Raw genomic sequence first — 111,156 nt, forward strand, 5'->3', positions numbered from 1 at the left:
AGAGGAAATCCTGTTTTGCTTTCCTTTTTCTATTCTACTAGCATATAAACAACACCTACAAATACAAATCAGCCATAACATTATGACCACAGAAATTGTGTAAAACAAATCTGTTAATATGAGCAGCATTTTTTTTATTTGTTTTTGCCAAGGACCAAACTATGATGACTAGATTACTGGGTCACAACATCTTCAAAACCGCAGCCATTCTGCGATATTCCTGGAGTGCAGTTATCATGATCTATCAAAGGTGCACTAGCGACGAAGGCCGATTGATGCACGTGTGAGGCAGTTGAAGGCTGGTCCATGTAGCCTGATCCAGCAAACCAGCTTAACCCGCTGCAGAAGGTAATGTTATGTTCACTGCAGCACTGTTTATTGTGCATGGGACTGTAAAGCTACAAACAGGTCAGCGTGTTGATGCTGACTTCTGTCTGCATGACCTCTGGCCACTGCTGGGAGCATCAGATGTGTGAACTGGACACCTGAGCAATGAAAGAAAGTGGGCCGTTCTGATGGATCACTTGGATGGCTGTGTGAGTCTCTTCTGCTTGTCTGGGGGAACTCAGGTCACACAATGTATTATGGGAAGAAAGCAGGCCTTGGAGGAGTAGGGGGATGCTTTGGGAAATGCTATGTTACCCATGTGGATGTCACTTTGACACATACCACCTACCTGGGTGTTGGTGGAGACCACGTCCATGGGTGTGGTGTTGCCTGATGGCCTCGCAGGAGAATGTGCCGTGCTACAAAGCAAAAATGTTTCTGAAACAATTTGTTTGAGCGTAATAACCAGTTCGAGATGTTGACTTTCCCTCCAAATTCTCCTGACCTCAATGCAGTGGGACATGTGTGGGACATGCAGGACAAACAAGTCCAATCCAAAGAGGGTCTACTTTGCAACTTTCAGGACTTAAATGATAATATCTTGATGCTAGATACCACAGCACACCATCAGCCTCGGGTCCATGTCTTGATGAGTCAAAGCTCTTTTAGCAGCAAAAGCGGAAATACAAAACATGAGGCAGGTGGTTATAATAGTATATCTGATTGGTACAGAAAACATTTTCATATATGCACAATAAAACATTCTTCCTGCATGCTCATATGCTCAGAAATCACACACAAAGCAAGGCACCTCTCTAAACCCAAATCAAACTGCTATGAGTCACACTGTCACCGTGGCAACGGTGGCCGGCTCCATGCAGAATACATTCTGTCATATCTCTACACACACACACACACACACACACACACACACACACACACACACACACACACACACACACACACACACACACACACACACACACACACACACACACACACACACACACACACACAAAGCGTTCAGCCACAGTAATTCCTCCAATGCTCTCTCAAGTGGATCAATGAATAAAGCGCTGCAGGTGTGCACATTTGACTCCTTCAGGTCACAGTTCAGATTGTTATCCTTCAAATCCTCATAAAAAAATAAAATAAAATCCTCCACCCTCTTCTTAAGCTACGTTTGTGTAGCTGTCAGATTTCCTGCTCTAACCGCAGTGAGGTGGGTAATTCTCTCCGTCCTGTGGATGTGACATGGTTTTGAGGGGTCTGGAGGCGCACTGATAAATTTCACCACCAGATGGTGTCTCCCATCACTGTGCAGTGGAGAGGAGGAGAGGAGGGAGGGAGGGAGGATGTGTTTCAGATGTTGTTTGCTCTATCCATCTTCATGAACACAAGGAATAGCCATCCTCTGAAAACACCAGCAGAGATAAATGGAGGGGATGCTTGGTTAAGGCAGGTTTCCTGGTCAGTTGGCTCATGCTGCTGGACTATATGTTGTAAATGTATAGCTCCGTTTGTAGTTGGTGGTCTATGTGGCTCTGGATGCATTATCATCATCTAAATGTCCTCTCTGAGAAAATTCTGTTTGGTGATGATATTATCCTGCTGGTAAAATAGACAAAACAACAAACATTTTTTCTTCAAATCTGGATCCGTCAATAGAGCAATATTGAGAGTATTAATAGAGCCTCAAAGGGGATTTTTGTAATTTGCACTTGATTTAAGAGATCTGGATTAATAAAACAAGAAAACACATTCCTACATCAAATGGATAAGCATTTGGGAAAAGCACTTAGAACATTCACTTTGTAGAAACTTGGACAAGAGGATCAATACCACTCCCATATCTGTCTGATAAACATGAAACTGGAGCCAACAGACAGAAGGCTTACTGTAGCATAAAGACCACAAAAGCAACTGCAAGGAAATCATTTATTTCTTTGAATTTAAAAGAAAGAGGTCTCACAGCAGGGTAGTGGTTAGCACTTCACTTCATAATGAGCATCTACCTGGTTTGAGGCCAGGTTTCTTTGCGTTGCTTATGTGGCGTTTGCATATTCTCCCATCCAAAAATATGCATTTGAGATTGATTGGTGAATTGTGATGGATCGGTCTAAACTACCTTAACCCATAATCAGCCAGGACTGACTTAAGAAAAAAAACGAATAGAAAATGAATGGATATAAATCTAAAGCAGGTCCATGATATCTAGGCATCATATATTCTAATGTGTTCTTTAAAGGGTACTCAAATTTCCCTCAAACTGGCATACATATAAAATGATGTACAGACATTTTAGCCTTTTACCCTGTGTTAGCTGGGATAAAGTTCAGTTCCGTGACCCTGGTCTGTATGAATAGGATATACTGTAGTAGATGGAAGGATTTATGGATACATGATGCACAAGTTTATCAAAGACGAATTCCCAGTCAACACATTTATGATAAAGCTCATTCTCTTTGGAAATGGATTTTTCTTCCCACATCATAAGAAATCAGAAGGTGCCAGAACATTTGATTAATGCAAATTTGAGAACGTGCTCAGAATTTGGCGACAAAATGTTGATAATGTGACAGCATAATCACCAAAGACCTCGACCCTCCATTCTCGCCTCCACAGTTTCTGCAGACTGCAGAGACCCTGCAAACAAACAAACTCAAAGCTGGCTCTGAAAGCGATACCATTGGCTCTTATTTGGGCACAAAATAGAATCAATGAAAGAGACAAACTTAATGAAAGCTGGAAATTTGTGAATGTTGTGACAGTTGTTCTGATTCTTGTGAAGCAACTGCTTATAGGAAGAAGTTGGCAGGACGTGCAAAGTAATCAGCACTCACTGTGACAATGATATCTTAGTTTTGTTCTGATGTGTGAGTAGAAATTCTTTTATCTTTCCAGGGTGAATATGCACATCTTACTCACAGGCAGAGTGCAGAGAGGCCCATTGCTGAACTCAGTAGCTAAACCTACCGTCACTCAAAATATGTAAAGAATTGTGACTGGTCAAGTTGGACCATGCATAGTTCTAGGTGCACCCGTTGTCAACTTCCCTCAACCCCAAATCCTACATTCCACAAAAGGGCGAGTCCACGGAGGGTTAGGAGGAAGATCCTCCCAAATTCTTCAACATTTTGTCTAACTTTGAGAACAGAACACCAGCTGAGCTCTACAATTTATTGGTCCTGTCCTCCTCCCACACTCTGAGAGCAGGTTTCTACCTCTACATTTCCATTACCATCTGTGGATCCAGATACCATATCATAACACTGATCTAATTCTGCAGATATGTGTTAAAATACACCTTCTGTAATTTTCCATGCATAGATGCCTCTGCCTGAGAAAGCTTTCATAACATTGTTATAACTCAGAGAATTTGGGGAAATAGTTTGCACTAACAGATGAACATTTGGATTGGAAATCACTTCTTAGAAAAACAAACTGGAGTTAGATTAGCTGTTACTGAAACTAGAAAATAAGCAGTTGCTTGGGAAGGTAATTTTTGTGATATGTTTAATTGTCTCCTTGAGCCCCATGTGTCCTATTAGGCATTAGTTGGAGGAAGATGCTCTATATTCTGAATGGGATTAGTACTTGAAACAAACAGATTTAAATGTTTATGACAATGAGAAGAAATTGCAACAAAACAGCAGCGATAAACTAACAACATGCAGACAGCAGAAGACATGTTTTAATGAAGTAATCAATAGTTTGTTTGGGCTGCTACTGCATCACAGGTATTGTGGATACGAGCTAATGCTAAATTTACTTTTAGCCGGACATCATCCATGTTGCTGTCAGGGAGCACTGAGTCAGGATCAGTCCAGAACTAACAAGATGCTCCTGTATATGCATACTGGCGGTGACTAAAATAGCAACAGTTAAGAAAAAAAGCTTTGGCTCATGCATCATGAGTAGGACAGGGAGCCACAGCAGCTCTACCATACTAACATGTAGAGAGTGATTTAGGTGCAGCCCTGCAGCCCTGACTTCTATCAAAAAAGGGATTTTTTTTTTTTTTTTTCCAGCACAACACTGGTGGTGCCAACAGTTCCATCAGCACCATCAGATACTCTGAGACACATTTGGGCAGCTCACTCTGCAACCATGGTAACAGAAGAATTTTACTACTTGGCAGCAGCCAATAGTGGGGCATTTCCCTCTCGGCTCCGTCCAATAACAGAGCAGTCTGCAGCCCAGCCCACCAAGAACTGACACTGATGGGCTAGTGCAGCAGGGATTTAGTGATGTAGGCTTGACTAGTGAACAAGTAAGAGGAAGCGTGTGTAGGTATGTGTGTGTGACTGTGACTGAGTGAGGCTGTAGCATAATCTGATGAGAGGATTCCCTCTCGCTTAACCTCCAGTCGCAGACACATAGTGGAGTGGTGCTCATTCACCAAGACCATCTGACATTCAGCACCAACAGTGCAGCAAGCCCTGCTGTCATCTCCCTCATACATTCAAGCGCATGCTGTACACACACACACTCCCACACACACACTCCACACACACACACACACACACACACACACACACACACACACACACACACACACACACACACACACACACACACACACACACACACACACACACACACAGTCTCAACTCGCTTTCATCTAAACATAACTTATCAGCCTCGTCCCTCCATGTGACCATGCAGTTTTTAGAGGACCAGAATACCAAACTGAATGCAATCTTAAACCAGAAATAAGAAAACACATGCCACTGTCAGCTGTCAATAAAGTCATTTATTATTTCACACAATGGATAACATGAACAACTTCAACTGTAGTTCTTCTTAATAAGTGCTCAATGCTGCCAGCCAACAGAAGGGTAGCAAAAGAATGAGCCTTTCTTTTGAGGAAAGAGAAATAATAATAAAAAAAAAAAAAAAAAGGAGCCTACAAGATCATGAAAGATAAACATGACCAAAAGCATGCCAGCAGACATGGATATACATATATTTTACATGTATATATGTGCTTAAGACATATATCTGTATGTCAGCAAATGCAAATACAAAATATATGTGTACATTTACACATACATACAGTGAAGGATATATGCATATGCATGTGCATCTAGTATTTACTCTATATGTCAAATATTTGCAGTTTTTAATATTCATACAATGTACAAAAATGCTTCATGAATTAAAAAATCCATTACAAAAAGAAACATATCAAACAATGTACAAGTCTTGCTTCAAATTCAATTGAAATTCAACTTTAGGCTTGTCTAAAATATTTATGCATACAATCAAATTGAGCATGCAAATAAAGGAAACCCACTCTAGAAAAAGGTTCAAATACACTATGTATACAAACTAAAATATGCCCACACTGTTAGAAGAGCTCAATTTGTGCTCTAAAGAAGTACATTTATTGGTTTTCTCAATGCTTCATATGCACTTTCAGCTTTAAACAACATTATAGCTTAGAAGTATAACTGTATGCTGTGAGGATGACTAAATCTACATTTATGAGGCTCTGTTTCACATGACCCCTTCACTCCATGTGTAGTACACTCATCACAGCATGCTACATAGGGAATGGGGGGTGATCAAAATTTAGGTGCCATTATCTCTCATCCTAGTTGCTGCATTGGAGTTTTAAATGTGGACTACGGTTTATGCATCCCAAACACTGAAGTAGGATCCCCCACGGCTCCACCGTCTTCAATGCAATGAAGTACAGTCAAGGTAAAAGACTCTTACATCAGTCTTCAGGAACTTCCTGTAGCCACTGTTCCAGTTGGTGACTAATAACATTACAACAACAGTGGCCTCGAACCCTATTCACAACCACATCCCCTCTGCAGTCTCTGTGTAGAGTGAAAGCTCTGGATTAGGACAATACTTGTCAGTGTTAGAAGGCACCGGAGCATTGGCTGGTAGGAGAGACAGACAGGACAGACAACAACCTGGGGTCTTTAACTCTAGCTTCAGCGACCGCTGACTGACCACAGTATGGAGGAGTAAGCTGCCAAGCATGGATTCTCTGCATCTCACGACTCACATATCTAGACCTCATCTTCACTACAACAGACTGCAGACCCACTGAAAGTCATCTAGCAAAGCAAGGTTAATCACACTAACGTTAGGACGAGTGTATTTTTGGCTATTTCCTCTGAGAGCTCCCCCAACACACAACCCTCTTGCTTACTCTTCATGCTACGGCACTGCTGCAAATGGCTGCAGGCAAGGTAGCTACAAGTCAGCCGGGATACCTATTTTTGGTTGAGAACACTACAGTCGGGCTTGTATCCTCCAAGAACTTTTGAAAGTGTGGTAAGGCAAATTATTTTAACGTTCTGTGTAATCTGTGTAACGGGCTGGAACAATGACTGTCTTTATACAGGAACATTTTGGTGAAATAAGATACTGGTGTTGTTTTCTTGGGTCTTGGGCAGCCTTGCTAGAGAGAGAGGTCTACTGTGGCTTTAGGAGACAGTCCCAACTGGTATCCATGCAGGATGGACATACTAACACTATTTACAACAAACACATTAATACTGTAGTTTTACATCTGGTTAAGGCTGTACTGCATAGAGTTGCAGTAACTATAGTTTTCGTGAAATGATAGTCACTTTCTGCACAACTTATAACAAATTATTACTGGTGTTATTCACAATTTTTGTTACACGGATTCATTTTATTCAGTAAATAAGACCACTTATTTCTCTTTGTCGAAGGGTGGACCCAAAACATTAATTCCTTTTAAGGTCATTGCCAGGCATGGCCTGATGCATAGCAAACAACAATCTATGAGGATGTGAATTCCATGATAACCCCCTCTGTTCCTTCTGTTCCAAGTACATAACCAGCTATGTGATGCAAATAACATACTGGGCTGACTAACTGACCCCTAATTGCCTATTTTTGACAGAGTACAATCAATATCATTCAACAGAGACACATCATGATCCAGTGGACTCGTTCTGTTTCCACCACTGCTGCAACAGCACTTTGTAGGTCAGTGTTTGATGTGTAGCTGATAGAGTGATAATATACAGTATCTTCTTGAGTCCAGCCCTTCTAGTTATGTTAAGATGATGTGGGTCAGAAAACTAGGAGGTGGTGAGCAACACACTTGGTGCCTGCTGACAGAGGAAGCTGACTATGGAAGCTGTGAAGGGAAACGGGCAGTGTCAATGGTTGTGATGACTAAGACACATGTGTCATATGCACAATCATGAATATTTTGGGTCACTTTTTGTGGGCACTCTTTGCCACTTCATATTTCTTGGGTCAAATGCAATTGGTGAGAGAAAGAAACATAAGGCACAAGTTGAACTGTTGCAACCGAGAATCCCACCCCGCCCGAAACAACAGAATCTCCTCAAACCAAACTTCTACAAAGTTGCCAAAGAAACACTGATCCATTGCTTATATTCTGAAATACTTATTTGAGAAAATACCAACCACTACCCAAAGCCACAGATACTGTAGATAGAGTTTAACAAAAGCTTAACATATTGACACAAAAAACAAATCCAAGATGGCTACATTCTACAGTGCACATAGGAATGCTTTACATTGGTGCCAACATGGTGGAGAGTTTGTCAAACTCTGATTTAGATACTTTTAAATAATACATCCTGACAATGAATACTGAGACTTTGGTTTCTAAATCTAAACACTGGATTTACGTTCCAAAAATATTTCCAAGAATATGGATTGAAAATGATGTTAAGTAGAAAGACTGGGACGAACTCCTCAAAACACTGACTGTGAGCCCTCTTCTGCTGAACTGTCCAATCACGATTCAGACCTGGGCTTTGTTTCAACGCTTTTGGCTGCGCAGCCTGCATATACAAATTGATTAAAATAATGCATGCTCTCTGGAATGGATATCCATACCATCGGATGCCAAAACATAAGGCTGGAACAAGCAAGTAAGTGCTGCATTAGATTGATGCAAGTGTATGGTATTTCTTATTTTTTTTATTTTTTTTTTATAGTGCATTAAACCAATTTTAAGGTTTTCCTAAAAACACACCTGATATTTCTCCTATATGCAATGCCCCCTTGATATAACCACAATAATGAGTGTATGAATGAATACATGTTGTTCTTTCTGCCTGAAAACAAACTTGTCTTGAGTCACACCCATGTCTGTTTTTGGTTATAAAACAATACACACTTCATTGTCTATGGTACAACAGTTCTATTTAATATACTGTATGCCAGTACACGTCTATGAGCTGGTTTCCCATTGTACAAGGCAGGCAACAGTGGACTTTGTTTCTATATACAGTCTGGGACAGTCTCATCCACCATATTGCCTTTGTGTCACTGCCCAGGAGAGGCCTGGACAGGGAGGGAGAAATTGGTGACATAGGGGGTAGATTGAGGGGGCTCAAGCAATAGGAGATGCAAAACATTAGTGGGAGTAGATGAGAGGACAAAGGAGGATGGAGGTGAGCGGCAGGCACCAGGGAGGGCCAAAGAATTGGGGTGAGTATCGGGGTGGGGTGGGGGGCCTCAGGTGTGGAGCTGCCAGAAATGATCAGTTACTTCTCAGAGACAGCAAATAAAGTAGGAAGATACACATGGGTGAGAGCAAAACAGGGTTAAGTTGTAGGATAAGGTGGCTTATTTACTGACATATAATCCCACGTCTTTGACAAACTTCCTCAGAAAGGCAAAAATAAGCAGAGCTGCACAGTTTTATATTAACCATTCCTCCTCCCACTGCTGGTAAATATATGGCTAAAGCCACATTCAGATACAGTATCATAACGTACCATACACATCACTGTATCAGATACATAAAGAATCACATAATATCCTACACTATCATAAGTACCACACACTTTATAGCATCAGATTCTGTATCAAATAGTACCATATAGTGCCATTGTAAATGAAGGTCCAATGAATCTTTGAAAGGCCCATATCTGGTCGGGCTTCGCAGACCGAGGAGCGGCACCTGAAATGTTCCCTCCTCCTGCTCCACCACTGACCCACTGTATTCCTCACAAACTAGACGGGAGAAACAAGTCAAAGTGCACCAAGGAGTCCCAAGTTTAAGGGCACTGTATCTGATAGGCTTGAACCAGTACTGACTCCGTTAGCCGCGCTCTTGCTTGCAGCTTCCTCCGGCAGGCCTACTGACCGGCAGGAGCCCACAATTCGTCCCTGCTGTGGCCCCTGCCTCTGCGTTTCCCCCCTTTAGCCAACGGAGGCACCGATCGCGCTTGGTGCACCACGGTCTCGATGGTTGCTGAGATGGAGTCGTGATTGGCGAACTCCAGAGGTTCCGGTGTCAAGCTGGGCCTGCTGCTCTGCCTACCTGGCAGGTTATCACACCTCTCCAGGACAGGCATCCCCAGAGTCCTGCCGTCGCCTCTCCGGCTGGCCAACATGTCCAAACCTCCAGCATCAGCCCATTCCTCCGCCCTCCTATTGGTCACTTCTGACTCCTCCAGCGGTTGTTTTCGGGGCCGTCCGGGCCGTCTTTTGATGACATTGTTTCCTGTTTTGGCTTGTCGCTGCAGGCGCTTGGCACGGAGGATCTTCTGCACATGCTCAAAGTTCAAAGAATGCATCCTCCTGACGTCCTTCTGGATCTGTTCCACCTCACGACGCTTGTACCTCCGCTTACTTGGAACACCTGCAGAGGAGAGAGTGATAATGACTGAGGTGAGGCTTCACAAGGTAAATAAATAACAGAGCGCGGTCTATTTAAAGAAAGGAGTTTTGATACTAGTGTGTCAGTCAAAATGAGCAGCCTTGGAAAGACTGAGAAACACATCGTGCCAATTTAGCTCATAAAGAGAATGTCTTTTTTTTTTTTTTTTTACTTCAAGAGCTTCCTGCTAATTTTGAGATATTCATGTAAGCTTTTCAAAGCCCAGCTGAGCCAGGAGAGCAGATCCTATCCTGTAATTGTCTACTAGAGAGCAGAGAGGAGTGGGGAGAGGAGGAGATCCTATTCTGCTAGCAGGAAACCCACAGAAATGTCTCCTTCAACCATTTAATATGCCGCTACACAATAACAACCCTGTGCATCTGGAGCACAGGCTGCCAAAAAAAAAGCCAAACACACACACACACACACACACACACACACACACACACACCGATACAAACACGTCTATCTACACATGTATCCACATACATATGCAGACACACATGCAGAAACACACGTATGTGTACATGCACAAATAATGAATTCAGCAGTTCAGAATGGCTGAGCAGAAGAAACTAGGGCGATATTGTTTCCTTCACACTGGTGAACTGGGCAGTATGCCCTTTACATGCTGTTCTATCCTATCTCTTTCCCTCTTTCCCCATCATCCCTATTCTCTTTTTCACTCTGCCCTTTATGAAGCTCTCTAATTTTCAATTAAACAAGGAAAAATGCACCATTTCATTTCCGTCTTTATTTCAGAAAGTGCTTCCTGATCTTGGTTTCTCTCTGTCCTTTTTTTTGTTTCCCATCTCTGTCCCATTTCTTAGCTCCCCCCCTCCTCTTCCCTGTCTGGGCACTGTTCCCGTGGCTCGGACTGAGCCACAGCCAAAATGGAGGAAAAGCACAATCAGCCACCAGTCCCCAAACAGCGCGCATACAACATGCTTGGTCTCTTTTTCTTGAGCTTTTACTCTTCTTCCTGGATTCCCGATCCATTTTCTTTCTTCTTTATCTCCAAAATCTGGCTGACACAAAGTAGCGGGTTTATGCGGCCCTCCAACATTTAACCCTCGTTACACAAAAGCATCTCTCTAAATTCTTTTTTTTATTTCACTCGTGAAAGCTTTGCAGTCTCAAAACTAACAGATGAAGACGTTGCATCAATATTGACGTGATACTGTCTATGATGTCGAGGTATCTGCTAATGAAATAAGGGTACGGGAAGATGTGCAGAACCTTGAGCTGCCTCCAGTTAAAACATCAGGAACTATTGTTGCTGGAGAATGCAGTGCACACAGTGAAATTAGTTAATGCAGAAAGTACTAAGTAGCAGTACTTTATGAGCTGCACAGAAGTAAGCGCACGCACACGCACACGCACACGCACACACACACAGGCACGCACGCACGCACACACACACACACACACACACACACACACCACAAAGTACCAGAAATTTATGGGCTCCACACACAGAACATAAAACCGATGACCTTCAGCGGTGTGAGGGGCTCTGTAGCACTGAGGACCTGTTTCTCTGTGGAAAAGGAAGTCACAACTATACATGCGAACATATCCTCTACCTGCATGGTGAGTCAGGCCAGGCTTCTGACAGCATAAAATGAGCTTTGATGTATATCATTTGGAGTTTTTTTTTCCTGTGGATTGAAGTGGATGCATGTGTTCAAACAAGCCGTGTGACTTATTATCCATGTAGGAGCACTGGTGTCCCCAGACCTTTCCTGCTTCTAGTCCTAAAACCTCATTCTAGATATTTTAGACTTTATTTATTCTCTTCTAGAAGATTCAGAGTGTACTCAAATATCAATGTCTATCCTGCATGTACATATATTATGTGTAATCATATCTTATATGTTTGATGGGAAAAGGAAATTTACTAAATGTCATCCAAAATGTGCTGTTCCTATATGTTTACAGTCTCTGGGGCCTGTCATCCTGACAGCACATATTCTAAATTTACACCGAAAATAAATTCTTCATGCGGTTCTACCAGCGGTTTCTTCCAAGTCTTCCCCATTTGATTATTATTTTTTTTTTGCAGTATAGTTTTTATTTATCTGATTCAAGAGGGAAAGGATCCCGATGAGCTAAATTGGTGATTTTTCATACTGATTTTCAAAAACACTTTTCTTCATTTGACACAAAGAAAATTATTGTCATTAATTCACTAGAAGATTATGTGCTTTTATGCAAATAGCCATGTAAGAAATTGCACTCAGCTGCAGTAAGACCTGCTGATTAGTAAAAAGACACACGCACACACATAACACACGGGTGATTATTTACAAACTCATAGCTGCATGTTCAGACAATAATAAGAAATTCGCATCTGTATCACCTCATGGATGGCGATCGGTCTATCAGGGAGTGTGCGTGCGTGCGTGCGTGTGTGCAGGGCAAATGTTCATATGCACACGCGCCTGTGTTTTAATTGGGCTAAAGCTGTGAAGTGAAGCAGTAAGTCATGCTAGAGGAGGGGCAGGGGGAATGGGGAATAGAGAGGGTAATGGGAGAAAGAGGGGGAGGGAAGACAGGGGAAGAAGCAGAAAGAGAAAGGTAAGAAGGAAAGCGAGATGGAGTTAGGGGAGAAGGAGGAAGAGGCAGAGGAACAAGGGGAAATCTACGTTTGGTTGTGAGAACTGTGGGACAGAGGTTCAAATAGGAAAGCAAGGGCAAGAGCTGCAGAAGCAGCAAAAGGGAAGGAAAGGACGTGGAGGCTGGATGAGGTGTAACAACATTGGAGGGATAATGTGGATAGGGTGGGGGAGGAGGTGGAGGTGGGGTGGGGGTCGGGTCAGTATTGTGGGGGGGATGTATATGAGTCATCCGTCCTGGATTCCCTGGGGTGGGGGGTGTATTCTAGCTGAGCCCCTGGCTTCTCCTCCCCGCCACTGGACTAGGCCCCAGTCATTAAACCCCTGGCTGCCAGCCAGCTCTTTTAACACAGGCAAGGGCCTTTTACGGCATGTCTGTAGAAAATAAATCACACTGTGTGAATAATATATCTCTGGCAAAGGCATTGGCAGGAGAGAAGGAAGGGAGGGAGGGTGGGGAGGAAGGAGAAATTGGTGAATTATAGTCGTCTCCATCCATGCATTACGTTCTCTTTATCCCTAGCCAGATGTGCTCAAAGACAGCAGAATACAAAATGTACCAAAATACACATTACGTTGGTCGTGAGGATTTGGAGCAACCCAGCCTCTTTGTCTGCTTTAAGTCCAGATGATGCTGTGCATAGCATATTTATAAATAGGAATCACCTTAAGCAATACAGCATCTACATTCAAAATGGGGGAATACCCTGTTACCTCTGACTAACTGTGATAAAGCTAGGAAGAAAGTCTAAGTCCATTATCACAAAGGAACAGGGTAACATAATAAGTTATAACCGGTGACTTAAGTAAACATGATGAGAATTCACTGCAGCCAACAGTTCTGCAAACTTCGCAGTTTCAGATCTTATATAAATAGCTGGTAAGATGCACTTGTCCATCTTTCCATTGTTTGGTACAGGTCTCATGAGCCACATTCCAGGGTATTGATATTTACTGTCGGCCCATATAATGTTCCCTGACATTTATAACCATTTACCCATTATGCTGAAGCTAAATATGTGGTAATGCAAATGAATACAAGACAGCTTCATTTTAAGATTTCCTATGGTGTTTTTACCTCCTGTGTATGAACAAGCTTTGTTATAAAAATAAATTACTCTTCCCTTTTTAGTCTAGCATGTTTCTCACTGGCGTGTTGCAATGTATGAAGCCTGCTGTTAGTGTTTCAGTTGAAGGTTGAATTTGTTCATTAAAAGTATCTACAATCGTTATGAACTGTTTGTATCAATGCAAGCAAAAGACGGGACCCACTGCAGTTTGGGCTGACTTCAAACCTTCATCACATCATCAAAGTAAGCTGGGTTTTATCATGCTACCCGCTTCAGAGGAAAAACACTTCCTGCTGTTTGACTTTTCCACCACGTACATCTTTCACATTGTACATACATACAGTAGTTAAAAAAAGTAACACGCAATCCTAAGAGGTTCTTACCAATGAGTGAGGGACTGGAACATTCGTTCATCTGCTCTGGCTCCTGCCTGGCAGTCTGGAATGACATCAAGCCTTGATCCCCAAACACAGCAAGCCTTGCCCTCCTGCTCCTCCCTCCACATTCGTCCTCCCGTGACCCCAAAAAGAGGTCAGAACCAGTTTCAGTCCGCTGCGATTGGCTACTGTAGCTGCTCATGAAGCTCTTTATTGGATGTCCAGCCTGATGAGAATGGAACTGACTGTCAGCGAGAGAGTGTGTGGACAGCTGGTCAGACTCAAAAATCCCCAAGTTTGATCCGAGGGTTGAGCCTCTACTACTGCCCCTCTGCTTGTCCAGATGCTTAGAAGAACCCTGACTGGTCAGGTCCCTCCTCTCACTCAGCATGCTGAGACGAGCGTTGCTCTTAGCGCCGCTGAAAAGTCCACCCAACTCCTGCCGGTCTCGTGGTGAAAGAAGGGGTTCATCCTTGTGCTTATGTTTGTGCTTGTGCTTCCTCTTATGGAGACGAACCCCAGCAAGACCACCTGAAGTCCCGCTGCCTAGCGATCCCAGGCCCTCTCCTCTGACAGAAGGCCCCTGGAGGGGACCACTTGCCCCGCGAAGCTTTGACCCCGGCTGGAGCTTTGAGAGGCCACTGGAATGGAAAGCCTTGGGAGGGGGGACAGCCGGCCTCATGAAGGGAGATGGGGGTGCAGGTCCTAGTGAGTGGTGGGGCAGGTAAAATGGGGGAGCAGGGGGAAAATAGCCCAGACTCAGAGGAGGTGCGTAAGGCATGGCATATGGTGCTGCATAGTAATTTCCCCCTGCCAGCGGATAACCATATCCTTGAACAAAAGGCAGTTTCGTTGTGATTGGCTCGCTGGCTTTGGCTGGACGACCTCGTCTTCTCTTAGCCTTCAGGTCAGCACTCCTGCGGAGGTATGAGCTGGAGTCACAGGGGTAGGAGTCGTAAGTAATGGGGTAGTAATGATGGAAGTTGAGGCGGAAAATGGAAGGATAAGGTTGCTGTGGGTAGCAGGTGTATCGTCTGTGAGACACTCGTAGCTGCTGGAGTTTCACCACAACCTGCAGGAAGGTTAAGAAGAACAAACATTAAAAAAAAACACTTCACACTCAAGCTTGATCAAAGATTTCACACAAGATTCATCACAGTGTCTCGAACCTCCTCCAGCTCAGAGAGAAAGTGAAGATGATCCCGGCTCTGTAGGCACTTCCTCTTCCGCCGATGATGTTTCTGCTTCTTCTCTTGTTGTGACAGAAAATTATCAACTGCTGTCACCTGCCGTTCGCAGCGTGCTCTACTGCCCCTGTTGGATGCCTCCAGAGCTGCTGCCTCTGGGGTCTCGAACCCACACAGATCAAATGAGTACCTGTAAGGAGAAAAAATTAAAACAAAACTAATTAAAGTTACAACACTTGTGATCTCATTTGAATTTGTTGAATAAACAAAAAAATCACTCTTTAAGGGATGTGGAGCAGTAAAACAGAAGTACACTGCACCTGCGTCGAGAAGCGTGAGCCTTCTCAGTCTGATCTGAAGTGCTGTTGTTGTCTGTTCCAATCCCACTGTCACTGGGAATAGTCTCCTCGCTGTGGGACTCACTGATAGGGGACAAGGTCACCTCCTTGACTGATGCCCCTTCTGACAGGTGGGAGGGTGAATTAGCCAGGAGTCGAGGAGGAGACAGCTTCCATCCTCCAGAGAGGAAGCTCCTGCCAATTGGTTTATTGGGCAAGGCTGAGATGGGCTGCAAACTGGGCATAGTGGCATCAGAGAGGGCGGCTCTTATGGACAGAGCATTGGAGCTGGGAGATGAGGTCGTAGAAGGCACCGCAGGGCTCTCATAGAGACTACATGTGGAGACAGACATAGGTGGCTTGTCCCTATTGACTTTGGGAGGATTGGAGCATTGACTTTCTGCTCTAGGTTTTCGCCCTCTCTTCTTTCCAATGTAGATAGTTCCTCTCTTGCTGACATTTATCTGTTTCCCTAACCGAGCCTCGATGGTGGATGCCATGACACTCATTGCTGAGGTTACAGGGGCAGAAGATGACTTCAGAGCCAGACTGCCATTCTGACTGGACCCTGAGAGGATCTCATTCAAGATGCTCTGCATTTTCCCGAGCTTCATCTTATTCAGTGGTCTAGAATGGCCCCTGCCACGCTTTAGTTTCAGACTGTTGGAAATGACACTGGTTGTGTTGGGCATTTGCACAAATGTGTTTATTGTATGTATCTTTCTCCTGCGGTTTAGCCCTGCACTCGTTTCCTGTGCCAGTGGGCTGGGAGGTGACAGGGAGGTGCCCTCATGAATGGTCTCCACTGTTAGGAGTGGCTGTTTCTTGGGGCGTCCTCGTTTCCTCTTAATTGGAGTGTGGACAGTTAGACTGTCGGTGTTGGTGTAGAGCGGGCTGGATGGGGTGATAGGGAAAGCGGATGGTGGGTCAGCTAAGGCCAAGGGGCTGCCCAGGTTGTCTCTCTGTGGCGATGTGAGGCTGGCATGGTTTTTAGCTTTCAGGTAAGACCACCTATCATTGGCCTTGGCTGCTCTGGAACTGGCTAGGGAGCTGGTGCTGTGGCTTGGGCTCGGGCTCAGGTCCGCCCTGGCTCTCGGGCTGGGGCTGGGACTAATATTACTTCTGGGTTTAGGACTGGGGATTGGACTGGTGCCCCCCCTCGGGCTGGGGCTGGGGTTTGGACTTGGGAGTCTGTTGCACATGTTAAGATTAGATTTGATGATGTGATTGTAAGGGACCTCTCTGTGTTTAGGCGTTTCTGTGCTGATCTTAGGGCGCCCGACTGGGTTCTTTTTAATCCTGTTTACACTCTGATCAGACTCCTGGTCTGGCCCACCTATAACAGTCTCTCCTTTTTCTCTCTTGTCACTTTTATCTGTTCTGTCTGCTTTTTCTGTCCTCTCTCCGCCGACATCAGCCTGACTGGTGAGTCGAGAATCAGTTTTGTGAGCCTCTATTTTATGTGCTACTTTAGGTTCGGGGGGTCCGGGCTGGTGCTTCTCTGTATTATCAGAGTCTAGACTTCGCTGCTGTGATTGCACCTCTACAGAAAACGAATCATCAAAAGAAGGTCGTCTCCTTCTCTTTCTACCTTTCCCTTCCTCTGCCAGCATGGTTATCCCCATGTCTTCTTCATCTCCTTTCCTCACAGCAACTGTTCGCTCCCTTTCCTCTTTTCTCCTTTCCCCTCTTTCTTCGTGGAATCGCTCGGCTGGCTCCTCTTGTCTGTATTTCTGCCTCTCCTCTGAATTAGTCGGGCTCTCCGATCCTTTTTCTGGCTGTCTTCCCCAGTGTGTATCAGCACTGTGGGGATTAGAGAGCATCTTCTGGGAGTCTTTCCTGCCATACTTCCTCTTGATGTTCCCAAAGAGCTGTTCACTGACCTCTTGCAAACCTCTTCCCCTAGAGAGACATACACAGAAAAATAATTAGGACAAGAAGTCTGAAGGAGAAAGAACATGTTGTATTTAACTCATGCTTTACAATGAACGAAATTTTTGAACAAGGTTCTTTTTTTTTATATGGGTAAGTGCATATCAGCTGAGAACTTGCTGACTACAATGTAAATATGAGCAAAGCCTTGATTTAATAAATTGAAAAAAACATTTGAATTCCACAACGGTCATCCAATTTGTAACGATGTTGTCTTTTTATGTGGAAATGCCTGACTGGCTCCACTTGAGTCACCTCTACTTCTGCTTCTCCTCTAATTAGTGTTCATCTTTGATAATTAAATATAATTTGAAGTTAGCAACTGTAATTTAATTTGAATCATTCTGTTCATAAAATCAAAAGGTATGAAGTTTACCCTTTTCGTTGCTTAATGTTCACAACTTAGGTGGAAGCGATTGCAAAAACATGATAATAACAATGTCTCAATATAGTCTGTCTGATACAGATGTTACCACAGAAGTATATTTTGTGAAATATACTTCTCTCTTTGCATTCCCAGCATACAAGACAGTAGAGTTTTTGTTCTGGTGAACATGCTTAGCCCATAATAAAATCGAGCACATAGTAATATGAGCTATACCTGCTGAGAGAGGTGAGGTTAAGAATACTGGCATCAGTAACCACTGGCAGCTGCAGGTCTGGAGTCATGGATCTCTGAGGCGAGGGACTCTGCGTAGCTGTTCGTAAGAAAGGTTGGGTCGGATCTAGCAAAGAGCTTCTGCTGGCTCCTGCCAAATCTCTGGCTGGCTCAGAATCCGCAGGGTGGGCTGGGGATGCAGAAGGTGCTGTAGATGTGATCCAGTCTGGACTGATTTGGTGTTGGTGTGCATGAGTGTGTTGGAATTTGTGTGTGAGAGTGTGCTGTGTTTGCTGTGTGTGCGAGACTGCATGTGCAGGAAGAAAGGAGCTGCGAAGCTGGTGTTTGGGTGGAGTGTGATCTCCCAGTAGTTGCAGCAGGCCTCCCTCTCTCTGCTCTGGCATCCTGAACTGGCGCTCGTATGTCTGCGGGTGACAGAGAAGAGAAACAAAGATTGGTTACTACAAACTGCAATCACAAGACAGCTTTTATAGCTGCAGGCATAGACAACAAATGATATAATAACGATAATGTGATCATAAAACTACGGCCGCTGTATTTCCTGTCTGCATGGCATCAGTCTGTGTTTACAGGGCCGTGTAGCACAACATCAACTTCTGTATATTGTTTTATTTTGTCAGCACATATCAAATCAGCAATTTGTCGTGCTACACTGTGACATTCTTCTCTCTTCATGGCAGAGCTAAAGATTTTAATGCATCTAGTGTGCATGAGCAAACAGTGTGTAACAAAACAAAAGGCTTGTTTACAGAGCAATTAAATTCCTGTGGCAAGGATGTTGCATGCTGTGAGAGCTGAGGGGATGGTCGGGGGTGTTTGAATACACACAGTATTAAACACAGTAGCCTCGCTCTGCTTCGCCCCTGCTCTAGATCCAGACTTGTTTACTATATATTATCTTTTATTTCTGTGACAAGCCTCCCGTGCTCAACTCTGTTCTTCTCTGTCAACACAATATAGATCCTAAAACTATGGCACAATCCATCATATATTTTTTCCGTATGAGGGCCACAAATTTTAGGTCAGTCTTTATTTAATATCGAGGTTACATTCACCAGTGCAAAACTGAACGTGTTAAAGTTCACATAATTCTTTAGACGACAAAACCCTGCTTAATGTATCACTACTGCATAACCAGCGTACTGTTGGAAGATGAGAAATAGAGCAGCGGATGGCCTTTGTGGTTTAGCCTGTTATTAACAGACTCAGTATGACGCAACAAGACACTGTTCTGCCGCGCTGCAGAGAGATGTAACCTAACCACAGGCCTGCCTCTTAGCATGTACACACAGGGATGTGCGAATGCACACACATACACATATACACACTCATACAATAGATATATACATTTTCGAGATTTAACACAAAGTCACACACACAGAGCCAATGCAAGAGCATAAACTATGGTTTGGATGGATCATGGTCATTACATATGCACAAATCCAATTAAAAAAACGAAGCACTAAAACAGCGTAAACGAAAGTCCTTCATCTTTATTTTCAACCTTGCTTATATCTTTCTCTTCTTTCTATTCCTCCGTGTGCAGTGAATAACCAAATAATGATTCTCATTTTCATTCCACGTTCATTGCAGAAGCTGTTCCTCAGCCAGACACAGTCTGCACAAATTCAGAAGAACAAGATCGTTGGGACTGTTGGGTGGCACAACGCTCAGCACATGGGTGAAAAGATAAACTGCACGGGCGCAACCAAATGCTGAGTAGTGTTAATGATCAATGAAGCCAACTTATGCATATACTTAAAGGCACATGCACTCTCTCATTTACCTCCTCACCCCATTGCTCTGGTATCCTATCAATTGTGTGTGTGTGTGTGTGTGTGTGTGTGTGTGTGTGTGTGTGTGTACAGTGTTATAGGAGAAGAGACACTGTGAGTCCAGAAAGGGATAAGATGACAGACACCCGATACACGCTTGCTTTCTCATCTAACCTGTCCTAGAATACCTGCTGTTGCAGGTCAAAGGAGGCAGCAGAAAAAGAGACAGACAGAGTGATGGGGTGGTAAGAGGGATACCCACTGAAAAGATAAACACACACACATTCATAAAATGCATCTTCCCCTATGACTCAAAAAGCAACCACAGACAGATAATGAAGAAATGCGGCATGGGCACCTTTTTCTTCTACATAGGAAAAAGAATAAAATAGGAATACAGAACTCATCCCACCTCCTCCCCCTCCTTTACAGTAGAGGCTGGGTTATTGGCACCAGTTCAGCTTTTTGTTCTTAGTTTCCTCCCTTGTACCACCCTCTCCTCCACGTCCCCTTCTCTATGCCTGCTATACTCCAAGAAGCATTTCCAGGAAAATACACGCACTGTCTGATATTCACAAGCAAATATAAATAGTGGTCATAAGGAGTGAGGCACTCCCTTTCTTGCTGTGATCAAGACAAATATGGAGAAAAAAGATCTCCTTATTGTACATCCCCTTTCCAGCCAGTGCCAATTTTGTTATCTCCTGCAAATTGACAGGATTTTATTTGTAACTACTCAGCATTTTGATTTATGAACTTAATTTTTCCCTGCAATGTATGGTTTACCAGTGTATTGTTGTATTTGATGTTCACGTATTCACTGAGAAGCTGTGATTATAAGCTCCACCGATGCCACAGAAAATCCCTGCTGGACTTAGCAAATACATGATACATCATTGTTTTTCATACACGGCTTACTGTTGTCATATACTAGTAGTATACTAATATCGTTGGTCATTTCCCTGTGTTACTGCTGGCCTGCAGCAGGGGGCAGCGGTCAGGGGATCAGTACAAGCATGGACTCTGACCCTTAAGCAGCTCACCGGTACAAGAATTGTTAGACTTCAAGCTTTTCTTCACAGTCCCTCTGCGACAACTGCCGGCTAATCAAATAAAGATAACAACACAAAACAGACTCAAAGCATGTTTAGTTCTCAATCCATCTGATCCCCTCTCCTTCCCTGCAGGCTCTCTTGGCTGCTTTCAGGAGCAGTCTGTGGCTGGGTCAACAACCATTTCTCAATTCCCTTTCCTCTGGGTCAGTGCTATAGCAACAACAGTTGCACAATGTGCTGCCGAACACCTGAATGCAGGCTGATACGGAGTTGGACATTCCTTTCCTTTCGGTGATGTAACCATCAGATAAGGTCAGAATGCAGCAGAGGAGGTCATGGATAATATGTGACTAAGTGCAGCAATCACCCAACTGAAAGGCACTTTAGAAATGACAGTCAGACGCGCATTCATATTTGTCAGTAAATTTATGCTGACTCATTTCTAAAGTGTATGCACAGTATTTTATCTTTCAGCTTGATGTTAGGGAAAGTGTTTGGTGACCTTTCCTCTCCTGGTTTCTCCACTGCTGAAGAAACTAAAGTACAGAGTGGAACTTCTCCTTCACATATACACGCACACGCTGCACCACTATACTGGGAAAGAACACCCTAAGCCGGCACACCCAAATCTCACAACCCAGATACACATGCACACATATACAGAAGCAACACACACACACACACACACACACACACACACACACACACACACACACACACACACACACACACACACACACACACACACACACACACACACACACACACACACACACACACACACACACACGCTGCCCTTCAAATAGTTTTTCGCAGCCTTTTATTTGGCTGCACGCCCAGTGGTTAGAGTGTTTCATTTTTCCCTGTGTATGGAACTGGGCAGCTGTCCAGACAGACACACAAAGAGAGAGAGAATGCGAGAGAGACTGAGAGAGAGAGAGAGAGAGAGAGAGAGGGGGGGAGAAGGGGGAGGGTGGAGGGGGGGTTTACTCAAAGAATGAGAGCGGCAAAGAGGGAGGAAAAAAGAGGACCAGCAGAAAAACAAGAAGAGAGGTGTCTGGACTCGTTTAGAACTAGTTCCCTCCGAAACCTTATGATTAATATGATCCCCTCTTTTTCTTTCCATCTCACCTTGTCACATACTCTCTCTTAGTTTTGACACCAGGCCCCCACCACCACACCACCACCACCACCACCACCCCCACCCCTGTGGCCTTGTGCGATGCCCTCCCCCTCTCTTTCTCCTCCTCATCTCCTCGTCCTTTTCTTCTTCTTTTCTCTTTTCTGTAGCTGACCATTCTCCTCCTGTGGGAACTACCACCAACACACCCCACCACCCCCACCTCACCCGCTTCTCTCCAGCTTCATTCAGAGCGCTGCTTCTCTGTGATCTGTGTTTCTGACAGCTCTGCGTGCACGCACACGCACACACGCACACACACACACACACACACACTGCAAACAAACACCATGAATACTAACAGGGCTTTGTATCCACAGCACTTAAAACGGGGTAGAAAGAGGAGGGTGTGGAAGGGGGGCACAGAGAAAAGGAGGGAAAAGCGATGGAGGAGAAAAGAGGAGCTGTGGCACTGTGTTGATCTTGTGGCCACTCTCACAGACCTCCCCTCCCCTCCCCTCCCTCCCTCCATCCCTCCCTCTCTGCCAGCCCCCTCATCCCTGTTTCTCGTTCTCTCGTTCTTCCCACCAGTTCTCCCGGGAATAAAGACTTCCATTCATGTGCCTGAGGAGACCCACAGCAGGGGAGAGAAAAGAGGGAGGAAAGAGGAGGGGTTGTCAAGGTGGGACAGTTTGTGGATCACTGGGATCAGGCCCGCTGCCTAAAATTGTGTTTGTGTGTGTCTGCGTGTCTGTTTTCACTCAGCATGTGCAGCCTCAGCCAGTGCTTTACTATCTCAGATCTGGTGGCATCTGCACCAGACAAAGCATCTTCTAGGAGAGTTGGTTGGGTGGGAAAGTTTGGAAACTGGGCTCCATTCAAAACTTCCTCTCTTGGACTAATACTGCAACACCAAAACTATGCGTTCAGCCTGGAGCCACAATGGTAGGAAAAAATAGGGCTTGATTATTTGGGCCAAAAACTCACTTTTGTGCAGACTTTTTCCTTCATACAGGCAGTTATGTTCCCTCCCTGCTGGGCATGATCAAGCTTTCGATCTACGGAAAATTCATCCTTTAGATAACTGTAACGCGCAAGCCAGATTTAAGGCGCAGCAGTAGGTCTCAAGTAAAATGTTCCCTCCTACGTCCACAGCAGTAATCCTTCAGATTGGAGTGCTCCTAAAGATAGCAGCAAAACACCAAAGAGTCTCCTTGTCACACTCTACTCAGACACGCTCAGAGGAAGATGACTCAATTTGAACAAAAGCCCATGATTGGCTGAACCGAAGCATGTTATTACAGTGCAATTGGAGGTTTTCACCAGCTCAGTAATGACAGACACATTTACATGCTACACAAAGTGTACATCTAATCCCCACGATTAGCATTAATGGTGAGCACAGGCATATGTCTGTCCTGCTTGTGAATAGTGCTAAGAAGCACATTCGAGTTTTTTTCATAGTGATTATTACAGCGATTATGTACCAATTGTTCCTTTTATGGACGCAGCAGAACTGCCAGTGACAGCATTATACATACCAGTCAGCGAACATGCTCCGCACAAAGATAATATACAAGCATTAAAAGTGACCACAAAAATGATCTCTGCATCGTCTGAGGATGAATAGCTGCTTCCTCACTAAACAAAATGCTGCTTAATCAGTACTCCTACTGGGACAAGTGCATTACACACCAATAAAGACGTGTGCAACTCGCAATATATAAAACCTAATGTGTTGTTCGCCTTTCTCTGTGCACCATATGACCCAATCGTACCACTTCTGTGCAACAGGAAACAATTAACAGCCAATGAGCTGCTCTAAATCCTAAGGGATGACTTCCTGTGTGGAATGATGGGTAATTCAAGACAGAAGCTGTGCCAAGATTAAACACTTCCTCTAGCAAACAGTGATCCCCAACAGTAAGAGACTCACTCAACGATCAGTTATTCAAAACTAAGCACTGCCATGCGTTCGCCATCACTACTGGTAAATACTTTTAACCAATTTATCCACCTCAGGTAAAAAGCTACTCAGCAGTTTCTTTATATAAAGTCGAAGGCAATAAATACACTAAAATCCTAAAAAGTATATCTTCATAAATATTTTGGGATTTATTAAGTTGAGAAAGCAAAGTAAAAAAAACAAAACATGTAACCATCTAAATTATCGTTTGTTCCATTTATATCTATTCATGTATACACTTTGCGTGTGAACCGATGATCTTAATGCCAAATAATGATTACAAGTTAATACTAACCACATGGCCTCAACTTTTTTGAAAATTTCCTCAGTCAGTCATCAAGCAAAACAATAAAAATGATTCCTTTCTATCCTCGGCTTCCAGTGTGGAGTATTTACATTGTGCTTTGAAGTATTGTAACATTTTAGGCAAAGTTTTCTTACACTTCATTGCCTGAACAATTAATTTTGTAGTAGTTGCAATCAACAGAGCAAGAAGAAACAGAAGAATTGCTCGTTACTTTAGGAATGTCTGTGCTCCAAATTTAAGGCACATAGCAGTTTTCTTTCTCAGTCCCAACGTTTCTGCAAATATCTCAAGTCCTCAGATGATCTCCAGCTCGCTAGAGAGTGGGAGCCTGAAAAAAAGTTACAGAGGCACTGCAATGACATCCTCACTGACAGAGAGAACGGACAAAGTGAGACACAATAGTCTTAACCAATCAGACTCCCTGCCTTCCCTCAGGCCCCCTATCCCCAACAATAACGCCTTTGTGAGAGGCTGCACTCCACTCGTGCGCACACTCTCACACACATCATACACGCACCCACACACACACAGACCAAAGCACAGCATCCGACACTTTCTCTGACAGTCATGAGTAACAGTGGGTAAAGGAGTGCAGTGCATCTCCAACTGTATCAATGTGTACAAAACTGTGCTAGGAAAGGTGTGTGTGTGTGTGTGTGTGTGTGTGTGTGTGTGTGTGTGTGTGTGTGTGTGTGTGTGTGTGTGTGTGTGTGTGTGTGTGTGTGTGTGTGTGTGTGTGTGTTCCCTTGTAGGCCTGGGCACATGACTGCAGCTGCCCCCTCGCTCCCTCGTCTAAACCAGCACCCCGCCTCGCTGTAGGTGAGAGGTCACACGGAGTGGCATTCCTCTCGGTCTGAAAGCTAGTGAGCACTACCCCGAGAGAAAGAGAGAGAGAGAGAGAGAGAGAGAGAGAGAGAGAGAGAGAGAGAGAGAGAGAGAGCAGAAAACACCCCAGGTCTACAATGTGACAGAGTAGAGCAGGTAAAAGATGAGGAGCATGGGGCATTGGTGGGTGTGTATTTCTGTGTGCACATGAGCAACATGTCTACATGATCTGAAATGGACCAGTAAACAGAACACCCTTGTGGCTCTTCTCTGCTTCATAAACACAGCTGTTTGTTTAGTCTGAGCCCCCCCCCCCCCCCCCCCCCCCCCCCCCCAAGGGACTGCCACACAGACAGAAGGACAGACGGACACATTTATATCATTTATTCATGTCTGCATTCATACTAAAGAGGCGAGGAGCATAAATAAACAGCAGAACTACAGTGAGATTATTTTACAAAGCTTCATGCAAAGACATGAGGGGCGGCATGGAGCTGGGCAGGATGACATGTACCCCAATAAAACTGCCTTTGATATGCTTTAATGACTTTTATGATTACTTCCTTTTGCTATGAAAATGTTTTTTCCCATACTGATACGTGTGCCTATTAAGTGGGGTTAAATTAGCAATGTTGTAACATGTTATAATGTTGTTATAAACACCAGTTGTGGTGATAAAACTAGTGAAATTACTTAAAAATAGAAAGAAAGTTGTATTTAAAAGTGCTGGACACACACGCACGCACGCACGCACGCACGCACGCACGCACGCACGCACGCACGCACGCACGCACGCACACACACACGCACACACTTCCTAACAGGCATGTCCTGGACAGCTGATAGGGCCATCAGATTTCACTGACAAACACACTTACAGACATAGTGAAAGTCAATATTCTGCACCTGATTCTCCTCCTTTGACAACCCCATCTCCTTTTCTTCTCACCCTGCACCCGACATCCCCCTCTTTCCCTGCTGGCTCTCCTCTATAATCCCCCCCCCCCCCCCCCCCCCCCCCCCCCCCCCCACACACACACACACACACACACACACACACCACACACACACACACACGCACCCACATACACGCACCCACATACACACACACAAGCATGCTGACTAACCACAGATGCAGAGGCATGATGGAGCCACACTAACAAAGCCACCACCAGGAACACACAGTGTTGTGACTCAACATCATCCGTGACCACAGTGGACATCAAACAAGGCCGTCCCCAAATATCATCCTACAGTCAAGTGAGTCACAATCAACCTCTGTCCATCAACCAAACTCAGAGCTGTACATCCTCTATAGCTTTCCCTGAGTATGAACTGATTCTGAGAACATTTCAGTGTAAATATACTAACTGTTAACATGTCTTGAACGTCATACAATTATATAATTAGAGTTTTTTGGGCTTAATATCAACAACATAATTACTGCTCAATGTTTTTCAGTAGATACTCCTGTACTAAACCAGGCATATTTAATTCCAAGTAGCTGCTTCAGGTCTTATAATTTACCTTAAGCTGGGCTGGCTATTATAGTGCATCTGCCTGAAGAGGAACAGCGACCCACTGGGACTGGACACAATAGAGAATGAATAGGGCTTGACCTTTGGGACGGCTTGCAAAGACGGTATGCGTGTGTCTGATTGAGAAATTAGCTACAGTTCCAACCAAATGGTCAACGCAAACACACACATGCACACGCACGCACACACACCAAATCCAGCCCTGAGGGTAAGAAAGCAAAGGCCAGACTCCAGTTGTCGCAATCCTGACCCACTCGAACAAACAAACAATACAGCGCACAAACACACACACACACCCACACCCACACCCCCACACACACACACTGAAGCTTATACAACTATGGAGTCCAGCTATCACCACGACTTCTGAATGTTCCACAGGGTCAAAGTTCACCTGCTCTCCGGATCAGCCTCCTTTGTATAGCTGTGCGTGTCTGGGAGTGTGCGTGTGTCCATGTACATGTGCTTGCTGGGAGTGACCTTGCAGAGTCATTCATTGTGGATATGCTGCAGCACCAGCACTACCGCAGAGCTGATTAGGGAGCTGTGTTGCTTAGTGTATTGTTGTGTGAGTGCGTGTGCGTGTGTGTGTGTGTGTGTGTGTGTGTGTGTGTGTGTGTGTGTGTGTGTGTGTGTGTGTGTGTGTGTGTGTGTGTGTGTGTCTACTTACAATTACTCATGTTGAGGGGGCATAAATCAGTTCAGCTGTCACGTTGTGGTGACGCAAAGCAAGTCCTTAGTTTCCAAACGACTAAATCTCAGTACGAAGACTGTTTAGGACTGGGTTAGAATGAGGATGAGGATTCAAGTTGGTAAGTTTAGGGCCATATGGGATATGTAGGAAATCTCTGTAATGTCCTTCCTCTGAAGAGATTGAACTACAACTGTGTTGTATGTGTGCAAGTGCGAGCGTGTTTGGCGAAGCACAACAGATGAACAGATTGTGTTTTGTCTGGAGTTTCTTAAGATTTGAGCGATACTGGAGAATAACTCAGAGGTTAGATGCAAGGAGATGCTCGTGTGTCAGTGTGGGTGTTGTTGTGTGTTTCAAGTGTGTGCTGGGTGTGTATGGGGGTCAGACACAGATGGACAGCTGGTGTTTCAGCGGTGCTAAATCACTCCCCTCCACCACACATACACACACACACACACACACACACACACACACACACACACACACACACACACACACACACACACACACACACACACACACACACACACACACACACACACACACACGTGTCCCATCCCCCATCTACAACAGAGAAACGCCCCCTTAAAGCATTCCTAGTTCATACTCTCAAAGACTACGAACCGAGGGTGCGCACGTACGCCCACATACACACACACACACACAACTAAAAAGCCTTGTTATTTCAACTACAGTGACAGACATCAGAAAAAGACTAATATGACAGTTTGATCAGGCCATAATGGAGGTGATCATTTCATGTTCATACATATTCATAAATCAGTCAAGGATTGCTCTGTGGGTAGGCATGATGCTACACACACACCCACACACATACACACACACACACACACACACACACACACACACACACACACACACACACACACACACACACACACACACACACACACACACACATGCTCCTATTTTATGAGCTCATCAAGTCCCTCAGGTCACCAACCGCCATCTCAGCCAGGGATAAAAAAGCTCACATCAAAAGGCTAACCATTTCACACACCCACATGTGCACGTATTGCATGCGCACGCACTTGGCGTGGCAACTGTGGCAGCATTAATTTCCTTGTGAATGCACTTGACTAACACATAATAATCCCAAACGCTGCTGGGAGACCACCAAGCAGCAACACACACACACACACACACACACCCACACACACACACACACGCACACACACACACACACAGCCAGGAGGACCACCAAGCAGAGGGGCTGTCAAGACAAGATAAGTGTGTGTCTAGCATCAGGCTTTCGCATGCACCCACTAATACACACACACACACACACACACACACACACACACACACACACACACACACACACACACACACACACACACACACACACACACACACACACACACACACACACACACACACACACACACACACACAAATAACAACAACACACACAGCCTGGCCTGGACTCCTGGAAAAGCTCTGGCTTATCTCTCCCCACAGATAGTGAAATGGATTAAGAGCCACATTTGGCACGTCCAGGGAACTGGACAGATAACCACAAAACACTCTCTCTAACTGCAATCACTGCTCAACATGATTTGTGTGTGTTTGTGTATGTGCGTAAAAGAGCAAGAGAAAAACAGCGGATGCAATTTAACTAGCTTATGCTCCCCCATGTGAAGGCATTGGACCGCTAACTGTGTGTCTGTGTTTGTGCGCACATGCACATGGGCTTGGGTGTCTGGAGGAGTGATGCAGTGGTTGACCCAGGACCCAATCCATTAAAACACACACATTCATCTTCCAAACACACACAGCGTGCCCAGACAAAGAGCTGTGTGTGAGAGGACATTCAGCATGTGTGTGATGTCAGCTGGAGACAGAGAAGGCGAGCCCATCATATCCCGTTAATGTGTGTATGGGTCTGTCCCCTGACACAACTTGCTCGCTCATTGACTCCCTTGGTTATAGATGCCTGCTATGAGGATGATAGGAGGTCGAGATTCCCTATAAGGCAGGGAAATTACCTCTTTTGCTCCTCTCTTTTCTCTTTTGTGGCCCCCTTTGCTCACTCATTCACGACTTCCCATGTGATAGATGCTCTATTGTTTACATCAAAGTGAGCGGGTAAACTAAATCACTGTCATTATGTGTCATCACTGGCAGGTGTAGAGTCACATGACAATAACTTTTCATTCGACAGAAGGCAAAGCACTGATTTGAGGCAGTAGCTACCAATCGGGTAATATTGATTGAACTGGCAACTATTTTCTTCACTGATCAATAACCTCTTGATTTTATGAAGTCCTCAATGAATTAGTGTTTTTGTCATCCATATCTATATCATAGAGAACAAAGAAAACATGAATATGTTTAACATTTATCAAGTTGGAATCAGATAGATTTAACATCATAATGTCTCAGTTATCCATCTAATGTTCACAGTACTGATTGATTTTCTGTCTTAACTAATCCATTTGTCCAAAAATCACTGCAGGTATACATTGCAGTGTGGCAAAATGTATTTTCGTTCTTACTATATTTAATTCTTGATCTTAAATTCTATGCACATAAGTGACCTATTCCTTTAAGGTCAGTAATACTATGGATCACAGTTCAGCCTTTCTTCCAGTTAAAAACATTGACTGAATTTGAACATTTTTGTAACCATCTTGTTACTATCTCATGCTGTAGCATTCACTTTAATCAAAAAAATCCTAGTCTGAGTTTGAAATTACCAAAGGAAGGGAAAAGAATACAAGTTTTGACAGCAGAAATATTGTCTGAAAACACAATTTTCACATCCTTCTTTGCACCATTCTGCATGTTTGCCTTCTTATCTGTCTGTCTCTCCCCTCCGCTGTCTATTAGAGTCCAATCTCTGTCTTAATGGGTTCCTATTGTATCCTGCCTCTCCCCCTCCTCTATTCACCACACTACCACACGCACATACACTCTCCCTCTGAGGGGGCCCCTTAACCAGGCTCTCCATATGCCTGACCCCCACCTCCTTTCTCCTCCTCCTCCTCCTCTTTCTACATCCCCCTCTCCTCTCCCCCTCTCTTGCTCACACTCTGGCTTCTGCTCTGCTGCTGCTGCTGCTGCCCCACGCTGCCATCTGCTACAAGACAACAGAGGGTGAAAGAAGGAGGAAGAGGAAGAAAAGAGGGATGAAAAAGAGCGCGTGAAAAGAGGGAAGACATGAGGAAAGAAAGGAGGAAGGGGGAAAGTGTGGAAAGAGGGAGACAGATACAAAGATAGAGAGAGAAAGCGGGAAAGAGTCGCTGTGGACACAATACAACAGAGAAAGTAGAGAGGCTGTCCATCTGCTCCCCCCCTCACCTCCCCTCCCCTCCTGACACACAGCCTCACATACACCACAAAGAGAGTATTTAACCTCAACGCACACATGCACGTACACACACACACACACAGAGAAAGAGACAGAGACAGAAAGCAGCCCAGCCTCTCTCTTTAACCCGTTCCTCTCCAGTGCGCCTGCCTGTATCACACCCTTGGGGTGGCAGGTGATGGGGAGATGGAGGGAAAGGATGTCGATGGGAGCAGTGGGAAGAAGGATGAGGGGGGCGGTGAGGCAGCGGTGATTGAGGGAAAGAGCGTGAGGGATGAAGGCTTGAAACTGATCTGAATCAACACCAACACATCCTCCCCCTCCCCAAGCCTCAAACCTCAATAGAGACCAGCTTGCTGCCCCTGTCACTATGACAACCTCTGTCAATCATATTGGAGCAATGGGCTACCCAATGGCGCGGATTAGGAGATACTCCCCAAAACATCAGGAGTCCCGAACTCAGCTCGCTCTGCTTTCAAATGGATATCAACACTTAACTTTGTCACCTTTTTTCACGTTATGTACATAGAAGTGACAGCAGGTCAGACAGTTGCTTTTGTGTTGACAATTCAAAACCTGCAGACAAATACCTGCAGCTCTGGCTGCAGATATGATTCAATCTGCCAGTGACATAGCACCAAGCACAGATTTTATTTCCAGCGCTACTTTTCACAATTGTTTGAGAAACTCTACAAACATAAATATAGAGCGAATATTTCGAACAGTGCTGGCAGTAAATCTTCTCTAAACCACTTGTCACCAATCACAAATGATCATTTACAAAGAGCCAGGGACATTTGGGACGGGTCTTCTGTCCATCTCAGAGCTGAAACAAGCTGCAGCGATAACTCCCATAGGTACTATTATTAACACCATGTAAATGCTTCTATCCGATTTGAGTGGCCCTATTCGATTGCATTCACGATCAGATCAGAGGAGGTGGTAAAAATCTTTTTGTGAGCCAATCAGAGTACATGTAAACAACAAATCGGATTACTTTCCACTATTGTAGTTTTGTAAACATGTCTGTAACTTAATATCACCATGTGATGCTTCACGCACTGTTTTAAGAGAAAAATGGCAGTAGCGAAGTACAATAGATATGCAGAAGACAATTCTGCCACATCACACACAGAAAAGCACACCGTGCTGATGTTTTACTCTGAGCTCGATACCAGAATATCAATATGCCTGATACCACGTATGTCTGTTTTTGAATTGGCTCTCATGTTAATATATGTCAATATTTTCTTAGTAGTTAACATTTTTCAGGTAAATATGAACCTATTTCGCTATTCAGTTCATATTTTCCGGTTGGTTGGCATGATTACTTCTTGTTTCAAGCAGGATCTGTAAAATAAGCTGTGGTTTTACTCAGAAAAGAGATCACTGGCATTCTATATCACTACTGTGAACACATTTTTTGGAGGTGTTGCAGTTTCAGAAGGAATGCAAAAAGAACAGAAACAAGCCTCAATAATCTAGCTAACAAATTCATACTCAGTACTGGCAGGTCTACAGGTAAAACTGCATGCCACAAATGGCCAACATCATAGTGCAAAGCATTATGGGATTGATCAAATGACTGACTGACTGACTGACTGACTGATGTTTTTGGTTCTTATAATCTTGCATACCAATGTGATCAATTTATTTCAGTGTTCTTGCCAACAGGCTGACTGATATCTCAATCAGGAAATATCAATCAGACTGCCAAAACATGAGCATGTAAAGCAGTTAGAGAAATCCACATTCACACAGAGGGTGAAGATTGTTGGAGAAAGGTGAAAAAAATGCACAGGCAGAATGTGAACATGCAAACTCCACAGGACAAGACCCGGTACCACATTCAAACATGAGTCTTATTGCTCTAATCACATCCTCAAGAACTATTGTATCGTAATAATTATAATTTTTGGTGTGTACTAGATGTCTCTTGAGCTGACCTGAACAGAAAATTAATAAAGAAAAATCTGATGATATAAGACAAGTTAAAGCAGGATTTAGCAAAGAAAAAAATCTATATAATAATCATATCAGCCCATATATGATGAGCCCCCCCTCCCCCCCAAATTTTTTTTTGCGTAAACCCAGCAAGACGAGAGACCGACAGAACAACACACGGCCCAGCATCATGTTGACAACATGACGTCTTTCCCCCTGCTGAGCCTGTCGAACTGAGTGACATCGAGATGGCTGTCAGGTTTCGACACACACACACCACTGCGTAGGTCAACACACACTGCAAACACGAGATTCCCCCAAGGACCTGTACATACACAGCATCACACACAGTGAACACCGGTATAGTGTGTAAAGGGTGTGATGGAGAAGGTGGGAGGTGAAAGCAGTGACCCACAAAAGCTGATTTCATTAAAACAGAGGAGAGGAGAGGAGAGGAGAGGAGAGGAGAGGAGAGGAGAGGAGAGGAGAGGTCTCTGTGTATATGACCACAAATGGAAAGAGCAGACACCAGCTGTCGCTTGCTTATGTCAGCCCTATTCTCAGCTCCTGTGTGAGTGTGTGCTGTGTGTCTGTCACTGTGTGATCTCAGTTCGACAGGTTTCAATTACGGAGCAAACTTTGACCCCATGTAACCAAGCCGGGTAAGGAGCTACTGAGAAAGGTAAGGAAGCAGCGGAGTGTGTGAGGTGGGAGCTGCACAGACAAAACTTATGAAACCATACTATGCATAGCACTGTGCTACATTCCTGCTTGTAGACTAGATACAGTGAAGGAGTGGTAACCTACCCTTTTTCTGGGAGGTCCTCGCTCTTCGTCCTTGGAGCCCCGCCCTGCTCCCGCCCCACCTCCTGTCCGCCCTGTTCGTCCCCCTTTGCCTTCTCCAACTGGAGGTCTGATGGTCATCCTGATCTCAGGTGGGCAAATGTAGTTCTCAAGGCTCTTGGGGGGCTTCTTGGTGCGCTTGGTGGTCTGTATCTTTAGCTTAAGACTTCCTTCCTGGAAACTTGCTTCCTTGATGGAGAACTCCTGCTCCTCCATAAGCCCTTCCCCCTGTTCCTCTAGCCCCTCCCCTTCACTGATGGTACCATTAATCACATCATCATTGTGCGCCAACCCAATGCCCGCTGCTCCTTCTTGGTCCACTTCATTTGGCCCCACCCTGCCTCCCTGAAGGTCCGCCTCTTTGGGTCGGGCTGAGCCAACCAGATCTCTTGGCTCCATCCACGCTCCCAGCAGAGCCAGTCAGGATGGGGGAAGCAGTGGCAGCCAGCCAATAGAAGGATAGAGAGCTGGAGTCTGTTGGGCTGGTTGGTTGTTGTCGATCAGCTACTGGGGTTGGGTTGGTTGTCCCACAGGAGCACAGCGAAGCCAGGGACAGTCTGTGGAAAGAGCAGGTGAATGACAAGATGAGGAAAAATCAAGGGCAAACAAAACCTGTCCTGTCATCCCCTCAGCCTCAATTCCATCACTACCTCTTAGCTCAGGCCTGTCTGCTGTCATCAACATCACTGCCTGCCTGTTAAGTATGAAGACAAACACACAGGCTCATCACAGATCTGCAGAGGCATGCTGCCAGGTTCTAATTTGCATTTTGTACCTCGCATAAACAAACTCATTTTTGACACCCACTGCCACTTGCTTTTCCTCTCTCCCTGCTCTCTTCTTCACTCATTCTTTGTGATATCTTCTCTCCCTCCTGTCTTCATTTATTCTATCCCCATGACGGATTTGAAGCACAGACATCAGAGTGATCAGTGCAAAATAAGACATTCCTTCTCAACTACTCTAAAAGCAGGCTGAAGTTGGCCTGAGGACACAGTACAAAAAAAAATAAACGAAGCTAACTGCAGTTTTTTTCTGTCACGGGCGGGTGGAGGGGGGTGTCTCACACGGAGTGGGGTGGGGTGGGCGGTGGGGGTGGTGGGGGTGCAGCAGAGAAAGATGGAGGAAGGAATCTAAATTCTTTCCCCAGATGTGGTTTACGAGCTGGCCTGGAAAAACCAGCGTCTGAACTGTTTTACACACGCATGCAACAGCGTTGCTACACACATGCATAAAATAAACCCTCATACACTTATGCACATAAATGCAAGTCCCAAATGACAATGTTGCTGTCACAGCGTACACTTCTGCAACCTCGCTGCTATTTCTGCTCTCCAGAGAACAAGTTGTGGTCGCCGTTTCTCACAGGATTCAGGATTTTTGTTTCAGATCATTACACACACGGGACCAGATAAATATTACACACACACACACACACACACACACACACACACACACACACACACACACACACACACACACACACACACACACACACACACACGCACACACGCACACACGCTTATAAACAGAAAGCAACCAAAACAAACACTGGACTACACTTCTCACTATAGCTCCAGGGAATCCCATCAGTCAATATGACACGAGGCATGACTGAGCTGGAAGTGGGGAATGCTGTCTCACACACTGAGCTCAGTCTGACACCATTTCTACTGATGTGAACCCAGACCAGACCACTACCTGTGGACATGAAGTGAAAGCTTAGTGCCCTTACTGCAGACTAACAAAGACCTGTGAGAGCACAAATGGTTTACATTATGTACCGAGAGTTGCCCAACCGCAGCCCACTAACGCACGCGCTGACCTAGTTACTTTAGGCATTTTACAGTATCTGTGTTTTCTTAGTGTACAGTCCTGTACCAGCCCACGCTACTGTACAAACAGCTGATCCCCATCATAATGCCCAACAGACCTAACAGCACAAGCTTACAGTGTGATTGTATAATCATAAGCCACAGAGGTATTCCAACAAACATTTCAACATCAGACTGCACATAAACATTGTCCAGTTTGGACATCAAAGCCGCAGGTTGCTCATTTTTCTTCCGGATGTCATAAACTAAATAAATATTACGAGACTTGTGTGCATAAAGTTTGTCTTCAGTCATTACACCAGCCGATTTAAAAGCCGTCATGACAGTTACTGCTGGAGGATCTGGTTGTTTAATGATGGTTAAGTGTGATTATTTTCTTTTTTTCTTTTGAAGGTTGAAGAGATTGTAATAGTGGTTCCATGTTTAAGCATATGAACCTTGCAGTCACACTGGTGCTTTTCACTTGTACTGTCTGTCTATCGGTATGTGCTCTGCCGTGGACTGAGGACCGGTCCGGTGTATCCAGCCTCTGCCCATGGTCAGTTGGAATAACCTTAATTGCCTGAAGTGGCATGAAAGGGTGATGGATAGATGATAACTTATTATTGGGCCACATAGTTTGTTTGAATGCTCAATGCAGTGGCAGCTGAAAAAAGTTTTTTTCAACTTTGTTGTTGAAAATACAAAAACTTTATCAGAATAGGTCAATTCTTCACTTGACTTATTCATTTATTCCAGTAGGAGAGGTCAGCCAGATATAATTTCTTAATTTGCTCCAGCTTAAGTGTGTTGTGACGCACACACTTATTTTCTTGTGTATGATGCAAGATGGCCTGACCTTTATAGAAGGATTTTTATTTTTTTATTTTAAAATAGACCATGTTAGGTCAATGAATTTCTTTGTCCTATGAATATATCAGTCTTTTTTTCTTTCTTCTTTTTTTTTTTACAAAGCCCTAAAGCACTAACATTTCCAAGAAAATATATATTTCAATGAAATGTTTGCTGATTCAAACAAATCTTCAAATTATGATGATTTAAACTTATTTGCAGAGTGACTGCAAGTAATGACTCATTAGAAATAAAACGGTTGCTTGTGCTTCTTGTTGTCATGCTTTTTTTTTTTCTTTTGACTTTGCTCTCTGGAATGAAATTGAGGCACAAAACGTGTAAGCGATACAACATTTGAGATGTTTGAACCTCTTTCACTAAAAGAGGCTTCAAATCAGATCCTTCTGGCTTCATAACCACACAGAAAGCTACATCAATCAGTAACCCTGGTAGGTAAATAAAAGGAGGAAAAATGTTCAGTATGACAGATTATTCCACTCAAGGGTTTCATGTCCAATTGAAATAACGGAAAACCACTGGCTGTCTGGAAAACTCTGTTTCACTGCGGTTGTAGTATCTTCAGTTTCACAGGGATAACCCACAAAAATCAATCCAGGCTTCTTCCCAGCCTGGTCTCTCAGTGCTCACAGTGTTCACAAAGCTCTGTTTGGTCCTCCAGGAGCCTCCCAGTCACTAATGTCAGCTCAGTGACTTGTCCTAATGGCATGTGTAAAAGCCACCCTGGCTGTCATGTGATTGAGGACAATGACAGGAAAAAGAGACAGCTGCCAAACACAACACTGCGCGGGCACACACACACGCACGCACGCACGCACGCACACACACACACACACACACACACACACTTCAACATGAAATATGTCCACTTTGGATGGCACACTGAAGGTCCGCTGTCTGTTCTTGACTTTTGCCCAGTATGACAGCAAAGTGGCAACACGCAATAGGAAAAACTCTTATTCTGGGCCATTACTGCATAAACTACTTAGCTGGGTCAGGACTATTCCTCCTCCCACCCTGCTCAGTGCCCTAAGCAGTGTTAGTTCTGTTTCTGGCAGACAGGCTGAGAGTTTATGTAAGATTGACCCCTCCTCGGGCCTCCCTCACTTACTTAGCCTGAGCCTCACTGTCTCCTTTCCCATCTCTCTCTCTCTCTCTCTCTCACACACACACACACACACACACACACACACACACACACACACACACACACACACACACACACACACACACACACACACACACACACACACATAAAAAACACACACATACACACACACACACACACACACACACACACACACACACACACACACACACACACACACACACCTCGACGAGTCTCAGACAGCAGGGTGATTGTGAGAGGCCAGACTCACTGCATAAATAGCTTTATTATGTTCTCAAAACTGCCAGCGCTAACCAGCTTCCCTCTCAAATAGCATAAGGTCATTCCCTGTGCTGGATGTGAAAGGCTGTGAATGAGACAGTCCTCCAACATTTACATTTCTTTTTTTTTTTAACCAACAATTATGATTAAGCACGAATAATGGAATACAGATGGACAGAAGTGAGATGGTGACTGATACAGACATGCAGGGGAAAAAAATGGAGGTAGAAAACAGTCTGACTGTGAGTGAGAAACGCACAGAGAGAGAGAGAGAGAGAGGGATGGCAGCAGAAACACAACCTTTTAAGGCTGCATACCCAGCAGCCCAGTGCCTGAGATGGACTCACAAATAGCTCATACACACATGAAGACAGATGCACACACAGGCATATGTACACACGCATGCTCACACATTCACACATCCACATGCACACCAAATGCCCATGTGATTGGACAAGGTGAAGAGTATTTTCCCCCTCCTGGTTTTTGATATGAGAGCGTAGCAGAGGCACGGCCATCCCCTGGCTGTAGATGAGTATCTCAGTGCAATGATGAACATTGTCTGGCTGCCATTTTCATTTTTCATTTATCTCTTTTTCTCTTTTATTCCAGCCCTCTAGTGAAGGGCAATCACATCAACCAATGTTTCTAGAAGGATCCAATCTTTGGTTGGAGTTCAATCAAAAGGCATGGGTCCAGCCTCCTAATACACACAAGTCCAGTGGGCACAAGCATGAGCCTTCAAAATCTGTTAGTTCTCAGCCTCCAGTGCAAAGCAAGGTGAGGGAAGCCATCAAAGTGATTATTTAGATTTTTAAACCATATGTTCTGAAGTTTTATCTGGATATGAAACGCAAAGCAAAGCCTGTTTTCTCAGCAGTTAAACGTGGATGGCACGAGCATGTGTTCAGCTAGAAGGACAATCATAAAATGCCATGTGTGGCACAGCCATAATTGAAAATGATGGCCTTAAAGCCGCTCCGTGAAGTCCCGCACGCGCATATCCTCTGGATGAGCCATATGCCAGGTAGCACTAAAACCATCCTCACCTAACTACCCCACAAAAGCATATGAATGTTAAACCATTTTAACTGCAGCAGAAGCCACAAAATGGCTGTCAGCAAAAACACCTCCCCTACTCCCCAACTGTCTTCCTCCTTCCCCTCACCTCACCCCCCCCCAACCTCTGTTCTCTCCCCTCTTCTCTGTGCTACCTCTTTCCTTTACCCTCCACCTCCGAGCTCCCCCCTCCCTCTCTCTTTCCCTCTCTCTGTGCGCTCTGCCAAAAGGTGCTCCAGTGCTGATATTCTGTTAAGAGAGCCTGCCAACAGTTAGATTTGTCCTTGGATCCCGTTCACATTCCCTCCTCCCCCATGTTCTCTGTGATCCTATTTCGACCCAAGGTATCCAGCTCAGAAGGGGATACACCTAATCGATTTCTCATGCTTTAATTTAAAGGTGGCATGAGCGTCTCGTTACCTAATAGAGAGAATAATAACCTGCTTTGTACTTTCATGCCACAGAAACGACGCCAGCATTGAGAGTTAAAACTGTTAACAAGACAACATGAGTGTTTCCAACCAAGTTTGGCTCACCTCAGTTGTCCCCCCCCCCCCCCCCCCCCCAACTTCTTTTCTTACCACCTGGTCATCCACTTGTCTTACAGGTAACTATCCCCACTTTTACTTGTCCTTTTTTTTTTTTTTTGATCCAACTCGCATTTGCACAATTTCTCTTTCCATATATCCTACAGATATGATCATTTCTCCACACTCTCCCTGACTCATCCAGGCTTGTCTATTTATCTTCTGGTGCTCCAGCTGTGACTGAGCTTTCTGGGGGCTGCTGATAACAGTGGCACACTGCCACTGACTTTAAACCCTCACCTTCCTCCGCACAGCCATAACAGGTCCATCACTGCTGGGAACGCCGTTTCTGACATCCATGTGAAACCGATCAGCTATTGACAACTATAGAGAGGAGCAGCACCATCATTCAACATGCAATGTGGAAGCCACTTCTATCCTGGCATGTCTGTGATGATGCTGAGATGGGATTTGTTATTACTGAGCTGGAAAGTCAAATTTTTTTTAAGGCGAAGACGAGAACATAATAAATTGTAAGTGTACTGCGTGTACTCTAACATGGCACTGGGGGGACTCAGCATCTTGTATGTGACATTCGCTCTCTCCAGGCTACAAAACTCGAGAAGCGGAAAAAACAACCATTGAACCAGGAGAAAAATCCATAGGATACAACCCAACGTGACATGACTGATGACAGCCTGAGAGAGAGACAGCCTTCTGCTTGGTGCATGTCACAGACTGTGATGCTATGTGATGGACTACCAATGTCAGTGGAGAAGCGGGCTGTCCACCCTTGTGGAAAAACATCTGAAGAGCAAACACTTGATCACCTTACTGCACACCTTATCCCCACTGGCCCAATCACTGCTTTTATCACAAAGTCACGTATCTGTTAAGGCACTAATGGATGGAGGCTGACTGGTGGAGGAGTATTGTTTGGGGTCCTGTGTGTCTACGCATGTGTTTGGGTCGATTATTGTCGGCATGTGACTGAAAGACATTTCACATACTTCATTTAAAAAAATAAAAAAAAACTACAGGCAGTTGCATGTAAAAGGAATCTGCAGATCGAGGTTGCATGTAAACAGCACACATGGAGAGCGGACATGGGAGCCTGGTAACATTAATAGCAATATGAAGACATTTACAGCAGAGGTGTATTCAGGTGTGGAATGCGAGCAGTCAGCCGGGGCTACTTACCCATGTCTAATGTTGTCACACACTCGGCTCTTACGTGTAAATATTTCATCAAGATCATTTACAATCCATTTAGACACATTTTGCACGAGCGACGGATGAGATGACAGCCTCCCGGGGAGCTGTCAAACGGTGCCGGAATATATGTATAAATTTTTGTTGACAGAAAACCCCGAGGAAAATGGCGTCAACTGTGCTTTGGAAAGAAGGGGAAAAACGAGAAAATAGGATTTGCAGCAGATCAGACGACAAAATCGAGGAAGGGGGAGAGAGAGAAAAAAATCCAGTCGGAAACTTGGCGCTTGTGTCCAATTCCTGCGAGGAAGGAGATGTTAGGAGGCTCCTGCGGACAAAACGCGTGTGGTCGGGGAGCCGCGGCGGCGCACGGTGCGTCTCCGGAGCCCTGCGGGATCGGCGGTCACTCGGGGAGCTGCACGGAGCCGAGATCCCTCCAAATCCGCTACTCGGCTGGTAGAGAAGGAGAAGGAGGCGGGGGAGCAGGACTGTTACTGCAGTCAAAACAAGCCCGCATCCGACTACAAGCCCAAATCCAGCGGCAGGGGTGGGGATGGGGGGGTGGGGGGGGAAGAGAATTCACGACGAGCGCGCGCGTCGCTTCCCGAGGCAGGAGGCGCAGGTTCAGGTCGCTTCTAGCCGCCCTCTGCACGCAGGATCAGGCGTCTCTCTGTGTGTGAGTGTGCTCTCTCTCCCTCTGCTTTTCCGATCGGTGAATGTCAGGTCCCGGAGCCTGGTGTCTGGTAATGATCTCACCCAGCAGACTGGAGGCTCTGACCGAGCGGAGCGCAGCGGAGCAGAGGAGGAGCGACATCGCCTCCCCCTGGCAGCAGCAGAGCGCAGCGCGTCTCCTTCTCCAGCCCACCAGCTCCCTGCTCCAGTCCTCCACTCCTCCAACAACTCCAACTCCCACAGCCCTTCTCCTGTGGGGCCACTCATACAGCCCCGGTGTTATTTTAATGTAATGCAAATAGGGGAAAGCTACATCTGGCAAAGGCTTGTTGTTGTGACTAAAGTCACTGCTGTGAGGAGAAAGATGCCATGTTCACCATGTTACCATGCCTGTCTGTAATTAACTCCGATCATTTATTAATAAGAGGTTATAAAACAGGAATGGTTCTACTAATATTACTGAATCAACGTGATATTTTAGGGGAATTGTGTGTCATTTTAATTATACATTAGTACAATTCACCCTATGCAATCTACTTAATCTGATCTTGAGTTATTATTCTTGCATCACAGTGAGAATAGGTTTGTAGGGCTTTCTGTGTACGATTATATGTTCTCCTGGAGTGTGTGAACTTTTCTGTTTATGTTCTGGAAGTAACAAATGAAAGTAATCCTATTGCTGTAAATTTGTAATTTTTGGGGCTTGTACATAGTTTTACATACATTAATGCATAATTCACAACATCCACTTGAAGCTTTGCTACCTCCTATAGATAGATAGATAGATAGATAGATAGATAGATAGATAGATAGATAGATAGATAGATAGATAGATAGATAGATAGATAGAACTTTATTGTCAATCAAAAATATACAACATAGGTACATACGTGAACAAAATTATGTTGCAAAAGGCTCACACTTTTAACGGTACCTAGTGTCTAAAAACAATATATTAATAATATAAAAACACACATTAAACAGTAATAAAGTACTGAGATGCCTGACTGGTGGCTCTAACTAAAGCCATAACTCGGGTGATGCACCGCTGTATCTTTAATTCTTGTATTGCTTTAAAAATGGTTTTATCTATGAATTTTCCTACTATATTTGAAATTTTCAATACTGTTTTGTTTCATCATTAATTTGTTGCAGTTCATGTTTGTAGAGCATAATTAATGCCTTGTTCATGAAATGTGCGAAACAATATAAAGTTGCCTTGCCTTACTTACATGGCTTCTTTACTGGGGTTGCACTGTGGCTTAGCTTTTTGTCTAAGTTTGCATGTTCTCTCTGTGGCGTTATGTGTTCAACAAAATGTTCTTCCATTTGACCTTCTGGCTAGACATTGAGTGTGGGTGTGTTTGGCCTGTGAGCTTTTGCCAATAGTCAGCAGGGATTGTCTCAAGATTCACAGGACTCATTGAAAAACGTGGTATAAACTTGGATGGATTGAAAAGTTACTACTGACTAAACCTTCATACACAGTCTGTGTGCCTGTTCTTAAGTTTGTAACTACATTCATTCACAAATTGTCACCATTTAATATTTTGAAATGTAATTGTTTGAGAACAGTGTTTGTAAAGTAAATATTTTTGGGGAATTTCTGAAAAAATACTGAACACCGGTAGTTCTGTTAAGTAATAGTCGTCCCACTTGAATACAAAGTTTCTCTTGTCATCTGTGGTCAAGGTGAATATTTTGATTGTGATGTTGAGCTCATAAAACCAAAAGATTGAACTCAACTCAATCTGATTTGCTGAAAAAACAATGACTATATCATAGTGTGATATTGAATGGTATCAGACTTCATTTGACTATACCTAAGGTACAACTCAGAAAATTAATTAATTAATTAATACTATTGTATGTAGTGGAGTGGATCTCAGTAAATTTCAACAGAAAAAAGTTTCAGATGTTTTCATAAACATACAATACACCACAGACCGTATCACACAGGGAACCGATCCACAAAATCTTTTGGTGGGTTGCACTGCGTACAAAAGTTAAACTTGGGGGAGACAAATATAAAATCTCAGTCAGTAGAGCAAAACAAGAACAACACTATTTTAACAGTGTCAGTAATCACACAGTGTAACATTTGTTTCCCTTTTCACTGTGAAAAAAAGATAAAAATATTCAGTTGTAATGTTGTAATGTTTGATTTCCTTTTTGGAATATACAATGACTGCTGGCAGCTTTAAACAACGACTGCTATCAAACATAGTGACCAGAGAGATTACCCCGTGCCAACTAATAGAAACAAATCAATACAATAATGCTAGAAAGTATATTATTGCATCTGATTTGAATAAATTAAACCCCCCAAAAAATGAGTCTAAAGGAACACACATGATAAGTTGTTCCACTCTGCTCATCTTTAATAGACAGCAAGACAAACCTCTGTTGGGCAATAACAAAGCTTGCTGCATAAATCTCATTGCTCAAATGTAATTTCTTTGTCGTGTTTTGACATGAAACTTTTTAAGAACCTGTGGGCTAAACTATAAATAAAGTTTATCACCTCTGTCTTGATAGGAAATGGTTGCACATAAAACGTTACTACTGAGATGACGTGTGATGTTGTTATTTGACAGGCAAAGTGTAATTTATACCAGGTTAACACGTGTGTGTTCAGTGTGACAAAAGTTGCCACATCACACATGGCTGACACATTTTCTCCAAAGTGTGTGTGTGTGTGTGTGTGTGCGTGTGTGTGTGTGTGTGTGTGTGTGTGTGTGTGTGTGTGTGTGTGTGTGTGTGTGTGTGTGTGTGGGTGCTTTCCCTCTCAATATGTCAAATTAGATGAGGATGGAAAACCCACATCAGCCCCGCATGATGAACAAACCACAGTCGTTCCATTAATTCAAATCTGTCAGAAGTTATGTTTATATCGTGTCGCCATGCAAAACTTGACCTTTCCTGTATGGAAAATATTCTTAAACATTAACAAGCAATGCAAATTATCTCAAATGACCTTTCTCTCCTGGTGCCCCACAGTTGTTATTCAGACGTACACGTGTGTGCTTGTGTGTGTGTGTGTGTGTGTGTATGAGAGCGTGTGCATCCATGCCTGTGTGAAGAGCACCAACTTGGAGTTATTTCATTAGCCGAGGTGGTGATTGTGTACACTGTAGCATATCTACAGTCAGCAGTTTCCAACTTGTAGTTAAAATTCTCAAGTGCCAGCAGCTGTCTGGGTGCTGTTGCTTTTCACTTCCCCGGCTGCTGACGAGGTTCACAAATGTATGAGAGTGTGTGCTTGTGCGTGTGTGTGTGTGCGTGTGTGTGCGCGTGTGTGTGCGCGTGTGTGTGTGTGCGTGTGTGTGCGCGTGTGTGTGTGTGTATATTTAGATCTTTTTTTTTTATAACTCTAAAATTACAGGATTAGTACTGGTCCACAAGTATGTCATCTCGTGACCTCAAGGGTTTCAGTTACAACTGGATATTGGTTTTTGCTGTGCTCCAGTATCCATTAAATCCGTATCCATTAAAATCTGTTTTATTGGCACGAGTTAAGACTTTCACTATAAATTTGGGTTCATTTGGGGTGTAATTCTGTGGCTTTGGAAAGGAGTATGACAAAATATGAAAAGTTTAGAATGACAGAAGATGTTTGTGTATGTATTCACATTCATGTGTGTGTATTGATTTGGGATGTTTGCAAGAACACCAAGGAGACTCCTGAGAGTGAGGGGTCAACAGCTGCTCCCCAACAAACCAATCAATTGCAGTGTATTGGTACACGCACGCACGCACGCACGCATGCACGCGCACACACACACACATTCAAAGACAGCACTCTGTTCTCAAATCTGTTGCCATGGATACGAGATACAGGCGGCCAAGGGGGAGCAGTTTTCCAGCTTAAACTGTAAATATTGAATTATGATGGGGAGGAAAGAGACAGCAGTGCAGGGCAACGCTACTCCTGCCTGGATGATCTAAATATCAGGATCATCCTTTCATCTCTATTCATCGCTACAGGAAATCTGGTGCATCATTCACGTTCATCAACTTCAACATAGAAAGATCAATCTGCCTCACGGATCCAACCGTTTAGTTTACTCCGTCTCGCAGACTTGAAGCTACTCCCATTCCTTCAACTCTCACTGCCTTGTTGTGAGGAAGATCTTCATTCCCTCAAGTGGGGTGCAAAGTGAATGCTTCCCTATGCCTGATGTGCAGTCAAGTCAAACATTGAAACCCTGAGCTTTTATGTGGCAACAGTTCCTCTGTGGTTTGATCAACAGGGAGGGAGGAGATTTAAAGGCTCTAATGTAAAAGGAGGAAAAAGCAAGTCACCAATTAATTAATGCTTTGGTAGCGATGTTCAAAGTGGCGCCACTGGAGGGAAAGACTGACAGTGTAAGTAAGGATGGCTCTGAAGGTGAATATCAATAATTGGTGAGTCTTCTTTATGAATAATATAAGCAGCAGAGTCAGCAGAGGTAAAATAATAAAATAAAAAAGACGTAAAATAACACTCTGGTATCGGTTACACAGCACTTAACTGCACTGAAGAGACAGAGTCACCGTGCTAACCTTGAGCTGACATTGTGAGTGTTGTGAGACTAACGTTCAATCAATGAAGGGCTTTTCTCAGGGAGTCCACTAATCTGGCCGGGCAGCGGTGGGTTCATCAGAGCTGAGAGACCCTTGGGACTGACGGAGGTAATGGGGTTAGCAAAGACACAGGGAGAAGGAGTGTGTGTGTGTGTGTGCATGCGTGCGTGCGTGCGTGCGTGCGTGTGTGTGTGTGTTTGTGTGTGTGATACAATAAAAAGCCCTTGTCTTCGAGTAGAGCAGTGGATACAAGCAAAGACAATTGTGCTTGTTTATTTGCACATGTGCGCTACAGATACAATGGTGTGTCGGCGCACACACGTGTGTACGAGTGACCGAGTGTGTATGAAGGTGTGAGGGCTGAGCTGATGGAAGGAGAAGTTAATGGGACGTGTGACAAGGTTGATTGCTGAGGCCTGAGTGATCTGGCTGGGTTAATGAAGTAAACGACTGCTTGGAGAACACACCAGCACAGCCGTCTCCAGCTCCTGATACACACCGACACATCTGAATGGCCGCTTCTTCTCCTTCATTTCCCTTCCAAAGACGCCCGGCTTAAGCACCCTGCTGCCCTTTTCGCCGTGTGAGACATATTCAGAGCGGCCGGGGCATCATGTCTTTGAATCGGTCCTGAGGCACTTTCACATATAATCTACTTGTAAATGCTTTTAAATTCCTCTGCTCTGGCCTGTTAGACAAACGATCTATTAAACCAGTGGAATGTACAGGTTCATCAAGACGGTAGAGCGCAGCACACCGAAGTGACCACATGTAGCTTGTACAAGCAGCCAAACATACTAATACATAGAGACACACACACACACACGTGCGCGCACTCACACAAAGGTGGAGGAAGAGATGTTGCATGACGTTGTGTGCTGTTTGTGGTTGAGATAAAGATTTCTCTGATGAGAGCGATAATGATGTCGGAGAAGTGACGTGGACCAAAACAAAACAACAATGCAGATGGGAGCTAAGACAGCAACAAAGACGCCCTAAATGCAGTTGACTGTGGACTCCCTGCTGGCTCCGTCGATGTGAAGAGATGGCATTGTGCCCATCCCCCTGCTACTTATAAGGACATTATCATAACGTTAGCTCTGTTTGAGCTATCAATTGGGCTCATCAAGTCCTCCGATGTACGCCTCAGATGCTGGAGGAAGACAGCGATAAACAAAAAGCAAATTCTGCCCCAATATTTATTCAGACTGACAATTCTGGCGTCTAACAATGCAACTCAGGACTGACAGCACCAATTTGATGAATCTCAGTGTTGGTTGTAAATACATAGCAGGGAGGAGGATAATGATTGTCCTTTCTGTTTGTCCTTCTGCTTTCTTTTAGGCTTGTTTCCGCAGACATCTGCAAAGAATGAAATAGGCAAAATGACTCATGTCTCTGTGTGTGCGGTCGCCGCCTTGCAATAAGTCAAAAGTTTTCGCAGCATAGTACAGCTCTTGACTTAGAGTATGTACCGCTCAAGACGTTTGGAACAGGTCTACTGTGTGTTCCCAGAACCAGAACCAAACAACGTGATGCAGCATTTAGTTTATGTGTTCCGCTCATGTGGAACAAACGTCCCGAACACCTGACGTCTGCTCAAACTGTCAGCTTATTTAAATCAGGGCTGAAAACATCATTGTTCACTGCAGCAGCATGCTCATGATTTTATTAATACATTACTATTCTAAAGGCATCTTTATTAGCTTCGTTTTAATTCTTTACGAATTATTCTCGTGTATTAATTGCTCTTTTAATTTCTTAAAATCTTGTTTTATTCCTGATATAAAGTTTGCAGAAACACTTATTATTTGCATTGGCTTGTGTGAACCTTCACACCTCAAACATCCACCCTACAACATCCTGTTGTGTTATAACCATGCATGTGGTCAGATACAGCTGCGTGTGTGTGTGCGTGTGTGTGTGTGTGTGTGTGTGTGTGTGTGTGTGTGTGTGTGTGTGTGTGTGTGTGTGTGTGTGTGGGGGGGGGTCCAGAAACAGAGAAACTCCCAACATGACTGAACTGTCACTTCCTCAGAATCTGTCGGTGAAATGAGGACAGAAACCTGCAGCAGAGGTATGATGCAGCACAGAAGTGCTGAATCATTTATTGCTCACTTATTCAGTGACACAATCTAAGTTCTTATTAAGTGTTGACTTTCCCGTGTATAGACGTCATCGAATATGCATAAATCATAAAATGTCAAATGAAGAAAAACAGGAATTCCCTCAGTATCTTTGTTGCTGCTTCGACTTGTCATTTGTTCCTAAATCTGTTTCTTTCACACTAACGTCGAGATGTTAAAGCGTCTAAATCCAAATACCGGATAATAACCTGATCTGAACCTAATAACTGAATCAGACTGACCCCCACAGTGTTGGCAGCCTCACTAATGCTTCACAGTCACACTACGATAACACAAGTGTGCGCTACAACAATGGCGAGAGGCATGAGTTATTTTATCAAGTCGTTCCTTCTTATTTTGTGACAGAAACTAGTAATACTACTTCTAAAAAGCAAGTAACTGCCACTCAATATGACTTGCGCAACACTAATGATGAACGTCTGTAACAAGGAGAGAGGTCAAATGTGAACCGGCGTGAGAATTAATTCAAGACAAACAAGGTTTTCACTGTGTTGCTCTTTAAATTGTACATTTTCAATGTGTTATGAGAGCTTGTACTGTATTTAGCACCCTGAAAGGACATGTATGGCTTGTAGGCGGTGGCGGCGGGATACAAATCTGATTTACCATTGCTGAGCGTGTGCAGCAACACATGTGTTAGTGTGCTATAAAGAAGACCTTCTGAAAAAAAAAAGTGAAATGAAATGTGTTATAAAATAGAAATCCCTTTGCAGTGGTCACCTACACGACCTTCCCTTTGTGCTCTTTCCATTCCAATTCACCACTTTATCACAGCAGGTACAGTGTCTCAGGGGGAAATAAGGAGCCACGTACCACATTTGCACACGCACAAAAGAAAAGACACCTGGTCGGTGTTTGTTGTTTACTGTACATTGTGTAAAGACTGTCCCATCTAAGACTGCTTCCCAGCTACAGGATGTGGTTCAGCGACACGTCCTCGCTCAACAACACCCACTTCCTATGAGTTTGATAAACAGCTTTGTGGTTTCACTCTCCTCCTGCCCGTCAAACAGAGCAGCACGCACGCACACACGCACACACACACACACACACACACACACACACACACACACACACACACACACACACACACACACACACACACACACACACACACACACACACACACACACACACACACACACACACACCAGCTCAACAGCATCACCATCTGTTAATGTGTCATATAAACAGAGTGAGTTATTGTGCATAATGTTACCCATGGTGTCACACGATTTACTGTGACAAACTGCATAAATGGTCCCAGTATCACTGATGCATTTGCAGTCTGGCTCAGGCACACAGGGGAATGAGCACGAGAATGCCCTCAAATCACATCAGAATTAGAGGAGGACATCAAAATGTCACATTTGTTTTAGCGCTCATAATGTAAGTGGGTCTGAGTTATGTGTGCCACTGGACGGTAATGTTCCACATTAAAGTTCATGTGTGTGCCTAAAGGTTGATGATATGATGCCTGTAAAGGCTCAAGTGCTACGAGATGGAGTCACATCCTCTCCTCTTCTGCTCTCTTGTCTTCTCCTCTCTTCCCTGCATGATTGCACAAGCACATACGGTCCTGTCAGTCACATCTGTGTGCTGTCAGACTATAAATGTGCATACATCTAAAGGGAGAATGAGGGGTGTATTAGGCCTGCTGATCCTTCACACTCCTCTTGTCAAACGTAACATAAAAATGAAAGTCAGTGGCGACTGTGTGTGTGTGCGTGCGTGCGTGTGTGCGTGTGTGTGTGTGTGTGTGTGTGTGTGTGTGTGTGTGTGTGTGTGTGTGTGTGTGTGTGTGTGACAGGAGACAAGGAGGGTCAAAGGAGAGGGGCCATGCCTAATCCTGTGGGATGTGAGGGTATCTTACTGTGTATGGAGATGGGATGTAGAGATGTGCTCAGCGGTGCATGGATCACAAAACCTTCCTAACTGACAGAAGAGAGTCCCGGGAGACCGATGTCAAACCACTAACTGGTAAAAGAAGAAAATACATGAAAAATCCCAAACTGTGAGGAAAATAATAGAGTGGCACATTTCATCAACATTAAACTGTATGATGATGCAATATACTATATTGCCATAGATTTCTATATGTTGTAATGAAATGTTTTGGTATTTTAAAGAAAACATAAGGCACTTTCTAGAATCTCGAGCAGACCTGGGACCTGCTCATTGCTTTTATATGTTAGTAAGAGTGGGTGTGTTCACGTGTTTGGTTTCACTGTAAAAGTCTTTAGATTGTGAGTCAGCCAGAGCATTTACTGAGAGGTAAATAAAGAATATGCAAACCCCACATGTTATGATTATGATTGTTGTTGTTGTTAAAAGTAGTTATGTTACAGAATGTATGGAATAATTTGAGGAGTAAAACCAAAAATGCAATAAAGTATGTCGTAAATAGCTGTGAGCTGTTGTTTAAGCATTGTTTTACAGTATTATTATCTGATTCCGTTTTTTGTAGTTATTGCATTTCTGTCTTCTCAACGCATTTACAATGTGCATTAATTAAATGTGTGTTTTTAATTCACTATATTTTCTTTGTATACTGTTTTTAATTCCAGGTTGCACGGTCATGTAGTGTGTTAGCAGTCTAAACTCACATTGATACTGTTTGAGTCCAGGCTGCACCTGTCTGTGCAGAGCTCCCATGTTCTCCCTGTGCATGCATGGCTTTTTCCAGCGACTCTTATTTCCTCCTACAACCCCGAAACATGTATTTTGATAACTCTCACCTGTGATGAACTTCACACAGAAATCATCTGAAATGAGCTCCAGCTCCGGTCCTCACAGCCTTGAGAAGATAAATGAATGATAAGCCTCGTTATTTGAACGAGCGCTCTGTTGGAGAGACTGAGCCGGCAGGTGGCGCTGTTGGTCAACGCACCGCCTCCTTTAACCCGGAAGTTCTCCTCGCGGACCTTTAACAGAACAGGAAGTGTGTCCGGGAGCCAACAGCTAGCAGTCATGGCGCTGGATGTGAAAACTAGAGCAAAACGATACGAGAAATTGGATTTCCTCGGAGAGGGGCAGGTAGGCAGAGATGTTCCCTCTGTGATTTATACTTTTACATCTGTTTTCAGGCTTTCTGGTTCGTTATTTTGAACACGGAAGCTGTTTGTTAGCTGGTTGCTAATGTCAACAAAGCCTCGACGCTGCATGCTGATCTGCTCCCAGAGTGAAAAAAGAAGACACAGATTTAACCGTTTTTATTCCTGACACGTTGTTGTTTCCCCTCCATCCAGTTTGCCACAGTCTACAAAGCCCGGGACAAGAGGACTGACACTATAGTTGCGATTAAAAAGGTATAAACTTGTTTTAATCGCATTTTAGTGCTGCCTTCATGTTTTAACCTCAAACTGTTTCCATCGTCTTTCTCTCAGATTAAAGTTGGCCACAGAACTGAAGCTAAAGATGGTAAGTAATGGTGACATATACACACACGTATACGCCGGTCTGTTTAAGCAACACGTTTGATCGTGATGTCCTAATGTGCAGGAATAAATCGAACTGCTCTTCGAGAGATCAAGCTGCTGCAGGAGCTGCATCATCCAAACATCATTGGGGTAGCATATGTTTATGTCCTCTGATTGAGATTCTTTCTGAGAAACACACCGCTGTTTCTCGATCCTGTGATGTTTCTCTGAGCTCTGTCGTGTGTGTTGTAGCTTTTGGATGCATTCGGACACAAATCGAACATCAGCCTCGTGTTTGACTTCATGGAAACAGACCTGGAGGTAAAACACAACTCTTATTTTAGTCAATACAATCTAATCTGGCTTGTTTGGGCCCACACACTTTCTCATTGTTAATGAAGCCGTGTTTATCTTTGGTTCCTTGCAGCCGAATTCATCTAACTTTTTTCTTCTGCAAACAGAAGTAAAAGTATAATTCATTATTATCTGTGCTTTACTGAAAGTTAACCACTATCAGAGATGTACATTAAAATGATAGATCTCAGAATACAAACTCTACTTGGTTGCTTAAGTGTTATTTTCAGTTATGAAAGTTCAATGTGGATAAGTTCTGCTTCATAGTTTGAAATACAGAGGAAAAGATACATTTGCTAACAATCTCCTCTGCATCCTTAAGTGTTTGGACTGTTTCTGTACTGAACTGTGTGTTTCTATTTGGAGACTTGTGAGTGATTCATGGTACTCATGAATGCATGTCGAGGGAGCAGCACGCAAGCTACATGAATACATGTCAAGCTGCTAACTTTTGTTTTGCGTGTAATGGCTTGTGTTTAAGGAGAACGTTGTCACATTGCTGCTCTCAATGAGAAATGATCCCTGAAGTTACCGAGAGTGAAACATTGTAATACAGTGAAGGTTAAAATGGGAGCTGTACACAGATAACGCTTCAAGGATGATGGTTTCGGAGAATAAACCTCCATTATTTATGCCAAAGGGGGATGTAACTGAGCCAGGTACAACTCCCCCAGAATACGAAGGACGTCTGGGAAGAGGCAGCGTTTCCCACAGTAGCTGAAATCAACACGAAAGTTATTCGTGATGAGTATGATTATCCAAAAAAAAACGCCATTTCCATAAGAGGGCATTTACCAAATCCAGAGGCTGGCGAGCGCTTTAGCAGCCATCACCATTGATCAATGTAACTGTTAATGTAAAAACATGTTCAAACTCTTGATGTAGTCAAATGTGCTATAGAGTCCAGTCACCACTTTAATTGTGTCATAAGACTTAAACAAGTAGTGTGTGCGTGTGTGTCATTTGTAACATTATTACATTTGCTGTCTTATAGGAACAATATAAGAGTGCTCCTGAGTTCATGCTTTTTTTTTTTTTTTTCTTTTTTTTTTTTTCACCTTTCCTTCTCCTTTAAATTCTTGGCACTTACGAGGCTCCAGATGAGCACCGACCACTAATACATCAGACCTAAGAGATGCAAAATGAGATAAACACGCTTTAAAAAATCAATATCACCCCACTTTGGGTTCTCGCAATGAATTGATGCCATTAGTGACTCTCATGCAGCAGACAAACCAGACAGATGTGAGGCTGAAACTTGATTACTGATGCTGAAAGCCTATTTTCAGGTCACATGCTGAGGCTATGAAGTTCCAGGTTCCTGTTTCTCTTGAGTCTTCATCGAAATCTCTCCCGGTTTTTAATTTTCTTATATAATGTCATATGTGTAGCGTTACAAACCCCTGCTGCTTCTTTGTTCATTGAAGGTTATCATCAAAGATACGAGCCTGGTCTTGACTCCAGCCAACATCAAAGCTTATATCCTCATGACTCTTCAAGGCTTAGAGTATATGCACCAACACTGGGTCCTACACAGGGTAAGAAGGTCTTATTCAACACACACACACACACACACACACACACACACACACACACACACACACACACAAAGAGATTTTATAAAGCATGTTTTGTTCCTTTTCCCATTCAGGACCTGAAACCTAATAATCTGTTGTTGGATGGAAACGGGGTGTTGAAGTTGGCTGATTTTGGTTTGGCAAAAGCTTTCGGCAGCCCCAACAGAGTCTACACACATCAAGTGGTCACCAGGTCTGCGATTTGTCCCTTTTATTACTGGAATAACAAGGAAAGTAGACTCCTTTTTGTAGATTATATTGCTTGATTCTCAGTAGATGTCTCTGGTTGCATTTTTAACTACGTATCAAGGAATCAAGCTTTATTTGTAAAGAGCCTTTCAGACAGTTTAATGTTATTCAAAATGCTTTACAGGAGATTGACCAAAACATCAAATTCCATACAGCTGGAGCAAATCACAGAGAAAAATCTTTGTCCTAGAACAATCAGTCCCCTTCAGCTGAGTCACTGCTTCTCCTGTGGATTGATGACTCCTCAATGGGCTGCTCATGAGTCGTGAAATTAAACTCACAACTCTTATTTGTTGTTGTCTTTGCCAGGTGGTATCGCTCCCCAGAGCTGCTGTTTGGTGCCAGGATGTATGGTGTGGGTGTTGACATGTGGGCAGTGGGATGCATCTTGGCAGAGTTGCTCCTGCGGGTGAGTGAAACCTGGTGTCACACAGACATTTAAACATTAACAAGGCTCTTTGTTTTCATGTCCGTACTGACGTCTCTCTTTGTCACCCCGGCTTCAGATACCTTTCCTTGCTGGAGATTCAGATCTTGACCAGCTGACCAAGATTTTCGAGGCTCTTGGGACTCCCACAGAAGAGACGTGGACGGTTGGTACCGTCTCTTTTGTAGCAGTTGTGCTTGTGCTTGTCTACACTTTGAGCAGATGTGAGGATTTATGGCTGTACGAACTGTTTCTGCAGGGAATGAGCAGTCTTCCAGACTATGTGTCCTTCAAACCATTTCCTGGCACGCCTCTGGAACATATATTTAGTGCAGCTGGAGACGATTTACTCGAGCTACTACAGGGACTGTTTACCTTCGACCCCTCGATGAGGACCACAGCCACACAGGTAACAAACCCTCAAACCCACTGTGGCTTTTATTTTCACTCCTGGGAGATCACAAATAGCACATCTTTTTAGCCATGTAGTGTTTGTATATTCAGTAAAACTTATGACTGAATTACTTTCAGTATTGTAAACACAAATCCTTCTCAAATGCTAAGTAATTATGTTTTTTCCTATAGTTATAATTTAAACTGAAATGTCCTCATATTTGAAATGTACTGCATATGAACTGAACTATATCAAGCCTTTTGTATATTTTTAACATTATATCTTTTGTAATTGGAGGTCATGCTTATCTAAACTTGCATTTTATATGCTTGAGCTATGCGTGTGGATATCATTTACAAAATTATACATTTTCCAATGACCATGACTGTTTTTAGTAATTTTTTTATGAGGCTCTTGTTTGATGGATTTGAATGGTCAGAAGTGAAATACTGTCTTTCAAAATGATGAATTTTGGCAGTGGATTGGCTCTCAGGAAAATATACTGTGGTAACCTGGAGGAATGATTAAATGACTGTGCATTACTCACTTTATTTCATTCCTCTGATGTTTTGAAAAGAGTTAAAACATTAGTTTCTAACATTTCAAAAATTATAAATATTTAAAATCACTGGTCAAGTGATAACTGCTGCCTTTCTGCTGACAAAGCTGTGCCGTTTATCCACATTAACAAAGTGTCTTCTATGTCCAATACAATGTGCTTGTTCCGTCAGGCTCTAAAGATGCCTTACTTCAGTCATCGACCTGCCCCAACTCCCGGTCCGCAGCTCCCTCGACCCAACGGTTTACCAGAAGCTTTGAGGGAAAAGGAAACCATCGGGCACAAGAGAAAAATAGAAGGACTGGACACGAGTAAGACACACACGGGTCATGTTTTCAATATTTTAGTTGACTAAATATCCACTGAATTCCACCACCTTGGATCTGAACTCTCAGGCTGTTCGAATTGATCCTTGTAAAACGGTGGACGTTGTAGTTTAAGTAGCAGAGTGGGAGGAGCCTGGGCAGACTTTAAAAGAAGCAGGGGGTTTGAAAAGGTCCCACTCAGACCCCAGATTCCAATGGCAAGCTGTAAATGTGCGTTGAGTAAAATCTTGTAGTTATGCACACTGGAGAATCTAAATCTGGCACGCCGCTCGATGAGAACCTTGTAATTGGGAGGGTGTCGGCTCTAGTTAAGGCGCCCTCATGAGTTCAGAACGTAGTGAAGCGGAGCACCGTTCAGTGGACGGTAGGAGGATCTGTTTTACTCAAGTCGAGGCTTTAGTGTTAGTGGGAGGTTCAAAGCTTTCCTCCTCCAAGGCTCCTCCTGTGGTTTGGAAAATGGCTACGATTGACTACAGGCTACGCTCCTCGCTGCACTATATTACAGAGAGACTTTCCAAACGCAGACAGTGGATAGAAACTTAATTGGCATCTGGAGGCTCGCGGAGGCTCGTTTTAGATTTGTTATACTGGCACATGGAGAGTAGTACATGGGCATATTCTTGCTTAGAATTGTCTGTAAGTTGTATGAATTTATGAATGTGTAAATTGCTTTCTTCTATTTATTTTCAGCTTTAATGAAGAAGAAGTTGATTTTCTGAAAGGACGGGATCACGTGATCATGTGACGGCTCAGATCCTGGCATCGGTCAGGATTGTCTACAGGAGGGAAAGAGAATTCAAAGCAAGCAGGAGCCCTGCGATCGGTCTGCAACACGACGACTTAGAAGTTAGAGCCACTCTATGGAAACTGAGTCCAACATTAGCTTTAAATATCCCACAATCCCTTGTGGACAGGAAGTACTGTGGTTTATAGTTTTGGCTGTGACCCTTCGTCATTGATTGATACCTCCACTCTGATAATTAGTTGGAATCTGTCTATTTATGTGGCTGGGAAAAAAACAAAAACAAAAACAAACCTCATTTATTTTATATAAATGTTTTTTTTTTTTCTGTTTTGTATGGAAGACCAATAAATGGTGCTTAATGCATTCATGTGAAATTGTTCTATTGCTTGTGATTTAAAGACATGGTGTATCTGAATATTGTTGCGAAAGGTAATTAAGTATTTCCTCACTGGTGTATAAATGTGAAATGATCCTGAAGAGGACAAACATGTACTTGTTTGTGTGTTTAGCACTTTGAGGAAATACCTGCTTGATCCTCACCACTGTGGAAAAGGCTAACGTAGTACTCCACAGTGTCCCGCAACAACGTCTTACTGGACAGACGTTTGCCCTCCACGTCTTTTGTCTTTGACAGTCCTGTGACGTGATGCAGTCTGACGCGTCAGAGGGGGCTGATGTTCTGGCAGAGGCTCTGTTGCTCCTTTTGTTTTTTGTCAAACTGAATCACATCAGAAACGAGATGAGAGGGACGGTGTGTCGAGAAATTCCTTCCACATATTCGTTCACATGCACTTCTTGTTCTGCGACAGAGAGCAGTGTAGATTTGTCTTTTGTGTCGTGTGCAGAGAGTCATCAGCGTCAGTGTTCATGAATGAATGAAAACCACAATACAAGACTGAAAAAGAAAACCGACTGACTTTGGTTGAGGGTTATTGTCGGGTTGCACATGAGTATTGAGAGGCTGGATCAGATGATCGCCGTGACAAACGACAGAGTCACCACTGCAGTGATGCAGATGAAGCCCCCGGCTGAGGCGTGCAGTTACACACATGCTCACGACTGCAGTTCTTTTTTTATTATTATTATTATTTATTTTCTGGTAGATGTTGAAGCTTACTCATGTCTGAATCATCCCTGATTTGCATGTGTGAAAATCTGCAGCAGGATGATTAAGACGTCAGTGAAAACCACAGTTGCGCCTCGTGTTGAGCAGGCTTTCATTAAAAAGATGCATTTTTGCTGGCAAATATCTAATGTTTTAAACAAGTTATTTTCTATGGATAAACGTTTAGTTCTCACCACATTAGTTATCTATCCTGCAAAGAAACTAATAATTTGTACTCAAGCACAACTATTAACAAATCTCAATCACAAGTCAAAGTGCCAAGCACTCTAAAGTATTGAGAGTAATGGTTAAATCATTTGATGTTTTTGTGATATATTTTCACCACATTTCCCATGTTAGTTAAATTTTTTGCCATATAATGCAGCAGACTCATTATTTTTAATGTAACAAATTACACTGGATGGTGCAAATATTACTTTAGTATGAGTAAGTTACACACTGATAGCCCTACACTGGCTGTCCTTTCATTCTGTGATCTTACATTCTACTCTAAAGTTTCTGATGTGTGGAAGGTTGAAGGACATCCTGCCACATGTTTTCATTCCTCATGGTTAAACCTCAGAAGTCCTCCTGGGAAAAGACATTCCCCAGACCCCCTACCAAGCACCCTGGTGCCTCCCCGGAGAGGACTGCCCCTCCTTTCAAAACCACTAATCATATTTTAGACCCCATAATCAAGGGTCTCAAAGTCCTTTTAGTTCAGGGGTCATATACAGTCTAATGTGATGTCAGCTGGCCCAGACCATGAAATAATAACTTAGTGACCTATAAATCCCTCAGACATCTTGGTTCTTAGTTCTCGTGTGACGTGAAGACAAACATACATCGAAATTGTTGAGTTTTAATCAGGTCACATGATATTAGTTCAACATGGAAATGTGCAGTGATATCATGTTGAATAAGTTGCATGGAAAGATAATTTATCTGTGAGACAGGAGGAGGAGGAGGAGGGGAGACAGAAAGGGAGGGGGGGAGGAAGAGGAGAGACAAGGGGAGGAGGAGGAGGGGTGAGAGGGAGGACGGAGGACGGAGCAGTTTGAGGAGGACAGGCTCGTTGGCTCTCCCTCGGTGTGCTGTGAGGATTTCATGAGGAGACGGAAGAAGAAGAAGAATCGGACCAAGAACGCGCTCAGCTCGTCTTCCTCGCTCAGAGACAGATCTTTATTGACCGCATCGGGGAGAAAATGTGCACACCGTGTTGTATGTCGCAGGTGAGAGACGGAATCCTCCTGTTATTATTGTTGTTGTTGTTGTTGTTGTTGTTGGCTCGTTTTACCCGGGGCTGAAGAAGCGAAACGCAGCGACGCGCATTTCAGCTGTTTCCATCAGAGCTCCAGCTTCAGCCGTTTCCTTTGTCTGAGATTTCACTGCCAGCTTCCCCGAAAGCCTCGGCAACACGGGAAGTCGTGGTTGATTGAATATTATCTGAAATGTCGTCGGTGACCCGGCTGGGTAAGTCCACCGTGGTCAGGTTAAAGAGGACAAAAGGCCGGCCAGCGACCCTCCAGCTGCTCTCTGCCACCAGCCTGCAGTCACTGGACACAAAGACGCTCGTTCTCCAGCCTCACCTTACTACTAATGTCTGCTTTTATTGGAGGACGGCAGGGAGAACGGGGAGATTCCTCCGTTCGCTTTCGTTTACGCTCAGTTGCGTGTTTCACTGGGAAGTTGGGAGCTTCTCTCCTTCATACTTCCTCTATCAGCCACAAGCTCTCTAATGTTGTGGCTCATTGTTTTTTGTTTTGCTGTGTGTTTTGCTTCATAAGTAAATATGTGCTGGTGAGGTGCTTTCAATCTGAAATATGTTGTTCCCCTTGATATACAGTCTGCGACTGTCATTACTGTAACACTGCTGGTGTTAAAGCTTAACTTGTGTTTCTTATTTATCTTAGAGAGTCTCATAAGGAATTTAGTTAAAGTGGTTTGATCAAACCACTTGCAGTTTTTAGCTTTTGTAATTCAAAAGGGAAAATGTGTCCCCCTGACCCCAGGTTTGTCCTACTGCACTCCAAAATACTTTAAAACCATGTAAATCCATGATAACTGTAAGGAGCCCACTGATTACATTTGTAATGATTTTTATACATCATTTAAAAGGACCACAAACCGCTTAAAAGTCACAGCTCCAAATACTAAGATGCAAAGATTCACAGCTTTTATAACAAATTGAATTACAGATGGAGTTTTGGACTATTGATTGGCTACAGTGACAGAAAACACAACCTTGTACATGTTATTATTTTGAGTCTACAAATCCAATATTCATACAATCTTGGACATTAAAAATATCCAGACATCGTCTCTTAAAAAAAAAAAAAAAAATGCTATAGAAAGCCCTCCTGTTTATATTGAACAGTTTCTTAAACTGGTGTGCGACCAGCTTAAATGTAGTAGTTCGCTGTAAACTTAAAAAAAAAAAATTTGCAAAATAGAATAATTAATGGTTACAGTTCAGACTGAAGATGAGAGAAAGGGAAGATCATTATTTGTATGTTGTGCTTTTTAAAAAAAAAAAAAAAATTTATATAGATATTTCCTCTTTTCTGTTCCTTTTGTTGTTTTGGGTTTTTGTTTGTGAGTTTTACATATTGTAGGTTACAGAATTCATAAGATAGGCATGAATAAGCCACCGGCTTCAGCCTATTCTTTTTCTTGGTCAGCTAAAGTGAACAGCAGTTGTTGGTGATTGTATTTTCTATGTTTTCATTCATTCTATTTATGTTGATAATCTGTAATGAACCCATTCAGTAATAATCTTAATGGTTGTTTCTGAGTTGCAGCTTTAGCCCTAAAAAGATTTAGAAAATAAGTAAAGAAAAAAACATTAAAAAAAGCCTGTTTGTTTGGACAAGACAACATATCTTTTTTATTTTTTTCAAACTGGCACATTGTTTTCCAAACAGTCAAAACTTCATTTTGAACATTGCAGTAATCCTATGAAAAGCAGATGCAGGTGGTCTTTCTAAAGTTAGAGAGGGATTTTTGTGGGCCGAGTGTCTCTTTTTTTTATACCACAAACAGATTGGTTTTGACCACAGGGTTGCGGCTGCTGAGCTACTCAGGGCAGCAATGTAATTACACATGCACATCCCTCGTCTGAGAGGCGCTCGCTCCTATTTCCTGTTCTTTTCACAGACGGGGAAGTGATGGAAAGAGGCTTGGATTAAGAGAAAATGAAGGGCAAACAATGAGATCAGTTTTGTTGTTGGTGGTGTGCTAATCCTCGTCACAGACGCCCCATTTATATGTATACTTGCAATTAACTTCTTCTATGGGCGCATATATGTGCCACTCTGGAGGTTCAGAGGGGCCCAAATTGATGTGTGGTCTTTTAATTTCCCACTTGGCTCAAAGGTGGAAGTTAGAAGAGGGCGGGCCTTGTTTGGGTTAGATTTGAGGAGAGGCGCTGGCGTGATGTGGGAGCAGCACACATGTAATTTCTCAGTGGGACGGGGGATGTATGCCATGTTGTGATGCGGTGGAGGTTCGGGGGGACGGCTTGAGCTCAGTGTTGAATGTTGTCCAAAGTGCTGTGAGTGTTGGCTGCGAGTGTGGGACACGGCTGAAACCATGTGGGTGTCTGTAGGCAGCACAGCTATGGCACGGCCACGTTTGCCAGGTCACATTAGTCAGGATGATCCTGGAGGCTGTCGTTCTGCGGGATCCTTCCTTGGAGACACTGTCAGGGTTTCAGATATAGGAGTGGAGTTGTATACATCAGAGTTATTTGTCAGATTCATCAAAAATGTGACTTTTGTCAGGTATTTCATACTTCAAGCAAAACAATAATGAAAAAGGATTGAAGCATGTTTATAATTTATGCCTGATAATTATAGCCTCTGGATAGAACCTTTGTTTCTTCAGGTAATTTATTACCACTATCATTCATCTCTCAGGATGGATAGAACAATGCAATATTACATTCTCATAAAGATCACCCACACAGATACTTCCTGCAGGAGTCACAGGCTGTAGTTTGGGATCTGCTGAGTGTGAAAACTGTAAAATCACTTGACTTGTTAGGCTGCAACCTGATCGAGAACTGCGACTTACTGTCTGTAGCAATTCTCCTCAATGGGAAATTTCAGGGGCAGTCATATGATTAGTATTACTGTCCAACTGTGTACATAAGAGACATGTCGGCTATTTCCAGTTCCCTCAGGAATTTCTGCTGTGGTCAGCAGCAGGAGTTTGTTTTCCCACAGGATATCTCTGGCAAGCTTTACTCCCTTTTGTCTCCGAACTGTCATACAGCAGACATGATGTCTTCCTTTAGCTCCCCATAGCCCGATCACTCCATGTCTTTGTAATTTAGTGTTCGTGCTGTGATTGCAGGCTGATGTAACTCTGTAAAATGTCAGGTAACTCTTTGTCTAAGTCCTCAAGTAGAGCGCAGCGCCACGCTTTGGGAAGTTAAAAAAAGGCCCCTGGCGAAACGCGACATGTTTGATTAGGACGTACCTGTGGATCTGATACTGCCTCGTGTTTTCACGGTCTTCCGCTTCTTGTTTGGTCTCTTTCCCTTGGGTGTTTTTGTGACAGATTCTTGAGTCTGCTAGCAATTGTTTCATTTTTTTTTCTTCTTCTCTCCTCACTCTACCTCAGTTCTTTTGTTAGCTTTTTCTTTTCTGTATTCTCGACTAGCCTGAAGTTTCTCTCTCTTGGTTGTAGCTAGGAGCTCTATTTGCCAAGAGACAAGCAAAGCCCTCCCTTTGTATATACGAAACAGAGCAGTGATACATTTTTGTTGTGTGTATACAGTTGTCTAGCTATATAGACAATAGTCGAGCTGTCAGTCACAGTGTGAGGGTAAATGGAGTCGGTCCTGGTCTGGAGTTTGGGCCAGCCTAACTCTAAGCCTTTAATTCTGTTGTTTTGAGGTTCCTCTTGTTCCATGAGTCCGTCGTTTTCATTTTCCTTTACTCTCTACTGGTTTCCTGTGACTGCCTCCAACACAAAGCGTTGTTGTAATTTGAGATAAGAGGGTGTGTCTGCAGTTTCATCTGAACGTTAGGTCTCCTATGGCATAGTGGCCAGCTTTTTGCGGTGTTGTTATGAAGCTGTAAATCAGAATTTCTACAAATTTAGAGTAGCCACACATCGATTTGAGGTCTCATATTGAATATAAGAGGTTTACTGTGCTGAAGTAAAGTAGAACAAGTAATACCGGTGGATTCTTTGTAGATGTGCTCAATGAATGAACAGTACTGATAGTTTAAATTGATCTGAGGTATATTTCCCCACTGAGGCGGCCATCGAAGGTCTTATGGGCTTCAAGTTGTTTTGACTGAGCCTGTCTCACTCATGAGTCATGTCTGTCTGCTTATGTTTTCCCTTTGAGAGCTAATATCTTGCTCTTGGTTGTGTGTCTGTGGGGGTCATTTCTTTACTGATAAACATAGTCAACATTAAAAATCACCAGGACATTTCTCCTGTTTCAAGATGCCATATATCACCGTCAAAGACCGTAAAAAAAATTAATTTAAGCCCAAGAAATGTTTGTTGATGCCCATATCTACTATCCTGTGCATTAACACTTTTACTCTACTGGGTGTTTTGTTAGATCACCCTCAGTTCCTCTTGTTATGATGCTTTTATGTTGTGCTGACTGCAATACACTGCATGACCTATTTTTTGGTGACAGGCTTGTTTGCATTGTGTAAGCAGTTGTGCCATAGCGGCTACATGGGAGTGAGTTCACCCTGTGCCTTTTGATTTAGGCTTCTCTTTCTATTTCCTGTTTGTCAAACGCCCCAGTCTTTTTCATCGCTGCTGCTTTGAGGATCAAAAGCTAGTTGAAGAATGGAGGAGGGGAAAAACATGGTAATCATCATCAATTCTCTGGCAAACGGGTCTCTGCGTAATCACAGATGTGGATTCCGGATTGATTGCGTGTACATTTATTTAGCATTTGTCGATTATATGTACGGGTTTTATTTAATTTTTTTAATATCGCCACTGTTGTTTCCTCAGACAAGACTGATTCACACGAGTGTTTTGTTTTTTTGGGAGGACAGAAGTGAAATATCGTCTGGTTATAAAAACCTCCCGGACAACTGAGAGTTAAACAGGCATTTGGCAATCGGGGCAAAGTTTAAAAGTCAGTTATGAAAAACAAAAACAAAAAAAAAGGGTGAAAAAGAAGATAATTTACATTAAATGTGTCAAAAAGGCATTAAGTGTCAGAGTAGATGAGAATTGAGCTTTTTAATGTGTGAAAAGGACACAAGTGTCTAATGAGAGTCCAGGAATGGAAGTTTTAGTGAGGGACTGTGGTGTTTTCTACCTGATGCTTCGTATCCTGAATGACAAGAACAAATGTGAGGCTGCCACTGATGTTTAAGTTGGGGTGCAAACTGCAGACGCGTCAACCACCTGTCGACATGCTGCTTGGACAGCCGGGCCGTGGAGGAGGGGGCGGATGGCCTATCAAGTGGGTAGGGTCAACGCTGGTCGCCATGGTTACTCTTGTATCTGCGTGTGGTGGAATTCCACAGGACCCCCCTCCCCCCCCTTCTGGGCTCCCACCCTCAGCTTTGCAGCGAGCGGTTGGGCCCCCCTGACTGTGTGCAGTCTGCTGGTGAAACACCCCCTAACTAATGAAATCTAAACACCCTCACAACCTAAATTGTCCTGTTTTTCCCACTCACTTTCAGTCTGCTGTAGTTAATTAATCGCTCATTGAGAGAGACATGTGGGTGCAGCTGAGACAAAGGAAATGGCTTATCCTGTTAGGCTTATGTGGAGTCAAATGGAGACCCAATAGACACAATTAGAGATTTCAGGCTAAAAGTCTCTGTGTTAAAGCACATATATTCACATCTGTCCATTTCAAGTAGAAGCTTTTCACATTTTTAGTACTTCTTTATGTTGTTATTTCGATTAATTATTGCAATCGTTTGTTTCACTGACTGAAACAATTTAAATTTGGTCAAATTTATGCTGTGGATAATTAATTTACATGTGAATGTTGTATTATGAGCTTGACCTATTTTTCGATGGTTTAATAAATTAATGAGGCTGCCTCTGAGCAGGACTGTGGTTCGCGGTCACGTCGCATCTGGCCTGAAACCAAGATTTACCAAGAAACCAAGAAAATTTACTGACTGGCTATTTATATTACAGTTCCCCAAGTCATCAAAATATATTTTTTATACCTTGAGATGGAGAGTCACATCGACATGTTGGAGGTTATCCGATGCCATTCAGCGTAAGTCGGGCTGCACCCGGTTCAGATCATCAGTCAGTTTCACAGCAAGAGACAAAAGTGGCCAGTTTTGAGTATGAACATGCGTGACTTTGAATTGTTGAATGATAGAAACTAAAAAAAAAAAAGAGATCTGCTCAAACAGAAAAGCATGTACACTTTATATAACACAAACCTATGAAATAAGAACTCTTCATCCATCTATCTATCCATCTATTACAATTGTATCCTCATGGTGATGTCAACATGCATATCACAAAAGATGGACTGAATTGTAATAAATCACTGTACATGCACTTTACATTCATGATCTGCAAATTTGAAATGATGGAATAATATATAATGTATAAAAGAAAAGTGTGATAATGTGATTAACGCAATAAAGGCATTTATTAAATGCACCCTGATAATTTCAGAGCTGATGGCCGCTGGGCAGAAGTCAAAAGCACAAAAATGGAAAAATAACCCAAATAAGGATTGTTTACTAGAGCAATAAATATGAAATCAGACATTAAAGTATTTAGATGGGTATCATTGCTTTTGTATCTCTGCTCTCACTTCTTTCATGTTGGGGAAGCCCCCCCCACCCCTTTAGATGCATACGCAGAAAGATTGTATACAGGATGTTTCGGCAAATGAACTCAACACAGCTGCAATACAGTTTATTTAGTTTACACTCACTCACGGATTGACTGTTTGTGCCATGTATGATTTAAGGTGATGTCCAACCAGTGCAATTAACTGTAAAACATATTGCCCATGCATTATATTTAGGCTCATTTGTATCTATCCTTTGTGCCTGAAGTGGTGAAACATGTTGAATTACTTCAGTTTGACAGATTTCAAAACAGTTTATTTTATATAAATGACATCTAAAGTTGTTAATTGAGACCTTGAATGCGAATTAGACTTTAAATATGTTTTAGTCAGTGAACAACTTATGGGAAGTGTCTGTCCTCTGCCTTACCTCCTTCCACTTCACATCTAAGCAGCTGTTGGCAAGTTGTTGCTCATTTGTCCATATTTTTTCGGACTCTCATTTACTTGAGTGTAGCTGCACTCAGAGACCAGACTTTTTTTTTTTGTAGCTCAGCCTCAACAGCCTTCCCTTGACATGTAATCCTCACTAGTGCTTTTCCCTTCTTGCCCCGCCTCCTGTGTGTAAGGCGAGGGAGTAGGCTAACATACCACTGAGAATAATGCGTGCAGGACGTCCAGTGAAGCTACCACACCTCAACTTTTGCACACCATACAGTTCTCTTTGACCTCTCACCACGTCAGTTTGTCTTTTCCACTGTAAAACGCACAGGATGAGGGGTAGGAGGCTAAAACAAGCAGGGTGGGTCGCCTACAGTAAGACCCTATGCTGTGTAATTATAGAGCTGTCTTTATACAGCGATCCTCCTCCTATATGACGGCCTGTCAGAAGAAACAGAGTCGTCCTCTGTGTGCGAGTGTGTATGTGTGACGGGGACAAAAGACTGGACTGTGCTGAGGAAAAGTTGCTTGTGTGAAGCGGAGGGAGGGATTTCTCCTCTCGTGATGGAAACCATGAATGAGCAACGTCAAACCCGGTCGGTTGTTTTCTGTTTCCCACAGTTCAGCGAAGAGGTGGATTTTGCCATCTGGCAAAGTTGTGATTATCAGTGGGTTGGGAAAGCTTGGTAAATGATTAGAAAGTACCAGAAGGCACCAGTCAGTGTCATGTACGACGCGTTTTGATCGACTTCCTCGAACATTAACGGAACAATGTCTATTTCTAATACATTGTTAGGTTTTGAAAAAAAAAAAGCAAAAGTACAAGAGAAACTAACAAACGAGAGCCGGTGTCTGTTTGGCGCTTTGAAGCATCCCCCACCTTGACAGCAACTTAAACAGAACTTTTTGTCCTGATGTAATAAAGGGCATACCGTACGTTTAATGAAACTGCCTTAATATATTACTTGAATTTATTGAGTTTGGAGCTTGAAGCAGTAATTTGGACAACTGATGTAATTCTGTCAGTCCTGGAACAAGAACCTGTTAGGTTACAAAGGCACTTCTAGTTTTGTTTGTTTTTCGACAGTTTGCCTCACGATAATAATTACTGCTGTGCTGTTGAGGCTGAGAATTGGGTTGATGTCAGTAAAACTGACCAGATTTTATAGATCTAATAAATCTTTTGTACAACTTTCAATCTGCAAGTGTTTTGGCTCTGAGGTGGAATTAAAAAAAAAAAAAAAAAAAGCAGTTGAGCTGCTTACATATTGTTTTAATTTCTTCATTAAAATATCATACATTTTTGTGTTTTTCTCCTTTAGCCCGTACAATTCTAATTTATTTGTGTTTCTACTATTAAATTGGTCTGCGTTGTGATGAGGACTGCAGATACACATTTTTTTTAAATAGATTAATTAATCGAGAGAAAAAAAGAGTCAGAAATCAGGTTATTATCAGCTAATGAGTGAGAATGATGAGAAAGAGATCTTTCAGTCAAAAATATAGATTCAAGAAACCATTTTTTAATGTTAGACTGCTAATTATGAAAAAAACCATTTGATAAATGTTTCATTTAAATCCAAGGACAGCCAAATATGTTTTTTTATTTTCCCTTTTAAACAAAACAAGGACATATACATTGCATTTCTTAGACTAAAATAGATACATTTTCGGAATACACACCCTACAAGTGGTCCTTCTCTATGGTTTATAGCTCAAGACTTTTATAAGTCAAAACACAAAGTCTCGGCATCTACAAATTTTGGGTTTTATTTCAAACTCTTTTTCATCATGTTATCACGTGACCTCTGGGAGGTATTTTCCACCTTGTTTCCTCTCCTCGGGGGATAAAATGAACACGAGGCTTTGAATTCATAATGCTTGTATTAGATATTTTGGAAGAACTGTGAAACTCTAATGGTTTTCCCCTCCGTCTCTCTTTTCTCCGATGTTCCCTGTGTGCAGCTGGCCTGCTGCTGCGGCTCGGCGGCCTGCTCCTGCTGCTGTAACTGCTGCCCCAAGATCAAACAGTCCACAGGGACCCGGATTATGTACGCCATCTACTTCCTTTTGGTCACCGTTATCTGTGTCATCATGATGTCCCCCACGGTGGGGCAGGAGATGAAAGACCACGTGAGTACATAAATCACACACTAATGTGGAACTCCTTCAGCACACACAAAACAAATGCCAAAAACTGTACGCCAACTAAATGTGGGTAACTTTTCTTTTTATGTTTGTGGGAAATATATAATATACTGGTATATTTACATATTATTCAACACTAATTGGCTGAAAATGTAAGTAGTAATGTGCGAGGTAATCATGCTTGCAAACAAATCTGTAACTCTCCCTTGAGCTCTGCGATCGCCTAATATCAAATGCATCATGAGTGGAGTGGTTTAGAAGCACTCGGCTCTAAAAGCCCCACAGTAAATGAATGTCTCCACAGTACAGTGATTAGATAATACTTTACGATAAGATCTACTGAAGGAACCCAGACTTGAGGTCATGATTGTGTGCAAGTATGGCGGTTGACTGATTAGGGTTTTAAGGAGAGACAGTCGAGTTTGGCTCCTTTGTGTTTCGGTGTGTAGAGTCTTAACGATTCTCCTGCAGGGCTGCCACAACCAATGTTTGACACGTTTAGATTGTTTTTATTTGTTCCCATTTGTTTTGCAGAATCAGGTAACATTAATTCCTTATTGATGCTCATATTTTCACATAGATTTTGATTGAAACAATTATCAACTCACAGCCCACCATGCATATTCTGCATGGCCACAAGACATTTAAAAAGTAAAGCTATTGGGTTTACAGGTAATTTGAGAAAGAAGCAAAATGGAAATGAACAGACCTTCCAATTGGAGATTTCATAACATTGGTACAGTAAAGAAAAATGACTAAACAAACAACTCCTTACTATTTGTAGGTAGTTTATTTAATTCATACTTTATATAATTCTTTCATTATTTTTGAATTGATTAGTTTACTAAAGAGGGGAAAAAAGGAAGATCGGCTCAAGCTGACAGTGTGTGACCTTTCACAGTGTTTGTCTGGCTGCTCGTCAGTTTGTTGCTGATGCAAAGGCAGAACTGAAATAAAAACAGTTTACAATAGAGGAAATCAGTTGAGCTAACTTTTGTGTTCAGGTATTCCACAACAACATTTCAGAAAGAATATCCATTGCCAATACAGGCAAAACAGAAAGCTCATTGTGTGACTCTCTTTACTCTTATCTCCCTTCATGTGATCCTGTTTGAATCAACACATTTCCAGACTACTTACTGTGTTCCTTTTTGTTTGGGTTTGTCTGGGGGAAGAAAATCCCTTGAAACTAGAAGAAGTGTAGATAAATCACATGTACCCAGTTTGTGTAAATCTCAGTGTTAACAGGAAATAATGTTTTTGTCGTCTGGGACGATTTCTTGAGTTGAATCTGTTACCGTGGCAATGACCAAGCTTCCTCAGCCGGCAGTGCTATTTGAAGATGACATATTTCCACCGATCTTGTCCTGTTTTCTCCTCTCACTCTGCCAGAATCTACAGTACAGTATTAAAATCACCCCCTGCTGTGCACCTCCTTTGAGAGATGCACAGGCACAAAATGGCCTCTGATAGCGCCGTACAGCGCCTGCTGAGTTGGGAACGCACGCACGCACACACGCACGCACGCACACACGCACACACGCACGCACGGATCACAGTGGGAAGTCCCGGCTAAGAGAGCAGCCATTGTGTGTATGAGAGCGCTGGTCTTTTTCTCAAGAGATTTACAGCAGTCTGAAACAGCCGGCCCCCTTTCCCTCTTAATCACAGCACCATGGACATGCTAATATGGTCCTCAACATGAGACAAAAGCTGCAAAAATGGGCTTTTCGCCTTACGTTGTGATCTGGCTCTGGACTGCGCTTCACACTAAGGTGATGACAACTCAATCCACTGGCGGCTCACCCTCTTGTGTAACTTCGAGGACCAGTAATTAGTAAAGCCAACTTGACCAGATTATACACTCAAAGGAAAGATTTGTAGATCTCTTAGAAAGTTTTTCTTTCTCATTAGTAAAGGGGACAGATATTTGGGTTTCTTTTCTGTGGTTGTGAAATTCATAAGCTCTCCCTTCTATTGGCATATTGCCACCAAAGAAACCATTTTCTGTTGAAGGGGATACCGAGGTCCTTATCTACATTACTGACGCAGGTTTTGCCTTCTCTGTCATTCAGAATCATGTTTTGGACTTCATGTCAAGAGGGATCTTCCCGTCTTTTTCCCTCCCTTCCCGCTGCCTCCGCCTTTCCCTCTTGCCGTTGCCTCTGACTTGCTGACAAAAGGCGTTTAATTTATTCATCTGTGTCTTTTGTTTGTGTACACTGACAGTTAGTTGTAAGGCCCCTCTAACAGGCTGTAGAGAAGGAGAGATGAAAGAGGGCTCCACGGAGAGAAAGAGGGGTTGTTGTTGCCCCCTGTTCTCTCTTTCTGCCCCTTGAGAGGCGTGACGTTCAGAATAGACACTATTGGGCCTTTTCACTGAGGCCTCATACTAGACAAACATGAGCAGAGGTGGGTTGTTGTTTTTTTTGTTTTTTTTAATAGCAATCTAATTGAGGTATTTTTGGGTTATTATTTTTCCATTCAGATCCCTTTCTACAGCGAATTGTGCGAAAGACTGAATGCAGGCGAGAACTGCAAAACTCTGGTGGGTTACTCGGCTGTCTACAAGGTGTGCTTTGGAATGGCCTGCTTCTTTTTGTTCTTCTCCATCTTCACCATCCGAGTGAACAACAGCACCGGCTGCAGGGCGGCCATTCATAACGGGTGAGCAGAAATTCTTGGTTCTTCTGATTTTGCCCTCCACTAACCTTTTTTTGTATTTATAAACCTCTGTCAAGCAAATGTTGTGCATGTATGGTTTAAAAAAAAAGAAAGAAAAAAAAAGTTTTTAAATCATCAAATATAATGAAAGAAAATGAGACAAGAAGCTCGATTTATAAATTAAATGAAATGATCAATAAGTGAGACTTTAGCTTAGCTTTAAAAACATACACAAACACGACTATCTGGTAGGTAGGTCTGTATGTAGATCTGTAGGGAGACTTGTTAAAGATGTGACTCACTTACTGTCTTATAACCTTTTGGGTCATTTCAAAGACCAGCATCCTGAGAGCGCAAAACATGAGTAGGCACATCAGCGTTTAGAAGGTCAGCCAGATAAGATGCTACATTGTGGTTTTATATTTGTAAATTAGAAGAAGAAAAAGCTCTTTGAAATCTCCTTGTCTCTGAACAAATAACCGACAGAGGAAAGGTTGGCTCAATAATTTATAGTTATTAATTGCTTGTTAGAGTCATGTTCTATATTTGGATGAGGGTTTTTCTTACATTTGCTTTCCCACTAACTTGCATTTTGTACGGTATCATGTTGGTCATTGTTCCTTGTTTCACTTTTGTTTACATTGTCACCACTTTGAATGTCAGATTCTGGTTGCTGAAGTTTGTTGTGCTGGCGGCATGCTGTGCTGGAGGCTTCTTTCTCCCACAGGAGGAAATCTTTCTGGAAGGTAAAAAAAACAACTTACAAGTTCATTTCAAAACTCTTAAAGTTACAGTAGGAGACATAGGAAGTGCTAAAAAAAAATACAAGTGGAAGCAACAGATTTAGTAGCTTTAGTGTGTGCCTGATTTCCCCATTGGCGACTCTAAAGTGCTGAGTGCATACTTCTTCCTTCAGAGAGAATTTTGATGTGAGCATATTTTACATGATGCCATCGGTTTAAAGGTCTGTGACTGTTGAAATGCAGAGTGATTTGTTGAATTATGTAAGGGAAACGTTGAAATCAAACGGCATATATCTCTGTACAGATAGTTTTGCAGTTTTAGCTTGCCAAGCAGGTTTGTCGTCATTCAAAGACTTTTTCCGTCTCTCCCTGTGTTTAATATGACAGCCTGGCGCTACATCGCAGCCATTGGGGGTTCCTTTTTCCTTCTGATCCAACTCATGCTGTTGGTGGAGTTTGCACACAGATGGAACACAAACTGGTGAGAGCAACACGTCTCCTCTCTGCTTCTCTCTCTCTTCACCCCGGAACTTACTGGCTGGCTGTGTGGACTGTCCTTGAATGAGATCATTGCGCAGCTTTTCATTTGTTCTTGAGACGTCCTGAAGGTGGGATCTTATTTCTGTCAAAGAAGTCGGAAAGAGGGAGTCATGTAGCTTTGTATTTCTGTGGGTGGAGGACAGGCCTGGCAGCAGGCCAGTGCTGCACAGATTCACAGGATGCATATGGTTTTCCCCCATTGCCACACACACACACACACACACACACACACACACACACACACTGCAGATTTCTCTGCCATTAAGTTTAACTCCACAGAATACGTTGATGTTTGTTTTAAGACTCACTTTTTTTTGTGAAAGATAAACTTCTATTCTATTCAGGGCCGCGAGTAAACCACCAAAGATGACTCTTTCTTTCTCTCTTTAAACTTTTCTTTAGGACTATTTTTCCTGGGTCAATCCTTCTTCTTTCTCCCCCAGCCACTTATCTTTTGTACCTTTTAATTTGCCTTTCTTTTGTTGACGTTGTTTTTCCTTTCTTCTGCCTGTTTTTTGTCTCCCTCTCCTCCTCTCTCGTTCCCTCTGCAGGAGTTCAGGAGCGACATATAATCGTCTGTGGTACGCGGCTCTGGCCTTGGTGACTCTGCTGCTGTTCACAGCGGCTGTGGGCGCTGTGGTCTTCATGGCTTTGTTCTACACTCACCCAGAGGCCTGTTTATATAACAAGATATTCCTGGGCATTAATGGCAGCCTCTGCCTTATTGTTTCCCTGCTGGCCATCTCCCCCTGCATACAGAAACGTAAGGAACTATACTCACACATGCTCCATCTAATTTGACGAGAAGCATTTGCATTTTCGGAAAGTAGTGTGACATTTTGCAATCAACACAGGGAAGCACATTTGAGACCAACTAACCTGAGTGTTGCATAAGAATTCAGTGAAACTCATGAACATTCAACTCTGTACGTATCTTTGTTTGTGCAGTGCAACCCACATCCGGGCTGCTGCAGCCAGGGGTCATAAGTGTGTATGTGATGTATCTCACTTTCTCAGCCTTCTCCAGCAAACCAAAAGAAAGTGAGTATGAGGCGACTCACTTCATCTCCTTCCTGCCATAGCAGTTGATGATCATTATCTTGGAATATATATATATATATATATATATATATATATATATATATATATATATATATATATATATATATATATACTTATTGATTTATGATGATTTCTAGATTAGGCCCAATGATCTCTAAAGTACAACTCTGATTGCACGCCTGCCTAGTGATGGTGTTGTGGCATTACAAAGACTTTCGCCAACAGAGAAGCCAAGGACACTACAAAGTGCACTCCTGTCACTCCTCCAAGTTCTGCTGGATGCCTTAAAAGAATTTCTTTAGATTTGATTTATATTTTCACAACCATTGAGAGAAGAACATTGTGCCTCCTGACATCTCCCTCTTAATTCTAATCTTTGAATATGAGATGTTTTAGACTTAAGGTCAAAGTCACAATAACATCAAGTTTTTCCCTTTTTTCTAATAAGATATTTCAGAAAATAGAGATTCATTGCAATTACTTTTTGGACAGAAGATGTGACACAGTTTCCTTGTAGAAGTGACCGTTATTTTAATGGTGTTTTATGAGTTAAAGCCATGTACGGCCTTGATTAAACTGTACGGGGAATTTTCTTAGACGGAGACAAAGATTGAGGAGAGTTTTGATGCTGCACAGGAGGTTTTATTTAGGATTGCAAAGGATTCAGACTCACGTTAAGGCTGCTGAATAGAACTCCAACCTATCTCTGCCATTGCTTCAGTCAGCCCCGTTGATATCGACAGTAGCCACCAGAATAATATCTGTTGTTATTCAGATCAGAGTTTATGACTCCTCTCAACCTCGTTCAATGTAGAGCAGCGTGACCTACTCAGTGTCTCAGGGTGATACCATATTGAAGTCAAAATAGTCCATATCAAACACTGTGAATAAGGTTTTCCATCTGAAATGTTCATTTAAATTTGTTTAAAGTTAGAAACATGAATATATAAATGACCTCTTACTCTTCTCAATGTCAGCTGATGTCAATAAGAAAGGCAAAGACATTCCTGCCAAAACCCTAAAGTTTAATTGGGATCTTTTGAAGACACCGTTTCTTAAAACAACTCTTTATTCACCCCCGTCTCATTAGTTCTAATCCAGGTCAGATTCATGTTTTCTATGTGTTAGATACATAGTATCAATGTAGAAATTTTATTTCAGAAAATAACAATTTAATTTTATGATCCTAAATAGTGTTTGTACTGGCTGCTGCATGTTACACTGCCTCTCGTTGTTTATCTCCTTTCACTACACGCATCAAAATACACATGCTCACTCTAAGCAGCATTCTTCTGGTCATACTTCTTCTTGTTGGTTTTTCATCCCATCCATCTATGTTTTCCTTCTGTCCAGTGGTGGAGATGGATGGTGTGAACAAAACCGTCTGTGTGTTCCCCTTCAACTCCGGGACGGAGAGCGACAAGAAGATTGTCACTGCTCTGGGAACCGTCATCCTGTTTGGCTGCGTCCTTTACTCTTGGTGAGACATGTCAACGATTATGCAAACTTACGACTACGTCAAACGTGAAACTTTCAAAGAATCACGTGAGCCTTTAGCGGCTTTCTAAGAGCAAGCGGAGTGAGCTCTCCCACAATGTTCACACACAACTGATGTTTGCCTTTTTTCCTCACTGAATATGCAAACTGTGCTGTCCTGCAGCTTTTAAGTGTTACTCGTTTTCAGTTTGTTAGGTGGAGAGAAGCAAAGGCTACAATCCAAAGCCACTAACGACAGCTTCATAATGGCCAATGTGGAATCAAAAATATTTGATGGCAGTCTGTTGCTACACAGACAAGGTGGTTTGGATTGGCTGTGACTCTGTGAGGAGGCGGTGTTTGATTGGCTGTAGCAGAGCCAAGGCTCAGAGACACAAGAGCTGCAGCTTTTTCGCTTTTGTTCACATGTGTTTCCTATCATGTGGAGGCATCCTGTCTCTTGTGGTCACTCCCTGAAGAGGAGGAAATCAGACTCCGCTGCATTCTGAAACTGCAAATTATTGAGAAGAAAATATACTGATGAAATTGCAACCTTTCTCCTTTGTCTGCCCCACTGTCCTTTTTTTATTTATTTTTATTGTTTCTCCACCCTCCTCTAGCCTGACGTCCACCACAAGGAGAAGCTCAGCAGCCCTCAGAGTGTGTAGGAACAGTGAGCCAAAGTCTGAGGTAAACGCACAAATATTCAGACCTCTCAGGGTGTGCTGACTAAATAAATATGCAGACTGAGGGCTTAAAACCACACAGGCCATGCACTCCAGATCAGGCAGACGAAAACTGATCTGTTTGACATTTGATTTCAACTTGATGGTAACTTCTTTCCATACTTCGCAGAGAGCTCGCTGCTGCTTCTGTTTTGGAGATGACACAGGTAAGAAAATCAATTAATGAGCCTCTTTTCCCTTGCACTCACATCCTCCCCTGATAGCCTTTTCCATTCAGTCAGTTTGTGCGCTCATGTCCTCTGTTGAGGTGTTTGCACACAGAGGAGATATCCTCATTGTTATTCCTGAGACACATCAAGGATGGTGAGAAAGCATTGGTCAGCAAACAAAGATGATGTCACTGTTACTAGGAGGCTAGTATGACACAGTAAAGAGATCAGGGAGAAGTGGGATTGTGGGTAGGCACACACTGCCACCTGCTGGAAACAAAACAAGTACAAAACACCAGATTCTAAAAAAAGATCCCCACTTGTTTGTCACTCGCCATTGTCGCAAATGCCATGTGTGCCGAATTACTCCTGATATCTAGTTTTCACTATGTTCTAAATTGATTGTGTGATTTTTCTTAAATTTATTTTTGCTTGATTGTGTGATTTTCAGAGGACTTTGATGAGGAGATGACTGGTTCAGGCCAGAACGTCGTGTACGATGAGAGAGAAGGAACCATCTACAGCTACTGCTACTTCCACTTTGTCTTCTTCCTGGGCTCCCTTTATGTCATGATGACGGTCACCAACTGGTTTCAGTAAGTGAAGCTTGTGGCACCGAGGACACGCATCATCAGAGCACAAGCATCAAGGCACTTTGTGACAGGCCGTTAGCGTTGTTTTTGGTGGAATCATCATTAAAATAATTATTAACGAAAGATCTGGCGGAGGCGCGAGGATGTCAGTGAGCTGGTACTTAACGTGCTTGGTTTTAATTGACTCGTTTCATTGGTCAGTCATCATAACCGTCATCTGTACTGTCTTATATAATAGTTTGAGATACTGGCCACCTCTGGGAGTGCTTGACCGTTGTTTGTTGTGGGTATGTCATACGTTACAACATAGCCATCTCATGGAATTTAGCATTCTCGTAAAATAAAGAGAAAAAACCCGGCCGTAACCACAAACAACAGTGGAAATGAAGACATTTCCAGCAGTATCAAACTCCGAGGTGGTGGCTTTCTCCTTGCAAAAATCAACGTACTGCAGACGTGATGTGGACGAGAGGCACACATCAAAAACTTCAGTTCACAGTCAGAGATCCTGCTGGACAGTGTAGAAAAGACAGGAGAAAGAACTGTGACAGTACAAAAAGAGAGAGGCGACGCGTTACTGACAATAGTGGAAAGGATGTGAATGTTTGGGTTGTGAATAGAGAAGAGAAACTGAGTGCATTAAAAAGATCCCCCAACACTTTCACATCAAGGTGATCTGAGCCTGCTCTTAGTTTTATCACGCAGGTATCAGGTGATTTTGTTCTTAATAAGAAAGAAACAAAATCTGAAATGATCTTAAAAAATGTTGCCCCCAAAATGAGTTAAGCTACTTTTTCTGTTTCTTTTTAAACTTTCTTTATACGCATACTCTTTAACAACCGTCACCTGGAGGTCAGTTGGCCTTTATTCACCAAACATAGCCCATCTATAACATACAGGTGTAACTGTTTGTGGTATTATTGACACTTGTTTACTGAATCTACCCCTATGGTACCTGTCATGGTAAAATTATATTTTGTCACCTATTGAGGTGCTTATACTCTGTTATGATGGATTTGATATTCTCTTATATCACGTAACACAGTGGAAAATCACTGAAACGAACAGCTTTTATGAATGCTGTATTATATCCTGGGATATGCACAGATGTCTTTTTCTATGGCTTCTAACTAGCAAACACTCCCTTTCCCAGCAAAGCCTTATCTGGTGGGAACGGAACGCCGTTTGTGTGAATGTCAAGGGGAATTGTCTGATGTTGTTTCTGAGACTCAGAGTGCTTCCAGCCCCTCCTTTCCCTGCTCGCTTACTTCGCAAAAGTAGATAAGACTCGTGGGGCGCAACTTTGGACGCACACTCTAAGGCAGACTCATCTGTGACTCTGGTTTTTGGTGTGTCTTGAGGCCTCAATAAAATAGTCCTGACAGAAAAACTTTGTTCGACGACTTTATTCCAAAAAGCAGCACCAACAAGAAAAAATCCACTGCATATGTTTTGTTAGACCTCTGTGACCCATCATAGTAAATACTGTATATTGTATTTCCAGACAGCTCATCTGTTTGCTTGTTAAAAATGAGCACATGAGCTCAAAATGCCCCCGTGAAGTGAATGATACACTGGGTGTTTTACACTGGCCTTGATTTTATTGTTTCATATTATTGCACTCCCTCCAGAACTTAAAACCAATGGCTTTGGGCTTTTTTTTTTCTTTTTTTCTTTTGTGTTATTGGAGTAATTAAAGTGAAGCATCACTCTTCTTGTGTGTCTCTGCTCACGGTCTGCTCTCTTCTTTTCACAGTTTCGACGACCATAAAATTGAGATGCTGCTGGAAGGAAGCTGGTCTGTGTTTTGGATTAAGATGGTCTCCTGCTGGGTCTGTCTCATCGTCTACATGTGGACCCTCTTCGCCCCCATGGTCTGCCCGAAGCGGTTTGAGGCTTAGGAGGTCACATGCTCATGTGTCAGGCTGCTCTGATTCTTGGGATGTGGCCAGGATGAAGTTCCCACAGTGGGCCAGGTGGACCACCACACACCCCTGTTGGCTTGAAACACAACCCGATTCTACCCTCAGCGTTTGAAAATGGAGGATTAGCTGTTGCCTTTTGTTTTATATGTCAGCGTTTACTTTGTTTTACAATGTTGAGCAGTTAATACCTTGATGGTAATCTTTTACTACCACTGACTCTCCTGAGTTTTTGTATTACGTATATACAGGTTTGAAATTGGATAAAGAATCTTGGCAGCGGCGTTACTTTCAGAAACATCCAGCTTTCACAGATTTTCTAAATAATTTCAAGCTTGAAACTGTATTTTGTAAGTATTTTCTCTATGTGTTCAGATTATGTCAGATTTGTGCTTTTACCCTCAGCCGGCCATTTCAGTTTTGTACAGTTCGGACATAAAAGTTGTAGCAAAGTTCTGGGACACATTTACTTCAAGGGAGAGCTGTTACAGACAAATTTGTATTTATTTAAGTGTGCCTAAATGATTTAAAGAAGAAATGTGTGAACTGAATTAGATTTGTCCCTGACTGTGTTCAGGGGGGGAAAAAAAACTCATCTCTCAGGCTCACATTGAAGCTGTATATAAGTCAGTGCTTTGTTATATTGTCTCTTTTTGTAGAAGTTTTCTATGCAACAAGAAGAGCTCTTTTCAATATTAGAGAACCCAGTGTTGTCAAGTTTCCACTTAGATCATGAGTGCCGTTTTGGTTTTTATTGATGTCAGCGCTCCCTTTGAGCCAAGCCGTTTCCTAAGAAAATCCACATTATATACATGTACAATTCCAGTTGCGGTGGTATGGTTGGTGTAGGGCAGTGCTCCTCAAATCAACCTGCCTTAAAGAGGAATGACTTTCAGAAAGCCACAGTGACACAGATAAGTAACATTTACCAAAGGTAGATGTCAGATCAGGAAACCATACAGGATTGTTACGTGCTGTGGTTTTCAAAGTGTGGGGCAAACTGGGGGAAACTGAAGAGTTTTTTTTGTTTTTTTGTTTTTTTATGCATGAAAAAAAAAATCTATGTAAAACAAAGAAGTAGAGGTTAAAATTATTATTTTATTGAAACACATCTTTAAAATTGAATTTCTTATAAGTGGAAAAGAGAGGATTTAAATAGTAAGATATGCATTAGTGCACACAGTTGCAGAATATATGTAAAAACGTTCTAGATATTTAAAATGACAACATCTAAGGAGCAGGAGAGGAGTTTTGCTTTACATCACTTGTGGATCCCAACAGCTGGCAACAGCATTCTTTCTTTCAATGGGGAAAACAGGAAGTCTCCTTGAACCAAAAATGACTACATGGCGAGAGACAAAGCACGGTGTGAGACTGGGGAGGGAGTACAAAAAGCTCTAATCCTCCCACACTTTGAAAACCCCTGCTTTAATGTGTTACAGAGAAGGATATAACAGAAACATGATCGATTTGCATGCCGAGTCACACACACTGTTTCAGTTGTGTACAGTTACAGGAGCTCATGTCTTTGTTACAAGAATCAGGACATTGTGATCAGATAGTAGCAGGTAGTAGCAGGACTTAATGAGTTATTCAACACTGGCTGTTGACTTTACTGCTGGATTAGAATGAACATCTGTTCACACCAACTGTCGTGTTATTTGTGTAACTTTTTGTACTGTATACACCGAGACCTTTACTGTACAAGCCAGTTTTTATTGTTTCTCATTCCTTCAGTTAGGGTTAGTTTTTTTGTCTGAATGTTTTCCTAACACATTGTTATTACAGCTCTGTGATCTGTGGACGTTTTAGTTTCGGGTTTTGCTTTACATACCTGCAAATAAATGTCTTGTGACTTTTTGTTTTGTTTTTTGTTTTTGTTTTTCAAAACATTTCTGCGTTTTAATAAATAGTAAGAATGTAGATGTGCAATGGTGCTCACCGGCTTTGGTAAATACAAAAAAAAAGAAGGAATAAAAGAAAATCAGATAGCAGGACCTACTGTGAAGCCTGTTTACTACTATAACCGACAAAGATATTCAACCAAACTATGTTTGAGGTTATGTAGGTGTCATGCAGCTCACTTTGCTCACTCATTCAATAAAGAATTAATTGAATGCAGCATGTTGTCTTTATTTTTCAGGTTAGTTTTCCTTTCTGCACATACATACTTTAAAATAATTTGAGATTAAATGAGGCTGAACATGCTTCTACTTTTGCTGATTATTGCACTCAATATATAAACAATATGTTACAAAACAGTAGTTAATAACTAATAAGTTTAGATAAAGGTTAGACATACTGCAGAGATATACAGAAAGTTTTGAGTGGTAACATAATTTCTTTACTTCGATCACACAGAATTAATGTATCTAATGCCCAAATATGATTTTTTCCTGCGATGTCTGTCCTTCAGTCTGACTCCTGACCTGTACCTCTTCGCCCTCAGCAGCACTTTTCTGCCTCTTTTTATTTACATTTTAACCTCGTCTCTTTGATGGATCACTCCCTTTCTCCAGCTTCTCTCTATGTTCTGGACAGATCCTCATAGTCAGCAGGAATGGTGTCTGTGTGCAAATGAGAGAGAGAGAGAAACAGTTCATGATTATTTTTTTACAGCTCAGATGTGTGGCTGAATTGTCTAACTCACAAACACTCACCGTTGCAGCGGTACTTCAGGTTGGACCAGATGATATTTTCCTGGGAGAAGCAGAACACACCCAGTCGTCCACCTCTCATACTGGTGTCGATTATCACCTTTGTGTCCGCCACCAGCTTTGAACCCTCATAAAAGCGAGCCCTGGTTCAAACACAAGGTGAGACTAGTTAGTAAGTTCATGAATAGCAACCAGCTGCTGGGTCTGGGCTGATGCCAACTTTTAAACCGGTCCTTAAATCTTTAATAGCTTGAAAATCTACCCCCCAGACCAGAGGAATGAATGAGTCCACAACAAAGAAACACTTACATCAGCAGCAAGAGGCGAACATTTGGATCAACTAAAATGACCAATTAAATTTTTTTTTTAAATGTATATTTTGAAAATAGACACAGTATAGTCTGCCGGTCTTATAAATAGAAAGTTGGTCTTAATGTGGAGGTACAACTGAATTCACAGTTTTGCATGTTGATAATGACTTAACAAGAGGAATATAATTAGTTCTGGGCTTTATAAGGGTGATCACAAAGTTGTTTGCCATTTATCTCCAGATTTTCTGTGGCCTGACTTCTTGGCTCTTTCTTATCTTACAAAGGTTCCCAGCATAGGGGATGGGAAGTTGGCTAATTGATAACTTTCTGAGTTTCCAGTTTTGCGAGCAAAAGGTTTTTCTTGCACAAACTACCTCCCACAGCAGAAGTAACTGCAAGATGATGCCAGTGTCTGTGGATATGCAGTGATGTGACTTTAGTGGATTAGTAAACTTGTCTATTAAAAGGTTCCTACTGGAACTTAGAACCAGCAGCCGCAGCCGCAGCAGCAGCAGCAGCCATCGACCAGCGTCTGGCTGACTGTTTGAAACAATGTTTGTATGAATCTGAGATGGTGTGTGTGACAGTTTGTACCTGATGTATCCAACCTGCGGTCTGTGCTGGAGGAACCAGCGGTAGGAAACTTTGTCTTTCCAGCCCACATTTCTGGGGTCTTTCCACAGCAGGCGCACCTGGTCAGGGGTGTTCCCTGTATGCCAGAGGGAGTTCCTCATAAACTCACCAGGACCTGTGCTGGATTTCACCACCTGGTGATGAGAAGCCACATATGGTCTGCAAGGGGGGAAGTTAAACCGTAACAAGAGATGACAACAACATTCACTCCTGCACCACCACACCTTGAGCTGTATTCCCGGCTCAGCGACGGCTCTGAAGGGCGCGGCCTGCCAGTATGTTTGTTCTGTCTGTTTCCACATCACCACATAGAAGGAGGAGGAGTCCTGGTATCCAAAAATGAAGCCAACATAGTCATCATCTGTCACCGTGTTCACGTGGAACGTCCCCTCAAAGTCGACGCCACTGAACGCTTTGTAGCCTACAAACAGTAACACACACACACACACACACACACACACACACACACACACACACACACACACACACACACACACACACACACACACACACACACACACACACACACACACACACAACATCACTAATTGAATAAGGACACACAGATTAAAATAACATATAGAATGGGGAAAAATAACACATCCATACACTTTTAAGCTTCAATTTACTGACTGCATGTAAACTGTATAATTGACTTTATGCTTTTAATAATCCTTTTTAGAACAGGGGATGCTGGCAGGGTCCCGTCACTGTGAAGTCTGTGGTGGTCAGTGCTTTTCTGTTTGCTGTTGTGTAACGAGACAGCAGACTGAGAGGTGCAGGTGCAAACAGACTCAACAAGCAGATCAGGAAGGCCAGTGATGTTGTTGGGGTGGAGTTGGGGGTCTCTGACAGCAGTTTGAGACAGGAGGATGGTGCGTGAGCTGCATTCTTTAATAGAGAACAACCTACAACCTCCCGATGTGTTCTCATTAGGCACAAGAGTATCTCAATTCACACTCATCTCTAACAGATGGAACATAAAGCGTCACAGGAAGTCATTCCTGCTTTAATCTGACTGGTACACACTCAATTTAGGCTGTTAATTGTACATAAGAAACAATCTTTTTATTTCATTTATTATTTTTAATTAACTGTCTTTGCATGGAAGAACCTAGAACCCAAGTAATTTCCCCCTTGGATCATTCATTTATTATGATTCTGATAGTGAAGGACTGCCAAAGAAAACTTAACAAATCTGTATTCTGTTTTATGTGTGTCCAAAAAAGATGCACTCTATGAAATCATCTCTTTTATTATTCACTGAATGTATTCTATACTTACCCACCGCCAGGCCAGGGTCAGAGTTCATGGTCTGAACAATCTCCATTCCCTATCAGGGGCACATACAAGTTGTTATTTACAAAGTGTATACATTCATTTTTTTGTGTGTCCTGTCACACTTGTAGTTCGTATGATTTCATCTTCATTCTCTGTGCTTTTACATCTTCCTGCTGGTCTCTGGAGCTGTAAGTTTTAAATGTTTAGTTTTGGTTGCAGTTGTTTTTACAGTTTGGTGTTTTTTGTGCTCGTCTTTCTCTCACATAATCAAATCCAAGCTGGTTTAGACACAATCAAAAAAACCTTTCTCGGGTACTAAAATGTAATCTGTACCATCGTGCAGCCAAACTGTGATTAGAAGCAGTTCACTCTGAATCTCATACTGATAACTAACTACTAACTGTATATGTCATTTACTTAAGTAGAGACATATACAATCATGCATTTATTTTATATTTTCCACCTGAAAATGCATTTACCAGTACATTAATATGTTACAATTTATATCTGTTTCAAATGTAGTTAAAATCATCTTCTTCTCATCACCTGTGAAACTAATAATTTTCTGGCAATTTATGTGGGATGATGGAATGTCCCCATCTGTTGTGTCTTATTGTTATATTTCATGTTAATTTAGTGAAACTAAAATCAATCAAATGTGTGCAGATAATATAAAGAACAACTTCAAGATTGTGTTGTTGGGATAATTGTTTAATTGTTTACCTGGTTAAGAACCACCCAGTTGGGGTCGATCTGAGAGTCTCCCTCTGGGTCCAGCACTACGGTCTGATAGGCTCTGAAGTCTGTCAGGGTAATCTCAGCGTTTTCTGGGCAGTTGTCGATTACATCAATGACGTTGTCTTTGTCAAAGTCTCCTTCACACGCGTCTCCAACTCCATTCTCTGAAACATGAACGTGAAGTAAGTTTGTGAGCACAGTCACTTTGCACTGTGGGAAAACTCGGATTTGGTGATACTAACGATCAGTGTCCCTTTGGTCCGGGTTGGGAACCAGTCTGCAGTTGTCGTCTTTGTCTAGTATACCATCATTATCATCATCATCGTCACATTCATCCCCCTGTGACAAAAAAAAAAAGAAGTGAACGACAGTGAAGTTTTCACCATGAAAAATCAAAAGATGAATATATGAAATAAAGGAGACCAAACCATTCCATCTTTGTCAGTGTCTAGTTGAGAGGAGTTGATGATGGTGGGACAATTGTCTTTGTTGTTTTGGTGGCCGTCGCCATCACTGACAAGGAGGAGACGACAGATTTTAGACAGTAAGCTCAGATAAGTACTTAAAAGCATTTGGACCACAGACCCTGGTTTCGAGCTCTACCTGTCGATGTTGTCGTCACAGGGATCTCCGACAAGGTCGTCATCGGAGTCAGACTGCATGCAGACAGATCAAATACACACGGTCATGTCATGGAGCCAGATGGATTTTTCCTCAGGCTGAGGTTTGCTTTGTTACCTGGTTTGGGTTAAACATCTCAGGACAGCTGTCACAGGCGTCCCCCACCTTGTCGCTGTCTCTGTCCTTCTGGTCTGGATTAGGGACTTGCGGGCAGTTGTCAACATTATTTTCCAAACCTGAGGATATAAGGCTTGTTGATTTTCTGTGTCATGTGTGCAAGGGTCAACAGAAACAGCTTTAAAAAGCAGAGCCGAGTACAGCGCAGTCAAATGCATCACCAGATGGCAGTGTTTGTTTGAGACGAAGGTGAAATAGTTTCCAGTGGCCTTCAATGCCTGGCAGACACTTAACATGGAAAAAGGCTTTCAGAGGAAAGACAGACATGACCAAGTGCTTAGAAATCCAGCCTGAGAGTTAAAGACATAACTGTGTGATTAAATGAGAATTTAAACCTTTTTAAAACTGAACAAATGGTGACCACTGAGCATGTGTCAGCATACACTCGAGGACACTAAAACTCAAGTTGTTTTCCCTTAAAAACCAACTATTTAACTGATATATGATAAGTACTGTGGGCAGAACCATAAAAAGGAGCCAGAGCATGTTTTAGAGCTCTGCCAGTCTATTTAAAGCAACAAAAATATCCGTGTCTGCATTGTCCTAACAGGGCTGCAGAGGTTGTATTCTTGTCTGGGCAGTTTGGTCCAGATGAGCTGTGGTTTGAATAACTGTCCCAGACACAGACCTTCGATGTGTCTATCAGCTGTTCTATCACTGCATTCCCAAATGTATTGTATCTAATCTGTGCAATAAAAATTATTGTTTTATACGCTTCCTATTCATCCAATCACTAGACCACATGCAACACAGTGAAGAGGGAAGAAACTTTCATGTCTTCTATAGCACTCTTACCATCTCCATCCATGTCATCATCACATTCATCTCCGTACCCGTCCTGGTCTGTGTCTCTCTGAGAGGGATTTTCTATCATCTTGCAGTTGTCACAAGCATCACCATAAAGATCTCTATCGCTGTTTTTCTGATCCGGGTTGGGGCTCAGCCAACAATTATCCTGCAACAGACAACAAATAGCATTTCAGTTCATTCATACTTCTAACTTCTAAACCACTTAATACAACTCACGGTTGTGAGGCGCTGGAGCCAATAACCTGCTGACTATAAGTGAAGACACAGTATACCCTGAGCAGGTCACAAGTCCATCACAGGGCAAACACACATAGACTGACATTCAAAAACAGTCACATTCACACATATGAGCAATTTAAGTCACTCAATTGACCTAAAATGCATGTTTTTGAACAGTGGGAGGAGACTGTAGTTGACAGCAATAGAAGAACCAACACACAGGCAGAATATACAAACTTTACAGTCCAACCTCAAACTGGGGACATTTTCGCTGTTGGGCAGGAGTGCTATTATGACACCATAAGACCCCTCCATTCATCTTCTTTAACCACTTCACCATGATGCATGAGTTCACTATCATTTAAATCTTCCTTGTCTGATGAGATTAGAGTTGGTAACTTGAACTGTTTATAAATTGAAAGGTTCGGTAAAAAATCCCTTTTCAAATGTAGAGTTGCTACTTACATCTTCATTATGAATGCCGTCGTTGTCTGCATCGTTGTCACAGGCATCACCCACCCCATCCCTTTCTGCGTCCTCTTGGCCCGAGTTTGGCACGTATATACAGTTGTCCTGGGACAGACAAACAAATACCACACACAGCAGATTTTTTAATAATTACATTAACTGAAAATGAGAGAAGATGGGATGTGTAGGAATGAGTACCTGCATACAGGTGATCTCTCTACACGGAAGCTTTTTGTCAGGGTATCCATCAATATCGGTGTCCTTTCCACAAACATACCCATTTCCAGCCCATCCGATGCCACACTGATGTACAAAAAAAGGACTTTAAGCCTCGATATGCACAATTATATGCAGAACAGTGAATACAATCACATCTATATATTCCCACCACACAACTGATGCTCCCGTCTCTTTCTATCACACACTCTCCATTGGCATCACAGGGGTTAGGCTGACCATTGGGGCAAAGTCTGGTACCATGGCAACCTTTGACCTGGTCACCTGTAAAGCCGGTTTTACACTCTCCACACCAGAACGAACCCTGGTCAGGACACAGAGCAGCGTCAGAGACTAATGGCTTTAGAAACAGATCAAAACCAATGTTTAAGTGCTCTTACCACAGTGTTGTGGCAGTGCGAGTTGGGAGTGCAGCCTCCATTCTCAGGTGGGTTCAGGCACTCATCTAAATCTTCACACACCTGTGAGTGAAAGTATAAGAGGCATGAAATCAAACGTCTTTTATTTGTTAGAACTAATGAGCGTGTATTTATTGTTGTACCTGTTTGTTTGCCTTCGCATAGGACACTCCCACCCCAGTTAACTCTGGTCCAGTGTATCCCAGTGGACATTTCTCACAGCGAAAACCAGGAGCGGTGTTCACGCATCTGACTCCAGGAAAGCATGGATTAAACTGGCACTAGAACACAGAAAAAGCAAAGGACCTCAGAATGCTGAAGTGTGCTACTTTTACTTACAGAGTGCACACACACCTTTGGTGACAAATATCTTTTAAAAATCTACATCAGTCAAGATACACAACCTCCATGAACCCTGCTGCTCCATAAAATAGTAAAAATAAACAAACAAATAAATTGAAATAAGATTAAATAGAGTGGAAGAAATATTGTCATTTTTATGGTCATTCAATGCTAAAAGAATGCCAAATTTTGAGGAATGTGTCATAACTTGTTCTAATATGTGATCTTTGAACAAACCATAAATCAGACTTTCATGTCACTGGCGTGCATTTTTGGCTACTTTGTTCAGAATTGTAAACAACTTGATATCACCATTAGAATTTCCAAGTAAACAAAGGTCAGGACTTTCTATGATTTTTGTCAAGACATTAGAGACTCACATCATCCATACCTCATCTACGTCGTCACAGTGCACCCCATCTCCAGTATATCCGTCAGGACAGGGGGCGCATCGGAACCCCCCCGACTCTGCAGGGATGCACATGTTCTGTCTGAAACATGTCCCGGGAGTGCACTGAGTCTGAGCCTGAGGCTGCATCACAAACTGTCCTGGACTCGGAACTGGATCGGGGTTAGTCGGGCTGCCTCCAAGTCCTGTGGACATGTTGAGATTCAAACAGTTAAAGCATCACTTTAAGGCTCCGTGTCCAGATCCAACATGCAACCGTTTATAAACTACTTACCACAGGCCAGGCACTCTGATATGGTATTCCTCAAAAAGTTGGTCTCCTTAATCTTATTGCGAAAAAACAGGGTTGCATTAGTTCTGGTGTCTTTCAATAACAACTGGAAAACTGATTGAGGGTTAGAAAGATTACATAAACACACATCTTTCGTTCCTGATCAGAGCTGAGTGGCAACTTACTGCCTTAAGCTCCTTTTTAATAAAATTTCTCGCACTGCGATAATAAAGAGGTGAATGTGTATGGAGCACCTTGAAATGAAGCGACTCCAGAAAATCAGCAGGGCTCTCACTTTTTACAACATTTAAATGTTTTTGTAAAATCAATCTCTTTCAGTGAAGGAATTCATCATTTGACAAGATTGTGTTCTGACAATCACCAATAACTCCCAAAGACCAAGGATTTGACACCATGCTTCAGTCAGACGAAATCCTTGGTGTGTCCACATTTCAACTGGTCTTACCTGGACTACAAAGGTTAGTCTCCGCTTAGGTGAAGGCCCAGTGGGGATTGTGCTTCATCAGGAGGATGAGGCAAACTGTCATCTTTTATCCGGAGCCAATTTAGATATACCAAGACAGCCAAGGCTATTTTCCTGACCAAGTAATGCTAAACATATCCTGGTTATTTCTAAAGCAATGTTTACAAATTGTATTGTATTGTACTCATCACAGTATAGTAAAAAGCATCCTAACTACTAAAGAAAATCAACAATACTGAACATTTTAATTTTGTAGGCACTCATGTGTAACTCTGTTACCTGCTGGTGGAGCAGCTGCCTCATCTCAGATAACATGGTCTTCAGCTCCAACATGGTGACTTGATCCTGCATCACCCTGCCTCCAGGAACACCTGAGGAGGTTTGATGATCAGACGATCAGACATCACTGTGATCAGGTAAAAACACTTAGCGTGTCATTTGGGACATGTGGTTACCCAGCAGTTGCAGAGATTCATGATGCTCCGTGCTACAGTCCTGTAGAGTGGCCACATTTTCTATGGTGTCCTCTATCACCAGCTTCAAGTCCGTCAGTTTATCCTTACAAAACAATAAAACACAAGAAATGCATTTGAAGAACATACAATAGTATTAATATTCATACACAATGTGGAGACATTACTTTCAAAAGTGAACTTGTTAATCACCTGCCCACTGGACTGCAGGGTCCTTAGTGCCACCTTGTTGGGACCAGGTGGAAGTGACCCAAACGCCACGGGCAAATCATCCACAGTGTGAGCCAGTCTGCAGTCGATGTAGATGTTGAGGCGAGGTGGGCCACGCTGGAGCCCACTTGCATGCAGCATCACATGGTGATCGCGTCCATCTGCCAAGGATCCGTGGTTGAAACTGGTCGTGGCAAACCTGCCGTCGGTCTTCAGGTATCGAAGTGTGACTGAAACATCAGAGAAGCACAAGTGACATTTAAAAAAAATAGAGAAAACACCCAGTTAAAGCAAAAAGTTGATGATACAGTCAATATTTGACAAGTCACCTTTGCTCAGTTTGGCCTGCACGCTGAGCTCCAGGTACTTGGTGTTGTCTTTGGGGTTCATGATGCTGTACAGAGAGGTGGGGGCTTTACTCTGGAGTCTGAAGGAGGAGAGGAGAAACGCCTCATCTCGTCCTTTGTTCTTCAAGCTTCCTTGGAGCAAGTCTGGCAGGCAGTCCGGAGACACCAGCAGGTCGTAGACTGACACAGGAGAGGATTGTCAGAGACATGCTTTAAATGGACGTGAATGAAGTGAACCACAATTCCAAACAGCCTTCTGAGGGAAAATGTGCAGGTTGTTTAACACAGGAAGTCGTGTAAACACTGTCACACATGGTGCGTGCTTAATAGTATACCATCTGGACCTTCCCTTTTTGTCTGTATTTATCATAGAGGCTCACTGCCTGACTGCTACTGGAGTGAACGATGATACTTGGTGTAAGTTCATACTCATTTTAACATCCTGCAGTGTTTTTTTAGAAGAGTGAACTGAAGTTGGAGCGAAGGGCTCAGCACAAAACTCTTTCCACTGGAACAAATCCACCAGCTCACACTCACATGCACAGCCGCATATACACAAGAAATATTTTCACTTTGCCGGTACATGAAAGCCAAGAGAAACACAAAATGACATTTTGTGGACAAAAACCAAAACATGGTGCGCCGTTTCCAACTAAATGAAAGTTTTGCACATGCATTTCTCAGATGGCATTCAGTGTTGCTTTGCAGCCTTATTCAGGTCAGACTGTTACGAGACCCTGGACACCAAATTGTATGAGTCACAAAAAACAGAGTCAGCAACATCCGCAAAATTGCCTTTTGTTACTTTCAGCATGCTTGCAAACACAAAACACAAATCCACTGCAGTTCGTGAAACTATTGTACAGAAGTAGAACATAGGGCACACAAAAATGTAACGTCTAATCTCATGTTTCCCAGAGGTGCAGGGAAGGTGAGGAGCCAATTACTTACCAATGCCTTGAGCTGTGATGGTGAGCACCAGCTGCTGCAGCAGCAAAGACAGAGCTGTTACTCTGACCCAAAAATCCATTATCAGTGCATGAGAGTGGAAAACACCTCCAAAGAAACTCTGTGCCGTAAGAAAAACCTTTCCACCTGCGGATCGAAATGTGCTGGCCCTGAAGAGCAATGATGACAAGTCCAGACCTCGGAGGGAAAATCTCAGCAGAGGTGAGATGTGTTTGTGTCCAGAGACACAGATTTTAAAGCAAAGGGGAGGGTCCTCATTCAATACTGTTACGAAAGTGGCATTAGAAGCTTTTTTAATAGTCTGTGGGGAGTGTCCGCTAAAAAGTCTCATCTGATTTGAAAATCATACTTTACCGGCAGTAAAATTGAGATAGAATATGAGTCATGTCATTTCAACATGTTAACCTAAAGTCAATGCACTGAGGGTTTATGGAAACTTTGTCTAGATTTGTGACACCCTTTCATTCCTAGCTGGGTTTTTTTAAGTATGATTTATTGAGCCCGATGTTTAATATATTTGGGGTATCTGTAATAAAGCAGTAGAAAAGTACTTTAAACCAGTAAGTAATCTGTCCACTGTAAAATAAATGTCTGGTAGGGTCGGCTTGATTCCAGCTGGTTTTTACACAAACATCTTAAACCTGTGTCATAAATGGAGATGTGAACCACTGTGCTCATCATCAGCCAGCGTTGTTAAATTTCATACTTCTGCAGCAGATGTTTTTACTTTTTATTTGATTTAATTGAATTTGCTCTACATGCCTTTAAGGGTCTTTTGCACAATCAATCTAATGGAGAATGGGGGAAATAAAGGACAGAAAGGATAGGACTTGGGGTAATTTTCAGCCCTGGAAACATGTGACTATAGACGTCTGGTACTTGTCTTAAAAGTCTCCTGACTAGCCTCAAGTACATTTCAACATCTCAGTTGTTAAGTGAAGCCAAAGAGAGACATTTACCATTCTTCAGTGCATTGCCTGCGTCCATCTGCTGGTGCCTGCCAGTCTGATCTCTGACCAAGCACCCGGCAGACTTCAGCTCGCTCATAATAAGCCGGACTCAATGTCACTGTCACTGAAAATGACACAAGAATGAAAAATACTATTGGACTTAGAAATCAAAATATGAAAAGATCACTTGTTCCAGTATTTCTGTTATTTGTTGTTTTTGTTTAATGCTGAATGATGAAAAATATGACACTTGAACTATGACATTTTCCAGGAATATTGCTGTTGTAGTGAGTGTCTCATGAAGAACATCACCCAAGTCTCTGTCATAGGTCTTTCAGTTTCGTTTGAAGAAAATAATGTTTCCTGTTAATGAACCTGTGGAGTTACTGAGTCACTGAAGACACAGACTGCACCCATGAAGGGATGAAGAAAGCTTTTCAAGAGAAGAAAGTTAATACCAGGTCCTGACAGAAAGGATTTCACAATTTGCCTTTCAGTTTTTTCATATTTTTTTTAATTTATTTTTCAAGTCAGTGTTCACCACTATTTCCTTTTTTCCACATAATTTACTAGGATTTGCTCTTTCATCTACACATATATTTCATTTATTGTAAATCTACTTTTTTTTAACTGGCTCTTGACCAGACCTAGTTTTCTACTCCTTTTTTTTCCTGTTTAATCTGACCATTCCTTGACCCTTTCCCTATCCATTCCATTTATTTTTTCATTCAATTTCTTCACATGATTTTTCTCTGTCTTGGTCACATTTGCCATGTTTGTTTTTTCTCCTTAAAATATACAGAAATCATTATTTATTTCATTTTTTGAGAGGGTGAGTGTCTATCTCATAGTCTAATTTAATGTTTGACAATGTACATTTTCTCTACATTTCTTTTTTAACTGTAGTTTGTATTTGTGATATGAGGGTGCATTACGGATGGTGGTGGGTAGTTGGTTCCAATCGGTGGCTGCGCTGACAGAAAATGCGTTTTGGCCAAATGGGATTTTTCTGAAGGGGAGGATGCAGTCCCCTCTCGCTGCTCCCCTGGTTCTACAGTAGGTGTTGTTTGGGATGTTGATGAACTGATTGAGTGGTGGAGAAGAGAGACCATGGATGATTTTATAGACCAGACAGAGATTGGAGAATTTGGGCAGTAATGAGAGTGATTAGGTTTCTTGTCCAGGATTTTAACAGACCGTTTGTGTAGTGTGTGCAGTAGTGTCAAGGATGCGATGTTTGCTAGTGACCAGGTGGGTAGACAGTATGTGATGTGAGACAGAATCATTGAACTCATGAACAAGTTGCTGAGGTTGGATTTGATTCTATTGCAAGTTTTATTTATTTGTGATTTGAAGGACAGGTGTGAGTTGATGACTATGCCAAGGTATTTATATTCTGGGACGATCTGTAGGCGGTTACTGTGGTTTTTCTGTGGTTGAGGTAGAGGTGCGTGATTTGGAAAAAAACATTGCACCGGTTTTGGATGTGTTTAGTTTGAGACATGAGTGTTCTAACCAGGAGGAGATGTGAGCCATGGAGTGTGTGAGTTTGTCAGCTACCAGGGAAGTGTTATTGCCGTATGTGTAGATTACTGTGTCATCTGCGTACATGAGGATGGAAGCATTATTACAGACAGAAGGGAGGTCGTTGATGTATAGGGAGAATAATAGAGGTGCTAGTGTGGAACCCTGGGGAAGACCTGTTGAAAGACATAGAGATGTAAATTGATGACTTTGGATGCAAACATGTTGTAAGCGGTTGGAAAGATAAGATTGAATCCAATGGAGTAATTCAGGTGAGAAATTGAAAGAGTGAAGTTTAGATAGAAGGATTTCATGATTGACTGTGTCGATTATACTGTAACAGTATAATATTTAACTCTAACTCTCTCTCACTTTTTTTTGGACTGAATTATCCGATTTTTTCAACCTTTTGTTCTCTACTTAATTTTTAAATTGTTTTCGTTTTCTAACATGTTTTTTTTTTTCCCCGGCATGCGCTGATATGACAGGTAGTGCGTGACGTCAGTGGCGCCTTGTTGGATCCAACATGGCGGCCGCCATGGAGCTGAGATGCTGGGGAGGAGACTGGGGACTGCCTTCTGTCCACACTGAGTCCCTGGTGGTCCTGGTAAGCGTGTCGCCGGTCCGGTACTGAACCGCTCGCTGCGTCCCGTGCAGCCCGTGTTTCTTCCAACCGGTGTTTTGTTTAGTTTAGTTTAGTTTCTCCTGCTGCTCTGCCTGACTAGCCTCCGTGCTAACTCACCTGCTCCAGGACGCATAACTATTGTTTCCCAGAGACTTTGACTCTCCAGCCCGCAAACCTGCAGCTGTGCTCACTGTGCGGTTTGTCCTCCGTGTCCATCTGAGCGACACCAGTCGCTCCCACTGAGGATTAAATCGTGCGCCTTCAAGGTCAGCTTGTTTGGCCTCTGATTTGACTCACTTGGTTTAAGTTGAGACTTTATAATTCTACATCCCGTCTAACTGCTGATGGAGGCCGACCCCGAAACCCTGAAGCCGAGTTAACAGAGTGGTTCTAGATGTTTGGGTTGTATTTGTCTTTCTGCGTCTTCATGTAGTTACATCTTTAACCGCAAGGTGACACTTGACTTTTTTTTTTTTTTTTTTTTTTAAGGACGTGACATATCTGGCATCTGTCAACCTAGAAAAAATGACACTAATTGTTTGTGATGATTTATTCTTGCTGGAAAACAAGCAGATAATCATCCTTTACAATATGTAATGTCTGTATCCCCACAATAAAATGACTGTTTCAGTTTTATTTATCAGTTTTTGCTTTATTGACACAGTAGGAAAACATGTTTCATAGTCAGCGATATCATATATGTAGTGTTCAGTTTTCTTCCAACCTCATCCCTGTTCCTGTTTTGTTCTACACGTTGCTGCAGTAAATGGTAAAGTGGTCATTGGATATCAATCATATAAAGCACTTTCCCCATTTCTTGAGCAGAAAGCACATTACACTGTTCACCACATTCTCACATACACACGCCATGCAAGGCGCTCAGTCTATCCAATGACGACCAGACGACCACTCTACATCTCTAATTAAATGGAAAAGTTCCACTTCCAATATCTAATGCTGGTTATGTTTGATTGTGAATGAAATCTGGTTATAATTTGAAGGAAGAAAAAAAACTGCACCTTAATTTCATTCCCATTTTACACCCTTTTCCCTCTCTTCATTTTTGACTGTAGTTATAGGTTTGTTTGCCTTCATGCTGTCTAAAGTTTGTTGTTTTTTCATGTTTTTTGCTCCTTTTTCTGTGAAGCTATTTCAGGTCAGTGTTGTGATCAGACTCCTCGTTTGTGCAAACTTTGTTGTGTCATAGACATACAAACATTACCTTCATTGAGTTAACGCAGTTCGTCTTGTTGATCTAAGACAGTAGTTCTAAACAGTTTACCCTGGTATCTGTAGGCAGTAGTGCTTTTTTTTTTTTTTAGATTGTAGTAATATTTAGAAGAGACTTTCCACTTTGTTTGATGGACTCCACTGATTTCTTTATGGATTTTTCTTTCAGGCATACACCAAGTTTTCGGGCGCAAGAGTCACAGTTTCTCCAATCGACTGGACATGGAAAACCATCACAGGTGAGCTCCAGTCCGCCATCAGGTAGATTCTTCAGTTGCATATATTTTGGTTCCTATTCTGATGTTTGTGAGACATTTTTCTTGAAAATGCATGCTTCACCAATATTTCTATCGTGTATTCTACATATTTTCTCTTCTTCGACATTCTTTGTATTCATTCTTTGTCATTTGTGAATTCTGTTGATTATCCATCGATCCATCTAATCAGCCTGTCCATAGTGTCGAGGTTCCAATTTTCGGTTTGACGAGTGAGATCAAGGTCAAAGGAGGTTAAAGAAGTTGCGCCTCAATGTTTACGCGCCGTCTCCTTTGTGCACAGCGACGGTCCCTGAGCTGCTCTGCGGCGACTCTGCAGTTCAAGAACCGACACAGATTCTCAATTTTCTGAGGAAACAGGTCAGAGTGTTTCTTTGTTGGTTACGTAATGGAGAACATTGAAGACCATTGACGTTTATCTCTTCCCGCAGAGGTTTAATGCAGACTATGAGTTGACAGCCAGACAAGGAGCAGACACGATGGCCTACATCGCTCTGCTTGAAGAGAAACTGCAGCCGGCCGTGGTGAGAAGCCGCCTCCTTCTGTTTTCCCCACGAATGCAAAAGCGATGTGGCACTGTTGATACCCAGAGTAACGTCTTGATCCTCGCAGCTGCACACCTTCTGGGTGGATGCAGAAAACTACGCCAGTCTAACGCGGCCTTGGTTCGCTTCACGCTCGCCGTTCCCCCTCAACTTCCTCGTCCCCGGTCGCCATGCCAACACCGCCCTCTCCCGCATCCTTCTAACCAAAGGAGAGGCGCCGCTGCACAGAATCACAGAGGTGGAGGGAAAGGTAGATGGATACCACTTTGTCAGTCATCAGCACTTTGTCCTCTCCTTCAACTCTCTCGATGTGACCCGGTCGGACTTTGTCTGCTACAGATCTACAGTGACGCCAAAGAGTGTCTGAATCTCCTCTCCTATCGGCTCGGGACGGCGAACTACTTCTTTGGTGACTTGTAAGTTCCCTGGATTAACTTTTGATTGTGTTAAAGAGCCCGTCAAATACAAGAAAATCTAGATAAAAGGTGCACCTAGTTTTTATATTCATCATTTATATTTTTAGGGCTTTTATGTTTTAAATCTTAATCTGTCCCATATAAATGTTAAAGGTATATTATTGCAATACCTTCACTAGAGATTATCTGCTTTTCTCATCCTGTAAAATGGTGTCCGGCGAGCTCTCTTGCACATGCTTCTGCGTATTTTTCCCATAGTTGTATTTTGGTGCACCCATTTCAATTTGATTTTAGGATCCCAAATTAACTACATGTATTTGAACTCAGCAAGGAAACTGGCTCAGCTAAGCTGTGAGCCAGTACCGCGTCATGTGGCCCCAAATATAAATGCAGGGGAATCAAATAACACTCGCAGCTTTTAGCGTGAGTGTGTTGAATTGATCAATAGATGAAGAGCAAAATTGTGTTTGGGAAACATAATGGTGTTGATTACAGTTTCACAGCCATTTTTAGCCTTTGCAATATTTTTTTTTAAACATGATGCAGGTTTATAGTAAAGATAAACGCAGGTACACAAAAGCATCTATGTGATAAAAGCAGGTTTAAAAATACTTGACTTGGCGATTAAATGTGTGTAAATCAATGAATGTGTGACTGTTACATCAGTCACCTGAATTCTGCAGCTTCGTGTTTCAAAACTCCTGAAAAATCTATCTTTTGTTTGAAATTTGAAATACAATTGAAAGAGTATCACACATACTGCAACTCACTTTTAGCTTAGTTTAGTTGTTTTTTTTCCATCTCCAATTCAAAAGTGTGTGTGTGTGTGTGTGTGTGTGTGTGTGTGTGTGTGTGTGTGTGTGTGTGTGTGTGTGTGTGTGTGTGTGTGTGTGTGTGTGTGTGTGTGTGTGTGTGTGTGTGTGTGTGTGTGTGTGTGTGTGTGTGTGTGTGTGTGTGTGTGTGTGTGTGTGTGTGTGTGTGTGTGTGTGTGTGTGTGTGTGTGTGTGTGTGTGTGTGTGTGTGTGTGTGTGTGTGCGCGTGTGTGTTCGTAGGCCAACCAGTCTGGATGCCTTTGTGTTCGGTTTCCTGGCACCTCTTCACAAAGCCAGCCTTCCCAGCAGCCCTCTGCAGAGCCATCTCCGACAGCTGGATAACCTCACACGCCTCTGTGACAACATCCTCGCAGTCTACTTCAGCACAGAAAGCCCCTGTAAGATCACCGCGCTCACTGCAGACCCTCGCTCTGTGGGGCTTCAGTTGGGTTAAATCAAAGGCCGATGGCTTTAAACACTGAGCATCATCAACGCTTTCCTTCTTTACGCCTTTTGCTTCACTTTGTATTCGCTCCATACAGCCGGCTGTTTAATGTCCTCGCACTCCACTTCCACTGATTCTCCTCCTGCCGGTGCTCCTCCACTTCATTTCTCTGCAGGTCCGCCACAGCCTGTTCAGGAAACGGCGGACGCCAACCTGCAGAAACTAACTCAGCTTGTAAACAAAGAGTCCAACTTGATAGAAAAGGTGCTTCTGCTTTCCTCCTCTTTTGCGCGCGTCTCTGGTTGCTTTCTGATTAACATCAGTCGGCTCGAGGTTTTTAGTCAAATCCTTCTTTTTCTCTTAACGTGTGTCTTTTTTCATTGTAGATGGATGACAACCTTCGCAGCAGCCCGCAGCACAAACCCCACAGACCTGACCCCAAACCCAGTCTGTCCAGTGCGAAGAGCTCCACTCCAGCCTGACCTCCTGCCCCCACCCAGATCATAGAATCAATCAGAAAGGAGTCGCTCAGAATCTAACCCATCTTTTTGAAGTTTTCACAGCTGAACTACGACTTGAGTGGAAAATAAAGGAATAATCAGTGGAAGCATGACCATATAATTATGAGATGTTATTTTAAAACCGTTATGATGGATTTTAAAGATGTTCGTCTGAACCAGGAGAAGAAGTGCATGTGTGATGTACTTTAAAGGGACAAGTGCACGTGTGTGGTTGAGGAAGGAATGCTGGGACGTGGTGCTCGATGAGAAAGACACTGAGAATTCAAAGAAAGGGAATGAAAAGTCGAGGAAGGGAATCTAAATGGTACGATTTTGCCTCTTGAGTGGAACATTTGCTCTTTTTTCCGTTAAACTTCTTGTTTTAATGAGAGATTTAAGTTTTACTCGCGTGTCGTCCTACAGACGACGCCTCCGACAGAACTGGCTCAATGACATTGTGTTCCCTGCAGTGAGGATAGTAAACGTTCACTTATGTTCAAATGTATTGATTTAGTCATGTTACACTTCTTTGTTTCGATAGGGACAATCTCGCATCCTTGGACGTCTGTCTGAACATTCGCTCGCCCTCGTGTCGACTCAAGCACTTGCTTTGATATATTTAGTGAGAGGATTTGTAGGAATGTAAGGACTTTAACTTTGCGCCCATTGTTGATATGCTGTGTATAACTTGTACAGTTGTAAATAGTATCAGATGCATAAATATATCTCTATATATACTTGCTTCTCATGATGTGTTTGCATGTTGTCTGCTGTGTCTGTTTTGGAGCGTGGGTGCATGTCTTCAAGAAATAGGGCTGACCAGCTTGTCCACAATCGGATTAAGGCAATGTAATTGTGTCTGTGTTGTCCTGACGACGGTCAGAAACCACTGTGTCTTTTAGTATATCATTTTTATTGTGCTTGCAAGATCTTATGTGTTGTTGTTTGCTTTGGTTTTTCCACTCGTCCGTTTTGTAACACCCGTTTTATTTAGGGTTTTTTTTTGTGCCTTGTTAATCGTCACCTCGTTCATGACCAAGGTGTCCATTGCATTTGGGAACAACTCCTTCACTACCGATTTGGTTGTTTGTTTTTATCAGAAGATCCAGTGCAGAAATCAGACTTTTGAGGATATTTGGGAACAACAGTGAGAAAAACGTCTGTCGCCGTTCATACATGTGATGAACTACTGCATCTAATACTCGGTGTTCATCTGTAATCATCTTGCAAACATACTTTTTGCACAAACTTTTATGGATGCATTCCCTTTAAAGCACCATGTCGTCAAGCCAATGTGTTCACGGGAGTGTGTGAGCTGTCGATCAGTGTGTCGTCGGACAGTGACACAGACTTGCTGGGAAAACACGGCTGCTGTGTGCCTTCATGACCTGCTGATGTCTTCGTTCAAGTGTCAAAATGTCACAAACTGTGTCTTTCCTGATTTTTATACATGTCATCAATGATCGTGTCTGTTGTCATTCATAATTGTCAAATACAAACAAGCTCATTCAAACATGCCGTTGTCTTCTTTTTCAAATGAATTAAATCTAATAGATTTCAACACAAAATCAGCTTTCTTGTAGGTTTTTGCTCTTGTTTTCACAACCACATCCTATTCGTGCGTGCGTGAAGCTTTGCTGCTGGGTATCCTTATTTTCCACTTACAATTAGAAAACATCTCGCTGAGGCCCACGTGTTTTCGTGAGCACTTGTTTAGATGTTGGGAGTAGAGTACAGAGAGCTCTTTGTCTGGAGTTGGCATCGGAGCTGGAAAAACTTCACCAGGGAGAGAAGCGATGCATACTTGACATCAGATATTGTCCGAGTCACTGGCAAGGTGAGAGAGAGAGAAAGACAGACTCATTCAGATCCCACTGTTGGCTCCCTTGTGCAGCGCGTGCACATTTGGATCTGCTTGCAAGTTTATGCTGACTGGACATTTCTCACTTCCAGTGACACTGCTGTCATTCTGTTTATATATGCAAAATAGTATTTGGAAATCTTTGTGTCCAGAACATATTCAGATGTTTGTGTCTGCAAATCCATCCTCAGTTGAGTTATAATAAGAATTTCTCAATCCCAGTGTTCCACCAAGCCAGAAAAGAGGCCGTTTTGTTTCAGAAAGCTTTTCCCTTCAGGCTCCGGCTGAGCACTCCAACACATGGAGGCCAGCAGCTGTTTTCCCTGATGAGTTGCATGTGTGTGCCCTTTACTTCTTCAATTCCCCCACTCATTCCCATCCCACCACCGTCCCAACGTACAGGACATTGATGGAGACAACCTCCTGGGAGTCTTGCAGGGATCTACCACAGACAGATGCCAGTTAAACTGATCATGACAATGGCGTTTTTGACAACATTCCCACTAGATCCACAGTGATGGATGGAGTCTTTGACACACTGAGCATGACTGACCATGAAAAACATCACTTCTCCTACAAACTAAATCAGAAAGTTTTCTTGCACCTGGATGATGAAGGACTTTCTCCAAGATTTCTTAGACTGTAGGGTATCTTTGGACAGACGTCTGGATCGTGCTGCCTTGTTATTTCTACTGGGGATTTCTGAAAAACAAAGAGATGCTGATCAACGTGTTAATCTATAAGCTTGTCTTAAAGACATAAAGGCAGGGATAAGCTGTCATTTTCTGCATCTGAACTTAGACATAACTGACGTTATTATATTTGGTGTTGAACATCTAAGAGAGAAATGATCTGAACATATAGTAATGCTGGGTGTTATTACTTTGACCTCCATTACCACGGTGAGGAACCTGGGAGTTCATTTTGACCACGACTTATTCTTCAACTCCCACATTAAATAAGTCTTCAGGACTGCTTTCTTTCACCTGCGTTTCTAAAATCAGAAACATGCTGGTGGTTAGCAGCTTTCCCTCACACTGGCAATGTCTCCAGTTTGTGTCTTTGTTTGCCGTGCAATGCACTGGAGGGTTAAGGGGTGTACTCTGCTATAGTCGGCTGTGATCTGCTCCAAAGATCAGTAACCATTTGTTCACTAAAGCAGTAAAGAAGATGGGTGGATCAACAACTTGCTCTTTGATGAAATAGGTCCTGCAAGACATTGCAATCATTCCATTGATCCATCAATCATAACATCCATTTAAGGGCTGCAATCCCCCACAAGAAGAATGTGCAAACTCCATCTTGCACCCCGTGATCATTCTAATAAATTAGAAAATGAATAGAGAAATTCTGTTTTGGTTTCTGTTTAGTTAAGAGTATGAACCGATCACTCCACCAAAATGAAGTAGTGCTGCCCTCTGATGGTGAATATAAGTGAGGAGTGTGAGTCAACACAATTATCCCAGGTGTGCAAATACAAAAATAGTCATGTTCTTTCAGCTCTGACGGTTTACAAGACGAAAAGAAAAGAAAAGAAAAGAAAAGAAGAGAAAAGAAAAACAGCTGAACTTCCATCAGTCACACATAAAATGCAGAAGTCATCATCACAATTAAAAATGTTATTTACACAAAACAGGCTAATTCACATTATGAAATACAGTTTGAAAAGTGCTGCAGTGAGTTTATGGAGACGCAAACTTTGGGATGGCAAGAGTCTGGATCTATACTTGCTGAGAGCTTAATAGCACACTGGGAGTTTGACTTTAGTGAGCTCTTACTAACAATGGCTGTTTGTGAGGGAGGTGAACGGAGGGAATTACAGAGTTTCTTTATGAAACAATACAATGCTGTCAGATTTGAACAGAACAACAAGACAAAGTTCAACAAACTCCCTTATGAATGCACTCAATAACAGGCAGATTCTTTTTTTTTAAACTTTGTCCTACTTTTGATATTTACAAGATGAATTTTATATTTGTTCAAAAAACAAAAACAAAACAACAACCCCTATGTCATTTTATAAAAAAAAAAAAAAAAAAACTTTTTAAAATTGAGCTTTCCTCAAAAACAAACTAATCAATCTGTGATTTTAGACAACTGGGATGCGATCCATTTCACTCTACAATGTTGGTTGCCATTGAAATCATCCACTGTCCATCATGAGCTATAAACTCTTAGGGCTAGCTGTTCCTCGTGAACTCAGGCACCTCCAGCACCATGCTGACCCCCAGACTGCCCGGTAGCTCCAGACCCAGAGCTGGGTGGCAGGGCTGGGTGAAGCTTTGAGTGAAGGAACCTAACAGCTGACCACCTTGGGCATTATAAAAAGATAGACGGCCAAGCTGGTAATCCAGGAGAACACCGACCCGCTCAGGCATCTCAGTGACAAACACACTGGACTGGACGTCATTGTGGAGTAACTGATACCTGCACCTGGACACACAGGGACAGAGAGGTGGAAGCTTTATCACACCAAAGAAATGTGAGTAAACATCTCACACAATGTATAAAAGTGAAGTATACAAACCCAGAAGGTGAGGGAATACACTGCAAACACCAGGTTAGACAGTCTTCACCCAGAGAGCTGTTTCTATTCACTGTGCTGTAAGCCACCCCGAGTCTGTAGGCTGCACATCCCGACACAGTGGTCTCCCAGTAGTAAAGCCCTCGTGCGGGCAGCAAGTCGCCCAGGATGGATGGACACCTGGAAAACAAACAATTTAGTTTTTAAACCTGTGTGAGGTTTGCTAACAAGAAGGCGGTTTAGGATGAAACTCACTGTTTATCGGAGGCTGCAGCAGCTTTGCGTGCATCCTGGGAATAGTGCACGGCTGTATGGTCCTCTGACAGCTCCAGACCAGGGTGAGCTGATGCTTTCAAGAGGTGAAACCTCGTTCCTGAATAAACAGATGAGTAACGGCAGAGAAGACAAAAAGTCTGGAGGCAGACCACATTTCTGGTGTTTGAATGAGATTAGATGCACGTTGTGTTTTTGTACCTTTTGTCGAAATGAGTGCAGCCTCACTTTGTTCACTGACACCAGCCTCATTCACAGCTTTGATGTAAAAGAGGTAATTTTCATTTGGTTGCAGGAGGACCTTCTGCTCACAGACTTTGATCCCTGCGATGGATCTGGGAGTACGGCATACACACAGATACGCTTTTGGCAAAACATTATGATGATGGATAGAATAGCATAGAAAAAAAAGAATAGAATAGCTTTCTGAGACATGAGTGAAAACATCCTTTTTATTCGGGTTGAAGCATTCTGGTATATCACTGGAAAGCCCAGAATATCCAGGATATGACATCTTTGATTTGTTCTTTTGTAAAAAAAATATTATCAATAGTTCGTTGACCTTCTCTGCACTTATCTGATGTGGTTAATACAGACACCCACCTGAGTCCTTCTCCCTCCAGTTCATACTGGCGGCAGTACTCCAAAGTGTAACTCTGGCCTGCTGTCTGCTGTGGTGAGCTCCACCTCAGTGTGGCCGAATCCCATAAGACAGTGCAGCGCTCTGTGTCAATCGCTGGCACTGACGGAGCTGCCACAATAACAACACATTACAATGAATACAAGACGAGCCCTTCTTGATTCTACAAGCCTACCTCAGGTCATTTGATTATATGGAAACTCATATTGTAACTCTTATGTGTGGACTGACCAGTTTTGAAGACGAGCCTGTCGCTGGGGAGAGAGCAGCCTGTATAGTTGACGGCCATCACCCACACCTTGTACACTTTGTCAGGATCCAGTTCTTCCAGGACACAGTAACTCTCCTTCACAGTCACACGGTACTCCTCCGATATCGCTGTGGATCACAACCGTACAGATGTATCAGACGTATCAGATGTAATGCTAAAAAGCCAAAATTTTTCTCTATTCTATTATCTATTTTATTATCAAAAAATAAACACTGGAGCAGTAGTTCCCAACATGGCCTCCAAAGAAAAAGGTTTAGGAAACGCTACACTACAGGATGTTGCACACTTGAAATTGACTGTAGAGTTATTGTTGCCATCTTCCACCATAATATCTGATATTAAAGGTTAAGAATATTTTTAAATGTCTTTTCTTGTTTAAATTCACTGTCAAACGAATATATGTATCCTTGTCACTGTTTTCTTTGCCACAACCAATTTCTCATGAAGTTGCCTAATCTGAACTTAACTAATTTAACTCTCTGAGTTCTTTGTACACTACAAAGTGAAAATATTTACCTCCATGTGGATCTTCCATGCAGTAGACCTGGAAGCAATCGATGATGTCTCCTGGGTTGACGTTCCAGTAAACGGTGACACTGGTGCTGGAGGCTGAGCCCGGCTCCTGAGGCTGCAGGGTCGGCCTCTGAGGCACTGAAGTAACCCAACATGATATTTGAATCTGTCGCATCTTCACATGATGTTCATCAGTAAACATGCCAAGTGCAACTACCTGGTATTCCCTTGCGCTGTGTGAGGTTCGAGCTGGAAGTATTGGCTTTGGCATAGTCTTCGAACACCAGCAGTCCTTTGGGACCGAGCTCCAGAGACAAAGCTGAGTCCAGAGCTGCTTTTAGCCTGAACATTGAACCACAAATGCACCCACACAGGTTAACATGGAGCATATTGAGATACTAGAACCCAGACAACATGTTGCAACTGCTCACCACACATATGATATAACAGGGAAATCTCATGAGGTCAAATGGAACTCATTAAAAGCACTTTACCTTTCTTGAATGTCTTCGGGTGACTATTGAAAGAACAGATTGAAAAGGGATTCATCACTCACTGACATGGATCATAAATCACTGTCCAGACATAATACTGCTGCTCGTGGTGAGCACTCACTCGTGCATCGGTCTCAGCCTCTCTGGATGTGGTCTCCAGGGTGGCCTTGGCGGAGTCGATGCTCTCCTGGAAGGAGACAATCTGATCATAGAGCTGCTCCAGCTTGGCCTTCTTCTCCTCCTCCATGCTGATGGACATGTTATTGTACTGCTCCATCACCAGGGCCATCATCTCCTCATTCTGTGCCTGCATCGCTGCCTCGCTCTCCACACACTGGTCCTGAGAGATAAACATGGCAGAGGACAGCTGAAAGAGACACTCTATTGTAGAATTGTCTTGTATCGTGATGCCCTCTGAAAATATAATGTGAAGACGGTGTCACAGTTCAGGACCAAAGCATTCTCTACCTCGACAGAGTTATAGGCCAGCTCCAGCTCTGACACCAAGTCTTCAATGTTCTCTGACCTCCCTTGAAGCTCTGAGATCCAGTCACTCAGTGTTTCCTGTAAAGGAGTCGTGTGTAATATCATTTAAGAACAACAAACCACTGCTTTCAACCAAAAGCTCTGTAGATATGAGTACAGTATAAAGCTGCACCTGCCTTTACCCTTCAAAAGCGACTACCAAACTCTCAATTTCAAGATGTTGTGCAACTTTTTCTAAATTCAATGATTAATAGTTCTACTATGACGTCTATAGTAAAGCCATACAGTGAGAAAATCCCATTTTGATTTCAGGGTTTGGAGACGTTCTGTGTGGAGTTTACTTGTTCTTCGGGTGCGCGGGTTATAAGTGTATAGGTGAGCGTGGGAGAAATTAATGAATGGATTTGCACTATGAGGCAAAACAGCACAGCCCCAAACATCTTTTCACTTCTTTTAGTTAACCAAAGGAAATATATTTCCATAGGCTTTTCAGGGTTTTTTTCAGTTCAGTTGTCATTTTCCAGCAGTTGTTGGACAAGTTCAACTTTAAGTGTAAACACAGCCAGCAGCTGCTTGAATATGAACCATCAGTAAAGAAAAACCAGGAGGGAGAGGGGCAAGACCTCTTTCACCACACGAGAATAATGCTCTCCCCCTCCAAGGCTGATAAGCTCTTCTATATGTGCCTACAACAGGTGTGTGATTATATTCGCACACATGGCCTGTCTCACAAAGACAAACTTTGACTGTGGCCTAAATCTAATAGATGGCACATGTGTCAGTTGGTAAATTAAGACGTATTCCAAACTGAAGTGCAGGAAAGTTGACTGCCAAACTGCTGAAATCACCTCATTCAATCGGAATCTAGTTGCGTCCTTTGACAATACAGATTTATTTTTATTGAGACACGAAGTGGAACCTGATAAATATGATCGAAACCATTTTAGTGCCGTACCTTTAACCCTGATGATATGTTCCAGTCTCTGTCGTAGGAAACCCAAGCATGCATGGGGAGAACATGCAAACTCCACACAGATGCCACCCAAATGTGGCTTGTTTTTATTTTGTGAAACAGCTCATTTTTCAGTTTTTCAGTTTTCTCTTTATTCTCCTTCTGGTGAGAATCTGACTAGACATAGACTAAAGTTGAACATGAAACGCTACTTTGATTGCTGTCTTATTTACAGTCAGTTGTCTTTCATAAATATGGAATAACACACTCAGACACGTCCTGGCTAGTTTATTATCTAAATATTACCATAGATCATTCTAATTTTATTCCAGATTTCCATTGAATTAGCTGCCAATTATTTGAAAGTGATTGTTTCTCAAAGAAAATTTCACTCTTGCAAATAACTGGAGAATTATTTGACTTGTCGGACACTATCAGGCCAGTGAATCAATAATCAGGTTGAAAACATTTTCAGGTCGTTTATATTTTCTTTTGTGTTATTTTTGGGACTCTATGTGCAAAAGACTTAACAATATATTTTAAAGCGGCTAATTGGTTCTTAAAAAGAATCTATTTGAATAAAGCATGGGGCTGACCCTGCGTTAACCCACAGGGGCAGCAGAACAGAACCGTTTTTGTGTGAGCAGATCAGGTATCCGTCTCTGCTTGATGTTTTCACACTGGGCCTTTCCACCGATCAAAGTGGAGCATTGCATCACAACAACTCAATGTGTTGTTCCTGCAGCCTGCCAGCAGCCTGCGAGCAAACCAGCTGGCCGGAAAACTGAGGAAAACTCACATCTGACTAATCCATGTCCAATTAATGATACGATGACCCACACTGATGCCAGATTATGTTGGAACTAGTCCTCAGAGAGGAGTGCTGTGTTGCATCAGCAGTGACAGAAAGAAAGAAAGAAAGAAAGAAAGAAAGAAAGAAAGAAAGAAAGAAAGAAAGAAAGAAAGACTATACAGAGTATTAAAATACAGTGTTATCCTCATCGAAATAATTGTGTTTTGCTCTGCAATCAATCAGCTTAATGCAAACTGTATCATTCTTACAAGCATTTCATAACTAAGACCTTTGGTTAAACTCGCAGGAGAACACAATCTCATAAAATATCATATTGGAACTGGGGGATAGCCTACTTTTTGTTTCATTATCATGAATTAAAAAATGGAAGGATAAAACAAATAAAAATGGCCCAATATCCTTCAGTTCATTAGTAATAAGCCTGAAACACATGGAAGTCTCACATTTCAAAACATTTCAATTGAATGTTCTCTCTTTCTACTGAATATGCTAAACCTTGATCCAACATCACAATGTAACCCAGTTTGATAATGCAGCCACCACAGTACAATACCTTGATTTCTTCATAGGCTTTGTCCACAGTCTCCACCTTGTGGTGATGATGTTCTGCAGACCTACGGTCCTGTTCAGATAGCAGACACCCACAGGTGACACAGAACCATTCCATCCCCTGCAGCTCAGCTGCCAGTCTGGCCTGATTCTCCTCTTCTGCATCAATAATTTCATAGCCGGCCTCAATGAGCTCTTCTTCTAAGAAAGCTTCTACCATCTCCTCTTTCCCTATATCTACCCCCTCATCTTGCTTCAGAACAAGCTCAGGTTTTGGCTCTTCTGCATCTCTCTGTGCTTCAGCTTCTTGTATCTCTTTAGCATCCTGTTCAGTTATCACCTCATACTCAAGCTCGTCGAGGGGCATCTCTGGAGCCTCTGTGCGAAGCTCGGACAAATCCTCCAGAGGACTAAAGCTCCTCATGGGAGATATGACAACGGTGTCTTCACTAGAGTCTTGCCCCAATTCTTGCTTCTCTGTGATGGGCTCCTCCACAGGTTCTTGTTGTTGGCACACACTGTCTGAATCAATTAGGGCTAGATCTTCCATAATAGAAACGTCTGGTTCCACTTCCCCTTGAGGCTCAGGTTTTGCTTCTTCAATGGATGCCTGCACTTCTGGCCTGTTCTCAGGTTCTGTAGGAGTGTCTTCTGCAGCCTCCTCTAACCACTGACTAATCTCGACATCCATCTCTATAGCTTGTCCCTTGGGAACGAAGACAATTAACTCATCGCCAACATTCACAATGTCCTGAACAGAGAACCCATCATCCTCCGTTGGCTGTTTAGATGTGTCTTCTGTTATCAGTATTGCTTGGTCTGATTCATTCTCAGTCATCTCTGGTTGCAGCTGCTCAGTTTCAACAATTTCTTGCTGTTTCTCCTCTGACTTTACCTTGACTACTTCTGGCATAACACATTCGGTTATCTCACTTGAAGTCTCAGTTTTGACCTCCATATCCTGCAGAGTAATCACATCCTCATTTATAGATGTAGGCAACTTCTCAGCAGTTGTTTCTTGTGACAGAGATTCATGCACTTGTTCTCTGTCAGGAAGTTCTTTCTGAACATCTATTTCCTCTGTACTCATCACCTCCTGAAGGTCTATCTGGACTTGAGTTTGGATCTCTGTTTCACCCATTGCTTTTTCTGTAACCTCCACTATTGTGTGGACTGTGCTGTCAGAGTCCATGACAACCTCAACAGGGGCAACGTCCTCAGCAATGACTTCCACAGCTTCTTTACCCCTGCAGGGTGAGGATGTATGAGGTGAAGCCTCCACTTCAGCAGGAGGCTCAGTCAAGGTGAGTGTTTCCTGCTGTTCACGCTCAGGTTCCTTCACTTCAGCTGAGGCGTCTTCTTTGGTCTCAGTTGGTAATTGCTCTTCATCAACCACCATCTTGTCATCAGGAGATGCCTCCTCAGTTGAAGTCCTCTCATTGAGTAATGTTTGAGTTTCAGACTTTGTGACGACAGGAGGAAACTCAGTGCTTACAGTTGTCTGATCCAAAGCCTCTATGAGCACATGGGCTTCTTTCTCACTCTTACAATGCTGCTCGGCGTCAACATTGCTTTGCTCGCTTATTATTTCTTTCTCTTTCTGATGCTCCACTCGGCCCTTTCTCTTCTCGACTTCACAGTTTTCCTCGTGAGCTTCAGGCTTCTCCGAGTCAGGAGGCTTGGTCTGGTCCGTTTCCACTGTCACTTGTTGATCCTCCATCTTCTCCATCTGTCTACTCTCCACTCCTGAGGCTTCCTTTATAGCCTGATTTCCAATAACTGCAGAGGCTTGCAGGATTCCTGCTGCTTTTTCTGTTTCTGCAACTGTTTCTTTTTTCTCTTCTTGAAGGTCCTCCTGCTCCTTTCTATCCTCTACTGTACATTCTTCCTGGTGAACCTCGAGCTTCTCTGTGTTGTCTTCAGGAGGCTCAGTCTGGTCTGACTTTACCTCCACTTTCACTTGTTGATCCTCTAGTCTTTCCTCTGTCGGCTTACACTCCTCAGTTATATCTTCTGAGGCCCTTACAGCTTTCTCTACAACAACTGCAGGGACTTGAAGTATTTCCTTTTCTGTTTCTGCAACTGTTTCTATTTTGTCTTCAAGCACAGCTGAAGGTAACTCTTCACTCCTGTCTCCAACACTGCCTTCCTGCATCTTTGCCTCCTCTGTCTTTTCTTTTTCATCATCTTTATCCACTCTTATTAGACATCCTGTCAATTCAAACTTACTCTGTGACCACATCATCCTACCTCCCCTCTTTTCCTGTACTGGATCTGACTGAATATCCACTGTGGGTGTCTCATCTTTTAAAGTGAACTTCTCCAAGTAACCATCAGGTGCCTCATCTGAAGAACGTCTTTTGTAAAACCTCTCTGATGCTACACTTTCTGCCCCAGAATGCTCTTCGTCACTCCTCTTCCTTTCACCCATGGCATCCTCGTAAAGATCTGAGTACATGAAGGACATGGCAGTGGGCTCCTCCAGTAAGATGGGATCTATGATCTTCGGGGGTCCCGGGGAAATATAGATGGGAGTAAGAGTGGTCTGTTCCGCCCCAAACAACACTGAGCCACTAGCGATTCTTGATCTTTGGCTCTCTCGCCTTCTTCTTCGGGCTTCATCCTCTTCTCTGTGATGATGCAGTGCATCAGTCGGCGGTCCTTCTCCATAAAACACCTCGTCGAGGTGCTCCTCCACTATGTCCACATCTGTAACAAATACGAAAGATTCCTCTGATGCAGAGGGGTTGTCTGTGGCTGTGTCGTTTGCAGGTTTTTGTTCCTCTTCCCCGGGTTTCCCCGCGGGTTCTTCTGCCTCCTCCTGCTGCTCGGGTGCTTGTTCAACAGGAACCACCTCATCCAAAAGTGTAAACTTCTCAAAATAGTCAATATCACCAGTAGTGTCTTTTGGAGTCGGTGTGGGAGCAGACTCTGTTTCTTCTTCCTGCTTTGAAGGCTATGGGGGGGATTGAGAACAATGAAAGACACCATAATGAATGAAAGTAAAAGATAAAATGTTCACTTTTCTAATTATTCACATGAATCAGATAAATACCTCTTGGTGATCATGTGTTTCCTCTGTCAGCACATGATCTTGTGGTTGGGTCCAATCAAAATGGTTTCGAGACTTGATCTTTGGAGACAGATTTAGGTAAGACAAATTGTCCTGCAGCTCTGCGTTCTCCTCCTCGTCCACAGTAGGAAGTTTGGACGGGACTCGGATGTTGAGGATTTCATAACCCTCTGAAATTAAACTAAACAGCTGCTGATCTTTGTTTTTGATTTCCTCCAAGTCCGGGTCTGTTTTGTTTTGCTTCGGCTTTATATTAGGAAGAGAAACCTCAGCCATCTCTGGTCTCTCTTTTCCCAGGACCGAAGCCGACCTGGAGCTCCCGGGTCGGCTCAGCCTGTCTCCCAGCCTGCTGCTTCTCCCTCCAGACCTTGTCCTCCTGCGGACTATTTTCTCCTCGTCAAAGACGATGGTGATCTTTCCTGCGGCCCCAGAGCCGTCCATGCTGTAACCTTCAGAGGTGGAGCTCGTCTCAGAGGCCCAGGGAGTAGAGCAACGACTGGAGGCTGTCTCCCAAACAATCCCGCTGTCCTCACTCTGAACTGTTACCATAGAGAACGATGGATCCACCATCAAGCACTGTAACTTGGGTTTTACTGACGGGTCCTGCACAACTTCTCGTAGGCTGAAGGGAGAGAGAAATGGATGGATTTAGAGGAAGGAAAAGAAGGGCATGGTTACACATCTCGACTGCAAGAGGAGATCCTTTTGGCATAGCTTCTGGAAATATAAGCAGCAAACAAACCAATGAATCAACTGAAAATGCATTTGAGTAACTTGGACTCACTTTCATGTTTTGCACCAGCGGGGAATTTTTCTTTTTGCAAATCAAAAACTGAAAACACTGCAACACCAGTTAATCCTTCCTCAACATGACTACTCAGGAAGTGAAGATCTTCAGCATTAGACCAGGTGTCTGCTACCAGGCTGCCAACATGAGCAATGATCTGAAGAATATAATGATAATATGCACCCTGAGCCTTCCCTCCTGCTATGAATACCACCGAGACCCTGCAGGGTGAGAGCAAGGTGACGTCTCAAAGCGTCATTCAAGTAATATTAGAGAAGAGATGGCAGGCCCTCTCAGATGCATCCAACATATCGGTGTCTCTAACTATTTATGACATGGCAAGGATGGCGAGACCACCCAGTATGAAGTGTGATAACAAGTAGAATATGGGATGAATAATCACAAATATTAGAATATAGCTGCCTGCACTGGGGTAGCCTAAAAGCTGAGGAGACCCTTTTTCATTGAGTCAGGACTTTCTTGTGATACTTAGAAAAATCATATTGTGAAGACAAAACGTCACAACAGCTCTTTGGTATCGGTTTAGAACGAAATATATCATATCAACAGAAACAAAACCACTTTTAGCCACCATTGGGATTATCAAACATGTGAATACAATGAAAAAGAGGCACCTGTTCTGCAGTTCTTCAACTTCATCTTCATCGTCCTGGCTGTTGGTGTCTGAGGTTTCACTCTGGAACCCCTGGAGCTCCCTCATCTCCGAGTCCAGACTTTCACATTCCTCCATACTGCTTTCCTTTGAAGTCTCCTCTTGGTTTTAGGTTCCGATATTGTTTTTTGTGTGTTTTAGAGCCCTCTTAATGTTTTCAGCCACTCGTGAATTGGGAGCTGGTCTGCCTGTTTGTGTCATTCTAAGTTGGGACCTGTCCATCTGACTCAGCGAGGGACAGAAATAGACAGAGTGGGTAATGAAAAGACTGACTGAGAGCTCCGAGAGGGGGCAAAAGAAACTGCACCGTGGTTTTAGTGTCACTGACTATTGTTCTAAACACGCACAGACAACCTGTGAAAAATGTTGATCTTTAAAAGTTTGAGAAAGGGTTGTAATTATGCTTCACCTTGCTGTGTGCCATTGGCCAACGGCTGACTGTGACAGTGTGACTTTAAGTTCAAAAGCCCCCTTGCAAAGTTAAATATAGGCCTGAGCTAGAACAGCAACAACCCCCCCCCCCCCCCCCCCCCGTGCGGGTGGCAACACGACACACACACACACACACACACACACACACACACACACACACACACACACACACACACACACACACACACACACACACACACACACACACAGTGTCCACCTTGTAGCAGGGCTGACACTATGCAGAACTCATAAAACTCGATGTAA

At 42.9% G+C, this 111,156-nt stretch overlaps 6 protein-coding genes across 8 annotated transcripts; 3 read left to right on the plus strand and 3 right to left on the minus strand.

Annotated features, from left to right (window-relative positions):
* Nucleotides 1-8,293: 8,293 nt before the first annotated feature.
* On the minus strand, nucleotides 8,294-41,160 carry setbp1 (SET binding protein 1). The gene is made up of 7 exons (XM_080467721.1): nucleotides 40,373-41,160; nucleotides 33,477-34,069; nucleotides 18,094-18,515; nucleotides 15,543-17,462; nucleotides 15,205-15,412; nucleotides 14,042-15,107; nucleotides 8,294-9,952 (listed from the first exon to the last, which is right to left on the minus strand). The coding sequence occupies exons 2-7, from the start codon at nucleotides 33,909-33,911 to the stop codon at nucleotides 9,447-9,449; spliced, it is 4,557 nt and encodes a 1,518-aa protein (XP_080323847.1). The 5' UTR covers nucleotides 33,912-34,069; nucleotides 40,373-41,160; the 3' UTR covers nucleotides 8,294-9,446.
* Nucleotides 41,161-50,687: 9,527 nt separating this feature from the next.
* Nucleotides 50,688-56,717, plus strand: cdk7 (cyclin-dependent kinase 7). Its single transcript, XM_080467140.1, has 12 exons — nucleotides 50,688-50,805; nucleotides 51,018-51,077; nucleotides 51,156-51,189; nucleotides 51,271-51,338; nucleotides 51,441-51,509; nucleotides 52,970-53,080; nucleotides 53,194-53,312; nucleotides 53,678-53,777; nucleotides 53,875-53,961; nucleotides 54,055-54,204; nucleotides 54,921-55,059; nucleotides 55,765-56,717. The coding sequence occupies exons 1-12, from the start codon at nucleotides 50,740-50,742 to the stop codon at nucleotides 55,791-55,793; spliced, it is 1,032 nt and encodes a 343-aa protein (XP_080323266.1). The 5' UTR covers nucleotides 50,688-50,739; the 3' UTR covers nucleotides 55,794-56,717.
* A 1,239-nt stretch (nucleotides 56,718-57,956) lies between these two features.
* On the plus strand, nucleotides 57,957-79,288 carry serinc5 (serine incorporator 5). 2 transcript variants are annotated; one of them, XM_080467505.1, is made up of 12 exons: nucleotides 57,957-58,156; nucleotides 67,096-67,263; nucleotides 69,767-69,945; nucleotides 70,606-70,688; nucleotides 71,073-71,166; nucleotides 71,777-71,988; nucleotides 72,174-72,266; nucleotides 73,641-73,767; nucleotides 74,384-74,453; nucleotides 74,619-74,655; nucleotides 75,110-75,254; nucleotides 77,008-79,288. In XM_080467505.1, exons 1-12 carry the CDS (start codon nucleotides 58,130-58,132, stop codon nucleotides 77,150-77,152), a joined length of 1,380 nt encoding a protein of 459 aa, XP_080323631.1. In that variant the 5' UTR covers nucleotides 57,957-58,129; the 3' UTR covers nucleotides 77,153-79,288. The 2 variants fall into 2 exon arrangements, with proteins under 2 accessions (XP_080323631.1, XP_080323632.1); XM_080467506.1 differs by lacking the exons at nucleotides 74,384-74,453; nucleotides 74,619-74,655; nucleotides 75,110-75,254; nucleotides 77,008-79,288 and adding an exon at nucleotides 73,972-74,232.
* Nucleotides 77,912-89,686, minus strand: thbs4a (thrombospondin 4a). The gene is made up of 23 exons (XM_080467504.1): nucleotides 89,211-89,686; nucleotides 88,242-88,439; nucleotides 87,895-88,142; nucleotides 87,685-87,787; nucleotides 87,509-87,600; nucleotides 86,749-86,800; nucleotides 86,457-86,659; nucleotides 85,867-86,004; nucleotides 85,706-85,786; nucleotides 85,477-85,629; nucleotides 85,287-85,391; nucleotides 85,086-85,193; nucleotides 84,387-84,546; nucleotides 83,532-83,650; nucleotides 83,397-83,449; nucleotides 83,222-83,306; nucleotides 83,036-83,132; nucleotides 82,779-82,957; nucleotides 82,059-82,107; nucleotides 80,999-81,195; nucleotides 80,736-80,908; nucleotides 79,834-79,973; nucleotides 77,912-79,740 (listed from the first exon to the last, which is right to left on the minus strand). The coding sequence occupies exons 1-23, from the start codon at nucleotides 89,557-89,559 to the stop codon at nucleotides 79,700-79,702; spliced, it is 3,123 nt and encodes a 1,040-aa protein (XP_080323630.1). The 5' UTR covers nucleotides 89,560-89,686; the 3' UTR covers nucleotides 77,912-79,699.
* A 2,525-nt stretch (nucleotides 89,687-92,211) lies between these two features.
* mtx3 (metaxin 3) lies at nucleotides 92,212-98,114 on the plus strand. Of its 2 annotated transcripts, XM_080467669.1 has the most exons (9): nucleotides 92,212-92,309; nucleotides 93,727-93,796; nucleotides 94,116-94,192; nucleotides 94,264-94,356; nucleotides 94,445-94,627; nucleotides 94,717-94,793; nucleotides 95,846-96,003; nucleotides 96,226-96,314; nucleotides 96,437-98,114. In XM_080467669.1, the coding sequence occupies exons 1-9, from the start codon at nucleotides 92,229-92,231 to the stop codon at nucleotides 96,530-96,532; spliced, it is 924 nt and encodes a 307-aa protein (XP_080323795.1). In that variant the 5' UTR covers nucleotides 92,212-92,228; the 3' UTR covers nucleotides 96,533-98,114. The 2 variants fall into 2 exon arrangements, with proteins under 2 accessions (XP_080323795.1, XP_080323796.1); XM_080467670.1 differs by lacking the exon at nucleotides 96,226-96,314.
* Nucleotides 98,115-99,768: 1,654 nt separating this feature from the next.
* Nucleotides 99,769-110,910, minus strand: cmya5 (cardiomyopathy associated 5). The gene is made up of 14 exons (XM_080466570.1): nucleotides 110,423-110,910; nucleotides 108,983-109,622; nucleotides 105,932-108,883; nucleotides 103,595-103,690; nucleotides 103,248-103,466; nucleotides 103,127-103,149; nucleotides 102,850-102,974; nucleotides 102,636-102,770; nucleotides 102,080-102,226; nucleotides 101,812-101,959; nucleotides 101,410-101,543; nucleotides 101,191-101,308; nucleotides 100,939-101,115; nucleotides 99,769-100,844 (listed from the first exon to the last, which is right to left on the minus strand). The coding sequence occupies exons 1-14, from the start codon at nucleotides 110,536-110,538 to the stop codon at nucleotides 100,592-100,594; spliced, it is 5,283 nt and encodes a 1,760-aa protein (XP_080322696.1). The 5' UTR covers nucleotides 110,539-110,910; the 3' UTR covers nucleotides 99,769-100,591.
* Between the last annotated feature and the right edge of the window lie 246 nt (nucleotides 110,911-111,156).

The sequence above is a fragment of the Lipophrys pholis genome (genome assembly GCF_963383615.2).
Source record: "Lipophrys pholis genome assembly, chromosome: 7".
Lineage (NCBI taxonomy): Eukaryota > Metazoa > Chordata > Actinopteri > Blenniiformes > Blenniidae > Lipophrys > Lipophrys pholis.

Coding starts and splice junctions, on each gene's coding strand:
- thbs4a (XM_080467504.1), bottom strand. CDS start 89,559: ATGAGACTTTTTAGCGGACACTCCCCACAGACTATTAAAAAAGCTTCT. Junction 86,005..86,456: donor ACTGTGACGACGTAGATGAG/GTATGGATGATG, acceptor TCTGTGTTCTAG/TGCCAGTTTAATCCATGCTT. Junction 85,194..85,286: donor GAGAGATCACCTGTATGCAG/GTACTCATTCCT, acceptor TGTCTGTCCCAG/GACAACTGTATATACGTGCC.
- cdk7 (XM_080467140.1), top strand. CDS start 50,740: ATGGCGCTGGATGTGAAAACTAGAGCAAAACGATACGAGAAATTGGAT. Junction 51,190..51,270: donor CAGAACTGAAGCTAAAGATG/GTAAGTAATGGT, acceptor CCTAATGTGCAG/GAATAAATCGAACTGCTCTT. Junction 54,205..54,920: donor TGAGGACCACAGCCACACAG/GTAACAAACCCT, acceptor TTGTTCCGTCAG/GCTCTAAAGATGCCTTACTT.
- mtx3 (XM_080467669.1), top strand. CDS start 92,229: ATGGCGGCCGCCATGGAGCTGAGATGCTGGGGAGGAGACTGGGGACTG. Junction 92,310..93,726: donor CTGAGTCCCTGGTGGTCCTG/GTAAGCGTGTCG, acceptor TTTTTCTTTCAG/GCATACACCAAGTTTTCGGG. Junction 96,315..96,436: donor AGTCCAACTTGATAGAAAAG/GTGCTTCTGCTT, acceptor TTTTCATTGTAG/ATGGATGACAACCTTCGCAG.
- cmya5 (XM_080466570.1), bottom strand. CDS start 110,538: ATGGAGGAATGTGAAAGTCTGGACTCGGAGATGAGGGAGCTCCAGGGG. Junction 109,623..110,422: donor GTTGAAGAACTGCAGAACAG/GTGCCTCTTTTT, acceptor CTCTCCCTTCAG/CCTACGAGAAGTTGTGCAGG. Junction 101,960..102,079: donor CAGGCTCGTCTTCAAAACTG/GTCAGTCCACAC, acceptor TTATTGTGGCAG/CTCCGTCAGTGCCAGCGATT.
- serinc5 (XM_080467505.1), top strand. CDS start 58,130: ATGTGCACACCGTGTTGTATGTCGCAG. Junction 70,689..71,072: donor GGAGGAAATCTTTCTGGAAG/GTAAAAAAAACA, acceptor TTAATATGACAG/CCTGGCGCTACATCGCAGCC. Junction 71,989..72,173: donor CTCCCCCTGCATACAGAAAC/GTAAGGAACTAT, acceptor TTGTTTGTGCAG/TGCAACCCACATCCGGGCTG.
- setbp1 (XM_080467721.1), bottom strand. CDS start 33,911: ATGGAGCCAAGAGATCTGGTTGGCTCAGCCCGACCCAAAGAGGCGGAC. Junction 17,463..18,093: donor AACCTCACCTCTCTCAGCAG/GTATAGCTCATA, acceptor ATGTCTCTCTAG/GGGAAGAGGTTTGCAAGAGG. Junction 9,953..14,041: donor TTCCAGTCCCTCACTCATTG/GTAAGAACCTCT, acceptor TCTCCTCTGCAG/GTGTTCCAAGTAAGCGGAGG.